This window comes from Somniosus microcephalus, chromosome 5, assembly GCF_052327205.1.
Source record: "Somniosus microcephalus isolate GS21.2 chromosome 5, FLI_Smic_1.0, whole genome shotgun sequence".
Lineage (NCBI taxonomy): Eukaryota > Metazoa > Chordata > Chondrichthyes > Squaliformes > Somniosidae > Somniosus > Somniosus microcephalus.
In genome coordinates this window covers 261386364-261513833 of record NC_140991.1, presented here as the reverse complement: position 1 = coordinate 261513833, position 127470 = coordinate 261386364, and the positions used below count along the sequence as shown (strand labels likewise).

General features: G+C 47.9%; 1 protein-coding gene across 7 annotated transcripts; it reads left to right on the top strand.

Moving 5' to 3' along the window:
- Window positions 1-34008: 34008 nt before the first annotated feature.
- Window positions 34009-127014, top strand: LOC147117688 (uncharacterized). 7 transcript variants are annotated; one of them, XM_085988885.1, is made up of 6 exons: window positions 34009-34085; window positions 98675-99053; window positions 101087-101258; window positions 118126-118304; window positions 125062-125158; window positions 125281-127014. In XM_085988885.1, exons 2-6 carry the CDS (start codon window positions 98678-98680, stop codon window positions 125435-125437), a joined length of 981 nt encoding a protein of 326 aa, XP_085845011.1. In that variant the 5' UTR covers window positions 34009-34085; window positions 98675-98677; the 3' UTR covers window positions 125438-127014. The 7 variants fall into 7 exon arrangements, with proteins under 7 accessions (XP_085845011.1, XP_085845012.1, XP_085845009.1 ...); XM_085988886.1 differs by lacking the exon at window positions 34009-34085 and adding an exon at window positions 50934-51013; XM_085988883.1 differs by lacking the exon at window positions 34009-34085 and adding an exon at window positions 50961-51043.
- The last annotated feature ends 456 nt before the right edge of the window (window positions 127015-127470 follow it).

Here is a 127470-nt window from a genome sequence, read left to right as displayed (position 1 = left end):
AGGATCAGCTTCTTCAGTATGACTGAGCAGCAGTGTCAAAGGACGCTGAGACTTTCGAGAGAGGTAGTCGCTGACATCTGCGCAATGCTGCACCAACACCTGGAGCCCAGAAGAGTGTGTGGACACTCCTTACCAGTTGCTGTCAAAGTCACCACCACACTCAACTTCTTTGCTTCGGGCTCCTTCCAGTGATCAGCGGCATCTCCCAGTTGGCTTCACACATCTGCATCATGCAGGTCACTGATGCCCTCTTTGCAAAGGCACACATTTACATCCAACTTTACCACAGATGAAGCAAGTGTGATCACGCATGCAGTTATGGCAGGCTTGCCAATGGTGCAGGGCATCATAGGCTGCACACATGTAGCCATTAGGGCCCCCTGTCACAACTCAGCTGTATTTGTCAAAGGGATTCCACTCCCTGAACGTCCAGCTGGTGTGTAACCACAGGAAGATCATCATGCATGTTTGCGCTAAGTACCCTAGCAATTGCCATGACTCCTTCATCCTGCGCCAGTCTACTGTGCCTCTGCCCTTTTATCTGCCAACCCAACTTTCCGGATGGCTTCTTGGCAACAAGGGCTATCCCCTGAAAAAGTGGCTCATGACACCGATGAGGAGGCCATCAAATGAAGCTGAGAAGCGGTACAATGTCAGCCACATTTCCACCAGAATCATCATCGAGCAAACCATCGGCTTGCTCAAAATGCGCTTCCAATGCCTGGATAGATCTGGTGGAGCCCTGCAGTATGCACCAGCCAGGGTATCCAGAATTGTGGTCTGCTGTGCCCTGCACAACATTGCACAGCAACGTGGCTTAGTGCTGCCGAACGAACAAGTGGCTCAGCACACAGCCTCCTCAGAAGAAGAGGAAGAGGAGGAGGAGGAGGACGGGAAGCAACGCCTTGCGGGGCTGGATGTGGCCAATCCAGCAGCAGGTGACCACATTGCTTGCCGTCAGGCAAGGGATGCACTCATCCATGCCAGATTTGAGTAAGCTTACGCTTCAACCACAGGTGGCTGGCACATGGAGATGAATATAAGTCCGACATTTTCAAAACCCCAGGCATCATCTGTCCAATAAATGGTGGTTTGCGCTCAGTGTCATTACCACCATTCTACATGGCATTCGCCCTGAGCCCTCACTCTTGAACTTCCATTTCCCAGAACACAGAGGCCACACTTTAGATCTCAGCAGATCATTAAACCTTTTTCCACACTGAACCCATGTGCGTCTGCACACAGACCTCGAACTCACCTCCTCAGCAATTTGCAGCCAAGCTGCCTTGCTTTGCTTAGAAGGCCTCCTCCTTCCGTTTCCAGGGAAGAGGACCTCCTGACGTCCTATAACTCCCTCCACAAGAGCATGGAGGAAGCCCTCATTGAACCTGGCTGCAGCCTTAGTTTTTGGGGCTGCCATTCCTGCAGCAGCTAGCAATTTTAACAGAAAAAAGCTAATGCTTCTGCAATGGGGACATGTCCCCTTTAAATCTTTACTGAAACAACGCGTCATTGGAGGCGAGAATCTGACACTGGAGGGACCCGCATGTCGGCCGTAACGAGGCCAATCAAACTAAAATCTGATCTGCGGGGCGGCGGCAACTGGGAGCGGGTCCAGAAGACGGCGAGGAGCAGGCCCGCTGTCAACCCGCCTCCTTCATTAAAATCGAGCCCTGTGTGTCTCAACCCCAACCTCCGATTAGGAATGTAAGAATTGCTAGATGAAAAATGACCAAGGTCCATTTGGTTCACCTTTTATCATCCTGGACGTCGCATGATTCAATGATAATGGAGTTGCTGGCTAATCATTGTTGACTTATAATGGCCAAACTGCACAAGTGTGACATTTCCATTTCTCACACCAGCTACCCTTGTTAACTTTGTGTGTGAGAGAACAAATTTATTGCTAAATAATGTTTGAGGATAGGTAGTACTGGCTTGATATTGAGAAGAGAAAAGACTTTCATCCCATTAATTAATGTATGTTTGTCTAGCACAAGGCAAACACGAGGGAGAAGGGAATAGGGAAATATGGGGACATAATGGGGACAAGTCACTAGAGTGGGAGGAGGCTCGTGTGGAGTATAAACACTGAAGTAGACCAGCTGCACTGAATGGCCTGTTTCTGTACTGTAGGTTATGTATGTACATTTTGGACAATTTTGTCATCTGCATAGTTTACACATTTTGGAAAATCATGGTAAATACAAGGTCAAACATACATACATTTCCTACACCTGGCTAAGTCAAGGTAAATACCTGGCCTAGAAATTCAGGGGTTTAGTGCCGGCTGTTAAGGCCCGTTTTGGTGAAAAAATGGCAGCCGATCGCTTCCGCTCACCTCCAGTGGGTTCCGTGATGGCCGCCATTTTGGGGCGGTCGATAGCGCTACTGTTGCCAGTGTTTGCGCCAGATATTTGGACTAAACAGATCATGACGTCAATGAATGTGCAACACTAATTTGACGCATGATCTGCCATTTTGGACATCGCCACTCCATTTAACGCCCTCTCTTAATCACGACCAGCTGACCAAGCGTCTGCAGCAGGAAGGAGCCCCCAGCAGCGATATTTAAAGGGATCATCAACAACTTGCAGCTGACATGCTTTTTCAATTCTACTGGCTCTGTCTTAGTTTCTGCAACTGTTTGGAGCTTTCTAAAGTTGTTTAAAGTTGCTGAGGTCACAGGGAGTGTTGCTGCAAGTGGAGAACACCTTTATTCTCATTTAAAGGCTTCTGCTCACACCACCTGCTCACAGTCATGGGGTCTCTACTTGCAGTCCACCTCGTGCTCGAGTATGATCGGGAGATGGAGCTGAGGCGGTGAGGAAGAGGACAAGATGCTCGCAGAGGGAGGAGGAGGGCAGGAGGACCCTCAGCAGAAGGACTTACCCACCTAGGGTCTTCCGAGAGCACTTCTCCCACCTCCAGTTAAGCCAGGAACGGTGTATTAGGAGGCTCCGCTTCACCAAGGAGGTGGTCACAGTACTTTGCCTCCTCCTGCAACCAGACCTGCAGCCTCAGCTCTTCCAATGGCCCTCAAGGTCACTGTGGCACCTCAATTTTTTCACCGGATCCATCCAATCTGCAGCAGGAGCCATAGCTAACATCTCCCAGTTCACCGTCCATCGCTGCATCCGGGAGGTCAAAGAGGCTCTGTACTCTAGGAAAAGGAACTTCATTGTCTTCTCTCTGAACAGAGAGAAGCAGGACGTGTGCGCATGTGGCTTTGCCAGGATAGCGGGCTTTCCTATGGTGCAGGGTGCCATCAACTGCACACATGTGCCTTTGTGGCCACTGTATACCAATCCTGAGATATTTTGTAACCGCAAAGGCTACCACTCACTTAATGCGCAGTTTCTGTGTGACCGCGCCAAGTGCATCGTGATGGTGAATGCCCGCTATCCTGGCAGCAGTTATGATGCCTTCGTCCTGTGCCAGTTGAGGTGCCAGCAATCTTCCAGCCACCACATCAAACCCGAGGGTGGCTGCTTGGAGACAAGGGCTATCCGCTCTGCGCCTGGCTGATGACTCCCCTCCGCAACCCCACCACCCGTGGCCAGCACTCATAATGAGGGCCATGCTTCCACCAGGAACATCATCGAACAGACCATCGGGCTGCTGAAGCAACGGTTCCACTGCCTTGACTGCTCGGGAGGAGTGCTCCAGTACTCGCCGGACTGAGTGTCCCATTTCGTGGTGGTCTGCGGCATGGTCCACAACCTGACCATCATGAAGCCGCAGCCCTTGCCATCAGGGATTCCAGGACCACCGAAGGAGGAGGAGGAGGAAGAGATGGAGGAGGAAGAGGAAGGAGGAGGAGGAGGAAGGGGAAGTGGGGAGGCAGACAGCATATCCCCGTTCCAGACAGGCTGTCTGTGAGCACCTCATCAGACTCCGATTCCAGTGAATGAAACCCCAGATCCCTGTTGCTCACCATTAACCCATCATGCCATCCCTCTGTCACGGAACATCACAGCATCCTCCTTGGTACAAAGCTGAAATGGGAGCCATCATAAAACACACATTCAAATCAAAATAACAAAATCACCTAATCACCCTTGTGTATTCCATTAGTGCCTGTCTTCCTTGTGTCTTTTCCTAGTCTAGTGCTCCAATGAAGTACTCCTCCTGTGGCTGCAGCATGGCTGGTGAAAGGCTGCTGACTTTCAGTGAGGGAGATTACAGGTGGTCGTGCAGGACGACCTCGAGGAGCTCTGGACCTAGAAGGCCCAGCTGCAGACTGCACCACCTCTGCATGGGCGGCAGCAGTCTGGGGTGGCTGGCTGACAGGCAGCAGCAAGGGCACTGGGGAAGTGACAGTGGTGGGAGTAGTAATGCTGTCATCCTGAGAGAGGACAACAGGTTTTTGCTCCATTGAGCCACTGCCACTCCCCCGGGGCGGCACCTCAGCAATCCTAGTAATCTGTTGGAGAACAGATTGCTGGCCTGCTGCGACACCCTGCAAGCAATGTTCCCTTTAAGCTGTGTGGCAGCGCAGTGATCTGCAGGCACCGCGCAGCCGGCTCAACGGCTTTCTAAAGGCAAAAACCTTGCATGCACAGCAATTTGAATGGGCCATGCAGCCTCTTAAAGGGTCCGCGAAATCAAAAACATTAACGGGAACATTGCCTGCATGCCCCTTTCGAGACTTGTAAACCCAGCGACAAAGGCAGCAGTGTGACGTTGGGTCGTTTCCACCTGTGCTGTAATAGAAGCTGCGATATCGCCCATCACACCCACCAGGATATTTGGTTCCACATGGTCTCTCCTGGAGTTGTCCATCATTTCCATCCTGGAAATCATGGGCTCCAAGCTCTGCGCAAAACCCTGTGCGATGTTGGAGCTGGACTCCTCCATGCTCCTTGACATTGACAAGAGCCTCTCTGGCAGGCTTGTCATTGCACCTAGCATTTCTGTGTGCATTCTTCTGAAGGCCGCCATATCGAGGTCATCATCTGAGTCGTATGGAGCAGAACTCGTGCGCGAACTCACCCTTCGGTAAGCTGGCACCCGAGCTACCCTTTCCACCTGGCCTGTCTGCAGCCCACTCTTGCCCGGTGACTCACCACATGCAGATCCCGCCTCTATATACTACCCTCTAAAGTCCACGCAGTGCTATTTTCTGAGCTGGTGTCTGCAAGTCTCGGATGCAGTGCTGGTGTCTCTTCTCCTCCTCCATCAGTGTGTTCCTGATGTTCAGGAACAGGCTGGGCTGCTGGCAGTTCTTGGGTATCTGAAAGCAGAAAGGGACAAGGGTCGAGTTATAGTGAGGGGAAGGGGCGCAAAGCAAGATATCCATGCATACACCATCAGCAGCTTGTAAGTGGCAAGAGATTGTGGGATGAGGGAGAAGTGTGATGTGAGAAGAAGAATTAGGTATGACATTATCAGCAATGGTTTCAACTTCTCCACTCGCACGGACTTGTCACGGCCCCTCCAATAATTTGGAACACTGATTCCTCCAGGTCTGTTAGGGCCTGAATCCTCGCTTGACTAACTCCTGTCTGCTGTTGCTCGCGGCGGTTGTGTGCCACCTTGGCCTGCAGGAGAAAGGAAAGTGTTTCAGTGAGTGTAGTGCAATGTGTTTGGGTGAAGTGCCTGCCATGGTTGAATAGCTGTCAGTGTGTGCAAGGTGTGAGATGTGGGTGTGAGTGTTGCAGCAGTGGTATGTGTGAGAGGGTGAAGTGAAGCCATGGTTGTAAGGTATGAGTGGTGATAGCTAGAGATTGTTGGTAGGTGAGTGATGGGGATGTGGTGCATTGAGCAGTGTGTGAGGATTGTGGTGCAGATGGTAGGATATGGCATTTGCTGAAGCCTTTACTCACCTTGACCAGCCGTGTGAGGTTATTAAACCTTTTGCGTGCACTATAGAGAGCATCCTGACAAACTGTATCACGGTATGGTACGGCAGCTGTAGCTCCCATGACCGGAAAGCCCTGCAGCGGGTAGTCAAAACTGCCCAACGCATTACCGGCACCCGGCTACCGACCATAGAACATATATATCAGAAACGCTGCCTACGGAGGGCACGGTCCATCATCAAAGACCCTACCCACCCCAGCCACAGTCTGTTCGCCCTCCTACCATCTGGAATACGCTACAGATGCATTCGCACCCGTACGACCAGATTTAGGAACAGCTTCTTTCCCAGGGCTGTCATCCTACTGAACTCCACAAATAAACACTAAAGCCTGCACATCTGCCGATGCACTTTATTATGGTCATATTTATGCTAATATATATGTACAAATGTATGTTGAAATGTTTAAGTGTCCTAATCCAAATTGTACACTCTCGGGAGCCGCAAGCCTACATTTCGTTGTACTGCACTTGTGCACTAACAATGACAATAGAAGTTGATTTGATTTGATTTGATTTGATTTTGGATCCAGGTCCTGGGGACAACACTCATTGCCGTGACGGATTGTGCGATCTCCTCCCAGATCCTTCTGCTGATGACCTTTTGAAGGCCTCTTGCCCCCATGTGTGTAAAGAACATCCCATTGACATTGTACCCGCAGGACCAAGGCCTCCAGTGTAGCAGCCGAGAACCATCTTGCCCTTTCTCTAGGCTGTTGCGCCATAGCTGCATTCTTTCACCTGACAATGATGTGCTTCAGCAACAAAGCACCTCCCCTTTAAGTAGTGGAGAGAGCCTAGGCCAAATTTTATTGGCCAGTAGACTGCACCCGACACTGGGCCACCGCCCCCCCCCACATTGAGCGCTAAGCCAATCAGCGGCACGTTTAGCACTGAGATCAGCGCAGTAATCATGTAAATGAGCAGGCAGCACGAATTTTACGTGATGCCAGCACCACTTGGAAGGGGCGCAGGCAAATAGCACTGGGTGGTGCCCTGCCCATTTTTGGGCCCTAATCGAATTTCTAGGCCAGGGTTGCAAAGCATTCACAAACATATATACATGGGCATACTGATAATTAAGGGCTGAAAAGACTTGTACTAACTCTCCTTGAACAATCCAATGTGTGAGGAAGTACAAAGCACTTACTGTATTAAGTTTTGCTTTTTATAGGCATGATGCAACAAGTGGTTAGTGGATCACATTGCTAATTTTGTGATGTCTAATGTGGATTCAATCAATGCAGTACTGTACAGTTACAATTACAAATCATATGAGTGTCGCACATATACTCTATAAACAATTACACCAGTCTCAATCACTTAATTATAGTAATTACTTAATTAGTTATCAAAAACTTACAGCAATCAGAGCTGTAATTTACCACAACAGGCAATACTGAAGCAAAACATTGGTAGAACCCTTATTTAGATTTCTCAAGCTACAATAAACAATAAAAAGACCTTGCATTTATGTAGTGCCTTTCACGTCCTCAGGATGTCCCAAAGCGCTTCACAATGAAGTACTTTTTAAAAAGTCTATTGGCTGTTGTAATGTAGGTAAATGCTGTAGCCAAACTGCGCCTAGTAAGGTCCCACAACAGCAATGAAAAAAAATGACCAGATAATCTGTTTTGGTGCTGTTGGTTGAGGGATGAGTGTTGGCTAACACACAGGAGAATTCCCTGGCTCTTCTTGGAATAGTGCCATGGCATCTTTTGCATCCACCTGAGAGGGCAGGCATATCATCTGAAGGAAGGCACCTCTGACAGTGCTGCACTCCCTCAGTACTGCACTGAAGTGTCAGCCTAGATTTTGTGCTCAAGCCTCTAGAGTATGGCTTGATCCCATGGCCTTCTGACTCAGAGGTGAGAGTGCTACTCTTGAGCCAAGGCTGGCACTCACTCCTATTATGGGAAGAGACAATTCTACTGCAACACTTCAGGCTGGTTTGGTTGCAGTATTAAATATCAGTGGCACCTGCACAGGTATTCATTAATCCTCACGTCAGCGGGCTCAAGGAACCTTCATGTCAGTGACGTTTGGCTGTGAAGGATCTCCCAGTCAGTATGAATGGTCCAGATTGGAGTAATAGCTCAGATATTTTCTCAAGTCGATCTGCTGGCCACGGCACACAAGGCAAGATTCGACCACGGCATCAAGCGCAAGATGTAACCGGAGCTAACTAAACCTTTTACATTAAAAAAATTCCCCACAGTAATATTGTTGGGATAACACTTATGTGCTAACCCCTGTATTTTCTTTGGTTCCAGATAGGACATTGCCTGGGTGAAAAAGTTTCCTGTCAGCACAAGGTTACGAGTGCCCTTGTAAAGTGTATCAATATCACTTGATTTTGATTTGTAACTGAGATGTTTCCCAGGAGTACCCTTTGTGACCATCCAAGTATTAGGTCTCTGAAGTTATAACATTAACTACTATCTGTATTAAATGTTGCTGTTGTTATATTTGTACATTGTACCACTGTATGTACATTGTCAATAAACTGTTGCCAACATCCTTGGATCATAATATGGGTAATTGGCATTACAATTGACAAACCTATTGTCTCGCAACATCATACCAGCTCACGATCCTAGTGGTTTGATACACTTAAAATGGCCACAACCCCCAGTTGTCTTTTATCAGCTGAAACATCCACTTGCAGGTCCCCAGTGGGCCAAAAGCAACTCTCCCACCATATCAAAATGCTGGAACTCCCTACCCAACAGCAGTGTGGGAGTACCTTCACCACATTGACTGCAGCAGTTCAAGAAGAAGGCTCACTACCACCTTCTCGAGGGTGACTAGGGATGGCCAATAAATGCTGGCCTTGCCAGCGATGCCCATATCCCAAGAATGATTTTTTTTTTATGTCCTCTCCCCTCGCTGGACTGGCCTCATGGAAGAGCCATTTAAATACTTAAGATGAACACTGACTCATTCTGAGCCAAAGTAAGCCGAACCACCCAGTGGTCCCACTGGCAACATCTAGTCGTTATCCTGATGGCTAATTGGCTGTAAAGAAAATCCTACACTTGATGGCTCTTACAGAAAGGTTTAGCTGTCAAGTGATGTGGCCCACAAAGGATGTTCTCCCCATTGGTGAAGGATGTGAAACTCAGTAAAATATGGATGTTCAACCCCCAATATATGTCATACCAGATGGGTTGAAGCCCAAGTAACCAACAAGCCCATAGTCATGGCAATAGTGCCTAGTATAAAATGATAATTGCTAAAAGATTGTCTTTTGTGCCAGGGATGTTGACACAAGAACCATTGGGGGGGAAATTGGGTTGCTTTGCGCCTCCCGTTAGTGCCCCCAGGGGGAGCTAACAGGGCGCAAAGCCCCTAGCGCCTGGGCGCGGCGCCACTAATGTCTCCCGCAAAATTCAGCGGGAGGTCAGCGGCAGTGGTAGCCACAATGACATCATCACCGTGCACAGCACCCTGCTTAAGCCCCGGCCGCAAACTTCGGTCGCGCCCCCTGACCTACCGCTGGACGATATGTCCGACAGGGTCAGGGTGGCGATTTTGCAGCCGCAGCGACACAAATTAAAGGGCAGGGGCCGGGCGGCCATTTCTTTTGGGCCGCCTGCCAGCATCTGCCCCCTTTCGCTTTTTTACGGGGGGGGGGCGGGTTGCTGGCTGCGATCGGTCAGCCCGGCACTCCTCTTGAGTGCCGGGCTGTTTTCCCCGGTGGTCCAACAGGGCCCCGGTGCATGAAGCGCTAGGCCCCTCCCCTTTAATCAGGGGAGGGAGACCTGCAATACCGCTGACGCTCGTGGCGCTGTTGCACATAGCATTGCAATATTCAATGGTAGCGCCCCAGGAAGGAGGGGGAGTGCTTCCAGTAGCACCCCGAGTCCTGCTTGGGGTGCTACCACTGAATTTACAGCGCCATGGTGCTAACTTTTTCGAGGTGCTAAAGGTAGCGCCCAGGCAAAGTTAGCGCCCCAAAGTGGGTGCCACCAAATTTTCCCCCCATTGTAACCAAAAGTGGGGAGATAGGTTATAATCAGTTTCTTTATAATTGCCCAACTGTTTGGTAGCCCTTGAGGATTTTGACTAAAAAGACAATGTTCTCACCCAACGGGGTGATTTCAAGATTATCTCAAGCTGACGATTTTGATGCGGAGATATCACCTCAGGAAGGTATGGCAGATTTAAATACTTTCAAAAAATTTGTTCTGGGATGTGGATGGTGCTGGCAAGGCTGCATTTATTGCTCATCTTAGTTGCCTGATATGAGGTCATTTGGGACTCAACAGGCTGAGGTCCAACAAGTGTGAGGCAATTTGGGGGCTCCATTTTGGGGGGGGGAAACTGGCATAAACATCTTCTGCCACAAAAAAGTTACTTGCCCCTATTAAGTGCTGAAATTACCTGAAAAACAATGTTGAAATTCTCTCCCCATCATGTATTTTACATCTGTCAGATTAGGAAAATGTATACAAAAATTAACTTTGCGGTGTCTAAACAAACTTGACAGCAGATATGAAAAAAATTAAACCACACGTTGCATTTTTCCTAGGTTTACTTGTTGTTTTGCTGTAGGACCTCTCCCATTCTATCTGTGTGCAGATGGATCGCAGGGTATAACATATTTAGAAAAGATCGAGAGGGAAAAAGGGGAGGCGGAGTAGCTGTACCTTTTAGGGATAATATATTCGCATGGATTGAGGATTGGTTAATGGACAGAAAACAGAGAGTAGGAATAAACGGGACTTTTTCGGGTTGGCAGGCTGTAACTAGCAGGGTGCCGCAAGGATCAGTGCTTGGGCTTCAGCTATTTACAATCTATATTAATGACTCAGATGAAGGGACTGAGTGTAATGTATCCAAGTTTGCTGATGACACAAAGTTAGGTGGGAAAGTAAGCTGTGAGGAGGACGCAGAGAGGCTGCAGAGAGATATAGATAGGTTGGCTGAGTGGGCAAGAACATGGCAAATGGAATACAATGTGGGGGAAGTGTGAAGTTATCCACTTTGGTAGGCAAAACAAAAAAGCAGATTATTTTTTGAATGATGAGAGACTGGGAAATGTTTGCACTCAGAGAGACCTGGGTGTCCTTATACAGGAATCACAGAAAGTTAACATGCAGGTACAGCAAGAAATTAGGAAAGCAAATAGTATGTTAGCTTTTGTTACAAAGGGATTAGAGTATAAGAGTAAAGAAGTCTTACTACAATTATACAGGGCATTGATGAGGCCACACCTGGAGTACTGTGTACAGTTCTAGTATCCTTACCTAAGAAAAGACATACTTGCCTTAGAGAGAGTGCAGTGAAGGTTCACTAGACTGGTTCCTGGGATGAGGGGATTGCCCTATGAGGAGAGATTGAGTAGACTAGGCCTATATTCCTTAGAGTTTAGAAGAATGAGAGGTGATCTAATTGAAACATATAAAATTCTTAAGGGGCTTGACAGGGTTAATGCTGGGAAAATGTTTCCCCTGGCTGGGGAATCTAGAACACGGGGTCACAGTCACAGAATAAGGGGTCGGCCATTTAGGACTGAGATGAGGAGAAATTTCTTCACTCAAAGGGTTGTGAATCTTTGGCATTCTCTACCCCAGAGGGCTGTGGAGGCTCAATCCCAGAGGGCTGTGGAGGCTCAGTCATTGTGTATATTCAAGACAGAGATCGATAAATTTTTGGGAATTAAGGGATATGAGGATAGTGCAGGAAGGTGGAGTTGAGGTAGATAATCAGCCATGATTTTGTTGAATGGCAGAGCAGGCTTGAAAGGCCAAATGGCCTACTCCAGCTCCTATTTCTTATGTTCTTATGTTATCACATGACACTCAGTTCTGCACGGCCACTGACCTCAGGGCATTAAACAGAAGAAAATCATCCGATGTCTCCAAGGAGTAGCATCTAGAGGATAAATAGGAGGTGGCTGAGGATGTGGCCTTATGGCACATTGCAGTTAACAATTTGGGCACAGGAAGAGAAACCATTTGAGGAAATGAAGAGTTTGCATTGGAAGATAAATGGAACCAGGGGCGAGAGGTGCCATGAGGATGGACACGGAGGAAAGGGGACAGAGAAAAAATGAATGGTGAAGGCAGCACAGAGGTCACGCAGGATTAGGTGCGGAAGCAGTTATACAAGATGTCATTGTGATTTTCACCAGAAAAGTCTTGGTGCTATGAGCATTTGGATGGTGAATTGGAAGGATTTAAACAGGGAACTCTATGAGAGATGATTGGTGGTTACAAAACAATTCAAGGAATCGGGCAAGAAAGTGCTCATTCTGTCAGTCTCGCTCTGCTTTGATGGCTCCTTGATGAATGCTTATTAGACAAGCTTTTCTTGTATCCTGTATAGAATGTATGAAAGGTATTAGAACAACCTTCCCAATGATCTATTCCAGTCCTGACTGACTTAGGTTTTACACAGCTGCATTACATCATTGGTGCAAAACATCATGATGGCAAATGAGGGGAAATTCAACACAAAATGTCTGGTTCCAGAATGTCTCTTACCAGCAATTTTATAGTACAAAACAAGGTAATCAAGAATGACTAAAGGGCAAACCAGAATTGGATACTCTCTCCTTATAACATTATAAAGTTTAACAGCATAGAAAGGGACCATTTGGCCCATCAAATCTGAAATTTATCCATGAACTAATCTTGCTCCCCAAGCCCTTTAATATTTATTTTTTTCAAGCAACTATCTAATTCCCTTTTAAAAGAAGTTATGAACTCTGCTTCAACATGGTTTGTGACAGAGAATTCCAAGTTTTAACCACTTTTTTCTGTCTTCCCTATTCATTGTTTTCACAATTGTCTAAAAATTCTGTCCCCTTGTTACCACCTCACTAACCAGTGGAAACAAAGTCACTATTTACTTTACCACAGCTTTTTATAATCTTGAAGATCGCCATCAGATCACCCTTTATCCTTCTCCGCTCTAGAGTGATAAAGCCCTAACTTTTCCACTCTTTATTACTGCAACCCCTTGTCCCTAGTAACATCCGAGTGAATCTACATTGCAACTTTTCCATTGCTTTTATATTCTTCCTGTAAAACTTCACACAATGTAACTGTTACCTAACTAAAATCTTGTACTAGTTCAACATTACCTCCAGGCTCTAGATAAGGATTCAGTTTGCCTTTTTTAGTCACCTTATCTACTTGTGCTGCTATCTTTTAATGACTTGTGTATCTGCACAAAATCCTTCTGCTTATTTTGTGGTATTTCAGTGGAATATATTTCCCCTGTAATTCTCATGCATGCTACCAACTGCATTTGTTGAACCGCAATGCAAAAAAATACAGTGCTCCATTTCACCAATTTTTTTAAAGCTCTTTGTCCATTTAACATTACTTAATTCCTCACCAGATTAATGTTCAGTTTGTGTTATAAAAAGAACACATTCCATAAAGACCCTAAGTTTGACCCCTGGTCTGTGCTGATCACTGCAGGGCAGCAGTTGGGGTGCGGCAATTGATCTTTGTGCCCCTGAGCTCAGGAATAGAAAAATAAGCCAAGGTTGCTGCTCCTGATTGCCATCCAGTGACCCTTTCGGAGTAGTGCATCTGTATGTTACAGGATCAGACTCAGCATGTGATGCACCCACAACCAAACAGCCTGATGACACTCGTCATCTAGACTTACGTGTGAAGAATGGTCACTTGGACAAAATACTGGAGCTGTGGGAGCACCCATGAATTGTACCCCCCAGCAGAAATCAGTGCCTACAGGGGAAGAAAACATAGGCCCAGAAATTCAGGTCGGAGGCTTCCCGCGGGTGCAAGCCTCCAACCTGCACTTACCTAGCGCGCCGGCCGTTGTGCTGTGGGCCCGCGTGGGATTCTGATCCTGGGCCTGCTCCAACTGCCAGCGCAGTGCTTGCGTATCCCGGGGCGCAGTTAGTTCGATGCGTCCCCTGGGATCACGTGGGCCATGGAGAGCCAATGGTAGCAGGGAATCTGTATTCATGGATTTGACAGGAAGGCCTGTAAAATCTATGAATACAATTCAGCCCCAAAACATCACTAAAACTTCAAATAATTTTTTTTATAACATTTTTTAAATAACTATAAATTACATAAAATAACTATTTTAAACAATAATTTAAATTTTGAAAACATTAATTACAGTTTCTAACGGGGCTAAAAATAAACTTACCTTTCTTTAAAGTATTTAAAAATAATAAATCTGTGGAAAAAATGTTTTAATTTAACTTAATTCATCACTTACCTTGTTAAAAGCAGGCCTTGCGACTGCTTTTTACAAGCGTAGCTCCTGGAGACTTACCCTCCTGGAGAAACCTGCAAAAAAAACGGAAGTTCCAGGCGTACGCGCTGCCTCTCCGGCAGCGCACGCGTTCGACCTGTGAACCCCTTCCTTTTAAGGGAACGGAAGTTCCGGTTTCCCGCGCATGCACAGTGCATGCACGAAACCGACACTTTCGTTGGGCCTACGGGTGAGTACCCAGAGCGTACTCACCCGTGGGGACCCGAAGTTCTGGCCCATAAAATTGTGCCTGGGGAAGCATAGGGGATAGGACATTTTACAAAGACTTGTGGGAAATAATTTATATTTCACTGGCAGTGCTGATCAGAAACCAATCATAATTTTGTTGAGTGATTAGGTCAGCTCACGGACCATCCAGGACAAAGAAGTCTGCTTTATTGACACCCCATCCATCAGCTTAAACATCCACTCCCTCCACCGCTGGCTTACTATCTACAGGCTGCAATGCAGCAAATCACGGAGGCATCTTTGGCAGCACCTCTCAAATCCACAACCTCCACCACCTAGAAGGACAAGGGCAGCAGGTGCATGGGAACACCATCACTTCCAAGTTCCTCTCCAAGTCGCACACCATCCGACTTGTACATATATTGCCGTTCCTTCATCATTGCTGGGTCAAAATGCCCTACCTAATGGCATTGTGGAAGTACTTTCAGCACATGAACTGCAGCGGTTCAAGAAGAAGGCCCACCACCTTCTCGGGAGCAATTTGGGATGGGCAATAAATGCCGGCCTTGCTAGCAATGCCCATATCCCGAGAATGAAAAAAAATGTGCAACCATGAACCATGAATCACATGCTGTGAATTTTCATAAAATGTTACTCATTTCCTATTACTAAAATTTACAAATATATAATGAATTAAATTTAGTATTTTTCAAATTTTGTTTTCTTATCTTTTTTAGAAAATAAGAAAGATCTTGCATTTATGTAGTGCCCTTCAAATACTCACATCTTAATGTGCTCCACAGTCAATTCATTACTTTGAAAGTGGAGTCACGATTGGTTTACAGACAAACATAGAAACCAATTTGCTGACAGCAGAGAGTTCGTTAATAAAGTTTCATTGCATTGAAATGTCCCATCTCTTTTTAGAATAAAGAATATATAAATCAATCTTAAAGAAGTATGAGCAAAATACTGCGGATGCTGGAAATCTGAAATAAAAACAGAAAATGCTGAAAATACTCAGCAGGTCAGGCAGCATTTGTGTAACGAAAGTTCCTCGATCTGAAACGTCTCTCCACAGATGCTGCCTGACCTGCTGAGTATCCCCAGCATTTTCTGTTTTTATTAAAGAAGTATGATCTTATCTTAAAAACTGTTTGGCAAGAAATACTTCTTGCTTATTTGCCAATCACATAATGTTAATTACCTTGAAAAGTGTGATTCAGCCACATAAATTACTATTGTGGCACTTGCACTCAACATCTCAACACTGAAAATAACCTCCAACTCTCCCTAGGAATTAAGAGAATCTCTCTTTACTGCCATCCTACTTAGCATCATAGTCCCAAAATGAAAAGCTTATTAGCATATGTAGGTAAAACTATTGAACTGCTAAGATGTTTCAATCTCAATTTAAGACTGATGGAGGGTCCCAGACCTGAAATGTTAACTCTGTTTCTCTCTCCACGGATGCTGCCTGGCCTGCTGAGTGCTTCCAGCATTTTCTGTTGTTATCTTAGGACACAGTCTGTTAAGTGTAATGTATGTACCTTTAAGGAGAGAACTACTTTTTACAGCTCCTGTATACTGTAGTACCGGCAGTGACCACACCTGTATATAAACCCTGAGTAGTGATCTGTACAATTAGTTCTAGAGTAACCCTCATTCAGCAAACACCTGTTGAATCGTTCCCTGCAGTCTGGTTGTCTAATTATTGAAGGACACAACATCAAGATACACGGATCTAACATTGGCGACGAGCAGATTCAAACCTACCTGCAACTCTGCATCACCTCCCAGGGATTCGCTCCTGGAGAACAGTGGAAGAAGGCCGAGTCCAGAAGCACGGGCGTCGACCATGGGAAACCCCCAAGTCATCCAGCGGAGATTTGAGCATCGCAGGGGAGGCTGTCGAGAGCCAGGCTTGGCTTTCCAGTCACGGTGGTCCAGCGAAACGGGCTGGCAACAGGTACTGCGCAGACCCTTCCCGGACAGCGGCGGCTAGAGCCGACCGACGACACAGAAAAAGGCCGAGCAGCATCAATGGGGGAGAGAGAGAGGGTAGAGCGCACAGGGCGCAGCCAGTGTTCAGGACCAAGCGGCGTCAACGGGGGAGAGAGGCGAGAGAGAGCAGAGTGCAGCCGGTGTTCAAGGGCCGAGCAGCGTCAGCGGGGAAGAAAGGAAAGCGCGGGAGACGCCATTTTAAGCCGCAGCAGGGAAGAAAGGAAAGCGCGGGAGATGCCATTTTAAGCCAGTCTAACCACACCCAAAATGCCGAACAGTGGCAGTATCACAACGTTCGACAATGAAGTCGAAGATTGGACGACATATGTCGAACGCATAGAAGTATACTGCAAGGCGAATGAAGTGCCAGATGACAAGAAAGCACTGGTATTGTTGAATTCAATGGGTGCAAAAACGTATGGCTTACTACGAAACCTAGTAACCCCAGAGAAGCCAGTAGAAAAGGATTTTGAAAACATAGTGTCAATCCTACAGGACCACTTAAACGCCACACCGCTGCTGATAGCAGAAAGATTTAAGTTTCACAAAAGGAACCAGCATAAAGATGAAAGTAACGCTGAGTATTTAACGGAACTGTGCAAGCTATCGAAACACTGCCAGTTTGGAACGGGACTAGCAGATACTTTAAGGGATAAGTTTGTGTGCGGGCTTCAAAGTGAAGGAACTCAGAAACGGCTTCTATCAGAAAAGGATCTTACGCTGGACAATGCTTTCAGCATTGCAGTATCACACGAAGCAGCAGCACGGGGCGCGGCAGAGATACAACGGAGACCGCAAGAATATGCCACAAATGAAATGTCATACGGAACAGTGAAGTGCTATCGCTGCGGCAGAACAACACACGACCATAAGGATGGCTGGTTCAAGGACAAAGTGTGCAGACAGTGTGGAAAAGTAGGACACATAGCAAGAGTCTGCATGTCGGGGAAAAAAAACCAGCAGCAAGAAATCTCCACAGAAGTACAAGAAGGTACAAAGGTGGTGGAGAGTAGTTCAGATGAACAGAAGAGTGATACAGACTCCGGAAGCAAGGAGCTGGGTTGTCTGAAACTACATAATGTGATCAAAACAGAGGATCACCAAACTATCTGGGTCACGCTCAAGATAGCAGGAGTCCAAGTGAAAATGGAATTGGACACAGGATCAGCCCTAACAGTCATAAACCGAAGGGACTACAAGCGGCTATTCTCACATATACCCTTGAGAGATACAAAGATAGTCTTGAAGACGTACACGGGGCAAAAAGTCTACCCCAAAGGAAAAATAAGGGTGAACGTTATATATAACGGCAAGGAAACACCAAAAATGGACCTATATGTACTGCCAGATGGAGGACCACCACTACTAGGACGTGAATGGATCCGGAAGATACAGTTAGATTGGCATGCCATACAAGCACTGACGGTAGATGCCAAAAAGGATGATGACGTCACACCTGGACGACTGTCAAAAATGCTAACTGACACACAAGAAGTGTTCCAGGAGGGACTTGGAACACTAAAAGGCATAACAGCGACGATCAAAACAGAGGAAAATGCAAGCCCAAAGTTTTTTAAGGCCAGACCGGTGCCTTATGTGATCCGCCCAGCCGTCGAAGCAGAGCTGGAAGGTTTGGAACGTTCTGAGTACTGTCCAAAGTGGACTGAAGCGAGTGGGCTACACCCATCGTTCCTGTAATGAAGAGGTCATTGAGTAATATGCCTGGGGAACCAAAGAAGATTTGCATCTGTGGGGACTTTAAGGTGACAGTGAACCCAGTCCTTCACACGGTACAGTATCCGCTTCCGCGGATTGAAGATATTTTTGCCTCACTATCGGGGGGGAAACGCTTCACTAAGATTGATCTGGCCCAGGCCTACCTGCAAATGGAGGTAGAAGAAGCCTCGAAACAGTACCTCACGATCAACACTCAAAGGTCTCTACCAATACAACCGGCTGGTGTTCGGGGTCGCATCAGCTCCGGCTATTTGGCAAAGGGCAATGGAACAAGTCCTGCAAGGGATTTCAGGAACCCAGTGTTATTTGGACTACATCCTGGTCACGGGCGAAAGTGACAGTGATCACCTCGCCAACCTGGAGCAGGTGCTCACTAGATTGAAGGAATATGGGCTAATCGCCAGAAATGCGAGTTTTTCCAGAAGCAGATCTCGTATTGTGGCCACGTTATTGATGAAGAGGGGTTACATAAGTCCCCTGAAAAGATTGAGGCAGTAGTCAAGGCTCCAGCACCGGAAAATGTATCACAACTGAGGTCGTTCCTCGGGCTGGTGAACGACTACCATAAGTTCTTGCCAAATTTGTCTACCGTACTACACCCACTGAACACCCTACTGCAAACGGGGGTACCATGGAAGTGGAGTGACGAATGTAAACGAGCTTTCCAGAAGAGCAAAGCATTGATCACATCAAAAGAGGTGTTGGCTCATTTCAACCCAGCACTACCAATTCGGTTGGCGTGTGATGCATCACCCTATGGCATTGGAGCGGTGCTGTCGCACAAATTCCCGGACGGCTCAGAGAGGCCAGTAGCCTTTGCGTCTCAGTCACTAACCTCAGCCGAGCGTAACTACGCCCAGATTGACAGGGAGGCCCTCAGCCTAGTGTGGGGAGTGAAAAAGTTCAATCACTATCTCCACAGGCAGAAGTTCACCTTGCTGACTGACCACCAACCACTTGTCTCCATCTTTAATCCAAAGAAGGGCGTTCCGGTGATGACTGCGCAACGGCTACAAAGATGGTCCCTTTTTCTAGGGGCGCACCAATATGAAATCGAGTATAAGGGCATGAAACAGCATGGAAACGCTGATGGGCTATCACGCCTGCCACTGCCTACTGCGGAGGAAGCACCAGCAGTGGATCCTGTCGAAATATTTCATTCGACTATAATTGAATGCTTGCCAGTAACTAACGCTGGTATAGAGAAGGAGACCCGAAATGACCCGACACTGTCTCGGGTAAATGATTTGATGGTGAAGGGATGGCCAGCACATGGCGACTCACTGTTGCCAGCATTCTCATCCAGAAGAGAACAGCTGTCAGTATGCCAGGGGACCTTGATGTGTGGATCCCGAGTGGTAATTCCACCCAAGTTAAGGGAGAGAGAACTCAATGAGCTTCACAAAGGTCATCTGGGAGGGGTGAAAATGAAAAGCCTTGCTAGGGCTTATGTGTGGTGGCCGGGGATCGATCAGCAAATCGAGGACCTGACAAAGAGCTGCTCAAGATGCCAGAAGGTCCAAAATGCACCACCACATGCCCCTCTACACCCATGGGAGTGGCCCTCATCTCCATGGCAACGGGTGCATATTGATTTTGCTGGTCCATTCATGGACTCAATGTTTTTAATAGCCGTGGATGCGCACTCGGAATGGCCTGAGGTGATCAAAATGTCCTGCACCACCACGGAGAAAACTATTGCAGTCCTACGGACCATTTTTGCCAGGAACGGCTTGCCAGAGCAGATTTGCTCTGATAACGGACCACAGTTTGTGTCCGAAGAGTTTCGAAGATTTATGAAAAGGAATGGGGTAAGGCATTACACATCCGCCCCGTATCATCCAGCCACAAATGGATTGGCTGAGAGGTTCGTACAAACCTTTAACAAAGCAGTAAGGGCCATGTGCGATGACGACATTCCACTGCAGCATAAGGTGGATAATTTCCTGTTAGCCTACAGAAATGCGACACATGCAGTCACCAACCAGGCCCCGGCCATGATGTTCTTTAACCGAAGGTTGCGATCTCGTCTGGATTTGCTCAGACCAAATGTACGAAGAGATGTTGAGAATAAGCAATTCCAGCACATCAATGAGAAGCCGACAAGGAGCTTCAATGTAGGGCAACCAGTCTTGGCCCGCGACTACCGAACAGAGAAATGGCAACCAGGAACGATATGCACACGGCAGGGGCCACTAATGTACACAGTGGATGTTGGGGAGAACATTGTGAGACGCCATGCTGACCAGATCCTAGAGTCACAGGAACGAGTCAACCCCATGTCTCACGTATCTGGTGATGAACCTGACGTACAGGTAGCATCTACCCCAGAAACAGTAGCATCGGAAGTGGATGAACCAACCGACGACAGGGGGCCAGAATCGCCTCCGCACCAAGAGCAAGTCACTCGGGAAAGGCGCTATCCAGAAAGGATCAGGAAGCCTCCCCAAAGACTGAATTTATAAATAGACTATTTTCAGCTAATGTTGCATGTTAAAAGTGTTAATTGTAATTAGTTTGATATTTAATTGTTAAATGAGTGTTATGGACTGTTAATCTAAAAGGGGAGGAATTGTAATGTATGTACCTTTAAGGGGAGAACTACTTTTTACAGCTCCTGTATACTGTAGTACCGGCAGTGACCACACCTGTATATAAACCCTGAGTAGTGATCTGTACAATTAGTTCTAGAGTAACCCTCATTCAGTAAACACCTGTTGAATCGTTCCCTGCAGTCTGGTTGTCTAATTATTGAAGGACACAACATCAAGATACACGGATCTAACATTAAATATGTTTTGAATGCTGTGCAATCATCTGCAACAGAATTGAATTGATTGCATCATGATTTCCCTTTCACTGGTAAACACTACAACTTCCTTAAAATTAGCACTCTTTGGGGGGAAAATTCAGTTGGTTTGCACCTCCCATTAGCGCCTTAAGAGGGCACTAATGGGGTGCCAAGCAACTAGCTAAGCAACTAGCGCCCGGGCGTGGTGAAGTCTGCACCGCTCGCGAAACTGACCAGACATTTTGCAGCGACGCTAAACAATACCACCCCGATCTCCTGCGCCCGCAGATCTTGACATCATTCGAGCATGCAATGCCCTTGTGGCACCCCGGACCGGATATTGAGTGGCGCCCCCCTCCTTTCTGCCTGGCGCAAGCAACGACAGGTAGACTGGAACGTTTCCCAGTCGGTGTGGGACTGGGGGGGCGCTATTTAAAGGCGGCCTCTTCCTGGCTTTTTCTGTGGTAGATATTTTTGCACCACTCATTCTGACAGAGAGAGAGATTCTGACAGAGAGAGAGAGAGACTTCTGCATAGAGTCAACGCTGTGTGAAGTAGTTTTGGCTACTGTGCATCACTTTGCAGGTACTTTTGTTTTTGACCTTCATTACTTCGATTGCCAAGAGTCTGTTATAAGAACATAAGAACATAAGAAATAGGAGCAGGAGTAGGCCATACGGCCCCTCGGGCCTGCTCCACCATTCAATAGGATCATGGCTGATCTGAATCTAGACTCACGTCCAGTTCCCTGCCCTCTCCCCGTAACCCCTAATTCCCTTATCTGCTAGGAAAATGTCTATCTCCATTTTAAATTTATTTACTGTTGCAGCTTCCACAGCTCTCTGGGGTAGCAAATTCCATAGATTTACTACCCTCTGAGTGAAGAAGTTTCTCCTCATCTCAGTTTTGAAAGGGCAGCCCCTTATTCTAAGATTATGCCCCCTAGTTCTAATCTCACCCATCAGTGGAAACATCCTCACCGCATCCCCCTCACAATTTTATATGTTTCGATAAGATCGCCTCTCATTCTTCTGAACTCCAATGAGTAGAGTCCCAACCTACTCAACCTTTCCTCATACGTCAACCCCCTCATCTCTGGAATCAACCGAGTGAACCTTCTCTGAACCGCCTCGAGAGCAAGTATATCTTTTCTTAAATATGGAAACCAAAACTGCACGCAGTATTCCAGGAGTGGCCTCACCAATACCCTGTATAACTGCCGCAAGACTTCCCTGTTTTTATACTCCATCCCCCTTGCAATAAAAGCCAAGATTCCATTGGCCATCCTGATCACCTGCTGCACCTGCATACTAACTTTTTGTGTTTCATGCACCAGGACCCCCAGATCCCTTTGTACTGTAGCACTTTGCAGTTTCTCTCCATTTAGATAATAACTTGCTCTTTGATTTTTTTCTGCCAAAGTGCATAACCTCACACTTTCCAACATTATATTGCATCTGCCAAATCTCTGCCCACTCACTTAGCCTGTCTATGTCCTTTTGCAGGTTTTTTATGTCCTCCTCACTCACTGCTTTCCCTCCCATCTTTGTATCGTCGGCAAACTTGGATATGTTGCACTCGGTCCCTTCCTCCAAATCGTTAATATAGATTGTAAAGAGTTGGGGTCCCAGCACTGACCCCTGCGGAACACCACTAGTTACTGATTGCCAGCCCGAGAATGAACCGTTTATCCCAACTCTTTGTTTTCTGTTAGATAGCCAATCTTCCACCCATGCCAGTATATTACCCCCAATCCCGTGATTTTTTATCTTGATCAGTAATCTTTTGTGTGGAACCTTGTCAAATGCCTTTTGGAAGTCCAAATACACTACATCCACTGGTTCCCCTTTATCCACCCTGTATGTTACATCCTCAAAGAATTCGAGCAAATTTGTCAAACATGACTTCCCCTTCATAAAACCATGCTGACTCTGTCCTATTAAATTATGTTTATCCAAATGCTCTGTTACTGTATCCTTAATAATGGACTCCAACATTTTGCCAACCACAGATGTTAGGCTAACTGGTCTATAGTTTCCAGCTTTTTGTCTACTTCCCTTCTTAAATAAGGGTGTTACATTAGCAGTTTTCCAATCTGCCGGGACCTTTCCTGAGTCCAGGGAGTTCTGGAAAATGATCACCAATGCATCCACAATCCCTACCGCCACTTCTCTCAAGATCCTAGGATGTAGGCCATCAGGTCCGGGGGATTTATCCGCCTTAAGTCCCATTATTTTACTGAGTACCATCTCCTTAGTAATTTTAATCGTGTTTAGCTCCTCCCCCCCAATTGCCCCCTGTTTGTCCAGTGTTGGGATATTTTTAGTGTCCTCTACTGTAAAGACTGATACAAAATATTTGTTCAGCGTCTTTGCCATCTCCATGTTCCCCACCACTAGTTTCCCGGTCCCATCCTCTAAGGGACCAACATTCACTTTAGCCACCCTTTTTCTTTTTATATAGCTGTAGAAACTCTTGCTATCTGTTTTTATATTTTTTGCTAGTTTACTTTCATAATCTATCTTCCCTTTCTTAATTAATCTTTTAGTTATTGTTTGCTGTCTTTTAAATGCTTCCCAATCTTCTATCCTCCCACTAGATTTGGCTAATTTATATGCCCTTGTTTTCAGTCGAATACTATCCTTTATTACTTTACTAAGCCACGGATGGCTGTCTTTTCTTTTACTCCCCTTTTTCCTCAGTGGAATATATTTATCTTGAAAGATGTGAAATATCTCCTTGAATGTAGATCACTGCTCTTGTACCGTCTTACACTTTAATCTGTTTTCCCAGTCCACTTTCGACAATTCTACTCTCATACCTTCATAGTCTCCTTTATTTAAGCTTAGTGCGCTGGTTTGAGATCCAACTCTCTCACCCTCAAACTGAATTTGGAATTCAACCATATTATGGTCACTCATTCCAAGGGAATCCTTTACTAGGACATTTTTTATTAATCCTGTCTCATTACACAGGACCAGATCTAAGATTGCCTGCCCCCTGGTTGGTTCAGTTACATACTGCTCAAGGTACCCGTCCCTAATACACTCTATGAACTCGTCCTCAATACTGCCATGCCCAATTTGATTAGTCCAGTCAATATGAAAGTTAAAATCCCCCATGATTATAGCTGTTCCCTTATTACAAGCCCCAACTATTTCCTGATTTATACTCCGACCAACAGAGTTGCAACTGTTAGGAGGCCAATAGACTACGCCCACTCGTGACTTTTTCCCCTTATTATTCCTTATCTCCACCCAAACTGTTTCACTATCCTGATCCTTTGACCCAATATCATTTCTGACTATTGCAGTGATTCCATCCTTGATTAACATAGCAACCCCACCTCCCTTTCCTTCCTGTCTGTCCTTCCTAATTGTCAAATACCCTTGTATGTTTAGTTCCCATTCATGATTATCTTGCAGCCATGTTTCCGTAATGGCCACCAGATCATACCCATGTTTAGTTATTTGCACCGTCAACTCGTCAATTTTGTTACGAATGCTGCGTGCATTCAGATAAAGAACTTTCAAATATGTTTTCTGACAATTTATTCCTGCTTTTACCCCTTTTACTGGTTTACCTTTATCATTATACATTCTGTCCCTTCCTGACACGCTCTGGTTTTTAATTCCCCCACTGCTACCTTGCTCTATTGCCTTCTCCACTGTCATTCTTATTTTTATTTTTCGCTCTCTTAAAACCTCCCCCCCACTGATTCTGGGCGTCGTCCTGCACCTGCAGATTCAGAGGCCACAGAGACGCAGAGATAGAGTGGCAATCATGGCCAGACGGAGGAGGGCCAACAGGCCTCTGTACAAGAGACCTTATCCTCCCCGGGTATTTCACCAACAATTCTCCTACATTAATTTGTCTGAGGAGCAGTGTTTGCACAGGCTGCACTTCAGCAAGGAGGTGGTCACTGAGCTCTGCCACCTGCTGCAGCCAGATCTGCAGCCTCTACTGAGGACCAGGATGTCTCTGTCAGTGGCAGTGAAGATAACAGTGGCTCTGAACTTTTATGCCATCAGCTCCTTTCAAGCAGCTACTGGGGACATCACCAATATCTCCCAGTTCGCAGTCCATTGCTGCATCCGTCAGGTCACAAATGCCCTCTATAAAGGAGACGCCAGTACATCTCTTTCCCGATGACCCGGGCCAAACAGCATGAATGTGCATTGGGCTTTGCGAGGATAGCGGGCTTCTCCATGGTGCAGGGCGCCATTGGCTGCACGCATGTGGCATTGCGGGCACCGCATGAGAATGCAGAGGATTTCCGCAACCGCAAGGGATTCCACTCCTTGAACGTCCAGTTAGTCTGTGACCACAGACAGCTGATACTCGCTGTCAATGCCCGCTATCCTGGCAGCAGCCACGATGCATTCATCCTGCGCCAGACTGCTGTGGCAGAACTTTTCCAGGCACCGCATCAGCCAAGTGGTTGGCTCCTCGGGGACAAGGGTTATCCACTGTGCACCTGGCTGATGACACCGCTCCGTAACCCCAACACCCCTGCTGAGCTGTGGTACAATGAGAGCCATCTCGCCACCAGGAACATCGTTGAGCAGACGATCGGTGTGCTTAAGCAACTGTTCTGCTGTCTGGACCACTCAGGAAGAGCCCTGCAGTACTCGCCTGAGCGAGTCTCCCTCTTCATAGTTGTGTGCTGCATGCTGCATAACCTGGCAATCCTCAGGACCCAGCCAATGCCACCAGGCCTTGGAGCACCACCGGAGGAGGAGGAGGAAGAGGAGGAGGATGATCATCAGCAGCACCAAGGCGGGAGGAAGGCCCACAATGTTGAAACTGCAAGGGCCGTCTGTCAACGGCTGATAGCAAGCCGCTTCTAGGCCCCTGCTGAGGAAATGGCTTCTGCCATTGAGAACAACATGAATGAAACCAACCCGCAACCCCTAAGCCGGCCAAGGCAGCAATGATTCCAAAGAGCAAACATGTAAATTTTGAATACAAAAACTTATTTATTTTACAAACTCTGTGTGTGTCATTTCTTCATGACAAACTAATAGAAAGAAACACAAAAAAACAGTCATTAACATAACTGGTTCTCACAACCTGGAGATAATGTCCAAAACGCTAAACAAAAGTTTGAACATGAACCTTGGCCTTTAATAAAAAATTGACCAACATTTTGTCACACCTCCTATGTTTTGCCCTTCGAGGGTGATCTCCTTCCCTTGCGCACTTCCCCCCTTCCCACCTTACTGCTCCTCCGCAATGGGGCCCCAGTGGCTGTAGCAAGGCTGGTGGAAGGCTGCTGATTGTCAGAACCTGAGACTGCAGATGCCCTTGAAGGACGGCCTCGACCAGCTCTGGTGGGCCTGGCTGCAGGCTGCACCAACTCTGCATGGGCGGCAGCAGTCTGGGCTACAGGCAGTGGCAAGTGCAATGGGGAAGTGACAGTGGTGGCAGCAGGAATGCTGTCATCTTGAGGACAGCAACTCCCTGCTCGACCGACACACTGGCACTCCCACGGGGCAGCACCTCGGCATCCGGAGCAATCTGCTGGAGCACAGATTGCTGGCCTGCTGCGGCGCGGTGAGAGCCCCAGGGAAATGTGTCCGGACCAGCGACAATGGAAGCAGTCAGTGCTTGCGTGGCCTCAATCTGAGTCTACATGAGAGCAGTCTGAGATGGGGTCATGGCAGCCAGTGACTGAATTGCAGCACTAAGCATTTGTGTGGCATCCGCCTGTGCTACAGCGTAGTGCACCACACTCCTTGTCGGTGCATCAATGCAATCGGGCACCCTTCCCACTGCACCCATGAGCTGAGTGTGCATGTCCACTGCCTGGGTGTTCATTTCAGCCATGAGCCGCTCCTCCTCTGTGTCCAGTGCAGCAGGACTCGCTGGCCTACTCTCCCTCCGGGGAGAAGGCCCTCAAGCTTCCCTACCCCCATCGCATTGCTGCAGCCCGCTGGGTCCTGCAGCTTCACCCTCATCAGACCCTTCCCCCCAGCTCCCCTCCAGGGAAGACATGGTCCCAGTGTGGGCATGGGCTTCCTCGGGAGAGGGTGGCGCTGATGCTCCAGCTTCCTCTTCCTCCTCGCCTGCAGCTTCACTCCCACTGGCAGCTTGAGGGCCCGTCTCCTCAGTTGGTGAATCACCATCTGAAAGCAGGGGGGTACAAGAGTGGCTTTAGCGTGAGGACAGGGGGGCAGAAAGGGAGGAATGAGTGCAGCGATTTAGTAAGTTGGATTGAAAGTGTCAAAGGCTGGTGTTGTGAGGGACAAGTGGAATGAGAGAGGACAAAAAGGTGATGACCTTACCATTGCTGTCCAGGGGTCGGCCTCTCCAGGGGCAATGGGACTGATCACCTGGCTTGCCACAATCCTGTGGACGCGCGCCTCAAGATCGCTGAGGGTTTGCAGCTGAGGCTGCCCTCCACCCGTCCATTGCTGCTGTCTCCTATTATGAGATAGCTTGGCCTGCAAGAAAAAGGATGGCGTCTGAGTAAATATACAACCATGGTCTTGCCTGATGTACCTCCCATAATTGAATAGCCCTTACTGTATGCAGCCTTGGTCTTGCCTGATGTGCCTCCCATAATTGAATAGCCCTTACTCTATGCAGCCATTGTCTTGCCTGATGTGCCTCCCATAATTGAATAGCCCTTACTGTATGCAGCCATGGTCTTGCCTGATCTGCCTCCCATAATTGAATAGCCCTTACTGTATGCAGCCATTGTCTTGCCTGATGTGCCTCCCATAGGTGAATAGACCTTATTGTATGCAAAATGTGGAATGCGCGTGTGTGTTTCATGAGAGGGCCATAGGTGTTGGATGAGTGTTGGGCATTGGGGTTTTAAGACCCTCTGGCCATAGAGTGAGGTTGAGATGGAGGGATGGAGAGGTATTGAAAAAAAGCCACTCACCCTGATGACCCGAGTGAGGTCGTTGAACCTTTTTCGACATTGAGTATGGGTCCTGGTCACCATGCTCCTGGAGGAGACGTTCTGAGCCACCTCCCTCCACACTCTTCTGTAGTCGCGCGGTAACAGCCTCCTGCCACTCTCAGGGTAGAGTATAGATCTTCTGCGCTCCACTGTGCCAACCAGAGCATCCAAGGCCCACTCGCTGAAGCACTGAGCTCGTTCTCTCACCCTCTCCATAGTCCTTGGCTGGAAGATTTAGGCACAGGTCTCTCCAGGCCGAGATTCAAGGCTCCAATGAGCAGGGTGTGGCTGGAGAGCAAGATCGACCCTCCCCTTTAAGAACTGTCCGGCGCCAGTGTGCCTGTGTTCCATCGCTAACTGACATCACCTGCGCTGCGCCCGCGCTCTGAGTTAACGCCTCGCTTCTCCGCCTTTGCGCCTTAAGAGAGGTGTGCAGCGCCTGATTTAGCGCTCCAATCACCTCCAGGGGCGATAAAAGCCAAGTTTGCAGTTGGAGGCGATAATTAGTGCCAGGCGCTAAACTTTGCGCCCGCCCGATAATCGCGCTCCAAACGGGCCGATACTGAATTTCTCCCCCTTTGATTTTTAAACTGATAATTATCAACCCAGGTCAATTCCTTTTGAAATAGCCAGTCTGATTTTCAGTTAATTCTGGTTAATGACAGATAAAGTTGTTTTTTTTTAAACTTTTTAAAGTTCAGAAATTTAAAAAAAATTTGTATTGAAATAGTGCCTTTCATGTCCTCAGGGTCTCCCAAAGCAATGGGTTGCCTTGTTACGTAGGAAAATACAGCCGGCAATTTGTGCACAGCAAGGTTTCACAAAAAGCATGTAAGATAAATAACCTATTGATCTGCTTTGTATGGTGTTGGTTGGGGGAGGAATGTTGGCCAGGACACTGGGTAAACACCCTGCTCTAGTGACATGGGAGCTTTTATATCCACCTCATCCAAAAGTTGCAGCATTACCTTAGTTCAACATTGAAAAGTAACCAAGATATGGGTTCAAGTCCTAATATTTCTGTATTATACCCATATTTTACTAGGATTCTTGTCTGTATCCCTGTAATTGTGGCACAACAATCCAAGTGTAAAGCCGCAGAATCAAAATTGGCCTCATATATATTGCTTCCACCAAGAGGTGGTGGACTGGTAGATAAACAGTGTCGTGTTGGCTTCAGTCCACCTCAAACTGACATTTACTATCACACATTGGCCCTGAAAATCTGCGATTGGAATGCGTCACAGTGTAAGTGCCAAGACAGACCCACCAAGAATTCCACCAATGACCCCAGCAGACTTTCAGGGTTCAGAGGGAGGTTCTCACATTTGCATTCCGATGACAGCACCTACACCATAGAGGCTCATCTCGGGCATCTGCCGTACTGCGAAGGCTGGAAAGTCTAGCGGAGGGTCCCCATCTGGTGGCAGGGGGAATTGGAGGAGTGCTGAGTCCCCCAAGAAACAGCTTTATGGTGCCCACAATGGCCCATTAGAAAAAGGGCTGCGTTGAAAAATAACAATAAAATTCAGCTCTTCTTTGGGAGTCTAGGGGTTGCATTTTGCCAGCGCTCAGAGGGCAGGTCTGCTGGCAAAATCAAAAAGATTGACAGCGGGGCGGTATCCCGCTCTAAACCCACCTCCTTGTGAGTTTCCCTCGTGCTGGCTCTGCCTGCGTTTTACAGACACGGCACTAAGCGACGGGCTATGCAATTGAGATAGTTACGAGGGTGTTTAAAGCAATTTAATCAGCATTTTACCAGGTACAAAGGAATTTCCCAAGTTTTCCACGAGGTTCCCATCACTCGGGGATCACGCTAGGTAAGTATGTCGGGTTCTAAACAACTCTCCATTTCTTTGAATAGGTGACAGTTGCAAAAGTGGTCTAAAAGCTACCATTTTACAGCTGGTCATTTTCCAATGTCAGAAGCCGGAGCATTAATGATTTGGAACCCACTTTTGAGCTTTATGCACTTTTGAAGTGTTTGGAGTATTCTCTTTATCCACTGTCGCCTTCTTGGAACAACCTATGTCAACATTGACACATTACTTCTGTCATCTCAACCTCACCTGCCAACTATTCCATCAGTATTGGTACCCTTAAAAAAGTCTCACTTTGGTCCCCAGACTCCCAACACGATCAGCCCCAACACCAGCAGCACCGGGCATACCAGCAGCACCAACATCCACACCAACCTTCTCCGCAATCAACTGATGCTGCATTGGACACAGGGCATCATCACCCATGCATATTGCTGCCCGGGACGCCAGTGATGGCCTCACCGTGTCCAAATTTGCTTCAATTAACAACGAACACTCTGGCTGCCACATGATGCACCAGGTTGGCACCACCCCACACAAACACCATAAAGCATCCCTACAATGTCCAAGCCATTCCTTTCATACTCATCACCATTGGGGGGAGGGGAACGTTATGTCTCGCCATTCACTGCAACTCACTAAGCCACTTCCAACTGACATGCTGAACCCTAGCATTTCTCTGGCAATGAAATGGTGACTGGCCAGTAAATACATTTCAAATTAAACCTCATCTTTGCTATGTCAGGACGATATCTATTTAGAGTAATTCTCGAAATGAGGTAGCAAAGGATAATAAAATATATAACCATATACATAAAAAGAAAACCTGAGGCAGGGATTGTTGTTTGTCAAATGGCTACCCTGATGAGAAGTGATCCCAGCATTCCACAAGCAGCAAAGTCTTTGTGACATGCACTTGTTGAAGAGGCAATGACCCAGAGTTTACGGTGGGTGATAACAACAAAATAACAGCGTTTGCTGTTATTACCCCGTTGAAACTGACCGCAACTTCAGGATGTAGCGCATGCGCATCCTAACGTGGCAATCCTAAAGTTGCAGTCAGTCCTTCACTGCTCTGACACTGGCTGCATTGTAGCACTCCTCCCCACCCCCGCCCATAGCCTGCAATCAGTGTAACCAGGTGTGATGAAATATTCCATTCATCTCTGCCTGTGACTGTGGTCGGTTTCAGTGTCATTTCCCTTCCCCCAGCCCTCATTGTATTGTTTATTGGAATGTGCTGGAATGTGCTGTGTGTAGGGCTCCGCCCATACCTGGGCCCCTTTTGTAAGCTAGCTCAGTCTGGCCTCAGTCTCCAGAAGGAAGATATCTCTCTCTCTTACGTGTTACTTTCTAAGTTAATAAAAGCCTTATTTTGTTTCGCTAACATCGGGTCTCGGAATTATTGAGGCACATCACCAGGGACCAGTGAAACTGATGAAAACTTTGGCTTTTCCAGGGAATATTGCTGTTATATGCCGCTTTAAAAGTTAGACCCTTTTGAATTAGGTGTAACTGGGGTTGGTTTTAACAGCGTATTGACCACTAAACAAACGTTATGGCCCTGAAAAACTAATTTTACTTTTGTGGAGAGTCAAATTTCTCCATTTTAATAAAAATTGCAATTTAAGAAACTTAAAAAAAATATATATATTTTTTTTAATTTGTTCATCTTTATTTCAGGTTTACCTTTACCCCATGTGAGAGCCCCAATCTTGTTTTGTTCTCTATAACATTTTTAAAAAGTTAGAATAAAAGGAGTTTGTTCATTTCCTGGCTCTCGGTCTAAACTAAAATCTGAAACTGCCTTTTTACCTTTCCTTAAATCTTTTCATCTTCCATTACTCTTTTCTCTTAAAAGGGGGAAAATAATATCTATGTGCAACACATTCAGAACAAAGTTCTTTCTTAAAATAATAGACAAATAAAAGTGTTTAGTGCTAATTGTTCTTGTTCTTTGCTCCCTCATGGAGACTATCATTTGTGTCTCTACTTCCTTCTGGAGGACAGGAGTGGCTCTGGAGCTTCTCCATTGGTATTAGTAGGAGCTCACACTGAAACAATTAGAGGCTATCTGACCTTAGACCTAACTACCAGCTCAGTAAACAATAGCCAGCGAGTACTGTCCCCTCCCCCCAGGCCCAGCATCTCCAGATCAGCCACAAAGTGACCGCTACCATTAAAGTCACTGCAGCCACACATGCTTATGCCTTCCTTTATTCTTCCAACTTGCCAAAACCTAGGAGATGCCATTATCTGACTCTAGATTTCTGCTTCCTGCTTACAATACCAATAAAACCAGCATCAAACTCTAAGGACCTTGCTTTTTCTCAACTGCTGCCCAGCTGTACACAAAAAGAACTCACCCTGAGAGTCCCAATTACCTACATTAAAAACTGTTTATCTGCTTGTTAAAGGCTTTGCTGATCCACACTGCAAAGATAGTTTAAGCTGAAGAGGCTTTTCATTTCAGAGGAAGTTCCCCGGATAGCAGCTGATAGTTAACACATGATGGGGAGGGAAACTCGAGCAAAATAATTAGAACAAGGGATATGGTAAGTTCTCTGCTTAATTGTTTTATTGATTTTACTACACTGACAATTATCCCCTGCTGAAACATAGAAACATAGAAGATTCGGCCCCTCGAGCCTGCTCCGCCATTTAATGAGATCATGGCTGATCATCCAAATTCAGTACCCTGTCCCTGCTTTCTCCTCATATCCCTTGATCTCTTTAGCCTTAAGAAATATATCTAACTCCTTCTTGAATATATTTAATGAATTGGCCGCAACTGCCTTCTGTGGTAGAGAATTCCACAGGTTCACCACTCACTGGGTGAAGAAATTCCTCCTCATCTCAGTCCTAAATGGCTTACCCCTTATCCTTAGATTCTGACCCCTGGTTCTGGACTCCCTCGCCATCAGGAATTTTATAAGTTTCAATGAGATCCCCTCTCATTCTTCTAAACACTAGCGAATACAAGCCTAATCGACCCAATCTCTCCTCATCCATCATTCCTGCCATCCCAGGTATCAGTCTGGTGAATCTTCGCTGCACTCCCTCCATGGCAAGAACATCCTTCCTCAGATAAGGCGAATAAAACTGCACACAATACTCAAGGTGTGGTCTCACCAAGGCCCTGTACAACTGCAGCAAGACATCCTTGCTCCTGTACTCAAAACCTCTCGCTATGAAGCCCAACGTACCATTTGCCTTCTTAACCGCCTGCTGCACCTGCACGCTTACCTTAAGCGACTGGTGCACAAGGACACCCAGGTCTCGTTGCACTTCCCCTTTTCCCAATCTATTGTCATTCAGATAATAATCTGCCTTCCTGTTTTTGCCACCAAAGTGGATAACCTCGCATTTATCCACATTATACTGCATCTGCTTTGTAGGAGCCATTTATTTATGTTCTCAGTCATTGTATGAGGTTATATGAATTATAAGTATCACTGATGCCTATCTGGCAAAGGACAACAAAAGCCCATCTATAAAATGTCAGGAAAATGTGGCTGGATCAAGGATTTCTTTGGTGCTGTGGGAGATGGGGGTAATTTGACAATGAGGAAAAAGTTCCTCTGCTCACTAGAGGTAGTGAAAAACACAATAATATTTCACTATATGTACCAAACAGAGGAAGCCTTTACCCAATGCTGGATTAACATTACAGCAAAAAAAAAGTAAACCAGAACCTTGGCACTAGAAGGGTTTGGATAATTTTTAAATGACTTTAACTTTGAAATGTCAGTAACACAAATTAGAAATCTTTTTTTAAATTACTTTTTGTATCAAACATCTTTTAGCTACATTAAATGGTCAGGTGTACCCAATAAAATACTGTAGTAATACTGTACAATGTACGTGCAGTGATGCAAATGACAGCTAATCATGTTTGGGAGCAGGGAGAAGAAGTACTTTTCTTCTCGAATCCTATAAACCCAGGCCTAGATAGGATTATGACAGAATTTTAAAAGGAGCATCTTCTTTATGTAACAAATGTTTGGCAAACCTTTTTGTGTGATATAAACCATGTGACACAAATGACACACAGCACATCTGGCTGTTCTCCCTCTCCAAAGTGATGGCTTTTTTTTGCTCCAAAACAAAACTGGCCTGTAATTTCCGATGCCTACGGGTGTGTACGGGCTGTATACACACCCGTAGGGACCTCGCAAGTGCCAGTTTCAGGCATGCGCTGAAAACCGACACTTCCGATCTGTCAAGAATCCTCTTGACAGATCGCATGCTTGCCCTGGAGAAGGGCCTCTCCGGGTGGAGTATTCCGCTTTCTGCAGAACCGCTGCCCGCTGAAATCACTTAAAAATCTTACGCCTGGTAAAAGCAGGTCTACCCGTCAAAAGTATGAAGGGGGATTCCCTTTTCCCATTGGCTCGCCTGGCCCACGTGATCCCAGGGACGCTTGCAAACTGCCTGCGCCCCGGGATACCTGGGCCTCTGCGCGCATGCACCAGGAGAGGCCCAGGAGCAGAAGAGTCCGGACCGCGGGAGCTCTCAGGTAAGGGCGGAGATTTTTTCCAAATAGGAGGCCTCCACACGCTGGCTGCCTCCTATCGGAAATTACGTGGCACTTTTTTTTATCATAAAGTTGATCAGAAAAAGGCAGCCCAAGGATTTCAGGGTCCCAGTAAGATTAGTCATGAGGGTTTTTATCCTGCCCAAATTACAATGATTATATAAGCCATTATTTCTTATAAAAATTAAATTGGCCCAATATTTCTGAAGGGCCACTCCGCCAGTGGAAAAGTGGAAGAGCAGATACTAAACCCATCCGAGTGGACAGACCCAAATCCCATCCCAAATTAAGGGGCTCGGCCATCTGAAAATGTAGAGTAGGTACATCGCACCAGTAAGGTCACTTCAGTATCACCTGTCCTGAACCAATGTTCAGAACATCCATGTTGCTCTGACAGTGGAGAGGAGGTTATAGAAGGGGCCTATTAAAATCTTCATTGTGAAATCTTTTGTTCCCAATTGAGCAAATGGTCCTTTGTAAGACCTTCAGCAAGACTCACCTCAGATCTCAGCTGGTGTGTTCTCCTGAGGCCTGATAATCATCAAGTAAGCAGAATTCTAGGGTCGATGAGATACTAAGTAATATAAATCATGGTCAATGTGGTCTCCTGGACTAGTTTTGATCACCTTCAGTGGTCAGAGAGAAATTTCTCAAATTCTTTTCTTCCTAAATTGGCCTTGGGGTGTTTATCTGGGTTTTTTTGTCCCTCCCAGGAGATTATGGGGCTGTTGGGAATCATGATGCTAAAGATAGCATGACTGTGTGGAGCAGGCTCGATGGACAAGCCAATCTTTTCCTGACCATCACTTTCGTACGTTCGTATGTAATTCCCCCAGCCGTGCTCCCTTGACATGAGAGGAGTGGACGGAAGATCCACCCAGGCCCCTAAAAAATGGCTAGGTGGAAAAAACAGGGAGCAATCAGGAGTTCTGGGGACTCAGAAAAGGGGTTCTGTGAGGACTCAGGGGAGTACACTATGGGCCTATGAGCACAGGCAATTATTAGATCTGGGGAACACTTGGGAGTCTGGGGTATAGCTGAGCACGGATTAGACTTTCAAACTCTGTCATGGACAAGCTTATGATAATGGAGCTAATATGGCAAGAACTCTGGAGCTCAGGTGGTGTTTCTTCAACAGAATCCATAGGCACTATTTTCCTCAATGTTCAGCACATACCCTGAACCTAGTTAGTGATGATTCGGCAAAGTCGTCAATTGATTGTATCACGTTCTTTGGATGCCTTCCATCATTGTACAATACTTTCAGTGCAAATGTACGAAGGTGGGAGATGTTGAGGACAAATGTTCCCATTTCATTTCATTCAATGTCTGATATACAGTGGTCAGCACATATAGATTGTGTACGTCCTTTTGCTAAGAATCTAAAAGGCTTAAAAGTAGCATTGAATGAGTTGCTTGAATTGAATCCGACGTCTACAATCAGAAATAATGTTGATAGCCTCGTTCGTATCTACGCTGGTGCCTGGTACGCATGTGTCCTGTGACGGTGCAACCTCAGCAGGAATGAGCTTCTTTGAGGAATCCTCATCAATAAATGGTAGGGGCTGCTGGTCTTCGCATGAAGGCGCTGGAGGAGAGAAGAGACGGATATGATTTCGTCATGGAATGTACAAATGCTGAAATGCACCTGAGTAATGGGATCATATTTCATTAGGAGCTGAATTCAAGTCAAGATGACTTTGTCTTGCAGCAGATACGGGTCTGAAAAATTAATTCTGTTACCCTGCAGCAATGAACTACCTGTCCCGCCATCTCCGATGCGCGAGGGGCTGATATGCCGCTAATCTCCAACGCCTCCTGTTTGGCATTGCTAAGCTCTATGATCTGTGGGGGTCCGCCTCTGGTCCTCTCCCTTGTATATTGCGCTCTCTTCTCCTGCAAGGGAGCACCACAAACCTTTGAGTGGCTCTAAGGTATGTGTGCATGCAATGGATGCAGTGCATTCGGTGAGGGTGATAATCAGGCAGATGCATCACAAGTGGCACTGGCATGCATTTGAGGACATGTGCTGAGAATCAGGGGAGCTAACTGAGGTGGTATTACATTATATATGGATTGGGGTGAGTGGCAGTGGTGAATGGAGAAGGAGGGAATGAAGAAGCGCATTCAAACGGAATGATGGGTACTGCTGAAAGTTAAGTGAGTGTGAGGAGTGATATGAATGGAGTACGCTTGACAAGACTGAGTGAGAGGGGGTGCACAAGAGAATGTAGGTGAATCTGCTACTTTGCTCACCTTTTCTGGCCTGGTTAGGTCATTAAAATGCTTCCTTCACTGGATCCAAGTCATCATAATAACACTCCTGTTGCCCACCTCTCGGGCCACCTCCAGTCTTGCCTTCTTTGTTGTGGCTGCAGATTCCCATTGCTAGGAAACAGGACCGCTTTCCTTGCCTTTACTGCACCCAGCAGTACGCCCAGGAACACCTCATTGAATCTGGGCGCAGCCTTTGTCCTCCTTGCTTCCATTTTTCTCCTTGTACTTAACTGAACATTAAACACAATCCACAAAACTCCAAACCTCCTCCACCATTGCATCTGTGAATTGGTCCTTTAAATCATTCAGGTGAAATCACACCGCTCACACGCAGTGGAGACGTGCGAGCCGAAATTAAAATGATAATCAGGTATCCCTGTTGAAGTCGGGCATTCCCACGCGTCCCACGATCTTGCGCATTTGTCGCCTGCTAACGGCCCCCCTCCCCCCAGCTCTGATTCCGCCCCACATTAATATCAGGGCCAGTATGTATGGGACTGAAACAGACATTTTTCCAAAAACACAAAGAAAGCTACCAGAAATAGTCACCTATGTAAAGATGTTTATACCAACTATTGCACTAAATTCTGGACAAATTACCTGAATCTTTTTCTCCTTTAATTGATTGATCTGCAGGGTTTTCATTATATTGTTTGTTGCATTTTCCCTCTATTCAGGGCCACCATCTGCAGAGCCGCTGTTTCATCATCCATTGCATGTGGTTGCCCTTCTAAATCTGAATTGCTTGATCACACAACTTGGCATCAGTGTGAGTGATCAAGCAATTCAGGGGACAGTGGCCAACAAATACCTGGAATACCATTTAAGGGGCATACTACAGGCACTACCTGATCGGTCCAGGTCCAGGCAACATGATCAAGATTTGAGCATGTCAAATGTCCATTCTAGCTTTACAAGTTGCATTGCAATAATGTCCTTTAATAGTTGACATGAATATGTGTGATTACGTTTTCATAGTCTGGAAACTTTTTTGATTCTTACAGGGCTTTTAAGGATTATGCAGTGCTGTCAGTAGCCATAACTTGTTATTGTACACATGGTGACCCTGTAACTTGCATGAATTATGTCATATCGCTAGAATAATTTCAGCAAATCTAATTTATTTTAATAATATAAGTCACACGCTAACCCTGGCTATCTCCAGGGAGAGCTTGTTGGAAATATGAAGCAGGTGCCCAGTTCTGATGAGGCAGTGCTATCTTTACTCTTTCTTGGGCTTCAGTAGAAGTTTTGTAAAACAAAACAGACTGGCAAGATAATAATACCAGTCAACTACAAACTAACAAATATAAAAGATATCTACAGATTTGATTAACACCCTATAACTTCTGTAAATGATGAGGTAATTATCGTGAAATATTAACATGTATCTAGTGATCCCTGGCCTGGGCTGAGTTAGCCAGAGCAATGGAGATTTGTTTGCAGTTACTATTGTGTGTAATCTCTCCATCGTGGTCGGTGTATTTCACGTATCTGCCCAACAAGGTGCAAGAACTCCCTCTCAGTGTGTGCTCATATAGTTTTTTTCTCATCACCAATGACCTGGCAAAGTAAGTTGCAGCACAGCATCCTGTACATTCTGCAGCCACAGTGCACTGGTGGTGGAGAAGGCGGATATGGTGTCCAGTAGCAGGTCTATGGACTCTGAAACAGCCTCTCTCTGGCGTACTGTGGGCTCAACAGAAGTTTCTCTCTGTTTTAAGGAAATTCAGCAGTCAGCCCTGGCATGGGTTCTCATTTTGTTTTTTTTAGTTCAATTTACTTTGGTGTATGCAGTTAGAAACCCCCCTTGGAGCCCCCTACCTTAACTAACTGTTAATATTGAAAAGACTGGCCGGAATTTTAACCGGAGGCCTTGTGGGGTGAGTCAGAGGCCTTGTGGGGGGGATTGGAGGTCTCGTGGGGGGGGATTGGAGGCCTCGTGGGGGGGATTGGAGGCCTCGTGGGGGGGATTGGAGGCCTCGTGGGGGGGATTGGAGGCCTCGTGGGGGGAATTGGAGGCCTCGTAGGGGGGATTGGAGGTCTCGTGGGGGGGATTGGAGGCCTCGTGGGGGGGGGATTGAAGGCCTCGTGGGGGAAATTGGAGGCCTCATGGGGGGGATTGGAGGCCTCGTGGGGGGGATTGGAGGCCTCGTGGGTGGGATTGGAGGCCTCGTGGGTGGGATTGGAGGCCTCGTGGGGGGGATTGGAGGCCTCGTGGGGGGGATTGGAGGCCTCGTGGGGGGGATTGGAGGCCTCGTGGGGGGGGGGAATTGGAAGCCTTGTGCGAGAACATCGGAGGCCTCATGGGGGTGAACTGGAGGCCTAGTTTGGGGGGTCTACGTTCACGGGGTGTAGTGTATGCACCCGTCTACCTTTAAGGAAACTATTGTATGTAACCGTTCACCTTTAAGAGAACTACTTTAGGTGTGGCACTACTTGTTTGGCTTCTGTATACTGTAATACCGACAGTGACCACACCAGTATATAAGTGTTGTGGCAGGATTGCTGGGGCAGATTCGCCCTGACCTTCGAATAGTAAAGACCTGTTTGTTTGTTACTCCTGAAGTCTGTGTCGTTATTAACAGTACAACCCACAGACTTTACAGTGGCGACGAGTCCGATCGTACCCTGCGGCAAGACTACCAAAGCAACTAAAGAGCGTCGAAGAGAGGCAACCGCCCTCGTCGTTATGCTGGGAGAAAACACGAGGCTGCAGCAATAGAAAGGAAGAAGACTTAGCAACAAAAGCTTCCATCAGCAACAGGCACTGACTACCCTTCTACCACGGTGCGGAGTGAGCCGATCAGCAGGAAACAAGGCGGCCGCGGAGACTGTGAGTAGGGGAAAGTGTAACGAAATCCGGAGGATAAGGGCTGTGCACTCGACCACGGTCGAGGGGGAGCAGAGCTGGTCAGGAAGTCGGGTCCAACGGCGTCGTGAGATAGCCGGACCGCGATCGGCGGGAAAAGCCGGGCAGCGACCGAAGCCACGAAGCGCTGAGACCGGGAGCAGGCGCGGGAAGAGAGAAACTCAGCCGCAGCCGGGGAGGGAAGCACCGGACTGCGTGAGGGCTGGGAGGCGAACGGGAGCCGAGTGTGTGGGAGAGGCAGAGCCGACCAAAGGAGGCTGCGCGACAGCCAGTCCAGCGGCTGAACTGTTCTCCACCAACGGGGTACCCAGCGCCGGTAGAGCCGAACATGTGGGAGAGAGACGGAGCCGAGCAAGGGGAGAGGGACTGCGTGAGAGCCAGTCCAGCGGCTGAACTGTTCTCCGCCAACGGGGTACCCAGCGCCGGTAGAGCCGAACGTGTGGGAGAGAGAGACAGAGCCGAGCAAGGGGAGAGAGACTGCGCGAGAGCCAGTCCAGCGGCTGAACTGTTATCCGTGAACGGGGTGTACCCAGCGCCGGTAGAGCCGTGCGAGCGGGAGAGAGAGACAGAGCCGAGCAAGGGGAGAGAGACTGCTCGAGAGCCAGTCCAGCGGTTGAACTGTTATCCGTGAACGGGGTGTACCCAGCGCCGGTAGAGCCGTGCAAGCGGGAGAGAAAGACAGAGCCGAGTAAGGGGAGCTGTGCGGAAGCCAGCCAGCGGCTGAACCTGTCCACTGTGGGGAAAGCGTACCCCTTCCACCAGGGAAGAAGCGCGGGAAGCCGCCATTAGGCGGAGAAGACGACAGAAGCGGGAAACCGCCATTGAAGTGGGCGGAGAGAGAAGGAAAGAGCGGGAAACCGCCATTTTCGCGGGAAAAACCGCCATCTTAGAAATAAACAAATAAATAAGAATACTTAAAGAAATACTTGTGCTGCTCCCAAGGAAAGAAAGATGCCTAAGCGAGGGAATATTAACGATTTTAATTCTGAGATAGAAGACTGGGCCACGTACGTGGAACGCATAGAGATTTATTGTGAAGCCAACAAAATAGAGGAAGACGACAAGGCGATAACATTGCTAAACTCGATGGGGGCAAAAACATACGGGCTCTTGAAGCATCTAATAGCACCAGATAAACCGGCGGATCAGACTTTCGAAGAGATTGTGGCTGTGCTGAAGGACCACTTGAACCCCACACCGTTGATGCTGGCTGAACGTTTCAAATTCTATGCAAGAACGCAGAGGAAAGATGAAAGTAACGCGGAATACTTGGTCGAACTGCGTAGGCTGGCAAAATACTGCCAGTTCGGAGGGAATCTGACAGAGGCACTGCGAGACAAGTTCGTATGTGGATTGTCCAAAGAAGGGACGCAAAAGCGACTACTGGAAGAGAACGACCTCACACTAGACAGGGCTGTTCTTATAGCTGCATCGCACGAAGCCGCAGCGAAAGGAACGGCAGAAATGCAGCTGAAGGCGGCGGCACTCGGGGTGGACCAAATTACCTCGAATACAACAAAATGCTATCGTTGTGGGAAGACAACGCACGACCAGAATCAATGCTGGTTTAAGAACCAAGAATGTAGGAAATGTGGCAAACTGGGTCACATCGCAAAGGTATGCCGGTCAGGGAAGAAGACCAACAACCAAAGGAAGCCACCACAAGAAAAGTACAGCAAGGTACACAAGGTGGCTGAGAAGAGTTCAGATGAACAGAATTCAGACTCAGACCCAAACAACCAGGAGCTGGGTAGTCTGAGAATTCACAATGTGAGTAAGGAAGCTGACCTACAAACTACCTGGGTCATACTAAAAATAGCTGGAGTCCAAGTAAGAATGGAGTTGGACACTGGATCAGCTCTATCAGTCATAAATCGAAGGGACTACCACCGGCTATTCTCTCACATACCCTTAAGAAATACCAAGTTCGTATTGCAGACATACACGGGGCATAAGGTATACCCCATGGGGAAGATAAGAGTCAAGGTGAGAGATAGGGGTAAAGAACACCCAAGAATGAACTTGTACGTATTATCTGAGGGAGGACCACCACTTCTAGGACGAGAGTGGATCAAGAAAATAGACATGGAATGGCACTATCTAAAAGCCATAATGAGTGAGGACTCGGTGCAAGCTATCAGCTCAGATTCTGAAACGGATGACGATAAGACCAACTCAAATATGGAAGACAAGGCTAAAATGAACTTGCCGACTATGGTGGAGAAAACGAAGACATGCATAAAGGCTTATGCTACCGAGAAGAATAAAGCTTCAGAGCAGAACTCCAGTTTGACAGAGAATTCTGAGCCTGTTCAAGTTAAGGACTTATCCACGACAGAAGAACACCGAACTCGGACTCAAACTTATTTCAAAGTACGACAACAATTAGAACAGTTGAGTTACCGTCTCGTACAAGAGATGAAAACAATGGAAAAGTTCTGGGACACCGAATGGGAGAACCTGGAAAGACAGCAGAGGCAGCTAGCTCAAGCAAAGAGCGACCATAGAGCCATCGTGACCAATTACCGATCACATCTCCCTTATGATGTTCAGGAGTTAGAATATTTGCATGATCTAGAGATACAGCATAAAGGCAAACCACGCTACACTGAGGATTTTGTTCTGCAATTGGAGACGGAGCTAGTGCAAGCAAGGTTAAGAGAAGCTGAATCGCAGTGTGCACTTAAAGATATGCAGAAAAAATCTTGGACATGGAAAAGAGAAACGCTTCTTTACCTGATGTGAATAATGTGGCCATGTTGCAAGAGGAGCTTATAGGGGTGAAACTGAAAGAAGCTAAGCAAAGGATGTTGGAACTTGAAACACAGAACCAAATCAGCAGTAACCAGCTATGTCGAGCAGAGAAGGAGTGCTATGGTCTACATGAGAAGGTGCAATATCTCTCAGCCCAGAATAAGGGACTGCTCACTCAGTTAAATGAAAGTAATCGGAAAATGGCTGAGATAGACTGCAAGAATAAAGAAGATTTGATGGCAGTGAGACTTCGAGAGGCAGATAGCATAGCAGCCTTGGCTGAACTCCAACAGGAAATTGCGAAAGAAGCAAATGAAGAGGAATCTTCAGGAAGCCAGGATGTTATTCCAGTTCTTCTCTACGACTCCTTACAAGCAGAGTGTGAGAAGTTGAAAGAACAGTATGAACAGGCCCAGGCTACAATTCTGGAGGGGGTTAACTCGGCAACCTCCGAAAAGCTAGTTTCAGTAGAAGCATATGAACAACTAAAGGTTGAACATGAGCAAAGAAGTCCAAAGGCTGCAGGAAATTCTTGATGAGCTCAAGGCCAAGACAGACTCATCGGTAGAAGTTCCATCCATAGATGAGAAATTAGAGGTGAAAGACATGGCAGAACATGAAAGACAAGATGTCCAAGAACTCATAAAAATATTGAAGGAAACCCAAGACAAATATGAGGCGGCAATGTCCGAGGTTCAACAACTTGAAGAACAGATTCAACTGGGAATCCTTTCAGTGGAAGAAAAGGAAACTGTAAGAAACACAGAGACTGTAAGAATGGTCCCTGAACATGAGCTAGAGAGCATCAGGGCGCAACTTTTCCGAGCGCTGAAAGCCAAAGTACAAGAGGAACAGAAGGTGGAAGGATTGGAGGAAAACGTGGATGAAATGGAGAAGACTCTGATCCACAGTGTTCCCGTGGAAGAGTTAACGGTCAGCCAACTCCTTCATATGCTGAGGGAAAAGACTCTGCAATGGGAACAATCTGAACACGAGCTTCAATCTTCAACGGGAAGGAGTTCGGAGCTCTCAAAAGTTTGGGAAATAGCTGAGGTTGCAAAACAGACTTTACTGGGATGCCAAAAGTACGCTGAATCGCGTCTATGTGAACAACAGAATGTTGAAACAGCTGCTCCAGTAGAAGGATTGAATAGCCCGATCAATCAATCCCCGAGGGAAGGGGAAGTATTGAAATCACAAATGAGGTCATTAGTGAAGGATTTGCAGGAAACCCAGGAAGAGCGGGATGAAGATGAATGCATGAAGAAGTCTTTTCAAGAAAGATGTCGAGGGAAGAACCACAGTCAGCTAACGTCCAGATGGGTAAGGAGGAAGTAGAAGGCCCTCTCGCTGGCCTAACTCAGGACAAACCCGAATATTACCATGACCTGTTGAGTGACACTGAATATTACGAGGATGTGGTCTGCCCAGTTTGTGATGAAAACTCCCAAAGTGCCGAAATCAGGATGAAGCACTTAAAGTCGAAGGAACATAGAGAGTTGGTGGCGCTACAGCTGGCAGCCGAGAAGGGAGCCCCGAGAGTCTCAAAAAGGCAGAAAAGAAAAAGAAGAGGCAGAAGACAATAACTATCTAAAATATTATCACTTCTACCAGCTCAGGAGGGGACCTACGAAAGGAGCTAAATTAGTTGAAAAGTGGGAAATTATCAAGACAGCCAGTTGGTTATGAAAGTCGGCACTGCCGGTTCAACAGGACGAAAGTTCAAGCTGTTACGTCAAGAAAAGGCTATGGAGGAGTCACACTATCCATGTGAACCGGCTACACCAAAGAGATGTTGTTCGGACCAAGTCAAGATCGGAGACTGAATCTGTGAACTGTCCCGCAGAGACTGACTTTGTGAACTGTTTCCCACCGAGATTATATCTGTAAAGTGTTTTATATGAAGTTGAAGATATGTGTGTTAATGGGACTCTGTAAGTAATAAGCTAAAAAGGGAGGATTGTAGTGTATGCACCCGTCTACCTTTAAGGAAACTATTGTATGTAACCGGTCACCTTTAAGAGAACTACTTTAGGTGTGGCACTACTTGTTTGGCTTCTGTATACTGTAATACCGACAGTGACCACACCAGTATATAAGTGTTGTGGCAGGATTGCTGGGGCAGATTTGCCCTGACCTTCGAATAGTAAAGACCTGTTTGTTTGTTACTCCTGAAGTCTGTGTCGTTATTAACAGTACAACCCACAGACTTTACACGGGGGTTGGGTGAGGCAAGGGCACCGGCTCCAGGAGGTAATCATGCTGTGATTGATGACATGGTGCGTAAAATTTTGGCTAATCGACCACGGTGTAAATTGTCAACTGCCCTAGCATAGGCAGATCACACGAAGAATTCCCTTCAGATGGTGGGAGGATATAGTGCTTACCAACGTTCCCTCTAAGCTGCACAGCCGTGTAGCTCGCTGCCGGTCCCGCACAGCCCGGGACCAGCTTTTTCAATGTTAAATTTCGTGAATGCACGAAGCTGTGAATGGGCTGGGTTCTCCGAGACCTGAGAAACCTGACCAGCCACAGTTAAATTTTTAATGGTAGTTCAATCTGAGGCACGCCAGCCTCATTATAATATTTAAATGGATGACCCGGCTCCTGGGAGCACAAGTGGGTGGGTTGGAGGCAGGTTGGGGTCGGGATTCAGTTTTTTTAACACTTTAACCTCCCACCCGACCCCAACTCACCCATTTATGGGGGTTAAAATTCCCCCCATTGTTTCAAAATACAATGTATTGCTAGAATTGAGATTAGGTTCGGCACTGTAATCCTGGAGTTAGAAACTGAATGATCAACTTTTCCCCTACAGGTTCCTGCTTTCGGCAGGTGATTCAATTATGCAAATACTTATTTAAATCGTATTCCAGTTCATCCCCTCCCTGAAAATGAGGGTCAATCTCCCATAAATCAAATGTGTTCAAACTTCCACTCCTTAAGGGTCCAACAAGGAAGGGGGCTTTCAGGGGTCCACAAGATCATCAGATCTTTATTCACGTGACCTTAGATTTCTGGATTTGCTGAGTCACTAGCGGGCCACTTCCAGTTCCATATACACACAGATGTGCTGCATTAATCACACTATTTCCCTCTGGGTAATCCACAGTTTCTAGCACAGTGTGTCAATATTTGCCAGGGGTCCCCCTGCACAGAAAACTTCTGTCGAAACCTGCCTGAAACTGATCCAGATCTACAAACATGCCACACCCCATGCTCTGGGCTGCCTGGTACATTCTTCCAGACCATATCGTAAAGGCAGGAGAATGTGTTCTGTAGTAGCGAGTTAGTGCATCTGCCTGTCAAGCCCCAAATAAAGACAACTAATGCCAAAGAACTAGAATACTGTACTTGGATTTGTTCAAAGTCCCCCGCCTGGGCACATTTCTTGGGTGTATTTAATGCAGTTTGGATCCCTTTAATGTTGGTATCCTCTACTTTGTTCATTTAAATTTTATCCCTTTAGATCTAATTAATTATTCTAATTGTTTATATATTTACTGTTGCCCCTTGGTTTAAAGCACTTCACACCTCCTATCCCTCTGCACCGAATTCACACTCTCACTAAATTTCCGTTGCCACTCTGTTTAGCAGAGTGTGCACACACAGCACTGTGTGCTTCGCAAATATCCCACTAATATATAACTTTTAAAAACACACTAGTTAAAACTAGTCAGTCAACAGTCAGCCACAACAATTAACAACTAGTCAGGTACCCACTTACAGCTGTTAATTATTAAGTGTCACTGACTTGCAGTTTTAAAGTAAAGTTTTAAACTAAGAAAATTATGTTAAATTTCAGGCTGATACAACACACTATCTGTACAAAAGCAAAATACCGCGGATGCTGGAAATCTGAAATAAAAACAGAAAATGCTGGAAATACTCAGCAGGTCAGGCAGCATCAGTGGACAGAGAAACAGAGTTAACGTTTCAGGTCGATGGCCCTTTGTCAGAACTGGAAAAAGCTGGAGATGGAACAGGTTTTTAAGCAAGTGCAGGGACAGTGGGGAGGGGAGGAAAGAACAAAAAGGGAAGGTCTGTGATAGGATGGAAGGCAGGAGAGATTAAGGGCTGGATTTTGTCAGCCCCGAGGAGGCAGGTATGGAGGCGGGACTGCTGGTAAAGTTGCAGAATATGGGGGCGGCTGGCAAACCCGTCCCCATCCCACCTCTGTGCCCTTTTGCCAGGAGGCGGGAAGCTGTCCTGCCCTGGGTCCCGTCTCCTCGAGGCGGGAAAAGGATTAAATCCTATTAACTGCCTGTTAATGGGCAGAAAAAAGGATTAGTCCCATTTTACCTTTCCAAGTGCAGGCTTTCCGAGCTCGGAGAACCCTGCAAGGATGTAGGAGATGAGAAGGAGGTCGGAGGGGTCTGAAAGTGAGATGTAGAGGTGAGTGATGGGTGCAAGTGTGGAGTGGTAAGTATGTAAGGTGAGTGTTAAGTGTTATAAAATGTTCACGTACCTTTGTTTCTGCCTTCAGCTGCTGTGGATCTGGAGTCCCGACTTCTTCATTGTAGATTTTACAGACTGGCTGTTGGATCCTCCGAACCAACAGCCAGGTGATTTCTACAAAGTTGAAAGGTTTGATGAGTCCTGAACACAAGGACTCATCAAACTACACAGAATGTCAGTGTTTGACAGTTTCACAGAGCTGTCAAACGCTGACATTTCTTCTTTCAAGAAATCTTGACAGATGGCACGTCAGACGTTGACGTGCTCTGTCAGTGACTTCCTCCCTAATTGGCCTGCTGAGCCCACTGGGCAGGCTTAACAAGGTCAATCGGGAAAATCCCGCTGGTTGGCGAGAAGATGATGGAGGCAGGACTGAGACCTGGCAAGCAGCAGTCCTGCCTCCAACACATCTCCAATCATAAAATCCAGCCCTAAGAGACAAAAGGGATGGTGCAAGGCAAAAGGAGATGGTAATGGGCCAAGTTAAGAAACAAAAGATGGCTCTAGGTGAAGTGTAAATGGCACTGGCAGAATGAAAGACAACTGCCATGTGAGAGAGAGAAAAAAAAAGGTCGGGGCAGAGGTAATGGTCTGAAATTGTTGAACTCGATGTTGAGTCCAGAAGGCTGTAAACTATAATCGAAAGATGAGGTGCTGTTCCTCGAGCTTACATTGAGCTTCATTGGAACAGTGTTAGAGGCCGAGGACGGTGAGGTCCGAGTGGGAATGGAGCGGTGAATTAAAGTGACAGGCGACCGGAAGCTCGGGGTCACCCTTACGGACTGAATGGAGGTGTTTCACAAAACGGTCACCCAATCTGCATTTGGTCTCCCCAACGTAGAGGAGACCGCATCGTGAGCAGCGAATACAGTATACTAAATTGCAAGAAGTACAAGTAAATCGCTGTTTCACCTGGAAGGATTATTTGGGGCCCTGGACAGTGGGAAGGGAGGAGGTAAAAGGGCGTGTGTTGCATCTCCTGCGCTTGCATGGGAAGGTGCTGGGCGAAGAGGAAGGGGTGTTGGGGGTGATAGAGAAGTGGACCAGGGTGTCGCGGAGGGAACAGTCCCTTTGGAATGTTGAAGGGGAGGTGAGGGGAAGATGTGTTTGGTGGTGGGATCACACTGGAGGTGGTGGAAATGGTGGAGGATGATCCGTTGAATGTGGAGGCTGGTGGGGTGAAAGGACAAGGGGAACCCTACCATTGTACACTATCTGTACTATTTGGTCACTACTTACCAGTCAATTCCCACTCTCACCAAATTCCTGTTGCCGCTCTGTTTAGCAAGCCACTAATTTGGCAAATTCACCCACTCTGCGCGCACACAGCATGGAAGAAGGTGATGATGCAGCTGCTGATCATCAAGATAAACCCATGAAGGCCCACTTCTGGGACAATATTTTCTTTCCCATCATGGACTCCATTATAAGCGGTCTCAAAAAGTGCTTTGATGTATTTGCATGTATCTGCAAAAGATTTAAATTCCTATGGACCTTCCTTGAAATCAAAGAAGTTGATCTCAATTGTTTTCCCAATTTTTATTCCACTGATATCTCTGGTGAGGGGAGGGCAGATCTGCGAGCATTAGGGTTTGGGAGAATTGGGGTGTGGGTGGCGGGGAGAAGGCTGGCGTTTGGTAGCTTTGGGAGACCACAACATACCTGAACCACTGGAAGGAGAGAAAGCAGCGGGGTCTGATTTTCACAGTCCTTGGTATGCAGTGTTCTCCGTACATTGACAAGGGTTCAGTTCTGCTTGGTAACGGCTTTAGGCTTTGGTCTCAATAAATCGATTATTTAAAAGCAAGCAGTGTAAATAATCCTAAATTTGGTCATTTAAAAAAATTAATTTTCAATAAATGTTAGAAAATTAACTTTTTCCCTATCTGTGTGTGATATTTTATGGTTCTATCTCATTTCCTGCTCTCACCTGGATATCCCAAGTTTTTTCTCCATGATCTTTCACAATCATTTTGTCACTTTTGACAATGCTTTTCGTGACCTTTGAGTAACTCTATTTGGTATCTCTGCTTACAAGTGTTTTCCTAATCTCTACAGCAGCTTTGAGTCCAGCACATTTCTGCACCACACTCCTGAGGTGGTGTATTCAGTAGTAGCTCTATCTACTTTGAAGCTGAGTTCAGCAAAGGCACATCCAGCTTGATTCCCCTATCTATCATTAGGGCCACCTTCATTTAAAAATCAACTATTAGAGAAACTATTGCTTTATTTAATTCAGATCATTTTGAAATACTGCTTATAAACATACTAATATCTAACTCCTCATGGCCCAGAATTTCCTGTAATTAACGTCATTAATTACACCGTTTCACATCTCGATCTTCACGATGCGAACTTACTCCAAAATTTCCTGGGAAAGTAATTTGAATATGCCACAGAAAGCATAATGGTGAATCAGCAATCTCAGAAGTGGCATTGCCAATGACTTACCCTGAAAACCTTCTCATGCCACTATGAACACTTGCTGAATGAAAGTTTTTCTGATGTTGTTTGTTGGATAAAAGTTTATTAAAGCTATTTTTGGAGCACAATTTCTATTGCTGTTGTTTGTTGACTGTAAGTTTAACTGCATTTTATTACTGAATAAAAGTTCTATTGTTTGTTTCCTTGCCTGTTGTTCCTTGGGATTGTGGCATAGTTGTTTCAGACTTCCTCATGTCACTTGATTCAGTGGATTTGATGTGGGGGTGGGGTCATGAGGGTTGGGCATTATCACTGGCTGAACACTTGTGCCACCAGCTGCTCTCTGGATGCCCCAGTGGCTGTCAGCGTAGATTCTTTCAAAGGGCCACTGCCCCTGGGCTCAGGGACTTGCAGGTCAGGATCCTCCGGTTCCACGGGCATCTCGACTGCCAAGTCCAGCCTGAGTCCTTCCCACAGGGTGAAATTGTGCAGTGCGCAGCACACCACTACTGTTTTTGCCAGGGGTGTACTGTAGGACACTCCAAACTGTCCAAGCACCTGAAGCGAGCTTCCAGCAGCCCTATAGCCCTCCCCACCACCTGCCTGGTCACCATGTGTGTGATTGTATTGTGCTGCATTGTTTGTGACACAGAACAGTGTCATCAGCCATGGCTTCAGGGGGGTAGGCCTTGTCACTTAGATGTTGGAGTGGCGTAGGGCAAAGGTGTCTTGACAATGTAAGAATAAGCCATTTGCTGGAAGAATTTGCTATGACTTGACCAAACTTAAAAAGTTGACCAAATTTAATATCCCAGCATGCTTCAGGAGGTTGAGAGGTTGGTTGCTGTGGGAACTTTGTACGAAAGTTGTTAATCAGATATGGAAGCTACAAACCCTGAGCAGGAACAAACAGTTGGGTGTTTCCAAAGACAAGAACATCTTCAGGCAAAAGGTATGAATGGCTTTGGGGCCCACTGATAAGAAGAGGAAAACAACTGCTGACCATTTGTCGCACAGTTTAGGACACATATGCATTGAGGGGCCTGCCAGATTTTTAGGGTATAAGAGATGCTGTTTTAAGACACTCGGGGCTGCTGCAGTCAGATGCAACTTGGTAAGTTGCCGAACACCTCGAGTCTCTTCGCCGGGAGCAAGCGGAAGCCAAGCGCAGGCAGCGCAAGGAGCGCACATCAACCCAAGCACCCCACCCACCCGCCCCTTCAACCGTCGTCTGCCCCACCTGTGACAGAGACTGTAGGTCCCGCATTGGACTCCTCAGTCACCTGAGAACTCATTTTTAATGTGGAAGCAAGTCATCCTTGGTTCCGAGGGACTGCCTAAGAAGAAGAAGGTAAGTTGCCAGTTAAAGTCGTACATCGAGCCATCGTCGAACTGACCACTCACTTGTGTTAGTACATATGTAGTATTGCCTTATAATTGTTTGAGCTTAAAGTAAGGGAATAAACCTGTGTATGCTTAGATATAATCGGGTGAATTATATGCAACAGTTTTGTGTGAGCTTATTTGTAACCTCTTGCTGAATTTTAAGTAAAAAGTTATTCTCGAATCCTTGTGTTTTGTTTTGTCTGTTCGACGGGTCTGAACTTTGGAAACTGTTGGACGGGTTAAAGGACAAGGGTGAATTTAAACGTCTTACAACAGCTTCCCCAGAATTTATGAGCCGGATCCTTTGTTGAGCATTGCAGGCATTTACACATTTAGCAAATGATACCACAGTGTGTGGACAACCTCTTAATGATGGTAAAATCTTGGTGACATGCTTTAATAATCTGATGGCCTGTTTGGAGTAAAAGAGGCAAACATTAAATACTCCAGAAGAAAACAAAACAGGTGGATGTGTGGGATAATCAGGAGAAATATCTGCACAAAAATGAGGCTGGATCCATGGCCACCGTACTGCGAATAGTCCCCTAAACAGCCCCACACAGGGCCTGTATCACTGTGCCGAAATAACGACAGGCACGTCCGTTTACAGTCTAATGTTGGAATTTCAGCACAGATTCATTCCTCTCCTATCAATTTACAGTTTGTAATCCGCAGAATCTGCTTCCGACTCCATCGACGCACAACTGAGGCACAGGCCGACTGTGGAATCCCTGACACGGTAACTTCAGCGTGCACAGCCCGCAGCCAGGTATCTATCCGCGGGCTCCACACGCACACGAGATATGTGCCCAGGCGGCGGACTTTGAGCAAATCCAATCCAAGTACAGTATTTTAGTTCTTCGGCATTGCTTGTCTATATTTGGGGCCCAACAGGCAGATGCACTCACTCGCTACTACAGAACAGATTCTCCTGCCGTTAGGATATGGCCGGGGAGAATGTATCAGGCAGCCCAGCGCATGGAGTGCGGCATGTTTGTAGATCTCGATCAGTTTCAGGCAGGTTTTGACAGAAGTTTTCTGTGTGGGTGGGACCCCTGGCAAATATTGACACACTGTGCTAGAAACTGTGGGAAATAATGTGATTAATGCAGCACATCTGTGTGTATATGGAACTGGAAGAGCCCGCTAGTGACTTATCAAATCCAGAAATCTAAATGCTGCCTGCCCTGCTGAGTATTTCCAGCTTTTTCTGTTTCTATTATCTTGCCAGTCTGTTTTGTTTTACAAAACTTCTACTGAAGACAAGGAAAGAGTAAAGATAGCACCGTCTCATCAGAACTGGGCAACATAAGAACATAAGAAATAGGAGCAGGAATAGGCCACTTGGCCCCTTGAGCCTGATCAATAAGATCATGGCTGATCTTGGGCTCAAAGCCACTTCCCTGCCCGCTCCCCATAACCCTTCACTCCCTTATCTTGCAAAAATCTGTTTATCTCCATCTTCAATGTATTTAATGACCCAGCCTCCACGGCTCTCTGGGGCAGAGAATTCCATAGATTTACGACCCTCTGAGAGAAGAAATTAATAATCATAATCAACTTTATTGTCATTGTTAGTGCACAAGTGCAGTACAACGAAATGTAGGCTTGCGGCTCCCGAGAGTGTACATTTAGATGAAGACATTTAAACATTCAACATTCATTTGGCTTGTAATACATTAACATAAACATAACCATAATAAAGTGCATTGGCAGATGTGCAGGCTTTAGAGTTTATTTGTGGAGTTCAGTAGGATGACAGCCCTGGGAAAGAAGCTGTTCCTAAATCTGGTCGTTCGGGTGCGAATGCATCTGTAGCGTCTCCCAGATGGCAGGAGGGTGAGCAGACTGTGGCTGGGGTGGGTAGGGTCTTTGATGATGGTCCGTGACCTCCGTAAACAGCGTTTCTGGTATATGTGCTCTATGGTCGGTAGCCGGGTGCCGGTAATGCGTTGGGCAGTTTTGACTACCCGCTGCAGGGCTTTCCGGTCATAGTAGCTACAGCTGCCATACCATACTGTGATACAGTTCGTCAGGATGCTCTCTATTGTGCAGCGGTAAAAGTTAGAGAGGATCAGGGGTGACAGGTTACATCCCTTCAGCCTCCTTAGGAAATATAGGCACTGCTGGGCCTTCTTCACCAGAGAGGAGGTATTGAGGGACCAGGAGAGGTCTTCCGTGATGTGGACTCCGAGGAACTTAAAGCTGTCCACCCTTTCCACCACAGCCCCATGGATGTGGATGGGGGTGTGACTTCCGCCTTTAGACTTCCTGAAGTCCACAATGATTTCTTTGGTTTTCTTGATGTTAAGGGCCAGGTTGTTATCAGCGCACCACTTCACGAGATGCTGGACCTCCTCCCTGTAGGCTGACTCATCGTTGTTGGTGATCTGGCCTACTACCGTGGTATCATCCGCAAACTTGATGATGGTGTTGGAACCATGAACAGCCACACAGTCGTGGGTGAAGAGGGAGTAGAGGAGGGGGCTCAGCACACATCCTTGTGGGGCCCCCGTGTTCGGGGTCAGGGGGGGGCGGGGAGGTGTGGTTACCTAATTTGACAGACTGGGGTCTGTTTGTTAGGAAGTCCAGGGTCCAGTTGCAGAGGGAAGTGTTCAGGCCAAGAGTGTGAAGTTTGGTGGCCAGCTTGTTGGGGACGATAGTGTTGAATGCTGAGCTGTAGTCTATGAACAGCATTCTGATGTAGGTCTCTTTACCATCTAAGTGATTCAGTGCAGAGTGTAGAGCAGTTGCGATTGCATCCTCTGTTGATCTGTTTGCACGATAGGCAAACTGGTGTTGGTCAAGAGAGGTGGGAACACTGGCTTTGATGTGAGCCAGGACCAGTCTCTCGAAACACTTCATTATGATGGGTGTGAGTGCGACAGGTCGATAGTCGTTCAGGCACGTCACAGCCGTTTGCTTTGGCACAGGAATAATGGTAGCGGTCTTGAAGCATGTAGGGACTACTGCCTGGGCCAATGACAGATTGAAGATGGCGGTGAAGACATCAGCCAGCTGATCAGCACATTCCTTGAGTACCCGTCCAGGGTCCGGTCCAGCAGCCTTTCGTGTGTTCACTCCACGTAGAACACCCCTTACGTCAGAGGTCGACAGAGTGAGCACCTGGTCTTCCGGGGGTAGCAAGGCTTTGGTAGCCGGCTCCCTGTTGTCCCTGTCGAAGCGAGCGTAGAAGTTGTTAAGCTCCTCCGGAAGGGAGGCATCGCTAACCGGGGGGCTGGTGTTTTTGCTCTTGTTGTCAGTGATGGACTGGATGCCTTGCCACATGCGCCGGGGGTCCGAGTTGTTGTGGAAATGATCCTCTATCCGCAGTGTCTGTTTCCTTTTGGCAGTCCTGATACCCTTTTTTAGGTTGGTCCTAGCTGCACTGTAAGCCGACGCGTCGCCAGATTTAAATGCTGCGTCGCGTGCTTTCAACAGCGAGCGGACCTCTCCGTTCATCCAGGGTTTCTGGTTGGGGTATGTCCTGATATTTTTATGGGTCGTGACGACCTCGACGCAACTGTTAATGTAGAATAGCACTATGGATGCGTATTCCTCGATGTCATTATGGGCAAACATGCCCCAATCAGTGCGTTCGAAGCAATCCTGAAGCTCCGAGACTGCCCCCTCTGGCCATACTTTCACTGATCTCACTGATGTTCTCACTCTTTTGATGAGCGGTTTGTATGCCGGGGCTAGAAACAGGGAGAGGTGGTCAGACTTCCCAAGGTGGGGGCAGGGAATGGCCTTATAAGCATCTACAATGCTCGTGTAGACTTGATCCAGTGTGTTCTCCCCTCTTGTGGGGCAGGAAACATTCTGGTGGAATTTCGGTAGTACAGATTTTAGGTTTATGTGGTTGAAGTCCCCCGCGACGATAAAAGCTCCGTCTGGGTGCGCAGTTTGTTGTTCGCTGATGGCCCTGTAGAGGTCCTTCAGTGCTAGTTTGGCATTAGCGTGTGGTGGGATGTAGACCGCAGTGATGATAACAGCCGTGAATTCCCGAGGCAGGTAGAAGGGTCTGCACCTTACCATGAGGAATTCCAAATCAGCCGAACAGGATCTATCGATTATGTCCATGTTAGTGCACCAGGCATTGTTAGTGTAAATGCACAAACCGCCTCCCTTGCTCTTACCGAAGTCTGCAGTTCTGTCCTCCTCATCTCAGTTCTAAAAGGGCGACGCTTTATTCTGAAACTATGCCCCCGAGTTCTAGATTTCCCCACGAGGGGAAACATCTTCTCTGCATCTACCTTGTCGAGCTCCCTCAGTATCTTATATGTTTCAATAAGATCACCCCTCATTCTTCTAAATTCCAATAAGTATAGGCCCAACCTGTTCAACCTTCCTTCATAAGTCAACCCCCTCATCTCAGGAATCAACCGAGTGAATCGTCTCTGAACTGCCTCCAATGCAAATATAGCCTTAAATAAGGAGACCAAAACTGTACGCAGTACTCAAGGTATGGCCTCACCAATACCTGGTACAGTTGTAGCAGGACTTCCTTGCTTTTATACTCCAACCCCCTTGCAATAAAGGCCAACATTCCATTTGCCTTTTTGATTACTTGCTGTACCTGCATGCTAACTTTTTGTGTTTCATGCACAAGGACCCCTAGGTCCCTCTGAACTGTAGCATTTTGTAATCTCTCCATTTAAATAATAATTTGCTTTTTTATTTTTCCTGCCAAAGTGGATAACCTCGCACTTTCCCACATTATACTCCATCTGCCAAATGTTTGCCCACTCACTTAGCCTGTCTATATCAATTTGCAGACTCTTTGAGTCCTCTCACAACTTGCTTTCCCACCCATCTTTGCATCATCCGCAAATTTGGCTACAGTACACTCGGTCCCTTCATCCAAGTCATTAATGTAGATTGTAAATAGTTGAAGCCCCAGCACCGATCCCTGTGGCACCCCACTAGTTACCGTTTGCCAACCGGAAAATGACCCATTTATCCCGACTCTCTGCTTTCTGTTAGTTAGCCAATTCCCTATCCATGCTAATATATTACCCCCAACTCCGTGAGCTCTTATCTTATGCAGTAACCTTTTATGTGGCACCTTATCGAATGCCTTCTGGAAATCCAAATACACCACATCCACTGGCTCACCCTTATCCACCCTGCTCATTACATCCTCAAAGAACTCCAGCAAATTTGTTAAACATGATTTCCCTTTCATAAAACCATGCTGACTCTGCTTGACTGCATTATGATTTTCCAACTGCCCTGCTACTGCTTCCTTAATGAAGGACTCCAGCATTTTCTCAATGACAGATGTTAGGCTAACTGGTCTATAGTTTCATGCTTTCTGTCTCCCTCCTTTCTTAAATAGGGGTGTTACATTTGCGGTTTTCCAATCCGCTGGGACCTCTCCAGAGTCCAGGGAATTTTGATATATTGCAACCAATGCATCCACTATCTCTGCAGCCACTTCTTTTAAGACCCTGGGATGCAGGCCATCTGGTTCAGGGAACTTGTTGTCTTTTAGTCCCATTATTTTACCAAGTACTTTTTCCTTAGTGACAGTGATTGTCTTTAGTGCCCCCCCTCCCTGTGGCACCTTGATTATCCATTATTGGGATATTGTTAGTGTCTTCTATCGTGAAGACAGATACAAAATATTTGTTCAGAATCTCTGCCATTTCCCTGTTCCCCATTATTAATTCCCCATTCTCATCCTCTAAGAGACAAATGTTTACTTTAGCTACTCTCTTCCTTTTTATATACCTGTAGAAGCTCTTACTTTCTGTTTTAATATTTCTTGCCAGTTTACTCTCATAATTCATCTTCTCTCTCTTTATTATTTTTTTAGTCATCCTTTGCTGGTTTAAATTTTTTTCCCAATCCCCTGGCCTCCCACCAATCTTGGCAACATTGTATGCCTTCGTTTTCAATTTGATACCATCCTTTACTTCCTTAGTTAGCCACAGATAGTGCTCCCTTCTCTTAAAATCTTTCTTTTTCACTGGAATATATTTTTGTTGAGAGTTATGAAATATCTTCTTAAATGTCCACCACTGCATTTCAACTGTCTTACCTTTTAATTTATGTTTCCAGTCCACTTTAGCCAGTTCTGCCCTCATGCCATTGTAATTGCCTTTGTTTAAGATTAGGACACTGGTTTGAGATACAATTTTCTCACCCTCCAACTGAATTTGGAATTCAACCATGTTATGATCATTCTTTCCTAGAGGATCCTTTACTATGAGATCATTTATTAATTCTGTCTCATTGCACAGTACCAGATCCAAGATAGCCTGCTCCCTGGTTGGTTCCATTACATAATGTTCTAGTAAACCATCCCGGATACACTCTTATGAACTCCTCCTCAAGGCTACCATGGCCAATTCTTTTTGTCCATTCAACATGGAGATTAAGATCACCCATGATTATTACCATACCTTTTTTAAAGGCCTCCATTATTTGTTGATTTATACTCTGTCCAACAATATTGTTACTGTTGTTCCCCAAAGGGAGCGCTACCCAATTTTTACCCCTCTGTCCCTTCCTGTCACAGTCTGGTTATTATTTCCCCCATTTCTATCCTGTTCTATTATTTTCTCATTTCTCATTGACTTTTTAAATTCCCACTCACCTGGACCCTCTCCCGCACTTCAGTTTAAAGCACTCGCTACAGCCCTAGTTATTCGATTCGCCAGGACTCTAGCCCCCGCATGGTTCAAGTGAAGCCCGTCCAAACGGAACAGCTCCCTCTTATCCCAGTACTGGTGCCAGTGCCCCACAAATCAAAACCCATTTCTCCCACACCAGTCTTTGAGCCACTCGTTCATTTCTCTGATCTTATTTACCCTATGCAAATTCACTCTTGGATCAAGTAGTAATCCAGAGATTATTACCTTTGTGGTTCTGCTTTTTAATTTTGCCCCTTGCTGCTCATACTCCCTCAGCAGAACCTCTTTCTCTGTCCTTGGGATCTACATGGACCATGACAACTGGATCTTCCCCCTCCCACTCCAAGTTCCTCTCCAGCCCAGAGCAGATGTCCCTAACCCTGGCACCTGGCCGGCAACACAGCCTTCGGGACTCACGCTCTCGGCTGCAGAGAACAGTATCTATACCCATGAACTATACTGTCCCCTATCACTACAACATTTCTTTTTACTCACCCCCACTTGAATGGCTCCATGTAACATGGTGCTGTGGTCAGATTGCTCATCCTCCCTGCAGTCCCTGCCCTCATCCACACAGGGAGCAAGAATCTCGTACCTGTTAGACAAGGCCAAGGGCTGAGGCTCCTCCATCACTTCCTCCTGGATCCCAATACCTGCCTCGCTTGTAGTCACACCCTCCTGTCCCTGACCATGGGCCAAATTGGAAGTAATTACTCTAGTGGGTGTGACTGCCTCCTGGAACTTAGTGTCCAGGTAATGCTCCCCCTCCCTAATGTGTCGCAGTGTCCGAAGCTCGGACTCCAGCTCATCAACTCTGAGCCAAAGTTCCTTGAGCAGCCAACATTTGCTGCAGATGAGGCCGCCCTGGACCTCAATGGCGTCCACCAGCTCCCACATGCAACAACAACACATTGCCTGGTCTCCCATCTCAATCAATCAATTAATTAATTAATGTTTTTTTAATTTGGAAAACGTATATCTTTTAATCTGCACCAAGGCACTTAAATTTAGATGCCCAAGTTTGGAAAAAAGCGAGAAATAGAGAAATACTCACCAACCAATCACTTCCCTGCTTTCTGGTGACAGCACACTTCGATTACTTTTTACTTCCTTACATTCACCAGTCCGTTGTAGCCGCTCCCGTGGGATCGCGCTCACCTTTAAATCAGCTACCGTGGGATCGCGCTCACCTTTAAATCAGCTCCCGTGGGATCGCGCTCACCTTTAAATCAGCCACTCCCGTGGGATCGCGCTCACCTTTAAATCAGCCACTCCCGTGGGATCGCGCTCACCTTTAAATCAGCTCCCGTGGGATCGCGCTCACCTTTAAATCAGCCGCTCCCGTGGGATCGCGCTCACCTTTAAATCAGCTCCCGTGGGATCGCGCTCACCTTTAAATCAGCTCCCGTGGGATCGCGCTCACCTTTAAATCAGCCACTCCCGTGGGATCGCGCTCACCTTTAAATCAGCTCCCGTGGGATCGCGCTCACCTTTAAATCAGCCGCTCCCGTGGGCCCCCGCTCACCTTTATATCAGCTCCCGTGGGATCGCGCTCACCTTTAAATCAGCCGCTCCCGTGGGATCGCGCTCACCTTTAAATCAGCCGCTCCCGTGGGCCCCCGCTCACCTTTAAATCAGCTCCCGTGGGATCGCGCTCACCTTTAAATCAGCCGCTCCCGTGGGATCGCGCTCACCTTTAAATCAGCTCCCGTGGGATCGCGCTCACCTTTAAATCAGCCGCTCCCGTGGGCCCCCGCTCACCTTTATATCAGCCGCTCCCGTGGGCCCCCGCTCACCTTTAAATCAGCCGCTCCCGTGGGATCGCGCTCACCTTTAAATCAGCCACTCCCGTGGGATCGCGCTCACCTTTAAATCTGCCACTCCCGTGGGATCGCGCTCACCTTTATATCAGCCGCTCCCGTGGCATCGCGCTCACCTTTAAATCAGCTCCCGTGGGATCGCGCTCACCTTTATATCAGCCGCTCCCGTGGCATCGCGCTCACCTTTAAATCAACTGCTCCCGTGGGATCGCGCTCACCTTTATATCAGCCGCTCCCGTGGCATCGCGCTCACCTTTAAATCAGCTGCTCCCGTGGGATCGCGCTCACCTTTAAATCAGTCGCTCCCATGGGATCCCGCTCACCTTTAAATCAGCCGCTCCCATGGGATCGCGCTCAGCTTTAAATCAGCACCCGTGGGATCGCACTCACCTTTAAATCAGCCGTTCGCGTGGGATCGTGCTCACCTTTAAATCAGCCGCTTCGGTGGGATCGCGCTCACCTTTAAATCAGCCGTTCGCGTGGGATCGTGCTCACCTTTAAATCAGCCGCTCCCATGGGATCGCGCTCACCTTTAAATCAGCCGCTCCCGTGGGATCGCGCTCTCCAGCCGCTCCCGTGGGATCGCGCTCACCTTTAAATCAGCCGCTCCCGTGGGATCGCGCTCACCTTTAAATCAGCCGCTCCCATGGGATCGCGCTCACCTTTAAATCAGCCGCACCCGTGGGATCGCGCTCGCCTTTAAATCAGCCGCTCCCGTGGGATCGCGCTCACCTTTAAATCAGCCGCTCCCGTGGGATTGCGCTCGCCTTTAAATCAGCCGCACCCGTGGGATCGCGCTCGCCTTTAAATCAGCCGCTCCCGTGGGATCGCGCTCGCCTTTAAATCAGCCGCTCCCGTGGGATCGCGCTCGCCTTTAAATCAGCCGCTCCCGTGGGATCGCGCTCGCCTTTAAATCAGCCGCTCCCGTGGGATCGCGCTCGCCTTTAAATCAGCCGCTCCCGTGGGATCGCGCTCGCCTTTAAATCAGCCGCTCCCGTGGGATCGCGCTCGCCTTTAAATCAGCCGCTCCCGTGGGATCGCGCTCGCCTTTAAATCAGCCGCTCCCGTGGGATCGCGCTCGCCTTTAAATCAGCCGCTCCCGTGGGATCGCGCTCGCCTTTAAATCAGCTCCCGTGGGATCGCGCTCACCTTTAAATCAGCTCCTGTGGGATCGCGCTCACCTTTAAATCAGCCTCTCCCATGGGATCGCGCTCACCTTTTAAATCAGCCGCTCCCATGGGATCGCGCTTGCCTTTACATCAGCCGCTCCCATGGGATCGCGCTCGCCTTTACATCAGCCGCTCCCATGGGATCGCGCTCGCCTTTAAATCAGCCGCTCCTGTGGGATTGCGCTCACCTTTAAATCAGCCGCTCCCATGGGATCGCGCTCACCTTTAAATCAGCCGCTCCCATGGGATCGCGCTCACCTTTAAATCAGCTCCCGTGGGATCGCGCTCACCTTTAAATCAGCCTCTCCCGTGGGATCGTGCTCACCTTTAAATCAGCTCCTGTGGGATCGCGCTCACCTTTAAATCAGCCGCTCCCGTGGGATCGCGCTCGCCTTTAAATCAGCCGCTCCCGTGGGATCGCGCGCACCTTTAAATCAGCCGCTCCCATGGGATCGCGCTCGCCTTTAAATCAGCTCCTGTGGGATCGCGCTCACCTTTAAATCAGCTCCTGTGTGATCGCGCTCACCTTTAAATCAGCCTCTCCCATGGGATCGCGCTCACCTTTAAATCAGCCGCTCCTGTGGGATTGCGCTCACCTTTAAATCAGCCGCTCCCATGGGATCGCGCTCACCTTTAAATCAGCCGCTCCCATGGGATCGCGCTCACCTTTAAATCAGCTCCCGTGGGATCGCGCTCACCTTTAAATCAGCCTCTCCCGTGGGATCGTGCTCACCTTTAAATCAGCTCCTGTGGGATCGCGCTCACCTTTAAATCAGCTCCCGTGGGATCGCGCTTACCTTTAAATCAGCCGCTCCCGTGGGATCGTGCTCACCTTTAAATCAGCCGCTCCCGTGGGATCGCGCTCACCTTTAAATCAGCTCCCGTGGGATCGTGCTCACCTTTAAATCAGCCGCTCCCATGGGATCGCGCTCACCTTTAAATCAGCTGCTCCCGTGGGATCGCGCTCACCTTTAAATCAGCCGCTCCCATGGGATCCCGCTCACCTTTAAATCAGCCGCTCCCATGGGATCGCGCTCAGCTTTAAATCAGCACCCGTGGGATCGCACTCACCTTTAAATCAGCCGTTCGCGTGGGATCGTGCTCACCTTTAAATCAGCCGCTTCGGTGGGATCGTGCTCACCTTTAAATCAGCCGCTCCCATGGGATCGCGCTCACCTTTAAATCAGCCGCTCCTGTGGGATCGCGCTCTCCAGCCGCTCCCGTGGGATCGCGCTCACCTTTAAATCAGCCGCTCCCGTGGGATCGCGCTCGCCTTTAAATCAGCCGCTCCCGTGGGATCGCGCTCACCTTTAAATCAGCCGCTCCCGTGGGATCGCGCTCGCCTTTAAATCAGCCGCTCCCGTGGGATCGCGCTCACCTTTAAATCAGCTCCCGTGGGATCGCGCTCACCTTTAAATCAGCCTCTCCCGTGGGATCGTGCTCACCTTTAAATCAGCTCCTGTGGGATCGCGCTCACCTTTAAATCAGCCGCTCCCGTGGGATCGCGCTCGCCTTTAAATCAGCCGCTCCCGTGGGATCGCGCGCACCTTTAAATCAGCCGCTCCCATGGGATCGCGCTCGCCTTTAAATCAGCTCCTGTGGGATCGCGCTCACCTTTAAATCAGCTCCTGTGTGATCGCGCTCACCTTTAAATCAGCCTCTCCCATGGGATCGCGCTCACCTTTAAATCAGCCGCTCCTGTGGGATTGCGCTCACCTTTAAATCAGCCGCTCCCATGGGATCGCGCTCACCTTTAAATCAGCCGCTCCCATGGGATCGCGCTCACCTTTAAATCAGCTCCCGTGGGATCGCGCTCACCTTTAAATCAGCCTCTCCCGTGGGATCGTGCTCACCTTTAAATCAGCTCCTGTGGGATCGCGCTCACCTTTAAATCAGCTCCCGTGGGATCGCGCTTACCTTTAAATCAGCCGCTCCCGTGGGATCGTGCTCACCTTTAAATCAGCCGCTCCCGTGGGATCGCGCTCACCTTTAAATCAGCTCCCGTGGGATCGTGCTCACCTTTAAATCAGCCGCTCCCATGGGATCGCGCTCACCTTTAAATCAGCTGCTCCCGTGGGATCGCGCTCACCTTTAAATCAGCCGCTCCCATGGGATCCCGCTCACCTTTAAATCAGCCGCTCCCATGGGATCGCGCTCAGCTTTAAATCAGCACCCGTGGGATCGCACTCACCTTTAAATCAGCCGTTCGCGTGGGATCGTGCTCACCTTTAAATCAGCCGCTTCGGTGGGATCGTGCTCACCTTTAAATCAGCCGCTCCCATGGGATCGCGCTCACCTTTAAATCAGCCGCTCCTGTGGGATCGCGCTCTCCAGCCGCTCCCGTGGGATCGCGCTCACCTTTAAATCAGCCGCTCCCGTGGGATCGCGCTCGCCTTTAAATCAGCCGCTCCCGTGGGATCGCGCTCACCTTTAAATCAGCCGCTCCCGTGGGATCGCGCTCGCCTTTAAATCAGCCGCTCCCGTGGGATCGCGCTCACCTTTAAATCAGCCGTTCGCGTGGGATCGTGCTCACCTTTAAATCAGCCGCTCCCATGGGATCGCGCTCACCTTTAAATCAGCCGCTCCTGTGGGATCGCGCTCTCCAGCCGCTCCCGTGGGATCGCGCTCACCTTTAAATCAGCCACTCCCGTGGGATCGCGCTCACCTTTAAATCAGCCGCTCCCGTGGGATCGCGCTCACCTTTAAATCAGCCGCTCCCGTGGGATCGCGCTCACCTTTAAATCAGCTCCCGTGGGATCGCGCTCACCTTTAAATCAGCCGCTCCCGTGGGCCCCCGCTCACCTTTATATCAGCCGCTCCCGTGGGCCCCCGCTCACCTTTAAATCAGCCGCTCCCGTGGGATCGCGCTCACCTTTAAATCAGCCACTCCCGTGGGATCGCGCTCACCTTTAAATCTGCCACTCCCGTGGGATCGCGCTCACCTTTATATCAGCCGCTCCCGTGGCATCGCGCTCACCTTTAAATCAGGTCCCGTGGGATCGCGCTCACCTTTATATCAGCCGCTCCCGTGGCATCGCGCTCACCTTTAAATCAACTGCTCCCGTGGGATCGCGCTCACCTTTATATCAGCCGCTCCCGTGGCATCGCGCTCACCTTTAAATCAGCTGCTCCCGTGGGATCGCGCTCACCTTTAAATCAGTCGCTCCCATGGGATCCCGCTCACCTTTAAATCAGCCGCTCCCATGGGATCGCGCTCTCCAGCCGCTCCCGTGGGATCGCGCTCACCTTTAAATCAGCCGCTCCCGTGGGATCGCGCTCACCTTTAAATCAGCCGCTCCCATGGGATCGCGCTCACCTTTAAATCAGCCGCACCCGTGGGATCGCGCTCGCCTTTAAATCAGCCGCTCCCGTGGGATCGCGCTCACCTTTAAATCAGCCGCTCCCGTGGGATCGCGCTCGCCTTTAAATCAGCCGCACCCGTGGGATCGCGCTCGCCTTTAAATCAGCCGCTCCCGTGGGATCGCGCTCGCCTTTAAATCAGCCGCTCCCGTGGGATCGCGCTCGCCTTTAAATCAGCCGCTCCCGTGGGATCGCGCTCGCCTTTAAATCAGCCGCTCCCGTGGGATCGCGCTCGCCTTTAAATCAGCCGCTCCCGTGGGATCGCGCTCGCCTTTAAATCAGCCGCTCCCGTGGGATCGCGCTCGCCTTTAAATCAGCCGCTCCCGTGGGATCGCGCTCGCCTTTAAATCAGCCGCTCCCGTGGGATCGCGCTCGCCTTTAAATCAGCCGCTCCCGTGGGATCGCGCTCGCCTTTAAATCAGCTCCCGTGGGATCGCGCTCACCTTTAAATCAGCTCCTGTGGGATCGCGCTCACCTTTAAATCAGCCTCTCCCATGGGATCGCGCTCACCTTTTAAATCAGCCGCTCCCATGGGATCGCGCTTGCCTTTACATCAGCCGCTCCCATGGGATCGCGCTCGCCTTTACATCAGCCGCTCCCATGGGATCGCGCTCGCCTTTAAATCAGCCGCTCCTGTGGGATTGCGCTCACCTTTAAATCAGCCGCTCCCATGGGATCGCGCTCACCTTTAAATCAGCCGCTCCCATGGGATCGCGCTCACCTTTAAATCAGCTCCCGTGGGATCGCGCTCACCTTTAAATCAGCCTCTCCCGTGGGATCGTGCTCACCTTTAAATCAGCTCCTGTGGGATCGCGCTCACCTTTAAATCAGCCGCTCCCGTGGGATCGCGCTCGCCTTTAAATCAGCCGCTCCCGTGGGATCGCGCGCACCTTTAAATCAGCCGCTCCCATGGGATCGCGCTCGCCTTTAAATCAGCTCCTGTGGGATCGCGCTCACCTTTAAATCAGCTCCTGTGTGATCGCGCTCACCTTTAAATCAGCCTCTCCCATGGGATCGCGCTCACCTTTAAATCAGCCGCTCCTGTGGGATTGCGCTCACCTTTAAATCAGCCGCTCCCATGGGATCGCGCTCACCTTTAAATCAGCCGCTCCCATGGGATCGCGCTCACCTTTAAATCAGCTCCCGTGGGATCGCGCTCACCTTTAAATCAGCCTCTCCCGTGGGATCGTGCTCACCTTTAAATCAGCTCCTGTGGGATCGCGCTCACCTTTAAATCAGCTCCCGTGGGATCGCGCTTACCTTTAAATCAGCCGCTCCCGTGGGATCGTGCTCACCTTTAAATCAGCCGCTCCCGTGGGATCGCGCTCACCTTTAAATCAGCTCCCGTGGGATCGTGCTCACCTTTAAATCAGCCGCTCCCATGGGATCGCGCTCACCTTTAAATCAGCTGCTCCCGTGGGATCGCGCTCACCTTTAAATCAGCCGCTCCCATGGGATCCCGCTCACCTTTAAATCAGCCGCTCCCATGGGATCGCGCTCAGCTTTAAATCAGCACCCGTGGGATCGCACTCACCTTTAAATCAGCCGTTCGCGTGGGATCGTGCTCACCTTTAAATCAGCCGCTTCGGTGGGATCGTGCTCACCTTTAAATCAGCCGCTCCCATGGGATCGCGCTCACCTTTAAATCAGCCGCTCCTGTGGGATCGCGCTCTCCAGCCGCTCCCGTGGGATCGCGCTCACCTTTAAATCAGCCGCTCCCGTGGGATCGCGCTCGCCTTTAAATCAGCCGCTCCCGTGGGATCGCGCTCACCTTTAAATCAGCCGCTCCCGTGGGATCGCGCTCGCCTTTAAATCAGCCGCTCCCGTGGGATCGCGCTCACCTTTAAATCAGCTCCCGTGGGATCGCGCTCACCTTTAAATCAGCCTCTCCCGTGGGATCGTGCTCACCTTTAAATCAGCTCCTGTGGGATCGCGCTCACCTTTAAATCAGCCGCTCCCGTGGGATCGCGCTCGCCTTTAAATCAGCCGCTCCCGTGGGATCGCGCGCACCTTTAAATCAGCCGCTCCCATGGGATCGCGCTCGCCTTTAAATCAGCTCCTGTGGGATCGCGCTCACCTTTAAATCAGCTCCTGTGTGATCGCGCTCACCTTTAAATCAGCCTCTCCCATGGGATCGCGCTCACCTTTAAATCAGCCGCTCCTGTGGGATTGCGCTCACCTTTAAATCAGCCGCTCCCATGGGATCGCGCTCACCTTTAAATCAGCCGCTCCCATGGGATCGCGCTCACCTTTAAATCAGCTCCCGTGGGATCGCGCTCACCTTTAAATCAGCCTCTCCCGTGGGATCGTGCTCACCTTTAAATCAGCTCCTGTGGGATCGCGCTCACCTTTAAATCAGCTCCCGTGGGATCGCGCTTACCTTTAAATCAGCCGCTCCCGTGGGATCGTGCTCACCTTTAAATCAGCCGCTCCCGTGGGATCGCGCTCACCTTTAAATCAGCTCCCGTGGGATCGTGCTCACCTTTAAATCAGCCGCTCCCATGGGATCGCGCTCACCTTTAAATCAGCTGCTCCCGTGGGATCGCGCTCACCTTTAAATCAGCCGCTCCCATGGGATCCCGCTCACCTTTAAATCAGCCGCTCCCATGGGATCGCGCTCAGCTTTAAATCAGCACCCGTGGGATCGCACTCACCTTTAAATCAGCCGTTCGCGTGGGATCGTGCTCACCTTTAAATCAGCCGCTTCGGTGGGATCGTGCTCACCTTTAAATCAGCCGCTCCCATGGGATCGCGCTCACCTTTAAATCAGCCGCTCCTGTGGGATCGCGCTCTCCAGCCGCTCCCGTGGGATCGCGCTCACCTTTAAATCAGCCGCTCCCGTGGGATCGCGCTCGCCTTTAAATCAGCCGCTCCCGTGGGATCGCGCTCACCTTTAAATCAGCCGCTCCCGTGGGATCGCGCTCGCCTTTAAATCAGCCGCTCCCGTGGGATCGCGCTCACCTTTAAATCAGCCGTTCGCGTGGGATCGTGCTCACCTTTAAATCAGCCGCTCCCATGGGATCGCGCTCACCTTTAAATCAGCCGCTCCTGTGGGATCGCGCTCTCCAGCCGCTCCCGTGGGATCGCGCTCACCTTTAAATCAGCCGCTCCCGTGGGATCGCGCTCACCTTTAAATCAGCCGCTCCCGTGGGATCGCGCTCACCTTTAAATCAGCCGCACCCGTGGGATCGCGCTCGCCTTTAAATCAGCCGCTCCCGTGGGATCGCGCTCGCCTTTAAATCAGCCGCTCCCGTGGGATCGCGCTCGCCTTTAAATCAGCCGCTCCCGTGGGATCGCGCTCGCCTTTAAATCAGCCGCTCCCGTGGGATCGCGCTCGCCTTTAAATCAGCCGCTCCCGTGGGATTGCGCTCGCCTTTAAATCAGCCGCTCCCGTGGGATCGCGCTCGCCTTTAAATCAGCTCCCGTGGGATCGCGCTCACCTTTAAATCAGCTCCTGTGGGATCGCGCTCACCTTTAAATCAGCCTCTCCCATGGGATCGCGCTCACCTTTTAAATCAGCCGCTCCCATGGGATCGCGCTTGCCTTTACATCAGCCGCTCCCATGGGATCGCGCTCGCCTTTACATCAGCCGCTCCCATGGGATCGCGCTCGCCTTTAAATCAGCCGCTCCTGTGGGATTGCGCTCACCTTTAAATCAGCCGCTCCCATGGGATCGCGCTCACCTTTAAATCAGCCGCTCCCATGGGATCGCGCTCACCTTTAAATCAGCTCCCGTGGGATCGCGCTCACCTTTAAATCAGCCTCTCCCGTGGGATCGTGCTCACCTTTAAATCAGCTCCTGTGGGATCGCGCTCACCTTTAAATCAGCCGCTCCCGTGGGATCGCGCTCACCTTTAAATCAGCCGCTCCCATGGGATCGCGCTCGCCTTTAAATCAGCTCCTGTGGGATCGCGCTCACCTTTAAATCAGCTCCTGTGTGATCGCGCTCACCTTTAAATCAGCCTCTCCCATGGGATCGCGCTCACCTTTAAATCAGCCGCTCCTGTGGGATTGCGCTCACCTTTAAATCAGCCGCTCCCATGGGATCGCGCTCACCTTTAAATCAGCCGCTCCCATGGGATCGCGCTCACCTTTAAATCAGCTCCCGTGGGATCGCGCTCACCTTTAAATCAGCCTCTCCCATGGGATCGTGCTCACCTTTAAATCAGCTCCTGTGGGATCGCGCTCACCTTTAAATCAGCTCCCGTGGGATCGCGCTTACCTTTAAATCAGCCGCTCCCGTGGGATCGTGCTCACCTTTAAATCAGCCGCTCCCGTGGGATCGCCCTCACCTTTAAATCAGCTCCCGTGGGATCGTGCTCACCTTTAAATCAGCCGCTCCCATGGGATCGCGCTCACCTTTAAATCAGCAGCTCCCGTGGGATCGCGCTCACCTTTAAATCAGCCGCTCCCGTGGGATCGCGCTCACCTTTAAATCAACCGCTCCCGTGGGATCGCGCTCGCCTTTAAATCAGCTCCCGTGGGATCGCGCTCACCTTTAAATCAGCCGCTCCCGTGGGATCGCGCTCGCCTTTAAATCAGCTCCCGTGGGATCGCGCTCACCTTTAAATCAGCCGCTCCCGTGGGATCGTGCTCACCTTTAAATCAGCTCCCGTGGGATCGCGCTCACCTTTAAATCAGCCACTCCCGTCGGATCGCGCTCACCTTTAAATCAGCCGCTCCCGTGGGATCCTGCTCACCTTTAAATCAGCCGCTCCCGTGGGATCGCGCTCACCTTTAAATCAGCCGCTCCCGTGGGATCGTGCTCACCTTTAAATCAGCTCCCGTGGGATCGCGCTCACCTTTAAATCAGCCACTCCCGTCGGATCGCGCTCACCTTTAAATCAGCCGCTCCCGTGGGATCGCGCTCACCTTTAAATCAGCCGCTCCCGTGGGATCGCGCTCACCTTTAAATCAGCCGCTCCCGTGGGATCGCGCTCACCTTTAAATCAGCCGCTCCCGTGCGATCGCGCTCCCCTTTAAATCAGCCGCTCCCGTGGGATCGCGCTCACCTTTAAATCAGCCGCTCCCGTGGGATCGCACTCGCATTTAAATCAGCTCCCGTGGGATCGCGCTCACCTTTAAATCAGCTCCCGTGGGATCTTGCTCACCTTTAAATCAACTCCCGTGGGATCGCGCTCACCTTTAAATCAGCTCCCGTGGGATCACGCTCACCTTTAAATCAGCTCCCGTGGGATCTTGCTCGCCTTTAAATCAGCTCCCGTGGGATCTTGCTCGCCTTTAAATCAGCTCCCGTGGGATCGCGCTCATCTTTAAATCAGCCGCTCCCGTGGGATCGCGCTCACCTTTAAATCAGCTCCCGTGGGATCGCGCTCACCTTTAAATCAGCTCCCGTGGGATCGCGCTCATCTTTAAATCAGCCGCTCCCGTGGGATCGCGCTCACCTTTAAATCAGCCGCTCCCATGGGATCGCGCTCACCTTTAAATCAGCTGCTCCCGTGGGATCGCGCTCACCTTTAAATCAGCTGCTCCCGTGGGATCGCGCTCACCTTTAAATCAGCTCCCGTGGGATCGCGCTCACCTTTAAATCAGCTCCCGTGGGATCACGCTCTCCTTTAAATCAGCTCCCGTGGGATCACGCTCTCCTTTAAATCAGCTCCCGTGAGATCGCGCTCACCTTTAAATCAGCCGCTCCCATGGGATCGCGCTCTCCAGCCGCTCCCGTGGGATCGCGCTCACCTTTAAATCAGCCGCTCCCGTGGGATCGTGCTCTCCAGCCGCTCCCGTGGGATCGCGCTCACCTTTAAATCAGCTGCTCCCGTGGGATTGCGCTCACCTTTAAATCAGCCGCTCCCGTGGGATCGCGCTCTCCTTTAAATCAGCCGCTCCCGTGGGATTGCGCTCACCTTAAATCAGCCGCTCCCGTGGGATCGCGCTCCCCTTTAAATCAGCCGCTCCCGTGGGATCGCGCTCCCCTTTAAATCAGCCGCTCCCGTGGGATCGCGCTCACCTTTAAATCAGCCGCTCCCGTGGGATCGCGCTCCCCTTTAAATCAGCCGCTCCCGTGGGATCGCGCTCACCTTTAAATCAGCCGCTCCCGTGGGATCGCGCTCACCTTTAAATGAGCCGCTCCCGTGGGATCGCGCTCACCTTTAAATCAGCCGCTCCCGTGCGATCGCGCTCACCTTTAAATGAGCCGCTCCCGTGGGATCGCGCTCGCCTTTAAATCAGTCGCTCCCGTGGGATCGCGCTCACGTTTAAATCAGCTCCCGTGGGATCGCGCTCACCTTTAAATCAGCCGCTCCCGTGGGATCGCGCTCGCCTTTAAATCTGCCGCTCCCGTGGGATCGCGCTCACGTTTAAATCAGCTCCCGTGGGATCGCGCTCACCTTTAAATCAGCCACTCCCGTGGGATCGCGCTCACCTTTAAATCAGCTGCTCCCGTGCGATCACGCTCACCTTTGAATCAGCCGCTCCCGTGGGATCGCACTCACCTTTAAATCAGCCGCCGAGGTCTCGCGCTCTCCAGCCACTTCATATTTCCAACAAGCTCTCCCTGGAGATAGCCAGGGTTAACGTGTGACTTATTTATTAAAATAAATTAGATTTGCCCAAAGTATTCTAGAGATATGATATATTTCATTAAAAGTACAGGCTTACCATGGGTACGATATCAAGTCATAGCTACTGACAGCACTGCATGATCCTTAAGAATCCTAAAAGTTTCCATTCTATGAAAACATCATCACACACATTCATGCAACTATTAAGGACATTATTGCAATGCAACTTGTAAAGCCGGAATGGACATTTGACATGCTCAAATCTTGATCATGTTGCCTGACCTGGACCGATCAGGTAGTGCCTGTAGTATGCCCCTTAAATGGTATGCAAGTTATTTGTTGGCCACTGTCCCCTGAATTGTTTGATCACTCACACTGATGCCAAGTTGTGTGATCAAGCAATTCAGATTTAGAAGGGCGACCACATGCAATGGATGATGAAACAGCTGCTCTGCAGATGGTGGCCCTCAATGGAGGGAAAATGCAACAAACAATATAATGAAAACCCTGCAGATCAATCAATTAAAGGAGAAAAAGATTCAGGTAATTTGTCCAGAATTTAGTGTAATAGTTGGTATAAACGTCTGATTATTTACAAAGGTGACTACTTCTGGTAGCTTTCTTTCTGTTTTTTGAAAAATCTCTGTTTCACTCACTTACATACTGGCCCCAATATTAACGCGGAGACGGAATCAGTGTAAAGTAGGGCAGGGGGGAGTCATGGCAGGTGACAAATGAACAAGATCGTGGGATGCGCGGGATTGTCTGATTTCAACAGGGATACCTCTATCATTTTAATTTTGTGTCTTGCGCCTCCACTGCGCATGACAGGGCCTGATTTCACCTGATTGATTTAAAGACCCAATTCACAGGTGCAATGATGGAGACGGTTTGGAGTTTTGTGGATTGTGTTTAATGTTCAGTTAAGTACAAGGAGAAAAATGGAAGCAAGGAGGACAAAGGTTGCGCCCAGATTCAATGAGGTGTTCCTGGGCGTACTGCTGGGTGCAGTAAGGGTGAGAAAGAGGTCCTGTTTCCTAGCAATGGGAAAAAGAAACCTGCAGCCACAACAAAGAAGGGGAGTCTTGAGGTGACCTGAGAGGTGAGCAGCAGGAGCGTTATTATGAAGACTTGGATCCAGTGCAGGAAGCATTTTAATGACCTAACCAGGTCAGGAAAGGTGAGCAAAGTTGCAGATTCACCTACATCCTGTAGTGCACCCCCAGTCTCACTCTGTCTTGTCAAGCGTACTACATTCACATCACTCCTCATACCCACCTAATTTTCAGCAGCATCCATTATTCCATTTCAATGCACATCCTCACCTCCCCCTTCCTCCATTCACCACTGCCACTCACCCCAACCCTTATGTAATGTGATATCACCTCAGTCAGCTCCTCTGATTCTCAGCACATGTCCTCAAATGGAACTGTTAACACGTTCCTCAAATGCATGCCATTGCTACTTGTGATACATCTACCTGATTATTACCCCTCACCGAATGTACTGCATCCATTGCATGCACACATGCCTTACAGCTACTCATAGGTCTGTTGAAATGTTCCCCCTAAGCTGCGTGCATGCGTGGCCGCGTAGCACTCTTGAATGGGTCGTGCAGTTAAATAAACAGGCCGCACACACAAGCCGGCTTGTATACTGCAGGCTTTCTCAACCAGGGTTCCTCAGCCAATCGGTGTGAGGAGAAGGCAAGACCCTCCCGACGCATGTCAGTGGCTAGACAGGTCTGCCAATCACACAGGGGCCAGCAAGGTGAGGTTAAAACACAGCTGTCTGCCTAGAGTCAGCGTCGCAGCGGCCAAGGTTCAGTGTGCAGTGGGAGTACGAGTGCAGCCTGAGAGGGTTATTAGACAGTCAAAGGCAAGTCAGTAAGTACCTCAAAAACTGGAGTCCGTTTCTGTGGAAAAGCTGAAGACCGTGTATAAGGACTATGCTATTACATGGTTAGATAATACCAAGTAAAAACAAGGAATCACTAAATTGCCAATAGGACTGCCATAAAATTGTTTTTCACTATGGGTACCTGTATTGTTAATATTATTGACTTATCTGTAAAATTTACCACTGCATTTATACTGTTAACCCTAAAGCTGTTTTAAGCCTTTGTTTTATTGCGGCTAATGAATGTAATGGATTTATTATGTAATTGATGAGTTGTAACAAGTACTACCATATTTAAATAAATATGTTTGACTCAAACAAAAACAACCCGAGTGCTTGTCAGCATGCAATCCTGGTCTGTAACAGTTAAGTTAAATAAACATTATTTTCCTAATCTGCAGGGCTGTTGGCCACACTGGTAAGTCCCCTGGAAGTGCTTTGGAGACGCCAGAAATTGTATTAGGATGTGGATCCAACAGCTCTCAGCCTTTCTTGGTAGTTTCTGTGTTTGAGCGGAACTTCCATCTGCCCCAAAAATAGCCTCTGATGTCAGGAATTTCCTCATTCTCAGCCTGGTTTATACAACGCAGCCAGTTCGTTTGCATTAACCAGCCAAACACGCCATTAGCCAGAGGGACCAAGCATGGGTCTTAGCCAAAAATGCAAGTGTTACCAAAAAATCAGTCTTTACAAAATCGATGTGCCAGTGATGTCAACGATTTTTTTTATTCGTTTATGGGATGTGGGTGTCGCTGGCAAGGCCAGCATTTATTTCCCATCCCTAATTGCCCTTGAGAAGGTGATGGTGAGCTGCTTTCTTGAACCGCTGCAGTCCACGTGGTGAAGGTACTCCCACAGTGCTGTTAGGTAGGGAGTTCCAGGATTTTGACCCAGCGACGATGAAGGATCGGCGATATACTTCCAAGTCAGGACGATATGTGACTTGGAGGGGAACTTGGAGGTGGTGGTGTTGCCATGCGCCTGCTGCCTTTGTCCTTCTAGGTGGAAGAGGTAACGGGTTTGGGAGGTGCTGTCGAAGAAGCCTTGGAGAGTTGCTGCAGTGCATCTTGTAGATGGTACACACTGCAGCCACGCTATACTGGTGGTGAATGTTTAAGGTGGTGGATGGGATGCCAATCAAGCGGGTTGCTTTGTCCTGGATGGTGTCGAGCTTCTTGAGTGTTGTTGGAGCTGTATTCCATCATACTCCTTGTGCCTTGTAGATGGTGGAAAGGCTTTGGGGAGTCAGGAGGTGAGACACTCACCGCAGAATACCTAGCCTCTGACCTGCTCTTGTTGCCACAGTATTTATGTGGCTGGTCCAGTTAAGTTTCTGGTCAATGGTGACCCCCAGGATGTTGATGGTGGGGGATTCGGTGATGGTAATGCCGTTGAATGTCATGGGGTGGTGGTTAGACTCTCGTTTGCTGGAGATAGTGATTGCCTGGCACTTGTGTGGTGCGAATGTAACCTGCCACTTATCAGCCCAAGCCTAAACGTTGTCCAGGTCTTGTTGCATGCGGGCATGGACTGCTTCATTACCTGAGGAGTTGTGAACATCCCCATTTCTGACCTTATGTTGGAGGGAAGGTCATTGATGAAGCAGCTGAAGATGGTTGGGCCTAGGACACTCCCCTGAGGAACTCCTGCAGCGATGTCCTGGGGCTGTGATGATTGACCTTCAATACCACAACCATCTTCCTTTGTGCTAGGTATGACTCCAGCCAGTGGAGAGTTTCCCCCCTGATTCCCATTGACTTCAGTTTTACTAGGGCTCCTTGATGCCACACCCGGTCAAATGCTGCCTTGATATCAAGGGCAGTCACTCTCACCTCACCTCTGGAATTCAGCTCCTTTGTCCATGTTTGGACCAAGGCTGTAATGAGGTCGGGAGCTGCTTGGTCTTGGCGGAACCCAAACTGGGCATCAGAAAGAAAGAAAGACTTGCATTTATATAGCGCCTTTCACAACAACCAGACGTTTCAAAGCGCTTTACACCCAATGAAGCCAGTGAGCAGGTTATTGGTGAATCACATCTATCCACGTTCTACTGCATCTGCCATGTATTTGCCCACTCACTCAACTTGTCTAAATCGCCTTGAAGCCTCTGCATCCTCGTCACAACTCACAATCCCACCTAGTTTCGTGTTGTCAGCAAACTTTTGTGTCGTCAGCTCTGTGATGACACATTCCATCACTTTGCTGATGATTGAGCGTAGACTGATGGGGTGGTAATTGGCCGGATTGGATTTGTCCTGCCTTTTGTGGGCAGGACATACCTGGGCAGTTTTCCACATTGTTGGGTAGATGCCAGTGTTGTAGCTGTACTGGAATAGCTTGGCTAGAGACACGGCCAGTTCTGGAGCACAAGTCTTCAGCACGACAGCCAGGATGTTGTCGGGGTCCACAGCCTTTGCTGTATCCAGTGCGCTCAGCTGTTTCTTTATATCATGTGGAGTGAATCAGATTGGCTGAAAACTGACTTCTGTGATGGTGGGGACCTCAGGAGTAGGCTGATATGGATCAACCACTCGGCACTTCTGGCTGAAGATGGTTGCAAACGCTTCAGCCTTGTCTTTTGCACTCAGTTGCTGGGTTCCACCATCATTGAGGATGGGGATATTCATGGAGCCTCCTCCTCCCGTTAGTTGTTTACTGGTCCATCAGGATTCACGACTGGATGTGGCAGGACTGCAGAGCTTTGATATGATCCATTGATTGTGGGATCGCTTATCCTATCTATAGCATGCTGCTTCCACTTTTTAGTAAGCATGTAGTCCTGTGTTGCAGCTTCCCCAGGTTGGCACCTCATCATTTTTAGGTAGGCCTGGCGCTGCTCCTGGCATGCTCTTCTACACTCCTTATTGAACCAGGGTTGGTCCCCTGGCTCGATGGTAATGGTAGAGTGAGGGATATGCTGGGCCATGAGGTTACAGATTGTGGTGGAATACAATTCTGCTGCTGCTGATGACCCACAGCGCCTCATGGATGCCCAGTTTTGAGCTGCTAGATCTGTTCTGAATCTGTCCCATTTAGCACAGTGGTAGTGCCACACAACTCGATGGAGGGTGTCCTCAGTGTGAAGACGGGACTTCGTCTCCACAATGACTGTGCGGTGGTCACTGCTACCAATACTGCCATGGACAGATGCATCTGCGACAGGTAGATTGGTGAGGACCGAGGTCAAGTAGGTTTTTCCCTCGTGTTGGTTCTTTCACCACCTGTCGCAGGCCCAGACTGGCAGCTATGTCCTTCAGTGGTGCTACCGCGCCACTCTTGGTGATGGACATTGAAGTCCCCCACCCAGAGTACATTCTGTGCCCTTGCTACTCTCAGTGCTTCTTCCAAGTGGTGTTCAACATGGAGGAGTACTAATTCATCAGCTGAGGAAGGGTAATCAGCAGGAGGTTTCCTTGTCCATGCTTAACCTGAAGCCATGAGACTTCATGATCCGCAGTCAATGTTGAGGATCCTAGGGCCACTCCTTCTATGCCGCCACCCCTGATGGGTCTGTCCTGCTGGTGGGATGGTGATGGAGGAGTTTGGGATATTGGCTGAAAGGTATGATTCTGTGAGTATGACTAGTCTGTGGGACAGCTTTCCCAATTTTGGCACAAGTCCACAGAGGGTCCGAGGTCGATGCCGGGTGGTCTGTCCGGTTTCATTCTTATTCTGTTTTGTAGCAGTTAGTTACAACTGAGTGACTTGCTAGGCCATTTCAGAGGGCAGTTAAGAGTCAACCACATTGCTGTGGATTTGGAGTCACATATAGGCCAGACCAGGTAAGAACGGCAGATTTCCTTCCCTAAAGGACATTAGTGAACCAGTGGGGTTTTTACGACAATCCGATAGTTTCATGGTCACTTATATTGGTCACTTATATGGTCAGCTTTTTATTCCAAACTGAATTTAAATTCCCATGGTGGGATTTGAACTCACGCCTCTGGATTTTTAGCCCAGTGACATTACCACTATGCTACCGTTCCAATTCTGCAGTACCTAACCCAAATATAACTGCTACCTTTTGCTTAAGGCTCAAATGCTTTTGGATCAACCGTTTGATTTGAAACCAGTTTTTGGACCATTCACAATGGTCCCCAATTTTAACATGCAAAGGCTGAAACACTTTAGGGGAGAAATTCAGTATCGCCCCATTTGGCGCTAATTATCGCCTCAGACTGCAAACTTGGCTTTTGTCGCCCCTGGAGGTGATTGGAGCGCTAAATCAGGAGCTGCACACCTGTCTTAAGGCGCAAAGGCCGAGGAGCGAGGCGCTAACTCAGAGCGCTGGCGAAGCTCATGTGATGTCAGTCAGCAATGGAACACAGACACACTGACGCCAGACAGTTCTTAAAGGGGAGGGTCAATCTTACTCTCCATCCACACCCTGCTCATTGCAGCCTTGAATCTAGGCCTGCAGAGACCTGTACATCAAATCTGTTGGAAAGAACAATGAAGAGACCCAGGGAAAGCGCTCAGAGTGCAGCCCCCACAGTCTCTTCTAAATCGATGCAAGGACGATCAAATAAAAAAGAACCTGCAAAATGCTGCTCAGTACCCAAAGCTCCTCAACACAGTTTTGAATATCTCCTGCAGTGTCTCTCTCTCTCTCAGAATGCGTGGTGCAAAAATTTCGCTGACAAAAAAAGGCAGGAAGCGGTCGCCTTTAAATAGCGCTCCCCCAGTCCCTTTCCAACTGGAAAACACTCCTGTCAACCTGCCGTTGCTGGCGGCACTCAATATCCGGTCCGGGGCGCTACTGGGGCATTGCACACTCGACTGACGTCACGATCTACGGGCGCAGGAGATCATGGCAGTAGTGTTTAGCGCCGCCGCAAAATGTCTAGTCAATTTCGTGAGCAGCACAAACCTTGCCACGCACGGGCGCTAGCTGCTTTGCGCCCCATTAGCGCCCATTGTCTCTTCTCTCCTCCAGGGCCATCGCACAAAGAACAGCAGCCCCAGCCCTTTGTTGATGAGGATTTCTCAGAGTAGCTCATTCCTGGTGAGGGTGCACCATCACAGGACACATGCGTACTAGGCACCAGTACTCATGTTAGAGAGTTAGATGGGTTCTCACCAGGTGAATCACAGTTCCCAAGTGAGCATGAGCAGAGGGTGGTGGTAGAGACAGCTGTGGAGAGTCCACCTTGGATGGCACAGTCCTTTCCAAGCTCTGTTCAGCTGGACAGTGATGCTGAACCCGGCAGGGCATCAGTGAAAAGGAGAATGATAGAGGGTAAGCAGCAACTGTGCGAGGTACTGTCAGTCCAGCCAAGCACACTAACCACAATGTCCCAGAGGATGGAGGAGTCCAGCTCAAGCATTTGTGGAGTGATGTCACAGGCCTTTGCGAAGATACAATCTTCCACTGTGAGTGTGGCCTCCTCCGTGGAACTTGAATCATGGCGCACTAATGAGTCCCTGCAGGCCCAGACGGCGGCCCTGCAAACTATGGATGCCAACATGCCTACCGCCTTACACAGGACAACAGACAGATTAGACTTGGGCTTCCAGTGTGTCACTGATCTTCTCTAAGCTGCTCTCCCGCAGAGGGGCAGGAGTGATGTGCTGCTGGCCCAGGAGATGGACGATGGTGATAGGGGAGATGAAAGTGCAAACTCCTCTGAAAGTGTTTGCCTGTCTCATTCATTGCCCCCCTCAACCAGTATCCGACATGCGGGGCCCTCATGGGCTGCAACACCCAGAGGTTGTTGGCCGTGGCACCTCAATAATCCAAGCAGGGATCAGAGCAGTCTGCCACTACCTCTGCTGAAGCCACATGGATTGCACCACGTAGAAGAGAGAGAAAGAGAAAAGCTTTGTAGTTCACCAAGGATATGCACATGGGTGTTTTTGAAAATGTGTTAATTCTTTTAATTGATTAAGTCATATAAAATGTATTACTTTGTACCACATTCCCATGTTCCCCATTCTTGCCTGGTGAGTTTGGTGCTGAATATGAAGACATGGTTGAGACAATTGGTGCATGTGCAGTGAGTGGATGGATGGTTACAGGACTGCTTGTGTAAGTGGTGGGGGGAGGGGGTGGGGGATGTGATAATTACGTTGGTCTGGTGTGAGTGACTAACTGAACCTTCGAGCTATTAGGGCATCCCTGGTATCTCGAGCAACAATGTGAGTGGCTGCTCTAGCGTTGGGGGCATCATCTTCCTCCTCCACGGTATGGGAATCCTCATCAGATGAGGAGTGCTGAGCGACTTGTTCCTCCTGCACCTCTAGTCCTCGCTGCTGCACTAGGTTCTGCAGAACGCAACCCACCATGATTATCCTGGAGACCCGCACTGGTGAGTACTGAAGGGCGTCTTCAGACCTCTCTAGGCACATGAAACGCAACTTGGGCATGTCGACGGCTTGCTCGATGACACATCTGGTTGTTATATGCTTGCGTTGCAGTGCTCCTGATGTTCATCGGCCGGGTTGCTTAGAGGTGTCATCAGCCAGGTTTGAATGGGGTATCCTTTGTCACCTAGCAGTCACCCATTAAGGCTGGTTCCAGGTCTGAACATTTTGGGACTGATGAACTGCTGCTGTATGAAAGCATTATGGCAGCTCCCAGGGAATCTGGCGCAGACCTGCACAAACCATTGATGGAATGAAATCTCTTGTGGTTGATGAATGCTCCTGGTTGTTCTGGGTGTGCTTGGATTGTCACGTGCAGTTGATGGCACCCTGCACCTCCTAAAATCAAGAGAGTACATTTACTTATCAGTTTAGTCTCTAATACTGGTGATGCTGTTTAACTGATCTGGTAATCGTTTAAGCTTCCTTGCCTGGAATAAACAACAGGACTTGCCTTACCCACAATGAACTCTCATCTTTCTCTAGTTTCTCTCCCATCTCCCCATATGCCCTCTCTGAGCTCATCTTGTCCAGGAGATCAACCGCCTGCTCCCTTGAAACTATTTCCACCAAACAGCTGACCACCCAACTTCCTTTACTGGCCCCCATGTTAGCTGATAATGTTAATGGTTCCCTCTCTTCAGATACTGTCCCCCTCCCCTTCAAAGACAAAATTAAAAGCTCTTTATCTGAATGCACGCAGTATTCATAACAAGATAGATGAGTTGTCGGCACAAATAGAAGTAAATAGGTATGATCTGATAGCCATTACAGAGACATGGTTGCAAGGTGAATATTCAGGGGTATTTGACATTTTGGAAGGATAGGCAGAAAAGAAAAAGAGGTGAGGTAGCTCCGTTAATAAAGGATGAGATCAGTGCAGTAGTGAGAAATGATATTGGCTCAGAAGATCAAGATTTAAAATCAGTTTGGGTGGAGATAAGAAATAATAAGGGAAAGAAGTCAGTGTTGGTAGTAGTCTATAGGCCCCCTAACAGTGGCTACACTGTCAGACAGAGCATAAATCAAGAAATAATGGAGGTGATGCGTTATCAATTACTCATAAAAGACGGAGAGTTAGGAGAGTAACTAAAGGCTTTTATTAGCAAAGAACAGAGCATGCCTCTCGTGGTTGACTGGGTTCCAAGAAGGCAGGGGGCTGCAGGTCAATCACCTTTATACCTGGGCCTGTGGGTGGAGCCAGCCGAGACATGTTGAGGCATGCATAGGTACAACAGTGTGCAACAACAACAACAACAGTGAATAACAATAACAGTGGTTTACCACATTCACCCCTTGTTTAAAATTGAGTCTGGCGGGGTGAAGTGTACTAAAGGTTCGTGTAAGTAAGTCTATCAGGTGGCCTTGTATGCCGTCCTGATCGTCGTGGTGGCGGCGGTGATGGTGCAGCATCCAACGTTGAATCTGGCGTCTCATTGAGTGGTTGGGTGGTCAATGACGGGTCCTGGGGCTGCGGCATGCCGTCTAGCGGGGTTGGGTTGTGGGTAGTGGTGGATGGCAATGGTAGTGTTTCAGGGGCACCCAAAGGTGCGAGATCTCGTGTGGGGGCTGTGTCCTCCCGCCTGTCCGGGTATGCTATGTAAGCGTACTGGGGGTAGGCGTGGGTAGTGGTGGGTGGCGAGGGAGGTGTTTCGGGAGCACCCGAAGGTGCGAGGTCTCGTATGGAGACTGTGTCCTCCCGCCCGTCCGGGTACACCACGTAAGCATACTGAGGGTTGGCATGGAGGAGGCTCACCCTCTCGACCAGGAGGTCCGTCTTATGGGACCTCACGTGCTTCCGCAGTAGGACGGGTCCTGGAGAAGTCAGCCATGTCGGTAACGAGATCCCCGATGTGGACTTCCTGGGGAAGGAGAACATTCTCTCGTGAGGGGTAGCATTGGTGGCTGTACAGAGCAGTGACCGAATGGAATGGAGCGCCGCAGGGAGGACTTCCTGCCAGCGAGAGGTCGGAAGGCCCTTAGATTTCAAGTTTAAAAGGACTGCCTTCCAGACCGTCGCATTCTCCCTTTCCACCTGGCCATTCCCCCGGGGGTTGTAGCTGGTGGTCCTGCTTGTAGCGATACCTCTCGAGAGCAGGTACTGCCGGAGTTCGTCGCTCATAAAGGATGAGCCCCTGTCGCTATGAATATAGCTAGGGAAACCGAACAAGGCGAAGAGGTCATTCAGACATTTAATGACCGTGGTACTGGTCATGTCTGAGCAAGGGATGGCAAACGGGAAACGGGAGTACTCATCAATTATGTTGAGGAAGTACACATTGCGGTCAGAGGAGGGGAGGGGCCCTTTAAAATCGACGCTCAGCCGTTCAAAGGGGCGCGTGGCTTTGATCAGGCTTGCTCTGTCTGGCCTATAAAAATGCGGTTTGCACTCGGCACAGATTTGGCAGTTCCTGGTCATGGTCCTGACCTCCTCGATGGAGTAGGGCAGGTTACGGGATTTGATGAAGTGAAAAAACCTGGTGACCCCCGGGTGGCAGAGGTCATTGTGGAGGGTCTTCAGTCTATCGACCTGCGCGTTGGCGCATGTACCACGTGATAGGGCATCTGGGGGCTCATTGAGTTTCCCGGGCCGGTACAAGATATCGTAATTATAGGTGGAGAGTTCGATTCTCCACCTCAAGATCTTGTCGTCCTTGATTTTGCCCCTCTGCTTATTATTAAACATAAAAGCTACTGAACGCTGGTCAGTGAGCAGGGTAAATCGTTTTCCGGCCAGGTAATGCCTCCAATGTCGCACAGCTTCCACAATGGCCTGGGCCTCCTTTTCGACAGAGGAGTGTCGAATCTCGGGGCCCTGGAGGGTCCTTGAGAAAAAGGCCACGGGTCTCCCCGCCTGGTTAAGGGTTGCAGCTAGGGCAAAGTCGGATGCGTCGCTCTCCACTTGGAAAGGGATGGACTCATCCACTGCGTGCATTGTGGCCTTTGCAATATCTCCTTTTATGAGAGTGAAGGCTGCACAGGCCTCTGCTGTCAGGGGGAAGAAGGTGGACTTGATGAGGGGTCTGGCTTTGTCCGCATAGTTGGGCACCCACTGAGCATAGTACGAGAAAAACCCTAGGCATCTCTTCAGTGCTTTTTGGCAGTGGGGGAGGGGGAGCTCCATAAGGGGGCACATTCTGTCGGGGTCGGGGCCGATGACTCCGTTCTCCACTACACAGCCAAGAATGGCAAGGCGCTTGGTACGGAACATACATTTGTCCTTGTTGTATGTTAGGTTCAGCCGCTGGGCCGTACGGAGGAATTTCTCTAGATTAACATCATGGTCCTGCTGGTCGCGGCCGCAGATGGTGACGTTGTCTAGATAGGGGAGAGTGGCCTGGAGCGCGTTCTGGTCGACCATCCGGTCCATCTCCCGTTGGAAGACTGAAACCCCGTTGGTGACGCCGAAGGGAACTCTGAGGAAGTGGTAGAGACGACCGTCAGCTTCAAAAGCTGTGTACTGGCGGTCCTCAGCCCTGATGGGGAGCTGGTGGTATGCCGACTTCAGATCAATCGTCGAGAACACCCGGTATTGTGCTATCTGATTGACCATGTCAGATATGCGGGGGAGTGGGTATGCATCTAGCTGGGTGTAGCGATTGATCGTCTGGCTGTAGTCAATAACTAGGCGCTGTTTTTTGCCAGTCTTCACTACCACCACTTGTGCTCGCCATGGGCTGGTGCTACTTTCAATAATCCCTTCCTTCAGGAGTCTCGCTACCTCGGATTTAATGAAGCTCCTATCCCCGGCACTAACGCCTGCTTTTGGTAGCGATGGGCTTACAGTCGCGGGTGAGGTTAGCGAACAAGGAGGGGGGGGGGAACTTTAAGGGTGGAGAGGCTGCAAATGGTGCGCGGCGGGCGATTTAAAAGCTGCTGGCTGCAGACTGTGAGTGGGGGGAGGGGTCCGTCGTACGCTAATGTGACACTCTTAAGGTGGCACTGAAAATCCAACCCCAGTAGAACGGCAGCGCAAAGATGGGGCAGGACCAGGAGTTTAAAATTTTTGTATTCTGTGCCCCTTACTGAAAGGGTCACTACACAGTAGCCACCAACGTCCACTGACTGGGCTTTGGAAGCCAAAGAGATCCGATGTCGCATCGGCAGGACTGGGAGAGAGTAACTGCGCACCGTGTCGGGGTGGATAAAGCTTTCCGTGCTCCCGCTGTCAAAAAGGCAGGTAGTGGCGCGGCCGTTTACCGTAATGTCCATCATGGACCTGGACAGTTGATGAGGGAAAGATTGGTCCAGCGTCACGGAGGCCAGCGTATGGTCGAGCGAGTCGATGTGGTCGTCAGATGAGGCGGTGGTTGAGTCCGGGTCCCCCGTGGTTGAAGTTGGAGACGTCCGAGATGGCGGACAAAATGGCAGCGCCCATGGTCCCGATCCCCACGCGGCTGAGGGAGCCCAAGATGGCGGACAAGATGGCTGCCCCCACGGTTCGCACGCGGCGCTGCTGGCGTTAGCGGTTTTACCTTTGCAGGCGCTGACATAGTGTCCTTTCTTCCCGCAGCCGGAGCAGGTAGCGTTTCTCGCCGGGCAGCGTGCTCTGGGGTGTTTTGCCTGGCCACAAAAATAACATTTCTGTGCCTTGGACATCACAGCAGCAGTTGAAGGTGGCGGTCCCATGACCCAAGGTTGTGGCGTCCACGTTGCGGAGCGGTTAGGGGAGAAGGCGTCCATATTCCTGTGGGCCGCGTCGAGCGAGAGCGCGAGGGACACTGCCTTTCTCAGGTCCATTTCTCCCTTTTCCAACAGTCTCTGCCAGGAGTAGTCGGACCTTAGACCCGCAACGAAAGCATCTCGGATCAGTCCCTCCGTGTGTGCTGCGGCTGATACCTCTTTGCAATCGCAGTCTCGGCCGAGTATCCGTAGTGCCCGTAGGAAGGCCTCCACTGATTCCCCGGGCTGCTGTCTGCGGGATCTTAAGAGGTGCCTGGCATAGACCGTATTTACCGGGCGTGCATATTGCCCTTTTAGCAGATCGATAGCCGCCGCGTAGGTCGTCGCGTCCTTGGATTATTGTATAAACTTGGTGGCTCACCTTTGAGGCCAGGATTTCCAACGTGTTTTCGTCCAGGGTCACAGTTGAGGCTTGCAGGTAGGCCTCGAAGCAACGCAGCCAATGCGCGAATTTGGTAGTCGAACCCGCTCCTTGGGGGTCTAGGTCCAGGCATGTTGGTCTGAGGGCTCGCAGCAGCTCCTGCTGCTCAGCGTTTGGTGCAGCAGCCTGCTGTTCAGCATTTGGTGCAGCAGCCTGCTGTTCAGCGTTTGTCGACATTTTGTTTTTGCTAATAAAATTGATGCGTTATCAATTACTCATAAAAGACGGAGAGTTAGGAGAGTAACTAAAGGCTTTTATTAGCAAAGAACAGAGCATGCCTCTCGTGGTTGACTGGGTTCCAAGAAGGCAGGGGGCTGCAGGTCAATCACCTTTATACCTGGGCCTGTGGGTGGAGCCAGCCGAGACATGTTGAGGCATGCATAGGTACAACAGTGTGCAACAACAACAACAACAGTGAATAACAATAACAGTGGTTTACCACAGGAGGCTTGTAAGAAAGGTACTGCAATAATCATGGGCGATTTTAATCTTCATATTGATTGGACAAATCAAATTGGCCAAGAAAGCCTTGAGGAAGAGTTCATAGTGTATTCGGGATGGTTTCTTAGAACAATACGTTGTGGAACCAACCAGGGAGCAGGCTACCTTAGATCTGGTACTGTGTAATGAGACAGGATTAATTAATGATCTCATAGTAAAGGATCCTCTAGGAAAGAGTGATCATACCATGATTGAATTTCAAATTCAGTTTGAGGGTGAGAAATTTGGGTCTCAAACCAGTGTCCTGAACTTAAATAAAGATAATTACAAAGGTATGAAGGCAGAGTTGGCTAAAGTTGATTGGGAAAATAGATTAAAGGGTAAAACGGTAGATAAGCAGTGGCAGACATTTAAGGAAATATTTCATAACTCTCAGCAAAGATATATTCCAGTGAGAAGGAAAGACTCTGAGAGAAGGATGAACCATCCGTGGCTAACTAACGAAGTAAAGGATGGTATCAAATTGAAAACAAAGGCATACAATGTTGCAAAGATTAGTAGTAGGCCAGACGATTGGGAATTTTTTAGAAACCAGCAAAGGATGACTAAAAAAATAATAGAGAGCAGATAGATTATGACAGTAAACTAGCAAGAAATATAAAAACAGACAGTAAGAGCTTCTACAGGTATATAAAAAGGAAGAGAGTAGCTAAAGTAAACATTGGTCCCTTTAGAGGATGAGACTGGGGAACTAATAATGGGAAACGGAAACGGCGGCGACTTTGAACAAATATTTTGTATAGGTCTTCACGGTAGAAGACACTAAAAGTATCCCAATAATAGATAATCAAGGGGCTATAGGGAGGGGGGAACTTAAAACAATCATTATCACTGGAGAAAAAGGACTCGGTAAAATAATGGGACTAAAGGTGGACGACAAGTCCCCTGGACCTGATGGCCTGCATCCTAGGGTCTTTAAATAAGTGGCTGCAGAGATAGTGGATGCATTGGTTGCAATCTACCAAAATTCCCTGGATTCTGGAGAGGTCGCAGCGGATTGGAAAACCGCAAATGTAACACCCCTATTTAAGAAAGGAGGAACACAGAAAGCATGAAACTATAGACCAGTTAGCCTAACATCTGTCATTGGGAAAATGCTGGAGTCCATTATTAAGGAAGTAGTAGCAGGACATTTAGAAAATCATAATACAATCAAATTTGCTGGAGTTCTTTGAGGATGTAATGATCAGGGTGGATAAAGGGGAACCAGTAGATGTAGTGTATTTGGATTTCCAGAAGGCATTCGATAAGGTGCCACATAAAAGGTTACTGCACAAGGTAAGAGTTCATGGGGCTGGGAATAATATATTCGCATGGATAGAGGATTGGCTAACTAACAGAAAACATTTTCCGGTTAGCAAACTAACTAGTGGGGTGCCACAGGGACCAGTGCTGGGGCCTCAACTATTTACAATCTATATTAATGACTTGGATGAAGGAACTGAGTGTAATGTAGCCAAATTTGCTGATGATACAAAGATAGGTGGGAAGCAAGTTGTGAAGAGGACACAAAGAATCTGCAAAGGGATATAGATAGGCTAAGTGAGTGGGCAAAAATTTGGCAGATGGAGTATAATGTTGGAAAATGTGAGGTTATCCACTTTGGTAGGAAAAATAAAAAAGCAAATTATTATTTAAATAGAGAGAGATTACAAAATGCTGCAGTAAAGAGGGATCTGGGGGTCCTTGTACATGAAACACAAAAAGTTAGCAGGTACAGCAAGTAATTAGGAAGGCAAATGGAATGTTGGCCTTTATTGCAAGGGGGATGGAATGTAAAAGTAGGGAAGTCCTGCTACAACTGTACAGGGTGTTGGTGAGACCACACCTGGAGTACTGCATACAGTTTTGGTCTCCTTATTTAAGGAGGGATATACTTGCATTGGAGGCAGTTCAGAGAAGGTTCACGAGGTTGATTCCTGAGATGAAGGGGATGAGAGGGAGGAGCTGACAGAAATTAGTATCTCTAGGGATATGGTGTTGGGTAAGTTGAGGGGACTGAAGGCCGACAAATCCCCGGGGCCTGATAAACTACATCCTAGGGTACTTAAGGAGGTGGCCCTGGAGATAGCAGATGCTCTAAGGATCATCTTCCGGAACTCCATTGACTCGGGAACAGTACCCGTGGATTGGAGGGTAGCTAATGTTACCCCAATATTTAAAAAGGGGGGTAGAGAGAAAGCAGGGAATTATAGACCAGTAAGCCTTACATCGGTTGTGGGCAAAATGCTAGAGTCCATTATTAAGGATAAAATAGCGGAGCACTTGACAAATGGGGAAAGGATCGGACAGAGTCAACATGGATTTACAAAGGGTAAATCGTGTTTGACTAATCTGCTGGAATTTTTTGAGGAAGTAACTGGTAAAATAGATGGGGGAGAGCCAGTGGATGTGGTGTACCTTGACTTCCAGAAAGCCTTCGATAAGGTTCCACACAAAAGATTATCATGCAAAATTAAGGCTCATGGGATTGGGGGCAAAGTATTAACGTGGATAGAGAACTGGCTGGCGGATAGAAAACAGAGAGTTGGAATAAACGGCTCGTTTTCGGAGTGGCAGGCAGTGACCAGCGGGGTGCCGCAAGGATCTGTCCTGGGACCCCAGCTGTTCACAATATATATAAATGATCTGGATCAGGGAATTGGATGCAATATTTCCAAATTCGCTGACGACACTAAACTAGGAGGAGGGGTGGGCTCTGATGAGGATGTCAGGAGGCTACAGTGCGATTTGGACAGGTTGGGGGAATGGGCGGATACGTGGCAGATGCACTATAATGTGGATAAATGCGAGGTTATCCACTTTGGGGGTAAAAACAGGAGGGTCGATTATTATCTAAATGGCAATAGATTGGGAGATGGGGAAGTGCAGAGGGACCTGGGTGTTCTTGTGCACCAGTCACTGAAGGAGAGCATGCAGGTGCAACAGGCGATTAAGAAGGCAAATGGTATGTTGGCCTTCATATCAAGGGGGTTCGAGTATAGGAATAGGGATACCTTACTACAGCTGTACAAGGTGCTGGTGAGACCGCATCTGGAGTATTGTGTACAGTTTTGGTCGCCCCATCTGCGGAAGGATGTTCTTGCCATGGAAAGAGTGCAGCGGCAATTCACCAGGCTGATACCTGGAATGGCGGGAATGACCTACGAGGAGAGATTGAATAGTTTGGGCTTGTACTCACTGGAGTTTAGAAGATTGAGAGGGGATCTCATCGAAACATATAAAATTATGGCAGGCCTGGACAGGCTGAATTCAGAGAGAATGTTTCCAATGGCAGGGGAGCACAGAACCAGGGGCCACAGTCTAAAAATAGCGGGCAAATCATTTAAAACAGAGATGAGGAAGAATTTCTTCACTCAAAGAGTGGTGAGCCTGTGGAATTCCCTGCCACAGAGGGCTGTGAAGGCTAATTCAATAAATATTTTCAAGAGAGAATTGGATATATTTCTGAAGGCTAAGGGGATTAAGGGTTACGGAGAAAAGGCGGGGACGGGGTACTGAACTGGTAAGATCAGCTAAGATCTCAGACGAAGATCAGCCATGATCTCATTGAATGGCGGAGCAGGCTCGAAGGGCCGAATGGCCTACTCCTGTTCCTATCTCTATGTTTCTATGTTTCTTATGAAGAAAGGTTGAGCAGGTTGGGCCTATACTGATTGGAGTTTAGAAGAATGAGAGGTGATCTTATTGAAACATATAAGATGATGAGGGGCTTGACAAGGTAGATGCAGAGAGGATGTTTCCCCTCGTGGGGGAATCTAGAACTAGGGGGCATAGTTTCAGAATAAGAGGTCGCCCATTTAAAACGGAGATGAGGAGGAATTTCTTCTCTCAGAGGGCGGTGAACTGTGGAATTCTCTAACCCAGAGAGCTGTGGAGGCTGGGTCATTGAATATATTTAAGGTGGAGATAGACAGATTTTTGAATGATAAGGGAGTCAAGGGTTATGGGGAGTGGGCAGGGAAATCGAGTTGAGGCCAAGATCAGATCAGCCATGATCTTATTGAATGGCGGAGCAGGCTCGAGGGGCCAAATGGCCTACTCCCCCTCAAAACATCCACCCTTGACCCTTCTGTCCTTGCAACCTGCTGCCCCATTTCCAACCTCCCTTTCCTCTCAAGTCCTTGAACATGCTATCGGCTCCCAAATCCATGTTCATCTTTCCCATTACTCCATCTTTGAACCACTCCAATCAGGTTTCCATCCGTGCCACAGCACTGAAACAGCCCTTATCAAAGTCACAGATAACATCCTATGTGACTGTAACCATGGCAAACTATCCCTCTTCATCCTTCTCGCCTTGTTTACAATCTTTGACATGGTTTCTTTTCACTATTCTCCTTCAAAGTCTCTCCTCTGTTGTCCAATTGGGTTGGACTGCCCTCGCCTGCCCATTCCTATCTATCTAGTCGTAGCCAGAGCATCCCCTGCAGTAGCTTCTTTTCCCACTCCTGCACCGTTCCCTCTGAAGTCCCCCAAGGATATATCCTTGGCCCCTCCTATTTTTCATCTACATGCTGCCCCTCGGTGATGTCATCCGAAAACACAACGTCCGTTTCCACATGTACACTGATGACACGCAGCTCAACTTCACCACCACCTCTCTCTACCCCTCCTCTGCCGCTGATTTGTCACTCTGCTTGTCCGACATCCAGTATTGGATCAGCAGAAATTTCCTCTAATTAAATATTGGGAAGACCAAAGCCATCGTCTTCGGTCCCCGTCACAAACTCCGTTCCCTACACACCGAGTCCATCCCTCTCTCTGGTCACTTTCAGAGGCTGAACCAGACCATTCGCAACCTTGGCGTCCTATTTGACCCTGAGATAAGTTTCCTATCCAATATCCGCCCCATCACCAAGACCACCGACTTCCACCTCCGTAACATTGCCTATCTCCTCCCCTGCCTCAGCTCATCTGCTGCTGAAACCCTCATCCATGGCTTTGTTACCTCTACACTCGACTATTCCAATGCTCTCCTGGCCAGTCTCCCATAAGTACCCTCCATAAACTTGAGCTAATCCAAAATTCTGCTGCCCGTATCCTAACTCCCACCAAGTCCAATTCACCCGTCACCCCTGTGCACGCTGAGCTACATTGAGTCCCGAACTGGTAACGCCTTGATTTTAAAATTCTCAACCTATTCAAATCCCTCCATGGCCTTGCCCCTCCCTATCTCTGTAACCTCCTCCAGTCCTACCACCCTCCGAGATCTCTGTGCTCCTCCAATTCTGGCATTTTGCGCATTCCCAATTTTCTTCACTCCACTACTGGCGACCGGGCCTTCAGCTGCCTAGGCTCCAAGCTCTGAAAATACCTCCCTAAGCCTCTCTGCATCTCTACCTCTCTCTCCTCCCTTAAGACATTCCCTTAAATCCTTCCTCACTGACCAAGCTTTTGGTCACCTGTCCTACTATCTCCTATGTGGCTCAGTGTCAAATTTAGTTTGATAACGCTCCTGCGAAGTGCATTGGGACATTTTACTATGTTAATGGCACTATATAAATGCAAGTTGTTATTGTTATATTTGTTAGTTTGTATTTGACTGATCATATTATCTTGCCAGTCTGTTTTGTTTTACAAAACTTCTTTTGAAGCTGAAGAAAGGGTAAAGATGACACTGCTCACCAGAATTGAGCGACTGCTTCATGTTTGCAAGAAGCAGTTTCTGGAAATAAATAGGCAAAACTGTAGAGGAAGTGTTTGCAACAGGAAGTCTCTCACAATTACATCACCATATCTGAGGAAGAAGTCAATATGGACATACTCTATTTCCAAAGAGACTAAGTGGAATAGATGCACTTTATGGCACCACCAGTACTGCACAGAGGTAAACAAACTGACCACAACTGTGAGTTAGCATTCAAGCTACCACAATATTAATTGAAGTTGAGTTCTCCAGTTTGTACTATATATGCATAATATTTATACACCAGCTATGAGAATTAGGGGAATAGAAATGGCCATTTGACTGGAGCTGCAGTTGAGCGTCTCTGGGCTATGCGATAGGTGGGGATCTGTAAATAGTGGCTCTAGATTTTGAGGAAGCCCCAGACTCCAAGGGATACTGAAATCAGGGGCTTTTGTCTGGCAGAAAATGGGGAACAATTTTAGCCTCACCCGCTGGTCGGGAAATGATGGGATCAGGTGGAATGGTGGTTTCACATCCTGCCTGATTTTACTATCCATCGAAGAAAATGGAGAGTAATATTGGGCAGGTGCAAAACCAGCGTTCCACCCGGTCCTGTGGGAATTCCCCCTCCTTCCCCGCCCTGGCGAGATAGGTTAAAATTACCCCCGAGTGTCGAAATGAAGGACCAATTTATTTTGTGGAGATTCCATATAAAGTAAAGGCAGCTAATTGCCTAAGAAATACTAAAGCCCTGATCTTAACTCGGGGCATAAGTGTGATGTGTGGGGGCCGAGGCGGGCAGCAATTTAAATTATTCAACTCAGACTCCCGCCCGAACCCTGGTGCATTTACTATCTGGCCAGCAGATGGGAGTGGGATTTCGGGCGGCAGGAGTCCGCTGGCAGGGACCTGAGGGAACGGCCCCTGGTATAAGCTAAGTGTACGGGGTAGGGGGAGGCCCTGATGGGATCACAGTCAGGGGAAGGGGAAGGAAGCCTACGGCAAGTGAGGCCCAAGATTTTCTTATGGGGCACTGCTGCTCATCCTGGCCCACAAAGAAACCATCAAAAGATGGCCTCTTCTGGTCATGATGCTGCCTACCGCCAGATTTCACTGGCGGGACAGGCACTGAGTGTCACTGCTGCGGTCGTCAGTTAAGATAACATTGGGGTCCAAATGACTTCACGTGACCCTGTCATTTAAATATTTGAGGCTCCCACCTGCCTTTGGTGGGTGGCCCCAACGATGCTGGAACCCCAGCAATTAAAATGGGAGCATGTGCGAACACTTCAGGAATGCAGCAAGTAATGCCTGACCCCCATTTTAATCACCTGCTTGCCCTGATGATGCCGGGCAGGCTGTGTTTACACCTGGCCTGAAATGTTAAATTGTGGAAGCATGATAGTTCGGAATAAGAAATGGGAGCCAATGCTATTGTAATTCTGTAGTGGTAGGATGCACAGGTGCTAATATGTATAGAAACTACAGTAATGCATTAATCTCAAGTGGATAGATATTTGGGGGGAGAAATTCAACATTGTTTCCCCGAATTTGGACCTAAAATGAACGTTGGAGAGACTAATTGCAGGTTGTGATCTGTGCTTGATCTCCCCCAGCAGTGCGCTGGCCAACTAACTGGAAGCAGGTGACTTTTAGGTGACCAGGGTGCCTGCCAAAAAAAGCATTAGGTGCCTTGCATGTGCAAATTGGGGTCCTAATACCAGGTTTAGGACCCCAGTTGAAATTTGTGTACAAATGGGTGAAACTTGTTGTACCTGGTCTTGAGTTGTCTCCAGCGGTCCCTTTAAAGATCACTCGTTCAGCCAGAATTGGCAGAATTTTTTTTTTTTTTTTTAAGTCTCCCTCTATGGAGATCCAATTCAGCTTCATGTCGTGAGGAGCAGGAGTGCTCCTCCTGGCTCTACAAAAATGCTGAGGGCTGCTGTCAGCCCAGTTTCACCCTCCTCCGCTTTGCCTCCACCCCCTCTCTCAGCACCTACCTCCTGCCCAGCTCGGTGTTGGAACTGGTGTCAGGCCCTGACTGGCAAACTGTATCGGGACGCTAAATTGGCGCCCGCAGCTCGCCGGTTTAGTTCAAATGAGACCCAATGACAAATTTCAAACAGGCCTCAGGTTGGCACGGACATGTGTGCCCAGCAATCACATTGCTGCCTTACTACCCATTTTAGGTGCAAGTCTAATTTCTTGGCCTTGGTTCACAGTTGACGGGAAGTGAAAAACATAACCTGTAGGTATCACTGAGGTAGACTGTCCTGCTTCCCACTAGATGATGAAGCATTCGGCAGCTCAACCCTGCTCAGATATGCAGAAAGATCTTTTACTGTTGGTAAGAATGGGGAGCGAAGCATATATGAATATCATGAGCATGCTGCCCCCGGTTCCAATTCCAGTCATACTAGTTGTGTAATGAAAGAATGGAGGAATATCAAATTCTCAGTACTGTATGACCTGGCCTCAGATGTCAGTGGCTTTGACAGCTGGCAAGCTTGCAGTTCTTGTAAATCTAGCTTAACTTTTACAGATACAGTAGTGGATCTCCCATGGCACTGCTCACAGTTCATCAGAGAAAATGGTAGCCTGTGCTTTTCGATTGGGGGCCAACCCCAGTGGAGCAGGACTTCGGCCCAGCCGGGGGATGGCCCCTGACCCCAGCTGTATTTCAGACCCAGGGTCATTTACTTAAAGAGTCAAGCCTGTCTGGGGGTAGAAACTTGCTGCGGCGGGCCCTGAAGCCTGCCACAGTGGACAAAAGAGGCAACTGCAGGTCTGCTTGAAAAAATAAATTTCCCCATAAAATGTAAAATTTTGGTGATAGAGTCACACTCTGGGAATACTTGCACAGGGCCCTCTTCTCTTGATGCCCTCAAGCCCCCATCCACAGACCTCAAATCACATCCAGTCATGAATGGTGGTGGACAATTAAACAACTAATGGGAGAAGGTGGCTCCATGAATAGCCCCATCCTGAATGATGGTGGAGCCAAGAACATGACTGCAAAAGACAAGGCTGAACCGTTTGCAACCATCTTCAGCCAGAAGTGCCAAGCGGATGATCCATCTTGGCCTCCTCCTGAGGTCCCCAACATCACTGCAGCCAGTCTTCAGCCAATTCGATTCACTTCACGTGATATCAAGAAATGGTTGAGTGCACTGGATACAGCAAATGCTATGGACCCCGACAACATCCCAGCTGTCATGCTGAAGACTTGTGCTCCAGAAGTAGCTGCACCTCTAGCCAAGCTGTTCCAGTACAGATACAACACTGGCATCTACCTGACACTGGAAAATTGCTCAGTATGACCTGTCCACAAAAAGCAGGGCAAATCCAATCCGGCCAATTACCACCCCATCCGTCTACTCTCTATCATCAGCAAAGTGATGGAAGGTGTCATCGACAGTGCTATCAAGCAGCACTTATGCACCAATAACCTGCTCACTGATGCTCAGTTTGGGTTCCGCCAGGACCACTTGGCTCCAGACCTCGTTACAGCCTTGGTCCAAACGTGGACTAAAGAACTGAATTCCAGAGGTGAAGTAAGAGTGACTGCCCTTGACATCAAGGTAGCATTTGACCGAGTGTGGCATCAAGGAGCCCTAGTAAAATTGAAGTCAATGGGAATCGGGGGGGAAAACTCTCCACTGGCTAGAGTCATAACTAGCAGAAAGGAAGATGGTTGTGGTTGTTGGAGGTCAATCATCTCAGCCCCAGGACAACGCTGCAGGAGTTCCTCAGGGCAGTGACCTAGGCCCAACCATCTTCAGCTGCTTCATCAATGACCTTCCCTCTATCATAAAGTCAGAAGTGGGGATATTCGCTGATGATTGCACAGCAGTGTTCAGTTCCATTCGCAATTCTTCAGATAATGAAGCAGTCTGTGCCCTTATGCAGCAAGACCTGGACGACATTCAGGCTTGGGCTGATAAGTAGAATGTAACATTCGGGCCACACAAGTGCCAGGCAATGACCATCTCCAACAAGAGAGAGCCTAACCGCTACCCCTTGACATTCAACGACATTATCATAAGAACATAAGAAATAGGAGCAGGAGTAGGCCATTCGGCCCCTCGAGCCTGCTCTGACATTCAGTAAGATCATGGCTGATCTGATCTTGGCCTCAACTCCACTTTCCTGCCCGCTCCCCATAACCCTTGATTCCCCTGTTTTTTAAAAATCTGTCTATCTCCGCCTTGAATATATTCAATGACTCAGCCTTCACAGCTCTCTGGGGTAGAGAATTCCAAAGATTCATGACCTTCTGAGAGAAGAAATTCCTCCTCATCTCCGCTTTAAATGGGCGACCCCTTATTCTGAAACTATGCCCCTAGTTCTAGATTCCCCCATGAGGGGAAACATCCTCCCTGCATCTACCCTGTCAAGCCCCCTCAGAATCTTATATGTTTCAATAAGATCACCTCTCATTCTTCTAAACCCCAATGAGTATAGGCCCAACCTGCTCAACCTTTCCTCATAAGAGAACCCCTTCAACTCAGGGATCAACCAAGTGAACCTTCTCTGAACTGCCTCCAATGCAAGTATATCCTTCCTTAAATAAGGAGACCAAAACTGTACGGAACACTCCAGGTGTGGTCTCACCAACACCCTGTACAGTGGTAGCAAGACTTCCCTACTTTTATACTCCATCCCCCTTGCAATAAAGGCCGATATTCCATCGCCAAGTCCCCCACCATGAATATCCTCGGGGATCACCATTGACCAGAAACTTAACTGGACCAGCCACATAAATACTGTGGCTACAAGAGCAGTTCAGAGGCTGGGTATTTTGCGGTGAGTGTCTCACCTCCTGACTTTTCAAAGCCTTTCCACCATCTACAAGGCACAAGTCAGGAGTATGATGGAATACCCTCCACTTGCCTGAATGAGTGCAGCGTCAACAACACTCAAGAAGCTCAACACCACCCAAAGCAGCCAGCTTGATCGGTGCTCCCTCCACCACCTTAAACATTCACTCCCTCCACCACTGGCGCACCATGGCTGCAGTATGTACCATCTACAAGATGCACTGCAGCAACTCATCAAGGTTTCTTTGACACCACCTCCCAAACCCATGACCTCTACCACCTAGAAAGAAAAGTGCAGCAGGTGCATCGGAACACCACCACCTGCAAGATCCCCTCCAAGTCACACATCATCCTGACTTGGAAATAAATCACCGTTCCTTCATTGTCACTGGGTCAAAATCCTGCAGCTCCCTCCCTAACAGCACTGTGGGAATACCTTCACCTCACGGACTGCAGCAGTTCAAGGTGGCAGCTCAGCACCACCTTCTCAAGAGCAATTAGGGATGCGCAATAAATGCTGGTCTTGCCAGCGACGTCACATCCCATGAATGAATTTTTTAAATACCGGTGTACAGCAGGTCTCCACTGATCTTTTGTGGAATTTCATGACCAATGGGAGTGAATTTCCTGCTCCTGTTCCTCTGCTGTAACTTAGGCAGAAGTATGGCAGAAACCCTATTTATGTGGGTTCGACGAAGTTACAGCGGCAGAGTGGGAGCGACTCTGAAGAATGCCCCAGCCACTGTCTCTACAGAGTAGTTAACTCATCACAGAATCACAGAATCACAGAAACCCCACAGTGCAGATAGAGGCCATTTCGGCCCATCGAGCCTGCACCAACACATATCCCACCCGATCCCCGTAACCCCTACACCAACACATATCCCACCCTATCCCCATAACCCCACGTATTTAATCCCCCTAACAGTAAGGGTCAATTTATCATAGCCAATCAACCTAACCCGCACATCTTTGGACTGTGGGAGGAAACCAGAGCACCCGGAGGAAACCCACGCAAACACGGGGAGAATGTGCAAACTCCACACAGACAGTCACCCGAGGCCGGATTCGAACCCGGGTCCCTGGCACTGTGAGGCAACAGTGCTAACCACTATGCCACCACTATATCAACTGAAGGACATGTAGTGACGGTATCACTGCAGGCAGATTGTATTGAATCGCGGGCAGACAAATGGCATTTTATGGTATTAAATGTTATTTTATCTTCAGTGCTCTAGAGACCAAGTGAATATCTATCAAGGAAGACTTACCATGATAGTCACACACCTGTACGCTGTAAGAGCCTTTAGTTCATCATTCACTTCTTGCTTTGGTCATCACATCTAATGTACAGTGGGTAAACAAGTGGTGCAGGTGGCTGGAGAAGCTGGTGAAAAATTAGCAAACTACAAGAATGCTCAACCCTACATGTTGCCATCAGGAACTTCAACGTTTTACAATCCGGCCTTTCGCCAGCAATAGAATATTATAGCACTCCTTGCAGAGAAAAACTTGGTCCTGGCTAATATATTTCAAAGCCATACAAACTTGTGACCTAGTCCTTGCTGAACTCAGCCCTGTCCAACAGCAAAATTATATGGTCAGGCATTCAGTCCTTAAGAAGTCATGACTGGAGCACCATCTCAAGTGTTCTCAGTGCTCAAGCTGGATTTCCGTGTTTATACCAGAAACAAATGAGTTGCTTTCAGTTCAAAAAGTCTGCCCAGTATACCTGCAGTGAAGCTCTGCACACTGCTTCTCCTGTCTACTGAACTCCCGCAGGAACACAACTGTTGCCAGTATGTTGTATGCAAAACTTTAAATGCAATGCTACCCCATCAATTATTGAAGTGGGTTTACTGCATTGGACTATGTGAAAGCTGTTGCCCATTGATACTTCAATATATTTTCTCCAAGTCTTTCCATGTTCTCAACACCCAGCAGGATCAGTTTTTTGCTTGGATGGTTACTGTCACCGGGAGGTTGAATTAATGACAAGTTAAGTGTCCTTTGAGATGACATAAGTTGTGATCTAAGATCACGTAACAGGGTGGGCCGCAGAAGGCTGTCATCATCCACTCCATCAATTTTGTAACACCACTGTTCGGATTGCCTTTCCTTCCATGTTTGACCACAAAACCAGCAAATAATTTCATTTTAAATTGCAGTATTTCACTTGAGGTAACAATTCACTCTTCAGGCAATGTAATGCAAAAATGTGTTGTTACAACTCACCAACCATCATTGGAATAGCAGATATAAGTAGATTACTTCAAAGAGGTAATTACATGCATTTGATTAAGTGCTATCATACTTTGTGATGAGGCTAATTCTGTTGCTCATAAAGTGATGAATATAGAGTTATTTTGAGTAAATTCAAATAACTTCTGCCTATTGGTACACTAGATCCAATTCTAAAGCATATAATAGGCAATTTTACATTCTCTCATCACCTGATCCAAACCTGTTGCTGGGGATGGATGGAATAACTTCCGTGCTTGAATACTTTGGGTGCATTCACATTTCAACTACAGTGTCAACAAGAGGCTTCCCACGAATGTTGCAGTTTTAGTGTAAATGCAGCCTGAATCTGGAGTCAGGTACAATCTGAAACAGGAACAAAGAGGAGTGAGATCCCCTGAAGAATAGATTTACTCTACCCTAAACCTTAGATGACCTTATAGTTGTAATTTAGGGTTGATATATTTATACAATGATACTTAATTAATTCCAATGATTTGAATAGGAATCAAGAATGATTTAAAGATCACTTATCATAGACATGTTCTTATATTCATAGCTTGCTAATTAAAGTTGTAGCAGGAGTTAAAGAAAATACTTCAGAAAATAGTTTAATTTGGGTTGTTACGAAATGTTTAAAACTTACTTACAATCAATGTTCAAACAATGGTAATGTGGGTAAAGCCATGTATTACTAGCCATCTCATCTTTACACAGGAGTGGTGTGTCTTTTTGTATCTGTTACGCAATGGACTGATTCCTTACTGCATGTCACATCAAGCCTGATCTCTGTCTGATCTCTCCATTACATTTCTCCTAGTTTATCTCTTATTAATGTTCTCCCTGCATTGCCCTTTAATCTGGCCTCTGCCTGCCTTTCCTGTGGCTTTTTAAAATTCATTCTCGGGAGGTGAGTGTCACTGACAAGGCCAGCATTTATTGCCGATCCCTTGTTGCCCTTAGAAGTTGGTGGTGGGCCTTTTTCTTGAACCATTGCAGACCGTGATACAACTGAGTGGGTTACTAGACCACTTCAAAGTCAAACACATTGATGTGGGACTGGAGTCACTGACAGGCCAAAAGGGATAATGACTGCAAGTCTCCTTCCCCAAAGGACATTAGTGAACAAGTTGGATATTTCTGACAATCCGACAGCTTCATGGTCATTTTTACCGACATTTTTATTTCCAGATTTTTTAAATTGAATTCAAATTGCCATTACATTACATAGAATGTTACAGCACAGAAACAGGCAATTCAGCCCAGCAGGTCTACGCTGGTGTTAATGCTGCACACGAGCCTTCTCCCACTTTACCTCATCTCACCCACCAACATATCCTTCTATTCCTTTCTCCCTCATGTACTTGTCTAGCTTCACTTAAATGCATCTATGCTATTCGTCTCAACCACTCCATGTGGTAGCAAGTTCCATATTCTCACCACTCTTAGTAAAGTAGTTTCTCCTGAATTCCTCAATTTGTTAGTGACGATCTTATATTTATGGCTCTTAGTTTTGGAATCCTGCACAAGTGGAAACATCTTCTCAGTGTCTACCCTATCGAACCCCTTCATAATTTTAAAGACCTCTATCAGGGTCACCTCTCAGTCTTCTCTTTTCCCAAACTATTGTGGAATTTGAACTCACTTTCTTTAGATTGTTAGTCCAGGCCACTAGTCTATTAACATAAACACTACACTATCAAAGTGTCCAATACACTTGTCCCTGGTATGAATATAGATGTCACTGAGGCCTACAGCATCGACACAATCCTGTACAACTCTACATTCAGTTCTAATTCTCATCCCTGCGTCTTACAATCACCTCTTATTTATTCTAGTAGCAATCTGTATTACTTCCTATTTCAGCTGTACCAACACCTCCCTCCTGGTTTAGTGTATTTTTTTCTCCTTTCTTCCCTTACTTTGTATAGAGTTAAAAAGCAGAAAATAATAAGTACACCAAACAGAAATAGAAATAAAGTAGCCAAAATGTGAAATAAAAGGTAAAATAAAGAGGACAGTAAAATAAGTTTTACTTTGCCGGTTTAGTTAGTTAAATGCCAGGTGCCAGCAGAGCAGTACATCCTGGAAATGATTTGTTTCATCACAGAGAAGAATCTGCCCTTCGCTGACTCCCTCCCATGAGTCACACCTCCAGCAGCCTGGTCACAAAGCAGCAGATGATGGGTGGCTCAAGCCCGTTTAGCCCTGCCTGGTGGCAGTGCATGATGCATGTGATGTATGGGGAAACGGGGAGAGGAAAATCTAGCAACATAACGTACAAATAATTTACAGAATAACACTGTCTTTTTTCCCCACCCCGCAGACAATGAGTGATCGTGCGACCGTTTTAGCCTCTGAACTTAATGAAACGCTGGGAATCCCAGAAAGGTTTGCAGAAATCATCAAGAAACATTTCAACATCATCTACTTTGAAGAATTCCTGAAAAACAAAGAGCAGTTTGCTAATAAAATCCAAGCCATTTTTATCTGGGAACACTCTCCCACAATAGATGAAGAGCTATTAAAATCTCTACCTCAGCTGAAGGTCATTGTAAGCAGTGGAGTTGGTGTGGACCATCTCGACCTACCTTTGATCACCAGTTTTGGTGTGAAAGTGGCCAACACTCCTCACGTGGTGGACAATGCTACTGCTGACATGGGCATGGCTTTAATGTTGGCATCCGCCAGGAATGTACTGGAAGGTAAGATGAAGATTGAAAATGTAAACTTATTTGTGCAAAATGGGCAACAGCAGGCTTTGGGACTCTATAACTTTGTGGCTTAATACCAAGGGGTAGGGCATGTTTTAATAAGTACAAAACATACTGGTTGGAATCATAGAATGTTCCAGCACAGAAACAGGCTATTCACCTTGACTAATACCACTCTCCTGCTCTTCTGAAGCCCTTTTTAAAACAGCTAACTAATTATTTTTCCAAAGTATTTATGGATTCTACTTCATCAATGGTATGTAACAGAGAATTCGACATTTTAACCATCCTCTGAGTAATTCAACCAGTCCTTTAATTCTTTTTGGGGTTATCTTAAGTTCCTGCCCTCTTTTAAGCATCTCTCCGACCAATGGAAATAACACTCACTATTTACCTTATCACAACCTCTTGTAATTTTGGAAGACCTCTATCAGGTCACCCCATAGCCTTATTAGTTCGGGTTTAAAATTTTTTTTGAAAGTCTCTCTTCATCCTCTCGGAGCCAATGCTTTCAGCATTTCATACAGGATTTGCTCTTAAATTGTGAAACACAACACTGCATAGATTCTTTTCTTTTTATAATTATTTTTAAAAGATATTGCATAATTAAGTTACAAATCACAGTGATGACAGACAAATGTTACTTGTAAAACATTGCACAAAGCATGAAAATGTTGGGTCACTTATTGGATTAAAATTAGTAACTCCCAAACAGTCTACAAAAAATTATATCTGTATCTACTATCCTGAAAGTTTGGTTCAATATCAATGGCTTGATTAATTTAAAGAGGCAATTCAGTCAGTGGCTATACTTCTTACTGTGTGGGAACATTATATGTAATAAAACCAATGATTTATCTTGTGAATATGGTACTTTATCTGTGCAGTAGGCATTTATATTATTTGGATTATAAAAGGAAAGCCTAATTCCTTTACACATGACCCTGGAAATTACTGTTGGTGTTTCATTTAACACCTCCGCTAGGGTTACAGAACAGTAATATCAGTGTAGTGCACATTTATTGCCTGGTTTTCACACAGTGCCGACTTGCTGTTTGGAGGAGGTGGTTTGTAGGTGTGACAGTGCTGAAGATGTGCGTTACGTTTTTTAAGTTGCTTGTTGCATGTATAATAGTTAATTAAACCCAAAGGGCACCATATTCACAGGCTCACAGATCAAGGGTGGTATATTGCTAACCTTGATGTAAAACCAGTATTCTTCTTCTCTTCTTCTTAGGCTGTCTCTCGGAACCGAGGATGACTTGCTTCCACACTAAAAATGAGTTCTCAGATGACTGATGAGTCCAATGCGGGACCTACAGTTTCTGTCATAGGTGGGGCAGGCGGTGGTTGAAGGGGCAGCTGGGTGGGGTTCTTGGGATGACGTGCGCCCATTCTGCTGTTTGCGCTTGGCTTCCGCTTGCTCCCGACGAAGAGACTCGAGGTGTTTGGCGCCTTCCTGGATGCTTCTCCTCTTTGTGCTGTCTTGGGCCAGGGATTCCCAAGTGTCAGTGGGGATGTTGCACTTTTTCAAGGAGGCTTTGAGGGTGTCCTTGAAGCATTTCCTCTGCCCACCTGGGGCTCTCTTGCCGTGTTGGAGCTCCGAGTAGAGCGCTTGCTTTGGGAGTCTCGTATCGGGCATGTGGATGATGTGGCACGTCCATCGGAGCTGATCAAGCGTGGTCAAAGCTTCGATGCTGGGGATGTTGGTCTGAGGGAGAACACTAACGTTGGTGCGCCTATCCTGCCAATGGATTTGCAGGATTTTGCGGAGGCAGCGTTGGTGGTACCTCTCCAGTGCTTTGAGGTGCCTGGTGCACATGGTCCATGTCTCTGAAGCACATTGCAGCAGTGGTTATAGACTGTGTGCCTTTTCATTGCTACACTAGGATGATTTTTGTATAACATTGACCAGTTTTCATCTTTCTCCAGCTTTTCAAAAAAATCTGTTTGTTGGTATTCAACTCAGTACGTGCTCTGTGACAGTCTGTGGCATTCCTGATGGTTTACTTCTTAAATTTTAGGTCAAAAGATTGCAACTTCTCCAGCTACTAAAAGTTATCCTATTAACTGGTATGGAGTAGAAGTGACTGGGGCCACTCTTGGAATCATTGGAATGGGGCGGATTGGATACAAAGTTGCTCAAAGGGCCAAAGGATTCGATATGAAAATTCTGTATCACAACAGGAACAGGAGGTAGGATTTGCAAGAGGTTCCATGAAAGGAGCATTTTGTAACAATGTATTGAGGTGCACATAGACATAATGGCCCAGAAATTCGGGTCAGAGGCTTCCCGCGGGGGCAAGCCTCCGACCTGCACTTAACTTGCGCGCCGGCCGTTGAGCTGTGGGCCCCCGTGGAATTGCGATCCTGGGCCTCCTCCAACTGCCAGCATGCAGTGCTTGCATATCCCAGGGGCGCAGTTAGTTCAATGCGTCCCCATGGATCACGTGGGCCATGGAGAGCCAATGGTAGCAGGGAATGCTTCATTCATAAGTTTGACAGGAACCTATAAATACTATAAGCCCCAAAACATCACTAAAACTTCAAATAAATTAAAAATAACATCACATTTTTAAAATAACTATAAATTACATGAAATAACTATTTTAAACAATAATTTAAATTTTTGAAAAAATTAATTACATTTTCTAACGGGGCTAAAAATAAACTTACCTTTCTTTAAAGTATTTAAAAATAATAAACCTGTGGAAAAAATGTTTTAATTTTAATTAATTCACCACTTACCTTGTTAAAAGCAGGCCTTGTGACTGCTTTTAACATGTCTAACTTCTGGAGACTTACGCTTTTTTTTTCCAGGTTTCTCTGGGAAGGTAAGTTCAATGCGCACGTGCTGCCTCTCCCGCGCACCCGTTTCACCTCTTAACCCCTTCTTTCAGGGGAACGGAAGTGCCGGTTTTCCGCGCATGCGCAGTGCATGCACGAAACCGACACTTCCATTGGGCCTACGCGTGAGTACCCCGTGCATACTCACGCGTTGGGACCCAAATTTCTGGGCCATTGTGATAAGAGTGTATTGAGGTACACATGACATAATGGTCTTGATTTTAACACCACCCCCACCATGCGTCCCCCCGCCCCCAGACCCAGATGGGCAGGATAGGGCTGGACAACGGGTTATAATCTTAAAAATCAAGATCCCACCTACAACCTGCCGCGTTCCCATCCGCCATAATAATTACGGTGGTGATTCAGGCCCTGAATGAGTTTCCTGCTAATAGCACATGGGGCCTACTTAAGCTTCAAAAGTCACGGACTCATGATGTCCTCAAGCCCCTCAAGGAATCCATTGGCCTCCCCAGCCCTGGCATCCCCCCAATCATCGGGAAATTGTCAGCCCCAACATCCCACTGATCACTAAGAAGGAATCCTCAGCCCTCCTGATGTTAAGTGAATCTCCAGCCCACTGGTTGCTGGGGACTGTTCCCACGGGTTTCCATCTGCGGCCTCCTGCGGCCAAATTCCTGTTTCCATCCACCGGCCAGGTAATGAATCTGGCTGGGTGTTGGGCACGAGTCTGGGAAGTTATATTTAAATGAGACCCTGCCATTAAGATTGTCAGGGCCTCCACGTCCCCGACCTGACCGGGTGTGCCGCCCGCTATCAGGCTTGCGCACAACCTTCCTGCCCCCCCTTAAAAATCGAGGCCTTTGTGATTTGTTTACAATTTCATCACAGGATGTAGATAACGCTGACAAGACCACATTGACTGTCCTTCCCTACTTCCCCCGAGAGTAGCATTTGTTTGAGTGGCTTGCTAGGCCACTTCTGAATGTATTAAGAGATAACTACACTGTGTCACATGTAAGCCACACTGGGCAAGAGTGGCAGGGTCCCTTCCCTGAAGGACATTTGTTGGCCTTTTGGGTTTCTACAACAATCCAGCGTGGTCACTGTTTCTGGTGCTAGAGCCCAGTCTTTACTTGCTTACACCTTTCATGTTGATTTCAGTGATTGATGGCTGGTGCCATCACCAATAAAAAAGGAACCAAGTGCCCCCTTTTAAAGGAGCACAACCAATAAAACGTAAATTAAAACAAATTTAAATGAAACTTTAACAAATCAAATCAGAATTTTGTTTCCGGGGGTGATGAAGCACTCCAGTCCGTCCAGTACCCACTGGTCGCGGCAGGTCTTAAGCGTACCGGTGGACACCGCATGCTCCATCTCCATGGACACCCAGGCGCGACCATATTCGTGGAAGAGTGGCAGGCAGTCGGGCCAAACGACCCCCTCGACCGCCTGCTGCCTGGACCTGTTAATGGCCACCTTGGCCAGGTTCAGGAGCAGTCCAACAAGGAGGTCCTTTGATCTGCCTGCTCCCCTCCACACCAGGTGCCCAAGGATGGTGAATGGTGAAAGATTGGGGAATGCAGATGCTCAAAGGGACCTGGGTGACCTTGTACATGAGTCACTGAAAGTGAATGTGCAGGTGCAGCAAGCCATTAGGAAGGCAAATGGTATGCTGGCCTTCATTACAAGAGGATTTGAGTACAGGAGTAAAGAAGTCTTACTCCAATTATATAGGGCCTTGGTGAGACCACACCTGGAGTACTGTGTACAATGTTGGTCTCCTTACCTAAGGAAGGATATACTTGCCATAGAGGGAGTGCAACGAAGATTCACGAGATTGATTCCTGGGATGGCGGGACTGTCGTATGAGAAGAGATTGAGTAAACTAGGCCTGTATTCTCATGAATTCAGAAGAATGAGAGGGGATCTCATTGAAGCATACAAAATTATTACAGGGCTTGATAGGGTGGATGCTGGGAGAATGTTTCCCTTATCTAACCGCCCCTTAAATGCATCTATACTATTTGCTTCAACCACTCCCTATGGTAGCGAGTTCCACATTCTCACCACTCTCCAGGTAAAAAAGATTCTTCTGAATTCCCTATTTGATTTCTTGTTGACTGTCTTATATTGATGACCTCTAGTTTTGCTCTTCCGCACAAGTGGAAACACTCTGGGGTCAATTTTAACTCGGGTGCGGGGAATTGTCGGTTTCCCTGAATTTAGTGTTTCCCACACGAATCTAAATGGGTCTGTGAGATTGATGCAATTTTAACTCAATTGGCCAATTGATTTCCAACGTGTGGGAACCCTTGGCAATTGAGTATTTCCAGTCAGAAAGTCGCAGAATACGACACCATCATTGCTGCTGCTTTTAAGGTCCACAGCAAGCCTTGCATCTTCTGCAGGCTTCCAAACTTTACCATTAAGATGGCACGGGAGCCTGCAGGAGCAATGGCCAGCGGGAGGGCAAGAGCTGCTCCAAAATTTGATAAGGCTTCACTCCAGGCATTGCTGGATGGTGCTAGGGCCCACAGGGAGGTCCTGTTCCCTTCAGGGAGGAAGAGGCCTCCCAGTCAGACCAAGGCTGTGTGGCTACACGTGGCTGGGGAAGTCAAATCCTTGGGGCTCACATGGCGCAACTGGATGCAGTGCAGGAAAAGATTCCATGACCTTCATCGCACTGGAAAAGTAAGTATGAAGTTTCCATCACCCTCAATCTGGTGCCCATTGCCTTTCCTCACCAGCACTCAGCTTTAGCAATCTCTTCCTCCACATCCCACTTGACACTCACATCCATGCACCCTTAGCCATTCCCTCTCTCTCTATGCTCACATTCACCTAACTATTCGACCATGCAGCCCTCACACTCCCTATCACTCTGATGCTTTGAACACAACTGACAACACACAGGGAGGGCCCTTGGTCTTGCAACCTCACTCCATCTTTGTCTCCTTCTAAGTATCTATGCTATGCAATCTCTGCACTCACTCCTTCATTCTCACTCAACCTCCACTTGTGAGCTCTCTTTTCCTGCAATGAGGGAGACAACAGGAGAGAGTGAGCCAGGACAGGAGGAGGGCCACCCTCATTAGCCCAGCTCACTCCCTGGGAGGAAGCCGTCTTGGAGATTGTCGGGGCCGACAGAGGTGCGGAAGTTGGGGAAGGACAGACAGGTGCATCCCCGCAAGCTGGTGACAGAATAGTTTTCCATCTCTCTCATTGGCATTGCATGAGTCGCTGATAATGATTCTGAAGCTACATCATATGGACTTATGATCATCTGCAAAATGCAATGTGCATGTAACCTTGGCATCACATCTCTAACTTTTTCCTTGACTCCTCCACAGGACCATCGAGAGCCCCCGTCCCCAGTGTGCAGGAGGAAGAGCCTGAGATGCCAGACTCCTCAGAGGAATCTGCAACTTCTGAGGGCGCAGCGTCAGCAGAAATAAGTGCACCCAGCACCAGCGCAGACACTCACACTTCGGTGGGACCTTCGGGACATAGAGTAGAGTTGTCACCTGGTGTATCACAGCTCACAAGTGAGCATCAGCAGATTGTGGAGACAGGGACAGCAGTGGAGAGTCCTCGTCGGAGGGCGCAGGACTCTGCCAGCTCGGCTCAGCTGCATGTCGACCCTCTGCCTCTGGGTCCATCCGCAAGATCAGAGGTGATGGAACTCCATGCACAGATGTCTTTGGCGGGTTTTGTCTCCAGGGTCGCTGCGAGTGTGGAGCGAATGGAGGAGTCCATAGCGAACATGAGCAGAGCCTTTGTAGTGTCAATGGCGCATGAACGCATCAACACAGAAAGGATGGCTACCTACGTGGAAATGATTGCTGCCTCCGTGGTAAGGCTGGCTACGGTAGAGGAGAGGATGGCTACGGTAGAGGAGAGGAGGGCTACGGTAGAGGAGAGGAGGGCTATGGCCATGGAGGAGGTTAGTCGCCAGGGTATGGAAAACATGGTGAGTGTTCAGAATAGAATGACATCTCTTGAGGAGCGATGGGCATCTGTTGAACAGAGAAACCAGACCTTCATGGAAGTCCTTCTGAGTAGGACTGCCATTGCAGATATGGGTCCCCATGGCCCCCCTGATGTGCAGCAAGGTGCTCTCAAGCCACTTGCAGGCACTGAGGGGGACCTGACCCATGAGAGGGAGGATGGTGGCAGACCTCAAGGAAGTGGGGGCTTCTCTCCAAGCGCTGACACTTCCATGCCACCGCAGAGCCCTCGGTCAGAGCCCCGCTGGAGTCCACACCCAACTGAGATAGACGTCTCAACTCCTGCACAGCCGCAGGAGCAGCAGACTGCTGATGAGCCCTCACAGGCTCGCCACCCCAGAGGACGCCCGCCAAAGGTGTCGAGACAGGAGCAGCAGGAAAGTGAGCAAGGGGCCTCCAGATCTGCTGAAGCCACAGGAGAACCACTACGTAGGAGCACGCGTAAGAGGAAAATAAAGCAGAAATAGTCACAAGGGTAGTCACTTGGGTGAAATGTGTATTTTGTAAAAATGCCATCAGTTGTTTGTTTTGCATAAAAATTCTGATGGCAACTGCTGCAGTTCTGGCGTGTGTCATTTCGCGAATGGGGCTTTCACATTGAGGGCTTAGGATTACTTGCAGTTGTCAGGATGCTGGTCAAATAGCTCGGAATCCGCAGGGTTTGGCCATTGTCGATGCTCAGGTAAGAAGCTGTGAGGCAAAACAGTTTGATTTACTAGGCTAAGCAAATCTGGCCAAGATGAGTGCGTTCCTTGCATCCTGGGCAGCAATGTTCTCGCATAATGCTGCTGCTGGTTGATGGGCCTCTGCAGGATGCTCGTTTTCACCCTCTCCTCCCCCTCCTCTTCCCTCCCTCCTCCTCCCTCCCTCCTTCTCCTCCTCCTCCTTCTCATCATCATCATCATCATCATCTGAGGAGGGTATGTGAGAAGCCACTTGGTCCTCAGGAATCTGCAAGCCACGATGCTGTGCCATGTTGTGGAGTGCACAGCAAACCACGACGATTCTGGAGACCCTGGCTGCTGAGTACTGTAAGACTCCACCTGATCTATCCAGGCATCTGAAGTGCATCTTCAGCAAGCCGATGGTTTGCTCGATTATGGATCTGGTGGAAATGTGGCTGGAGTTGTAGCGCTCCTCAGCTTCGTTGGCTGGCCTCCTCAACGGCGTCATTAGCCAAGTCCTCAGGGGATAGCCCTTGTCTCCAAGTAGCCATCCATGAAGTTGGTCTGGCGGCCTGAATAGCGGAGGCACACTAGACTGGCACAGTATGAAGGAGTCATGGCAACTGCCAGGGTACTTGGCACAAACATGCAAAATCTCCTTCTTGTGGTCAGCTGAACGTTAAGGGAGTGGAAGCCCTTGCGGTTGACAAAAATACCTGGATTGCGATGGGGTGCCCTAAGGGCCACGTGTGCAGTCAATGATGCCCTGCACCCTTGGAAAGTCTGCCAGATGAGCTAATCCAACCGCTCGCGCTGTCACATTTGCGCGATCCCTGGTGAAATGGATGTGATTGTGCGCAAGGGCAAAGAGGGCATCGGTTACCTGCATGATGCAAGTGTGTGCGGCTGACTGGGAGATGCCGCTGATGTCTGCTGCTGATCCCTGAAATGAGCCTGAGGCATAAAAGTTGATTGCGGTGGTGACTTTGACGGCCACTGGTAAGGAGTGTCCACATGGTCCTCTGGGCAGCAGGTCTTGCTGTATCATTGCGCAGATGTCAGTCATTACCTGTTGCGAAAGTCGGAGCCGCCTTTGGCACTGCTGCTCAGTCATGTTGAGGTAGCTGACCCTGTGTCTGTAGACCCTGTTTGGGGAGTATCTCCTGCGCCGACGGGCTTCCATGCGCTAGCCCCTTCTGGCCTGTGCTGCCTCAGGTGGGTGAGCAGCAGCCTGTCGCTCCTGCTGCTGCTGCTGTTGCTGGTGCTGCTGTTGTTCCTGGTTCTGCTGCTGCCGCGCCTGGTGCTGGAGGTCCTCTAATGCCAAGAAGGGAAGGAAAAAAAGGCCTCCCATGCTTCTAGTAGATGCCTCAGTTGAGGAAGCGCTGAGTAAGGGCGGCGAGAGGGGTTTCGCAGGAGGTCACACTGGAGAAGTGTGTGAGGCTCCAACCTTCCACAGGTGTGGTTAAGCCTGGTGAAAGTTGCCCCAGGCCTGAGACAACAAAGTCCTGCCACCTGCAAATGATGACTGATCAAATCTCCTCTTTAATGGTTGACTTGCAGCTGATAGTCAGCAGGCCAATAGTGCTCACGTCAGGTTTCACAGGTGTGATCCCCACCAGGCGTGTTTTACGTGGGAAAAGAGTTAAACAGGCAAGGGCCTGTTAAAATGGGATTTAAAAGCCAATTAGTGCTGTTTAAGGGCCCGAAAGACCAGTCCCGCCTGTTGCAGGCTGGACTGACTCGGGACCAACAGACACGCCTGGGTTAAAATGGCTAGGTGTCAGGAACCAGGCGGGGGGGGGGGTCCCGACCCCCAGGTTTTGCGATTTTAACCCCCCACACGCCTCAAAAGCCTGCCTGACGGCTGAGTTAAAATTGAGCCCTCTCTCTGTATCTACGCCATCAAAACACTTCATGATTTTAAAGACCTTTATTAGGTCACCCCTCGGCCTTCTCTTTTCAAGAGAAAAGAGACCCAGCCTGTTCATCCTTTCCTGATAGGTATGCTCTCGCATCCTTGTAAATCTTCTCTGCACCCTCTCCAGTGCTTCTATAACCTTTTTATAATATGGCAACCAGAATTGTACACTGTACTCCAAGTGTGGTCTAACCAAGGTTCGATACAAGTTTAGTGTAACTTCTCTACTTTTCAATTCTATACCTCTAGAAATAAACCCTAGTGCTTGGTTTGCTTTTTTTATGGCCTTGTTAACCTACATCGGTACTTTTAGTGATTTGTGTATTTGTACTCCAAGATCCCTTTGCTCCTCTACCTCATTTAGATTCTTATTTTCCAAGTAATATGTGACCTCCCTATTTTTCTAAAAAAATGTAATGCCTCACATTTATCTGTGTTGAATTTCATTTGCCAATTATATGCCCATTCTGCAAGGTTATTAATGTCTTCTTGTAATTTGTTGCTGACCTCCTTAGTATTGACTATGCCTGCCCCATTTGGTGTCATCTGCAAATTTAGAAATTGTGTTTTTGATTCCAAAGTCTAAATTGTTAATATAAATTGTTAACAACTGTGGTCCCGGCACTGATCCTTGTGGAACACTACTTCCCACCTTCTGCCACTCTGAATAGCTGCCCTTTACCCCTACTCTCTGCTTTCTGTCTTGAAGCCAGCTAGCTATCCATTCTGCTACTTGTCCTCTGACTCTGCATTCCCTGACTTTATTTATTAGTCTATTATGTAGTACCTTATTGAAGGCCTTTTGAAAATCTAGATAAATTACATCTACTGCATTACCCTTGTCTACTCTCTCTGTTACCTCTTCAAAAAATGCAGTTAGGTTGGTCAAGCAAGACTTTCCCTTTTGAAATCCATGCTGACTATTTATTATATTTTTGGCTTCTAGCTGTTCTTCCATTTTCTGCTTTAGTAGGGATTCCATTCTTTTTCCTACCACCGATGTTAAGCTGACTGGTCTATAGTTCCCTGAACATGCTCTATCTCCCTTCTTAAATATTATGTTAGCTATCGGCCAGTCTTCTCGCACTACACCTTTTTGTAACGAATTACTAAATATGTGTAGTAATGCCTCTGCTATCTCTTCCTTAGATTCTTTTAAAATGTGCGAATGTAATCCTCTTTGAGTTTCATTCGTATATGTAATAATATCTCCTCGTTTTATTTTAAATGCAGTTATCTCATTACTAATTTCATCATCCAATGTCATCGCCATCTGTTCTATCACCCTGGTAAATACGGAAGCAAAGTAATTATTGAATATCTCTGCCATCTCTCTATCGCTGCCTGTGGTATTATCCTGTACATCTCTTAGTGGCCCTATTCCCATCCCGACCTTCCTTTTTTTATTTACATGCCTGTAAAATATCATACTACTTTGTTTTATGTTCCTTGATAATTTAATTTCATAGTTCCTCTTTGCCTTCCTATTTGTTTTTTTTACTTCTCTCCTAATCTCTTCGTATTCTTCTTTATCATGCCCTTCTCTGCTGCCCATGTACTTATTATATGCTTCTTTCCTTACCCTCAATATTTCCCGTTATACCTTTATTCATCCACGGTGTCTCATTAGTGTTTAGCTTGTTCTTGTTTTTTAGCAGAATATATTTTTCCTGGACTCTGTTGAACACTGTTTTAAATGTTTCCCATTGCAGTTCTACGTCACTGTTTGTCAATATTGTTGTCCATTTTATTTTCCCAAGTTCTACTCTTAGCCCTTAAAAATGAGCTTTTGCCCAATGTCCCTGGTCTTTGTCATACTTAAGTCTTTCGCAATTATTATCTTAAAGCGTATTATGGTCACTATTGCCTAGATGTTCCCACACTTTTACTTCTCTTATCTGCTCTGGTTCATTCCCCATTACTAGATCCAATAGCGAATCCTCCCTTGTTGGGCTTTTTACATATTGGGTTAGAAAGGAGTCCTGTACACATTCCAGGAACATATTCCCTTATCCCCTTTACCTACCTCTTCTGTTCAATTAATATCGGGGTAGTTGAAATCCCCCGTGCGTATTATTCTATGGTTTTTTAGTCATTTCCCTAATTTGTTTGCATATTTCTTCCTCCATCTCCCACTATTAGGTCATCTGTAGACTACCCCTATTAGTGTGTTTGATCCTTTATTATCTTTTATCTCTATCCACATGGATTCTATTTCTGTTTTGCTGATAGCAGTCACTTTTTTCTACTACCATTGTTATCCATAATAAGTACAGCTACTCCAACTCACCCTTTTCCCACTCAATCTTTTCTAAATATGTTATACCCTGCAATGTTTAATACCCAGTTCTGATTTTTCTGTATCTATGGGGGCGATTTTGTGAATGGGGGCGCGTTGGAGGCGGGACTGCTGCTTGTCAGGTTGATGTCCCACCTCCATCGATTTGTGGCCAACCCACGCTATCTTTTCTAAATATGTTATACCCTGCAATGTTTAATTCCCTGTCCTGATTTTTTTGTAGCTATGTCTCAGTAATCCCCACGATGTCTGGTTCCTCACAATGCATGATTGCCTCCAGCTGTTTTATTATGGACACTGACGTAAGAAAACTACTAGGCACTTGGTCTGAGTATTAAACAAGGCTTTAATCAACTGTTTTTCAACATGGCGATCTAGTTGTGCCCTTCACTAGTTCCTGTTAAAGAATGTCCTGAGGAAGCTGGGCCCATGCCCGAGTATTTATACTCTCCGTGGACACCGCCACCAGCAGGCCACCCAGTTTTGTTTCATAAGTCATTTCCACATGAATGACAAGATTCATGTCAGACACTGTGTCCATTGCTGTACAGACAGATTAACTCATTTTTAATAGCAGTTTCTCTCACTTTATTTTAACCATCTTTTTACACTCCTGTTCTATAACTCTATTTATTCCCTGACCATCAGTGTCCTCCCTTACTTTACTCTTTCCTATGCTCTCCTTTCCTGTTTTGTTTATATCTAGGCTGGTTTCATTTCCTGTAAATCCCTCCCCCATCTTACTAGCTTAAAGCCTTTGCCACCTCCCTATTTACCCTTTTCGCTAGGACACGGGTCCCATCCTGGTTCAGGTGGAGCCCGTCCCATCGGTACAGCTCCTTTCTGTCCCAGTACTGGTGCCAGTGTCCCATGAAAAGGAACCCCTCTTTGCCACACCATCCCTTTAGCTACGTGTTAATTCTCCTGACCTGACTGTTTCTATACTAATTTCCACATGGCTCGGGAAATAATCCAGAGATTATTACCCTCGAGGTCCTGCTTTTTAATTTAGACCCTAACTCCTGATACTCCCTCAGCAGGACCTCCTCCCTGTTCCTACCTAAATCATTTGTTCCGACATGGACCACGACAACTGGATTTACCCCCTCTCTTTCCAAATTTCTGTCGAGATATCCCTTACCCTGGTACCAGGTAAGCAACACACCCTTCGGGATCCACGTTCTTGGCTGCAGAGGATGCTATCTATCCCCCTAATTATAGAATCCCCTATCACTACCACATTTCCATTCTGCCCTTCCCCGCCATTAGACAGCCTTTTCAGCCACGGTGTCTTAGTCTACATTGTGGCTATCCTTCCTGCAGTCCTTCTCCTTGTCCTCACAGGTAGCAAGTACATCATACCTGTTGGACAGGATAGTGTCTGAGGGACTTCCTTCTCAACCTCTCCTAAGTCCTTGCTACCCGGCGCCCTAAAAGTCACACGCTCCTTTTCCTGAACCTGTCCTTTCCTCTGGGGTATGACGGCATTCTGGATAAAACTGTCCAGGAATTCCTCATCATCCCTTGAGATTCGGAGTGTCTCTAGCTCGCACTCCAGCTCAATGACTCTGAGCCAAAGTGACTGAAGGCAGAGACATTTCCTGCACATGTGGGAATCTGGGACAGTCTTACTGTCCACAAATTCCCACATGCTACAGTCCCGACAAAGAGGGGGTGATGTTCCCACTGGAGGTGGGTTTTGGTTTGGGTGGGTTCGAAACCCACCCCCACTGATAGGTTTGAAGGAATTGTGATTTTCCCCTGATTGGTCACTTGATTTCAGCGGTGTGGGTTGCCCTTGTTCAATTAGTGTTTTGGGACTGAAACTCGCTTCTGCTGACATCATTTTTCCAGCCTCATTTAAAGGCTGCTTGCTGCCTTGGATCGTTCCACTGGATTTCTGTCAATGCTGCACCACCTGCAACATATTTTGAGAAACCACTATGTCCAATTCCAAGGGCAAGGGCCTCCCCGAGGTTCTTGGATGAAGCGCTGCAAATGTTGGTTGAGGGGGTGAGAGCTAGCAGGGAGGTGCTCTTCCACTCATCTGGGAGGAAGAGGCCTCCCAAAGAAACCAAGGCTGTGTGGGTCCAGCTGGCAAGGGATATAACCTCCAGATCTGTGTGCAGATTGAGTGAATGTTTATGTGTATTGATGAAATACCATCCCTGTTGAAAAGCATTAAAATGATTTGATGGCATCATGGCAACTGTTCTTTCACCTTAGGCAGCTCCATATTGCGGGCACCGCGACACTTGCGTTGTCAGGTTGGTGGCCAGAGTGAAAGGAGGCCAGAGAGTCATGTCCATTGTCTATGATGTCTTAAGATGGAGCCAAGGACATGTGCCAACTTGGGCAACCTATGCAAATCTGGCCAGGATAAGTTCATCCCATGCATCACGGGCAGCCATGTGCTTGCATGCTGCCGTTGCTGCTGGTCGATAGACAGGCGCTCTGTCCTTCTCCTCCTCGTCCTGCTCCTCCTCCTTAGCCTCCTCATCCTCATCTGAGGAGTCCTGGAACTGAGCCACTTGCTCATCAGGAAGCTGCAAGCTACGATGTCGTGCGATGTTGTGCAGTGCACAGCAGACCACGACCATTCTGGAGACCATATATGGTGTATACTTCAGGGCTCCACCTGATTGGTCAAGGCATCGGAAGCGCATCTTCAACAACCCAATGGTTTGCTCAATGATGGACCTGGTTGAAGTGTGGCTGGTGTTGTAGTGCTCTTCAGCCTCGTTAGCTGGCCTCCTGATCGGCGTCATTAGCCACTTCTTCAGTGGGTAGCCTTTGTCACCAAGGAGCCAGCCGTTAAGTTGGTTTGGCGGATTGAAAAGCGGAGGAACACGAGAGTGCCTCAGGATGAAAAAATCATGGGCCCAGAAATTCGGGTCGAGGGCTTCCCGCAGGTGTAAGACCCCGACCTGCACTTACCTAGCGCGCCGGCCGTTGAGCTGTGGGCCCGCGTGGAATTCCGATCCTGGGCCTGCTCCAGCTGCTGGCGCACAGTGCTTGCGTATCTCGGGCGCATTTAGTTTGATGCGTCCCCTGGGACCACGTGGGCCATGGGGAGCCAATCGGAGCAGGGAATGCTCCATTCATAAGTTTGACAAGAAGAGCTATCAAAACTTATAAATATTACGGACCCAAAACATCACTAAAACTTCAAATAATTATTTTTTTTAATCGCATTTTTTAAATAAACTATAAATTACATGAAATAACTATTTTAAACAATAATTTAATTTTTTGAAAAAAATAATTTTATTTTCTAACGGGGCTAAAAAATAAACTTACCTTGCTTTAAAGTATTTAAAAATAATAAACCTGTGGAAAAAATGTTTTAATTTTAATTAATTCACCACTTACCTTGTAAAAAGCAGGCCTTAGGCCTGCTTTTTAAATGTGTAAATTCTGCAGATTTACCCTCCCGGGAAAACCTGCAAAAAAAAAACTAAGTTTGATGCGCACGCGCAGCCTCTCCCGCGCACGTGTTCGAACTCTGAACCCCTTCGTTCAGGGGAACGGAAGTGCCGGTTTCCCGCGCATGTGCAGTGCATGCAGGAAACCGGTACTTCCATTGGGCTTACTGGTGAGTACCCCGTGCATACTCACCCGTGGAGACCCGAATATCTGGGCCATTGTAACTACCACCGAACTTGGCGCAAACATGCAAAAATGCCTTCTCGTGGTTACACACCAGCTGTACGTTGAGGGAGTGGAAGCCCTTTCGGTTGACAAAGATAGCTGGGTTGTGATGGGGCGCCCTAAGGGCCACATGTGTGCAGTCTATGACGCCCTGCACCATTGGTATGCCTGCCATATTTGCAAAGCCAGCCGAATGCGCGGCTATACTTGCTTGATCCCTTGAGAACTGGATGTAATTGTGTGCGTTTGCGAAAAGGACATCGGTAAACTGCGTGATGCAACTGTGGGCGGCCGACTGGGAGATGCTGCTGATGTCTGCTGATGATCCCTGGAAGGAGCCTGAGGCAAAGAAGTTGAGTGCGGTGGTGACCTTGACGGCCACTGGTAAGGGGTGGCCACCCGTTGCTCTGGGTACCAGGTCTTGCTGCAGCAGTCCGCAGATCTCTCGGACAACCTCTCACGAAAGTCTCAGCCTTCTTTGGCACTGCTGCACACTCATGTTGAGGTAGCTCATCCTTTGTCTGTAAACCCTCTGTCGGGGGTATCTCACGCGGCGAGGTGCCTTGATGCACTGGTGCCTTCTGCCCTGTGCAGCATCAGGTGGCTGAGCAGGAGGTTGGGGCTCCTGCCACTGTTGCTGCTGAGCTGCCTGGTTCTGCTGCTGCCATGGATGCTCCTCATCCGACTCTGAGGTCCATGGTGAAAGGAAATGAATGGTTCCCATGCTGCTTGCAGGCCGTTGGGGAAGCACTCATTGCAAGTGGGGAGAGGGTCTTCCAAGGAGGTCCCACAGTTGATAGATACAAGCTGCAGCACCTCCGATTTCGGAAGGCCTGCTAAAGGTGCTGAAAGACCTTTTAAAGCAAAGTTCTGCCACCTGCAACTAATCCCTGATGAAATCTCTGATTTAATCGTGGAGCTGCAGCTGTGAGAAGGCCACCCACTTGTCAACCCGCCAGGTTTAGCTGGCGTGGTTTAGGAGGGCCGTTGAATACGCTGAAATGGTTGAAAAATAACGAGGGCCTCTCAAAATAGGATTAGAGAGGCCCTTAACGACCATTTAAGAACCTCTCTGGCCAGCTGGAGGCGGGACCGTTTCCCACCCTGCAAAACAGGCACCAGCAAAATCGTGCGGAGGCGGGTTGGAGTCAGGTTCCGAACCAGCACTCTTTTTTTTCTGATTTTCCCGCTTTTCCCGCCTCCAAACCCATCTCCTCGGGGCTGAGAAAATCGCCCCTTAGCCTGCCCTGCCATCTCTAGACTTTTTTATTTATTTGCTTATTTAATTAGTTAAAGTTTTGAATCAAACGATTATTTATAGTTATATTAATTAATTCGTTTATCTAGTTAAGTTAGGGGGAGAAATTCGGTTGGTAGCGCCTCCAATTAGCGCCTAAAGAGGCCGAGAAGTGGGGCGTTAGCCAATTTTCGGCCGGGCGCAGTGAACCCAGCGCCTCACCCCATATTGAGCATACATTTAGCGCCGGTGCTAAATCTTAGCGCCCGCTCACGGGCGCAGGCAGATCATGACATCATTTGAGTGTGCAACGCCTTTTGGGCGCCCCGGACCGGAAATTCAGTGGCGCCCCCCTCCGTAGCGCCTGGCGCTAATAAGGACAGCTTACCTGGAGCCTTCCCCAGTCGCTCTCGGGCTGGAGGGTCGTTATTTAAAGGGCACTGGTGTGGTTTAAAAACGGCAGCCTTTTTGGCTCACAACTTCTTCGAGAGTTACAGAGAGTTGCTGGGCTGCACACTGCGAGCCATTTCACCACTGAGCCAGCGCTGGCAGAGGAACTTCAGCCTTCTGACCATCACCTTGCTGTTGGTGAGCATTTCCAACGGCAAAACTTTCTTTGCGCACTTATTATGGGGGCTGCATTGGAGGGGAACGTCCTGCTGCTTAATCATCTGGAAAGGGCACAGAGACGCAGAGAGAGAGGGGCAGGCATGGCCAGACGGAGGAGGACCAACAGACGTCGCCACACCAGACCTTACGCTGCCAGGGTTTCCCGACAGCAGTTTTCCTACATGAACATGTCGGAGGAGCAGTGTATCAGCAGGCTGCGCTTTAGAAAGGAGGTGGTGACTGAGCTGTGCCACCTGCTTCAGCCAGATCTGCAGCCTCAGATAAGGTGCAGGACATCTCTGTCGGTGGCTGTGAGGATGACTGTTGCCCTAAACTTCTACGCAAGCAGCTCCTTTCAGGCCGCAACTGGGGACATAGCCAACATCTCGCAGTTTGCAGTGCATTGCTGCATCCGTCAAGTGACTGATGCCCTGTTTAAAAAGAGGCAGCAGTACATCCGCTTCCCAATGACCCCAGACAAGCAGCGGGAGCGCGCAGAGGGCTTCGCTGCAATAGCGGACTTCCCCATGGTGCAGGGTGCCATTGACTGCATGCACGTGGCTTTGCGGGCGCCTGTAGATAATCTGGAGGAGTTCCGCAACCGCAAGGGGTTCCATTCCTTGAATGTCCAGCTGGCCTGTGACCACCGACAGCTGATCCTCGCAGTGAATGCGCAGTTCCCAGGCAGCAGCCACGACGCCTTCATCCTGCGCCAGACTTCTGTTGCAGACCTTTTTGAGGCCCCGGCTCACCCAGGAGGCTGGCTTCTCGGGGGCAAGGGCTATCCTCTGTGCCCGTGGCTGATGACCCACCCCTTTAAGAGCTGGCCGGCACCAGTGTGTCTTGGGGAAAGTGATTATTGACAGCACCTGCGCTGCGCCCCGCCGCCGCGAAATTGGGTTGCGCCGCCGGGTTAGCGCCTTAAGAGTATTGTGCAGCACCTGATTTAGCACCGCAATCACCTTCAGGGACGCTGCAACCCAATATCGCGCCAGGTGGTGCTAAATTGCGCCTGGCGCTAAACTTTGCGCATCGCCAGGACTAGCGCCCCAAACGGGGCTATACCCAATTTCTCCCCCTTAATATTTAACAACGTAATAGTTATACCTCCCCAACTCTTAGTTTAAAGAAAAGAAAACTGTAATACTCACCAACCAATCATCTACCTGCTGTCCTGTGACGTCATTCCTTGGTTTTTTTGTTTTTTAAATCAGCGCTCAGGTCCGCTGTGTCCTGGACCTTCTCCCCACCCACTCTTTATATTGCTGCCGTCACTCCCGCTCAGGTCCGCTGTGTCCTGGACCTTCTCGGCTCCCGCTTTTTATGTTGCTGCCTCCGGCTCCCGCTCAGGTCCGCTGAGCCTCAAGCTGTTCGGCGCCCTCTGGCAGGTCCTCTATCAGGTCTTCTCGACTCTTTTCCACAGAAAATAGTCCCAACCTGCTTAATCTTTCTGGATAGTTGCATTCTCTTGTGTCTTCCTACCTGGAGTTATCTTTTCTGCACCTTCTCTAGTGCTTCAATATCTTTTTTGTAGTATGGAGACCAGAATCTCTCAGTACACAAAGTGTGGTCTAACCAAGGTTCTGTGTAAATTAACATTACCCCCCTGTTTTTATATTTTAGCAATGGGATAGGGGATATTGTCATTAAGCAACAGATGATCTGAATTTGGAGAGAACTTCAACTTAATGCCTTTTTGAGAGCATCCCATTGAGCAAAATTGGACAGCAAGAGCATTAAACAAAGGAATAGTGGTGATTTTTCAGAGGTCCATTGTTATCAACTAACAACCAAAATGTATAGCAGGTAATCAAAATGCCATTCCCTTATATTAATTACAACACTTGTCTGATCTATCTTTAGGGCTGAGGAGGAGGAGAGACTGGTCGGGGCTCATTACTGTGCAAAGATTGATGATCTGCTTCAGGAGTCGGACTTTGTGATGTTGGTAGTAAACCTGACTCCTCAAACCTGCAAACTGATTGGGGAAAGAGAGCTTTGTCTAATGAAACCCACTGCCACCCTCGTCAATGTCTCTCGAGGTAGGAGAGCACCATGTCATTGCTTATTTTAGAAAATTATCAGTAGTCTGCAAAACTATTTTCACAATTTACCTATTATGATTAAGTTTCCTTACTTAAAACGTTTTCTGTGATTGTTTAATTGCGATAACTCTTTCCTTGTATGACACATTTCGATCCCACACTTGTAATCATCAAAAGCCAATTCTTTACACCTTTTGGACTGGTTACAGGATTCCAGGATCTATTCTCCTCTTTACAGGAGCAGTCGTGGATCCCAGTGATAGATGGTTTCAAATTATTAGGTCTGATGGTAGCGGCCATCATTGTAGTTCTCAGCGCCCAACCTTTTTACGTGATCACTTCAACTAAATCTGCTGAGCCTGTTTCCCTTCACAGAGCCTCCCTTTCCCAACCAGTAAGGATCAACCAGGACTCGGCCCTGCACCTCACGTACATGACAACATATTGCAGGACAGTCACCAGCAACAGCCTCTCCAGTTGGCAATGATACTCATTGTTTCCCTAACAAAATGGAGTACCCATCTGCAAGGGAAAGTGGACATGCACCTGGTATATAAAATATATTAACAACAACCTGAATCAATATAGCACCTTTTATGTAGAAAAGGCACTTCACAGACCACAAACAGACGAAAATGGCTGCCGAGACAAAGAAGAAAATATTAGGAGTGATCAAAAGCTTGGTCAATGAAGTGGGTTTTAAGGAGTGCCTTAAAGAAGGAGAGTGAGATGGAGAGGTGGAAGGATTTAGGAAGCAAATTCAAGCAATTGGGCCTAGACAGCTAATGGCATGAAGGCCAGTGGTGGGCTGAAAGAGAGGAATGCACAAGAAAGAAAGAACTTGCATTTGTATAGCACCTTTCACAACCTCAGGACATCCCAAAGTGCTTTACAGTCAATGAAGTACCTTTTGAAGTGTAGGCACTGTTGCAATGCAGGGAAACGTGGCAGCCAATTGTGCACAGCAAGATTCCACAAACAGCAATGAGATAAATGACCAGAAAATCTGCTTTTAGTGATGTTGTTGAGGTATAAATATTGGCGAGAACATCGGGGCGAACTCCCCTGCTCTTCAAAATAGTGCCATGGCATATTTTACGTCCATCTGAGAGGGCAGATGGGGCCTCAGTTTAAAATCTCAACTGAAAGACAACACCTCTGACAGTGCTGCACTCAGAGTACTGCATTGAAATGTCAAGTCTCTGGAGTGGAACCTTCCGACTCAGAAGTGAGTGTGCTACCAACTGGGTCACAGCTGTCAGATTTAGAGGATGGCAGTTTCACGGGGCTGATGTAAGGCTGGAGGAGGACACAAAGATAGAGAAGGGCAAGGCCATGAAAGGATAAGAATTTTAAATCTGAAGCACTGGGGGACCAGGAGCCAATGTATGATAGCACAGACAGGGTGATGGGTGAGCAGGACTTTTTTTTTTTAATTCATTGATGGGATGTGGGCGTTGCTGGCTAGGCCTGCATTTAGTGCCCATCCCTAATTGCCCTTGAGAAGATGGTGGTGAGCCACCTTCCTGAACCGCTGCAGTCCATATGGTGTAGGTACACCCACAATGCTGTTAGGAAGGGAGTTCCAGGATTTTGGCCCAGCGACAGTGAAGGAACGGCGATACAGGTCCAAGTCAGGATGGTGTGTGGCTTGGAGGGGAACTTGTAGGTGGTGATGTTCCCATGCGTCTGCTGCCCTTGTCCTTCTAAGTGGTAGAGGTCGCGGGTTTGGAAGGTGCTGTTGAAGGAGCTTTGGCGAGTTGCTGCAGTGCATCTTGTAGATGGTACACACTGCAGCCACAGTGCGCCGGTGGTGGAGGGAGTGAATGTTGAAGGTGGTGGATGGAGTGCCAATCAAGTGGGCTGCTTTATCCTGAATGGTGTCGAGCTTCTTGAGTGTTGTTGGAGCTGCACTCATCCAGGCAAGTGGAGAGTATTCCATCACACTCCTGACTTGTGCCTTGTAGATGGTGGAAAGGCTTTGGGGAGTCAGGAGGTGAGACACTCGCCGCAGAATTCCCAGCCTCTGGCCTGCTCTTGCAGCCACAGTATTTATATGGCTGGTCCAGTTCAGTTTCTGATCAATGGTAACCCCCAGGATGTTGATAGTGGGGGATTCAGCGATGGTAATGCCATTGAATGTCAAGGGGAGATGGTTAGAGTCTCGCTTGTTGGAGATGGTCATTGCCTGGCACTTGTGTGGTGCGAATGTTACTTGCCACTTGTCAGCCCAAGTCTGAATGTTGTCCAGGTCTTGCTGCATATGGACACGGACTGTGTCAGTATCTGACGAGTCTCGAATGGTGCTGAAAAGTGTGCAATCATCAGCGAACATCCCCACTTCTGACCTTATGATGGAGGGAAGGTCATTGATGAAACAGCTGAAGATGGTTGGGCCTAGGACACTGCCCTGAGGAACTCCTGCAGTGATGTCATGTGATTGAGATGAATGACCTCCAACAACCACAGCCAACTTTCTTTGTGCTAGGTATGATTCCAACCAATGGAGAGTTTTCCCCTTGATTCCCATTGACTTCAGTTTTGCTAGGCTCCTTGATGCCACACTCGATCAAATGCTGCCTTGATGTCAAGGGCAGTCACTCTCACCTCACCTCTTGAATTCAGCTCTTTTGTCCATGTTTGGACCAAGGCTGTAATGAGGTCAGGAGCCGAGTGGCCCTGGCGGAACCCAAACTGGGCGTCAGTTAGCAGGTTATTGCTGAGTAAGTGCCGCTTGATAGCACTGTCGACGACACCTTCCATCACTGCTGATGATTGAGATTAGACTGATGGGACGGTAATTGGCCGGGTCGGATTTGTTGTGCTTTTTGTAGACAGGATATACTTGGGCAATTTTCCACATTGCCAGGTAGATGCCAGTGTTGTAGCTGTACTGGAACAGCTTGGCTAGGGGTGCAGCTAGTTCTGGAGCACAAGTCTTCAGTACTATTGCCGGAATGTTGTCAGGGCCCATAGCCTTTGCAGTATCCAGTGTCTTCAGCCGTTTCTTGACATCACGTGGAGTGAATTGAATGGGCTGGAGACTGGCATCTGTGATGCTGGGTGATGCGCTATCAATTACTCATAAAAGACTGAGAGTTAGAAGAGTAACTAAAGGCTTTTATTAACAACAGAATGGAGGTCTGCCTCGCGTGGTCGACCGGTCCATGATACTAAGGGCTGGGGAGCAGTCACCTTTATACTAGGACCTGTGGGAGGAGTCAGCCGAGGCATGTCCAGGCATGTACACAGTGGAATACAAACAGGACAAACAGGAATACAAACAGTGGTTTACCACACTGGGGACCTCGGGAGGAGGCCGAGGTGGATCATCCACTCTGCACTTCTGGCTGAAGAAAGTTGCAAATGCTTCAGCCTTGTCTTTTGCACTCACGTGCTGGGCTCCACCATCATTGAGGATGGGGATATTTTTGGAGCCTCCTCCTCCTGTTAACTGTTTAATTGCCCACCACCACTCACGACTGGATGTGGCAGGACTGCAGAGCTTTGATTTGATCCGATGGTTGTGAGATCGCTTAGCTCTGTCTATCGCATGTTGCTTCCGTTGTTTGGCATGCAAGTAGTCCTGTGTTGTAGCCTCACCAGGTTGACTTGGTTCAGGATAGAATAGGGGCTGCAGAGTCTTTAATGAGTTGAAGTTTACAGAGGGTGGAGAACTGGAGGCCATCCAGGACAGCATTGGAATAGTTGAGTCTGGAGGTAACAAAATCCTGAATAGAGTTTCAGCAGAAGATGGGCTGACGTAGGGGCAGAAGCGGCCAATGTTACAAAGAGGGAAATAGATGGTCTTCGTGATGGATAGGATATGAGATCGGAAGTTCAGCTCGGGGTCAAATATGTTGCCGAGGTTGTGAACAGTTTGGCTCAACCTTAGACAATGGCCGGGGAGGCAGGTGGAATCAGTGACAAAAGTATGGAATTTATGGCTGGAGCTTCAGTCTTCCCATTGTTTAACTGGAGGAAATTGTGGCTCATCCAAGACTAGATGCCAACCAGTGGCAGTGGGCAATACAGAGATTGTAGAGGGATTGAGGGAAATGGTGGAGTGATATAACAGGATGTCATCAGCATACATGTGGATGCTGACCCCATGTCTGCGAATGATATCGCCAAGGAGCAGTATATAGAGGAGGAAGAGCAGGGGGCCAAGGACAGATCCTTGAGGATTAAGGACAGTAAAGCTTGCTCTGAAACACTTCTAACCATAGTACAAGTATGTGTGTGATAAGGAAACTCTGCAGTGTCCACTGCATTAACAGGAAGGGGGAATCATTCCCACTCCCCGTTAGCAAGATATAGTCCTCCTAGTATGCAGGTGCTTGGCTCATGAGACGGAGAGAGAAGAGTGAAGGAGAAAAAAACTGACAAAGAAATAAAGCAAAGTAAAAGTAGTTTGCTCATCAAAAAATCTGTGACTTTTCGTAATTAGTATTAGTTTTGACATTTTACTGGGATTAGTTCATGATTTTCCCCAAATGTTTGCCACGATCAAATTTACAGTTCTAAGCATAGGCATTTGACGTTCAATTTCCTGAAGATAAGCATCATAAGGAACAGGGACAAGCTCTAAAGTGAAACTTTTCAACTGTTTTTAATGTACGTCTCCGTGGTGCGCTGCAGCTGTTGAGAAAATGGAAGGACTGGCAAGACCAGAGTTGGGAGTCAATCATGTGGGAACAATGACTCAAGCAGATATTGTCGAATGAATTTGATTAGGTTCGAGTGATCAAGAAACATTACATAGAAGTGCTACAAAAAAGTGATATAGAATGATAATACAATAAAAGTTTTGCATATACTGTTCCCGATCAGATTCTATTAGAAAACTGTCACATGCTTCACAGAGCAAGATAAAACAGATAGAAATGGAATTACGTGATGTGGCCAAAAGAATAGTGCAAAGAAAAGTTCTTCGAAAATTTTTGAAAGCAGGTAAGGGAGAGTAACTTGGGAGGGAGTTCCAGCGTGCATGAATGGTGGCTGAAAGAGCACCTGGGTCATGAAGGGAACAAGGTGTAGACCAGGGTTCGAGGAGCAAAAAGTATGAGTAGGGACATAGGGCTCAGAGCGGCGGCGGTAGACCTGTAAGGAACCAGGCGGCAAGGCTTAAAAGCGGCGGCGAGGACCAGGTAGGCCTCAGAGCGGCGGCGGCGGACCTGCAAGGAACCAGGTGGCGGCGAGGCTTAAAAGCAGCGGCAAGGACCAGGTAGGCCTCAGAGCGGCGGTGGTGGACCTGCAAGGGAGCAGGTGGCAGCGAGGCTTAAAAGCGGCGGTGAGGACCAGGTAGGCTTACCAATCTCAGAGGAAGGGAGAGAAGTAAAAGTAATCTAAGTGTGACGTCACCAGAAAGCAGGTAAGTGATTGGTTGGTGAGTATTTCTCTCTTTTTTAAACTTAAACTCTGTGGTTTGTAGTTTCTAAGCTCTCTGTGGTGTAGCGGGGACTGTTGGTAGACCAGGGCCCTTAATTATATTATTTAACTGTAGTGTAATTGGTGGGATTGATTTGATTTAATTTAATTTGAATTAATTAAAGGGTAAGTCATGGCAGGAGAGCTCAGCCCCGTGGTATGCTCCTCCTGCGCTATGTGGGAACTCAGGGACACTTCCTGTGTCCCTGACGACCATGTGTGCAGGAAGTGTATCCAGCTGCAGCTACTGGCAGACCGCATTGCAGCACTGGAGCTGCGATTGGATACATACTGGACCATTCGTGATGCTGAGGACGTCGTGGATATCACGTTTAAGCAGTTGGTCACACCGCAGGCAAAGGTTCCACAGGCACTTAAGTACTTAAGCCTTTGTCAACATTGTAGAGGGTTCTGTAAACAAACAACCCCTTTGTCCTGCGGTTTGAAACTTCCTGAACTGCAGTTGATTGACAGCCTCAAGTACTTCATGCATTTCGCACAGGCTGGTGTTTTTTTTCAGATCCTTGCAGACACACAAGCAGACTGTCCTTTTGTCTCCTGCCACGAGGTCTGACAGCCATTTTTTTGATGCCCTGGATTTTTAAGGTATTCCACCCAGTTTTCTTTAATCAAAAAAAGTCTTCGGAGCTGTAGAGATTTTTGAAATTCTTGCAAAACCTTACAGTCCCCCATCGGATACTAAAACTTGCTTGTAGTATCCTGTCCAAATGTGAGCAATAATTTCTGACCCCCCCACAAACAACCTTCCCTTATACTTATCTATATCTATCTTTGATCCCCTGACACCTCCATCTCCCCTACCCAGAGAGAATCGCAGTAGACGGTAGGCATCTATCGACAGAAAACAAGATTAGTGCAACAATTCAAACACGGAGGGGTCCAATGCCCCTGCACTACTTGTGACATAGTTTTAACACGATACAACATCTTCAATGGGATTACCACCAAGCCAAAACATATCTGTTAAAATGCAAATGGAAGAAAATGAGCTTCCCTATGGATTTTGAAGTTTTTGAAGTGTGACATCTTTGAAAAATTTTTACATTATGCACGTGTGCTAGATGCAAGATCTTTAATTACATATATCGCTTGTTTCTCTGATTGACATTTATTTCAATTCAATGAATCACCTTCAAGATTGTAGTAAAAGAATCTTGGGATAGTTTCCTGTCGTGCAATTGGTGTTAAAAGATATGCAACTGCCGCTTTGCAGGCAAGGTTTTAACATATTTACAATCCATTTTCCTCATTCAGTAGGACATGCAGTCCAGACTAATAGAGTTTTTTTTATTGATGTTCTAAGGTGCAGTGGTTGATCAGGATGCTTTGGTGAAAGTGCTTCAGAAGGGGGTTATTCGTGCAGCAGCTCTGGATGTTACTGACCCAGAGCCACTTCCAAGGTATCTTGTCACTTTTACTTACTCAACATACCAGAAATATTAATTTGAAAAGTAGAAGTAAGTAACCTAATTACAGAAACCCAGCTGATATTACAACTATCTTACGTGTTTTTTTTTAAAAGGGATCATCCTTTGCTGCACTTACCAAATATCACTCTGACTCCCCATCTTGGAACTGCCACTGATAAGACCAGTAATAAAGTGCTGGAGAGAATGATTGAAAATGCTTTGGCTGCTACTCGTGGACTTTCCGTTCCTGATGAAGTGCTACCATCATGATGGATACAAGCAAGACAGATTTAGTACATTGTAGTCGCGCTCTCCTCAACATCGGTTTATATAAAATAAGAATTCTAACAGTTGTAGTGTAGGAATAAGGCTTTATTTCCCCTGCCCCCCCAAAATATTAATGTGAATGGACTGTGGAGGCTGCATTGTGGGTGTTCAATGTCTGAGAAGCGATTATGTTGTAATTAGTTTAGAATAATTGAATCATAGAAAGGTATCATTACAAATTACACTGCAATTAAGATGCCTTGTATGAAAACAACAACAAAGCAACTTGTATTTCTATAGTACAAGGTGTAGAGACTCACCTGACCATGGTTCAGACAATTGGGCAGGATTTGCAATGTACCCAAATTTCTGGTCCCTAAAATTAATCACTGGAAAAACAGGAATACTGCGCACTCCCAACTCTCTAATTTGCAACGCCATTGAGCGAGGCTCTGCAGCTGGGGTGACAACAAACAAAATTTACATGTGTATTAAAGCCACATTTAGTACACTCAGACCCAAACAAGTATTTTTTTGGAGAAATGGAAAGAGACAAGTTGGACATGAGGGTGCCCAATGAATGAGTTCACTGGAAGCCTTTAAAATGCTACAGCTGCTTTGCAAATCATACTTTGGTCCACTTCAGGTTCTGCTGCTTGTATTGCAGTGGATATGATTATCTGTGCACCTCATGGGGTAAAAGAACAGGATTATTTGAATATTTCCATTGGCATCGGGCCGCAAAAAGGCTAAAGTATAAGCTCTATGTGGGATTTTTTAATATAGGTGTTGCCTTCTACTAAAAGTAACAAATATCACAGTGACTCTACTTAGCAGGCTGATTAGTCAAGTAATGTAGAGAATGGTTGAAATAATTTGGTTCCAATTGTGCGTAGCTAGAAATTCTCCCCATTCTGACCTTGGTTGGGCCTCAGTTAGAAAACTGTGCCCAATTTTGGTCCCCTCACATTGTGGGAGTTATTGAGGCTTTAGTAAGGGTGCAGGGCTATTAGGAAAGAGCAGGGGAGTGGAAATAAGTCAATAGTTCTTTCAAAGAGCCGGCACAGGCACGATTGGCCAAATGGCCGCCTTCTGTGATATAAGATTCTATGATTCTAGTATTGAACACTTGGAGATGTTTAATTTCCAATGATTTGCCTGTACTTAGAAGGTTGGAAGCAATATGCTGCAACAAAGATTACTTAATGAGGGTGATTCCAAGATCAGGCTATCCCAGCAGGGAGCAGAGCCCACAGGTTGGGAAATCACTGGCCTGCTGGGAGTGCGGATTGCTTAACCATACCTGACACCTGTAATGGTTTTATGGACTTCTCTATTCTCCTGTAAATGTGCGAGAGGAAGAAACTGAAATCCAGGTAGGAACTTACTACTATGTGGATAACTGGACTAATTGTTCAGCCCTCCTTTCCTACACATTGGTGGGTAATGGTCATTTTGGAATGTTGAATTTTACCATGCACTAAAACCATAGCCATTCAGATGGTTTGTTTTGCTTCACATATCTGTCAATCTCTGATTCTAGATTGAACTTCAAAAATAAAAGATACTTTACTTTTTAAGTCATTATTGTATGGCTTGTCCTGTTGCTGCAATTTATGTGACTGACTTTCAAAGTCCACAGAGATCAGGAATCGAAATCCAAATTGGTGCTGTTCAGTCAGTGACATCTCACTGACATACCAACTTTTTGCTCTCATCTCCACACATCACAAAGATTGCTCTTAGTGACTTTCAGGTTACGACTGGCAGAGATATCTCTTACAAACCAGAGCTAGTATTAGATATCCATGAAACCTGGCTGCAGAGGGCCTATGATGCATGAGCCCTGCCAGTAGATGATCTGGGCTGGAGTTTGCATTGTTCATGAGCATCCCATGGTCTCATTTCAAGTCACAGAAACTTAAACACTTTATTGACGGTCAGCTGTAAGAAATTTAATACGAAGATAATAAATACCCTGTAACACTCACTAGAGTACCTATCACACACCACTAACTATTTTAAAAGAAACAACA

Coding starts and splice junctions, on each gene's coding strand:
- LOC147117688 (XM_085988881.1), top strand. CDS start 89,270: ATGACACTGCTCACCAGAATTGAGCGACTGCTTCATGTTTGCAAGAAG. Junction 99,054..101,086: donor CGCCAGGAATGTACTGGAAG/GTAAGATGAAGA, acceptor CTTAAATTTTAG/GTCAAAAGATTGCAACTTCT. Junction 101,259..118,125: donor TATCACAACAGGAACAGGAG/GTAGGATTTGCA, acceptor ATCTATCTTTAG/GGCTGAGGAGGAGGAGAGAC.